At 38.2% G+C, this 130,524-nt stretch overlaps 9 protein-coding genes across 12 annotated transcripts; 7 read left to right on the forward strand and 2 right to left on the reverse strand.

Moving 5' to 3' along the window:
- Positions 1-10,806: 10,806 nt before the first annotated feature.
- Positions 10,807-53,090, forward strand: LOC128261834 (uncharacterized). The gene is made up of 8 exons (XM_052995725.1): positions 10,807-11,594; positions 25,116-25,447; positions 44,291-44,502; positions 46,065-46,200; positions 46,448-46,581; positions 49,144-49,266; positions 49,353-49,539; positions 51,190-53,090. The coding sequence occupies exons 2-8, from the start codon at positions 25,291-25,293 to the stop codon at positions 51,861-51,863; spliced, it is 1,623 nt and encodes a 540-aa protein (XP_052851685.1). The 5' UTR covers positions 10,807-11,594; positions 25,116-25,290; the 3' UTR covers positions 51,864-53,090.
- On the reverse strand, positions 13,333-14,078 carry LOC128261835 (small cysteine and glycine repeat-containing protein 2). The gene is made up of 2 exons (XM_052995726.1): positions 13,924-14,078; positions 13,333-13,865 (listed from the first exon to the last, which is right to left on the reverse strand). Exon 2 carries the CDS (start codon positions 13,819-13,821, stop codon positions 13,438-13,440), a length of 384 nt encoding a protein of 127 aa, XP_052851686.1. The 5' UTR covers positions 13,822-13,865; positions 13,924-14,078; the 3' UTR covers positions 13,333-13,437.
- LOC128261838 (male-specific sperm protein Mst84Db) lies at positions 15,210-15,668 on the forward strand. The gene has a single exon (XM_052995731.1). The coding sequence runs from the start codon at positions 15,382-15,384 to the stop codon at positions 15,535-15,537; it is 156 nt and encodes a 51-aa protein (XP_052851691.1). The 5' UTR covers positions 15,210-15,381; the 3' UTR covers positions 15,538-15,668.
- Positions 15,576-16,365, forward strand: LOC128261836 (uncharacterized). The gene is made up of 2 exons (XM_052995727.1): positions 15,576-15,716; positions 15,983-16,365. Exon 2 carries the CDS (start codon positions 16,005-16,007, stop codon positions 16,242-16,244), a length of 240 nt encoding a protein of 79 aa, XP_052851687.1. The 5' UTR covers positions 15,576-15,716; positions 15,983-16,004; the 3' UTR covers positions 16,245-16,365.
- Positions 16,679-17,219, reverse strand: LOC128261837 (male-specific sperm protein Mst84Dc). 2 transcript variants are annotated; one of them, XM_052995729.1, is made up of 2 exons: positions 17,059-17,219; positions 16,679-17,008 (listed from the first exon to the last, which is right to left on the reverse strand). In XM_052995729.1, the coding sequence occupies exon 2, from the start codon at positions 16,996-16,998 to the stop codon at positions 16,810-16,812; it is 189 nt and encodes a 62-aa protein (XP_052851689.1). In that variant the 5' UTR covers positions 16,999-17,008; positions 17,059-17,219; the 3' UTR covers positions 16,679-16,809. The 2 variants fall into 2 exon arrangements, with proteins under 2 accessions (XP_052851689.1, XP_052851690.1); XM_052995730.1 differs by having other exon boundaries at positions 17,062-17,214.
- Positions 53,091-54,761: 1,671 nt separating the features above from the next.
- LOC128262070 (uncharacterized) lies at positions 54,762-56,880 on the forward strand. The gene is made up of 3 exons (XM_052996103.1): positions 54,762-55,232; positions 55,777-55,959; positions 56,740-56,880. The coding sequence occupies exon 2, from the start codon at positions 55,789-55,791 to the stop codon at positions 55,921-55,923; it is 135 nt and encodes a 44-aa protein (XP_052852063.1). The 5' UTR covers positions 54,762-55,232; positions 55,777-55,788; the 3' UTR covers positions 55,924-55,959; positions 56,740-56,880.
- Positions 56,881-56,981: 101 nt separating this feature from the next.
- Positions 56,982-63,153, forward strand: LOC128262069 (protein bicaudal C). The gene is made up of 9 exons (XM_052996102.1): positions 56,982-57,300; positions 57,358-57,407; positions 57,920-57,989; positions 58,054-58,133; positions 58,189-58,515; positions 59,114-59,239; positions 59,295-59,676; positions 60,417-61,577; positions 62,389-63,153. Exons 1-9 carry the CDS (start codon positions 56,994-56,996, stop codon positions 62,634-62,636), a joined length of 2,751 nt encoding a protein of 916 aa, XP_052852062.1. The 5' UTR covers positions 56,982-56,993; the 3' UTR covers positions 62,637-63,153.
- Positions 63,154-64,292: 1,139 nt separating this feature from the next.
- On the forward strand, positions 64,293-98,490 carry LOC128262513 (uncharacterized). Of its 3 annotated transcripts, none has more exons than XM_052996816.1 (8): positions 64,293-64,988; positions 70,939-71,025; positions 90,729-90,937; positions 92,570-92,705; positions 94,061-94,194; positions 96,083-96,205; positions 96,268-96,463; positions 97,259-98,490. In XM_052996816.1, the coding sequence occupies exons 2-8, from the start codon at positions 70,962-70,964 to the stop codon at positions 97,678-97,680; spliced, it is 1,284 nt and encodes a 427-aa protein (XP_052852776.1). In that variant the 5' UTR covers positions 64,293-64,988; positions 70,939-70,961; the 3' UTR covers positions 97,681-98,490. The 3 variants fall into 3 exon arrangements, with proteins under 3 accessions (XP_052852776.1, XP_052852777.1, XP_052852778.1); XM_052996817.1 differs by having other exon boundaries at positions 97,286-98,490; XM_052996818.1 differs by lacking the exon at positions 64,293-64,988 and having other exon boundaries at positions 70,950-71,025; positions 90,731-90,937.
- A 13,670-nt stretch (positions 98,491-112,160) lies between these two features.
- On the forward strand, positions 112,161-113,200 carry LOC128261525 (uncharacterized). Its single transcript, XM_052995261.1, has one exon. It carries the CDS (start codon positions 112,243-112,245, stop codon positions 113,158-113,160), a length of 918 nt encoding a protein of 305 aa, XP_052851221.1. The 5' UTR covers positions 112,161-112,242; the 3' UTR covers positions 113,161-113,200.
- The last annotated feature ends 17,324 nt before the right edge of the window (positions 113,201-130,524 follow it).

The following is a 130,524-nucleotide window of genomic DNA, read 5'->3' on the forward strand; positions in this document are numbered from 1 at the left end:
AATATGAAACAAATTTAAGGCCGTAAAAAATATATGTCTTCGCTTATCCAACATAATCACAAAAGTGTCATTTTGTACCTTCTCCTGAGCGTATTCAATTGAAATTATTATATAAACGTGTCTAAAATCAAAAGAAAATAAAGAAATTACAAACCATTTGTATATTTTTTAGGCTTACAAACTTTAAGGACTTACAAATTCAAAAACAGTTATTTTTGTTTGTCAATATAGTTATCAAAATGAAACCTCCAAAGACCCCTCTGATAAATTCCTGTGGACGCTGCACTATCTGCGAGGGCGGAGATGCACGAATGTTAATTTAGATGCCCCATCCAAAAACAGCAGCCAAATGCAGATTCAAATGGGCATGCAGCAGCCCCGAGTCCCCGGCGCAGGCGACCATGTCGAGCCACGCCCTGCCGGAGAATCGGGGGCCGAAACTAAAACTGCAAGCCAAACCAACCACAAAAACCTGCCATGCAGGATGCAGATCCCGACAAAGGGCTCGACGCCAGCCAAGGCCCACCCTCCGCCAGGGTCCTCATCAGCGCCAGGATTGCGGCCTGCGCGGCTGTAACTCTTTTCAAATAATAATTAACAATTTATTCCCCAAACAGAACGCACACAGCACAGTCGAGTGTGCGAATGGGGCTGTCAGCGTTAGTCATATCATTAGAGGCAACGTGTTGCTGACTTTTTGAGGCCTGCCAGGCTTAAGGGAAATTATGCCAATGACGCACTGCAAGAAACTAATGCACCGTTTGATGGAAAGTTTAGAAAATTGAGTCCTTGAAACTTTATAAGGTCTGAATGATAAACTTTTGCCTCTACCGCAGTTGGTCGCTTCAAATTAAGATACTGTATGTTTATCGAAGGGATATAGGTTGGTATTATATAATAATGTATGTAACTTTTTTTCAGTTTCTAATATCAATAAATTTACTAAATATAAATATATGTAACAGTTTTGGGAACTCACAAAAAATATACTAATGTTGAACCAGATTATTTCACTCTCTTAAGGCTAGATACTATTATGGTGCCACTATTAAAAAAAACTTTAATAAATTTATAACTATAAAAAAGTAACATGTTTTTGAGGATGCGAAAGAGGGAAAAAAGGGCCATGTTGAGTCAAGAGTATCATGTAATCGAGACCCCGGCATTACTTTTTTGCAGTTCTCGCTGTTGACATTTTGTTCGTAGGCGCTCAGAAGTATGCAACTATATTTGTGTTTTTGCGGTTTCGCTTTGTATTTGTGCACTGCGCACACCAGCACACACCGACACACACCAGCACACTCCGACGCACACATTGACAGGCCGCCATTGAGCGGAGTCAAATGCATGTGGAGAACATTCCACGTCATGTCAAGCGGAAGTGAGTGTCTTTCATTTTTGTTTGCTCCTCAGTGGGGGATCTCAGGCCCCAGAATACTATATCCCCATCCCCCTTCCCCACCGTCTCTTTCCTCCTGCCGCTTACTGTTAATTAAAAATGGGCGCCAAGGATGGGGGCGGGGCTGGCAGTAACAGCAGCGCAAGTTGAACGCGTCGTATGAGTATTTTAATTAGTTTGCATAATTATGTTCGTTCCCTGGTCCTTGTGCTTTCCACACAGGCACACACACACAAACACAAACACAAACATATACACCTACAGGTCCTTAGCGGCCACAACACAAAGTTACGAATTCCTTTTCTTCCATTCATCGCCGCCCCGAAAAACCTTTTCATCTGCCGCGTTTTACGAAGGTTTAACAACTTTCTGTTACAAATTTGCATGCCTACATGTTTGAGTCCAAGGGCATTGCATTGTATAACCCAGCTTTTGGGTGCACTGAGAGAAAAAGTGTTACCACAATTAATGACACTCACATGCGTAATAAGAGTATTTAAATATATGTTGTCTTAAGTTTAGAACTGGAAGAAAACTCTTAAGGAATACTACAAAAACGTCATTATTCAATTATTATAAAGACATTTTTCCTTTCTGAGACGTGTTATTATTTGGCATGATAAGTATTGTTTTATATACATTTTATTTAAATAAAAAGCTACCAGTAATGAACAATTTATACTGCAACGCTATCTGCTCTTTCTCCGGCGAACTTGCAGGAAGCCCTTTATAAGCCTTCTGCTATTTCTGTACGTTTTATTTTTGTTCATGGAAGCAGTATATTAACTTGCACTGAGTGCTTTATGTAGCAAATATTAATTAATGAAAATTGGAGGCGAAAATATAGTAAAAATATGTATTCGTCCTGTAAATAAAACTAAAAGGGTATGCAAATGAGCCCAACGAATTTCTATCAGAAATGAGTGATTAATATCTTTTTATCTGTTTTATCTTTTGCTCATCTTCGCTCTATTAAGACTTCATAAAGTGTCCCCACTGCCAGAAAATTAAACAAAATCCCTGATGCTCTGATTTGCGCTTATAGATAAACAAATTATGCCTGCAACTCTCTTTAAACATATTTATCAAACTGCGTACGATTATAAACATTTTGTGTAATCGTCCCAGTGGCATATTAAATATTTTCAATGGCCCGCACACTTTGTATTAGCAACTATATTGGTTTATTCATGAAAGCATATGCCCTCGGTTTACACTCGACTTGTCAAAGTAGCAGCAACAAAAACAATTAAAATATTAAACAATTGACAGCAAACACATAAAATTATTATAAACAGCAAACAGACAAAACGGGGAAAAAATATTTTATGAAATACCAAACAAATAATTGCAAAAAACCTTTGCTTTAACATTCGCAAACAGATTACGCGATAAAATGAGCATAAATAATGCAAGGGAAAAGAGGGACAGATAATGAGCGTTATAGGAAGGGAAAAAACCGATTTGTAGACTGGGCCATTCTGTGTGTGCGCCACATAATTAATAGAGCGTAACAAATGACAATAAAATGCTTTTGACAAATTATTCAAATGCGGCTAAATATTCGGAAAAAATGCTTCGTAAATCCGAAATGGAAAAGACAATTATAAAATGAGTGGAAACATAATATTTGCTCAAATTATGCGACGGGAAGAGATGGCAGTGACTGCCAGCAAATCGATAAATAATAGAAATATTGCAGAACGAATTTTTATGCCAGACAGCTTTTTGCCTTTGTAGACAACTGCATGTTATATACGTGATTGATTAAACAAGCCGAAGTTCATATACCCTTGCAGCTATTGCAAGAATTAAACATTTTTGAAAACATTAAAATTATGATTTACTTTCGTATATGTTTAAAAACATTGAAGCTATGATGATTTGCAGCTCAATTATTTGATAGTTATTTTATATATTTTTATTATTTCTAAGGGAGCTATATGATATAGACGTCCGATTTTGATAAAATTTAAACCATAATTCTGAAATATTTAACCATTGCTATATGTCGAAGAACTAAACAAAAAATTAAAAAACAGAAAAGTTATAATTTTTTTCATTTATTTTTCCGATTGTTCCTATGAGAGCTATATGATATAGTCGTCCGACTTTGATGAAATTTAATCCGTAAATCGGAAATATTTAACCATTACTAAATGTCGAAGAACTAAACAAAAAAATAAAAAACAGAAAAGTTATAATTTTTTTTCATTTATTTTTCCGATTGTTCCTATGGGAGCTATATGCTATAGTCGTCCGATCCGGCTCGTTCCGATTATATACTACCTGATATTAGAAACAATATCACGTGGTTATTTTTTAACCCATATGAAAATACATATTTCATGTAATTAGTTATCATTTTTGTATTTATTGATTGATTTCAAAGTATTGTGGTTGCAAATTCAATGCTTTGCATTTCATAAAATTTTTTTTATTTATTTTAAAAACATTACAAAGTATTTCAAAGCTTTATTCGGTGACAAACTTTATACATTACATCAATTTATTTTTCAATACCAAAAATTCATTTGATTACAATTTACGCATTTGTTGGTCCTTCATTTCACGTTGATTGAAAACTGACAATTTGACGAAAGCATCAAATACATTGACAACGTAAGAAAATTCATTTTCCCATGGTCATATAGTCAAAAATGAACAACTCACGAGACAAATGAAATATCGACAGGCGAAGACGTGGGAGAAAAATAGAAAAATTTGTATCAGGGGTGATTGTTTTCTCTTATTTTCGCCGCTGTCAATATTAAATTGTATTGTCATTGCATAGCGATAAAGGAGGTGGATATGCGAGCTGAGAATATATATAAGCCAAACTAGTCAGCCTCTTTGATCTTGATGACGTCGACGTCGATGATGATGATGCGGCGCAATTTCTCAATAACAATTTCAACACCATCAATTTATTGTTGTTTGTTCTTTTGTACGATGTGGTTTTTGTTGCTCTGAGCTCGAGTTGCCATTTGTCGGATCCTTAAGGAACACAATAGAAAATTGATACATATGTTGTGACCTCAAATATTTGTCAGTGCTCGCGGAAAATATGTTGATTGACATTAAACGAGAAAATTGAACGACTATATAGAAACGTGCAAGCGAACTGAGAACATTTTATGTTTTTGGGGAAAACTCTAAATTACAGATTAAAATATAACACATAGTAGCGGCTTTGTACATATGTTAGCTCACTAAAACTACCACCTACACTGATCAGTCTTCAACAATTTGTTGTTCAATGAACAGTGCCTTCCTACCAACCGCCAGATGCTTAAGTTTATATAGATATAGTTGTTCAGCACAAAATCCAGATTCCATCACCTCGGCACATCACGCATAAAAGGTTGCAACTTGCTTGCAGTTTGTTGCAAAGGACCGGGCGATGATGATGAAGAGGTCGACGTGCTGCGAGCTGAGTGAATCAAGCGATGAGCAGGGGTAAGAGAGTAGGTTTGTGGAAGAGGTCCTTGGGGTGATGTAGGAAAAGTTGCCAGTTTCGAGTTTCACTTTCGTGCCCAAGTGATTTGCGTGAAAGTGGGCGTGTGTGTGCTACCTTGCGTTGCACATAACAGTTAAGTAATGTCTTAAAACTTCAGCAATGAACAAGGTAAAAGTAGGAGCCCCCCTCTCGCCACAAACCCTCTGACCAGGCGCAACTCACACACAACAAATGTGCAAATTATGCAGCCTCCGGTAAAGTGCTTCAATGAGTGGGCGTGGCCTAAGCTACTTTCACCGCAAACTTTATTAGTTGGTCTCACCTTTCTGGCTTTCCATTATACGTTTTACGCTTTCCGAATAAAGTTTACCCCCCGTCCTGTTGGGTAAAAGTTAATCAATTTTCTATCTTGCCATCCGCACAACCTAAATATTTAATATTTGTCACAAATTCGAAGGAAATTTTCTAAAGCAAGTATACTTTTTTGTGCCTTTCAAGAAATTGTAATTAGCAAACTAAGTATTTAATTATCAGATACTTTAAACTTGTCCTTTAGAGAAAATATTTCAACATAAAATGAATCTTTTATGTTGGCTTTCAACAAAGAAAATGTTTAAAAAGTGTGTGGGCAAAGTTAACAATTTTTTGGTACGTAAACAATAATGAAAAGAAGTCGGAAAGTAATTTTTCACTTCTAGAGTAAGCAGTGATTTTACTTTAAATCTAGTTCAAACCTCTTTTGAATATTTGAATATATTAAAATATTAATAAAATACAAATCAGGAAAAGAAAGAAATTTATTTAAATGTATATTTTTAAAATAAGTACAAGACAAACGCGATCAAAAGATAACGCCATCTTATTGTTTTACCAACTATTAAAGATGAACGGAAATTCTTCAAGTTCAGGAGATTCCTCTAGTTGTCCACTTTTAGGTGTGCGGGCTCACGCTAAGAAACCCAAGAAAATCTCCGAATGGAAAAGAAAGGAAACAACTTTTGCTATAAAGCGTGTCCTGTGGCAAATTCCTTGGCGCCCTACATACACATACATCCCGGGCATAATTGCAGTATTCTCTTTTCTTCAGCTGCCGATTTTTTGCTCCTTTTACGCGTTCCGCTTTCAACGAATTAAATGGCATGAAATTAAAAGTTACTACGAGAAATTTTTGTGCTGCATTTGCAGGAAAACGTGAGAAATTATAAGTACAAAAGCGTGGAAATAAAAAAGGAGGAAGCGCGAAAACATGCCAACCGAAAAAATGAGCTGAAGGTATATAGAGACCGGGTAAGACCAAAGAAAAGAATGATAAAATATGAAAGTAAGTCTGGCCATGGAAATGGAAAATGTGGAATGGAAAATGGGAAATGGGAAACAGTTGAAAGACAACAGGCAAATCTACTTAAATATCCCAACGAATAGTAAGCCTTTCTTTGCTGTTTCATTCTTTGTGAATTATTCGTATTGCCCTTCGTAGGGGTTTCCCCTCTGTCGGGATTCCCTTTGTGCCTCGGTTAAGTCCGTTTTGTGTTTTGCTCTTCCTTCCCTCGAATGAAACATTATGCAAGTTATTTTCGCAACCTTGTAGAAAAATATGAAATCAGCGAAATATATTTATGACTTATTTTGTTCGGAGGACAAAGGACCCGCCCACGAGAAAAACACAGAAACCACGAAAAGGCCAAAGCAAAAGTAAATTAATGTTGCTGTTGTATAGCTAGGTTAAATAAAAAGTGAAACAGAGAAAAAGAAAAATAATTCTAAAAATGTTATTTAAATTTAGTTGGGATAATGTTTCTGATAAATAATATATATAAAACATTTTTGTAAATGTAGTCTTCCCTACTAAAATGTCGTACAAAAAAAAAGTATGATAAATTCTGCCGATTATCTTTCGACATCAAATTAAAAATCAATAGAAAACGTTGTCCTCTCAAAAATTTGTTGGCGTTATAAATGCTATCTGCTCTTGTTTATTTACGACCCTTTTTAGCACAGCTTTTGTTACCCTTTCAAGCGGGAAAAGTTGGTAAGCCTATAATTTTAAAATGTGTTTTTAAAACCAAAATTACTTTTAAGTTGCAACTTTTTAAGTTGTAGTATTATTCATAAATTGAATTATTATATTAATGTTGTTGAAAAACGTGAATTTTAAAGCGGTTAGTCATGTTACCGTGTTCTGCAAAGGGAATCCAGTGATTTCATTCCCTTTTTCGATTGTTTACTCACTTTTCTGCATGTGTGGGGAGCCTGAAAACAAGTTTTTTCAATCATTTACTGATAGACATTTGTTTTTGCTCCCCATGTTGTGGTGGTTTTTTGCTGCTTCAGAGGCTGCTATATAGTTTAAAGTGTTGTAAATTTTTGCGTTACAACAATGTTTGCACTTGGTTTGAAATTCGCAACCATTTTTTATGAAGCTTTGCGCCATTTTTTTTGCCTCTCCTAGATGGAATGATTTAGGTATTTTTTGTAGGTCTATTTATTATTTTATAGCTGGATTGTGACATGGATTTAGAGGGCGATATTTCGTTTAGCCCGTTAAACAAATATTTGACGAGTTGGACGACGGCTGAACCGTACAAAAGTAATTGCTCTCATTGGCACATGGAATATTTACGAACCGAACTGTCAAAGTTAAAGTTCAGCTCTCCCCGTTTAATTTCATTGGGGCCTGCTAAGCAAAAGGGGACTCCGTGGATCGGCCTAATTGAATTTTCACTAATCGATTAGATTAGGAAGCAGCAGCAAGAGTTGCTCCGCTGTCGCCTGTAATGCAATGCAGAAACAATAACAAAATTATACTGGCCAACAGCAGGAGCCGCTGACAAGGCGAAGAACATCCTTAGAGACTCCCAGAATGACCTCAAAAGTGCATGGCAAGTATAGCCAAGTTGTGAAAACAGCCGAAGCTGTGTCCCCATGAAGCGGCTTATTTCCCTGGCTTAGTTCCCTCAGCCAGGCACTCAATTTGTTTGCTCTATTTTTCCATTACAAGAATTTAATTAGCCGCGAAAGAGACGCTCCTTACCAAAACGAATTTAAATCATGCATAAATTAGCAAATTTTCCACTTTGCCGTACACATCCGCATTTGCTTAGCGCCACTTCAGGCGCCATAACTAATTATATGTTGACATGACATTTATTTGACTTGCATAAATTAGTCAATTAGTTGCTGAACGTTAATTAAGTTTTTGGAACACCGCTAATCAAGGTGTTAAGTTTGGGTTGGGTTTTAATCGAGTTTATTGACATCAGAAGGCATTCCTATGAAGTAGTGATAATTTAGGCACAAATTTTCAATTAAAATAAATATTCAAAAGAAAAATTGCACACTTGAATAAAAGAAGATATTCTTTTAAATTTTTGCTCATATAATTTTATCAGGAATCGAATTCACCTTCTGCAGAGCTAAGTCTCCCACTTGACCATTTGGCAGTGAAACATCCTTGGCCCGAAAGCTGTCGGCAGCTGGAGGAATCCTTGAAGCGTAAGATAACATAGAAGGAGGTCCTAGGGAGAACTTGATGGCTGCAGATAGTGTGCTCGCCGTACATTTTATCGCTTCCACTCAACGAAAAGGTGAATGACGTTGGACGCACCAAATTTTCGACACATTGTGGCTTCCATCTCCATGTGAGTATGTATGCGTCGAGTTGCACATGGCGTATACGCAATAAAAGAGCGACACTAAAAAAATTGTCATCATTAGATTAGAGTGCAGCAAGCACAGCGGAAGAGGGAGAGAAAGAGATGAATGAAAGAAAGAGAGGGAGTGTGCAATTTAAGAAAAAACCTATTGCTTTGAGTGGAAGAATGATGTGTACCCATATCAAATCCCTAACATTTTGTACAGAGGGCCGAAGTTTAACACCCAGCAAAACCTCTTAAAAGTTTTCTGATAACCAATAAAGTCCAAGTCCGTTCAATGACTGTTTGTAAAACTTTTTAACACTAATTACTGTTAATTATAGAATTATTATAAAAGACTTTAAAACAGGAATTTTTCTACTTAATAAAATCTTACATAATTCATTTAAATTCCGTTGTCTATTCCTAAGCTCTTTCTTCAAGTGCATGAAATGCATGCACACATCGAGGCGGAGAGACAAAAATTAAACTACGGGGCGTTGCCTTGTTAGGATGTGCGTTAAATTGTAAAACACGAGGGGTGATATGGTGGGAAGTTTTCCGGGAGTTGGGTGTCCTGAAAGGGACTGCGCCCAGCTGGCCAGTGTTATCCTGCCTGTCATGCTGTGGCCAGCTCTCGTTTATTTTGCGTATTAGACGCTGCTATTCTGTGCTTATTGTCGCCATCGCCATCGCCATAGCCATAGCCATGCCATAGTCATAGCCATTGCCCCTCCCTCTGTCTGGCAGCCATGCCGTGTCCTGTTATTTTGCGCTTGTTTGGTTTCTTCGGTGTGCCATTGTCAGCTCATTTGTAATTTTTGGCACAACGATTTCAAATTAAGCAACCGGAAATGAGCTGACATTTTGTATTCTGTTTCGTTTCGTTTCGTTCGTTTCTGTTCGTTTTGCTCGCATCAGAGTAGTGCGCAGCTTAACGGCACTTTTGCGGTTATTCGTCAGGATTGCATCCATTGGGATAGGGGCAATCATCATCGTCGTGGCCATCATCGTTATCCCTTTCGGACACCCTCCACCCCCGCCCCCAACTTCTGCCTTTCAACTTGTCTTGTCTATTATGACAATATTAATATTTACATTTTACAGTTATTGTCTAGCCAGAGCATCCTTTTCCATCCAGTATATCCAGCACTATTTATATATATCTATATATATATTTATATGTATATATATTCATGTTCACATGTATCCTTTCCCTGCTCTGTTTTGTTTGCTGCCACTGCTACTTGTCATGTTTGCTGCCTCGTATGCATTTGGTATTTTCTTGTTTATTGCTTTATGTTGCTACCGCTGCTGGTGTATTTTGCCCCGCACTCCAGTGTTCTCCATGGAAACTGTATCTTGTCAATATGGTTTCCATTTTGCATGTTGTGCATTAGTTCCGTTTGCTGTTGACCACTTTGGTCACTGTCTCCTAAGGTTCACGCTTAATATTTTTCCCTTTCTGGATTTTATTTTAAGCTATTTTTATGTGTGACCAAACATGACTTTAAACATAATCTTGGCTCCCATTTCATTGATTTTATTATGAACTATGCAAACTGATTTATAAAACGAACTTTATTAAATAAATTGAATTTAAATATTTTATAGATTGAAAAAATTTATTGCCCTTTACATTAAACTTTAGTTATCTCAATAATTTGGTTAGCAAACACCAAAAAAAAACACTAAACTAATGAGTATGAAAAACACCCGAATACTTTCAAGAAACTTTATTTATTAAAACCTCACTACTTAACTTAAAATTAAAGTTGTCGGCTTAGTAATTAAGCCACAGTGTATAACTTCTGTATTGTTTTGTATATAATGCTTTAGTTTATTTTTTATAAAACTCCTTTGGGTTTTTTTGATTGATATAGCTACAAAGCCAAGAGATTTCTAATTAAAGTTGCCTTATTTGCTCGAAATAACATTGCTCAAATGTATCCTTACACAATCCCTTTATGTGTTCTGTTAAAAATAATTTCCCTTCGTAAACCTGTTAAATGAAAACAGTGCCATTTTCGAACTTGAAAGCTTTTCCATACCCTCCAAATTTAAATAAACGCTCTCCCGCTCTTGACTACTTTTCTTCTTTGCTCTCTGGAATTTCCCTGGCCAAAAGAAGGACTTCGGCTCGGGTTTCGTCAAGTGCCGAGTGCGCCAGCTCTTTATCCTTTCTCTCTTGCCGGCAGGACACGATTACAGCCGAATTCTTTCGATTCCAGCTTCTATTTAACAGCATCGGCATCGGGTCCTTCAGCAGCAGCTGCTGTTGTTGGGATTCCGATTCCTATGCCGTCGAGGGCCGACAGCTTCCTGCCGCTGATGCTTCAGTTACGTTGATAATGTCAAATCGTTTGGTTCGCTGTGCTGTTGCCACCGCCACCGCCCACGAGTACAACCACAACAACACTGCCAAAGACGAGGGCCGACGAGCCAATAAATTTAAATAATATCCCATCACAACAAAAAAGTAAACAACAAGCTTAACGACAAACAGAATAAAACAAAAATTGCGTTAAAAGTGCCAAAACTCGGTGGACAAACAAATGCCGGCTTAAAAAGTGTCAGAATTTGTGAAAATTAATATTTCACCAGAGATTTGAGTGCTGCCAAAACAAATAACAAAAAAAACCAATAACTCTGAAAACAGGACAAACTTTTTGTTTCGCAAAACTTTTATTTCGTACACACGTTTTTTGGACCAACGCGAATTGCTCGCGAAAATTATGAAAAATATGTGAGAAATGTGCAAAATCCACAAAATACTCGAGAAAGGGCAAAGAGCGTAACTGAGAGCCCCTGGCATAGGTCAAGCCCTATCCCCCAGTGCGAGATATATCCTGGTCGGTCCCGAAATCCCCTGACGTTGCTCTTTCAGCAAAACCCGCCCATTTTTCGCGGCCCACCGCCCATCTAGTGCCATGTGTGTGTGCGAAGGAAAAAGCAGCAGCAGCAGCCCATTGGAGTGTGTGGAAGAAGCCGTGTAACGTGCTAAAATAAGTTAATTTATTGCCGGCAGAACAACAATCACAACACACAAAGACAACAACTGCCGGCAGTCATAACATTTGCCTTGCTCCCCATTTACCCAAAGGTGAGTTACTTCAGTTGAGAGTTGCGACAGGGTGATGATGATATCTGTGATTTTACTTCGGGTTTTTAGTGGGGCTCTTGCAAAATAATTTACGGTCTCAGCGGCATTTCCCTACAGGGATATATGCCAAGATAGACGGGTTTTCTATTCTACAGTTAAATGTTTTAGTTGTTTCTTACGACATCATGCCTAAAATAAAACATGTGCACACTAAAAAGGATACACCCTTTGGGAATATATTTTAAAACTTAAACAAAACTGATTAGATCAGGTATCTTGTGAGCTGTTTATTTTAGTTTTTTTTTTTTAATGTATTATGTTTTACGGTATTAAAACATTTGTTTTTAAGACCACACTTAGCAAACAATATAACAAAAATTTATCTATTAATTTCCAATCCGAGGCTAAGTAAATAAATTATTGGATTTTCCTTTTAAAAAATTTTTAAAATAGGTTGTGAGGTGGATTTTTAAATAATTTAAATGCAATGAAACTAAACTACAAAATAAGTGTTTCGTTTTTTAGTTGTACAACTTCAACATGAAAGACATCAAATGTATTCTAGTAATCAAATATTCTAGTAATAATATAATGCAACAATATAATATATAAAGCAATTGAAAAATCAATTTTATATCCGCAATTTGGCAATTTCCTTTCATAAAAAGAAACGGATGTGCTTCTATTAAAAATGTCAGCAAGACATTCAGCCAATAAAAATAGGTTATGTATAAAATCGTAAGTCAAGTTGTGGATTATTATGCGGTTGATGTTAACCGACAAAATAAATCACTTCAAGAGATTTATTCTTGGCTACTGCCAATACAAGTAACGCCAGTCAATTAATTTGTTTGGAAAGGCACCATATAATTACCTGATTAAGCAGACATTTGGTTTTTAATATTTTATTTATAATATTCCAAAAAAAAAAGTGAATTGATATTTTTTTAAACTAAGGTCTATTAGAAGTGCCACTATTATTAAAGTTCGTAAATCTACATGTATAATTATCAATTATAAAACTTTTTCATAATTATTTGATTCCAGTTAAACTTTTTAAACGCTTTTGATTCAAAATAATGTTCAACGCTTTATTTTTGTCAGTTGAAATTATTTAATAAATCCTTATTTATTTTATTTTAACATTTAAAACCATTTCCATTTGTGTTTCAGCCAATACTTAATTAGCAGTTTGCGAGCCAAATAAATTTGAGGTTTAATTAAAAGACTAAATTATGGTCAGCAGCGCACCAATTTGTTTCAAAGTACGGCAGGTTTTAAACCAAAATATTTGGTTGACTCTTACCCGTAGAGCGTTGTCAAAAAGTTCGTACAATTGACCTGTCTTCGCTAAAAAATACAACCGAATAGTTGAACAAAAACTGTCAGATCCATGACCTACATAAGTACGTCGTGTAACCAAATAGATTGGAAGGTTTTCGCACGCATATTTTGTTTTTCCCAAACATTTTTTGTCCAGCACCGCCCCCGCGTTCGCTTCGTATGCAAAACCAAAACAAGCAGCTTTCAGATTTTACCCATTTTTCCATTGTTTTGCCAGCCTCTGCCAATGGAAACTTTTCCCTGTCCATTTTTTGTTTTTTTGATTTTCTTGCGGGCTAGCTAACAAAAGTTCGAATGTTAAATGATTTCCATGGCGCAAACTGTGTGGCAACCCTAAAACTGGACCTCGGTCATTTGTTAGCCTGTCAGAATGGCAAAAAAAAATGACAGAAAATAAAACTGGAAGAAATAACTCTGGCTGACACGTGAATTTATTGCATTCAAAACTATGAAAAGTTCCATCAAAAGTGCAACAACAGGGTAGATACTACAGGGTATACTAGTAAAGGGGGCCGAAACAACCCCACTCCCAGCAATTGCGGCAGTTGTTGGGCACAAAATAGAAGGGCGGGGCACATCCGCTGCCGCTGCCGCAGCATCCGCAGTTGCAGGTGCAGCTGCACTTCATGCAGGGCAGAACGGGACCCACGGGGCCGCAGCTCAGGCGGTACGAGACGACGGCACAGGGTCCAGAGCCACAGCATCCGCCGCAGGATCCGCTGCAGGATCCTCCGCAGAACCCACCAGATCGGCAGCAACCGCCGCCGCAGCAGGAACCACCTGATCCGCAGCAGCCACCAACGCCGCGGGGCCTACAGCCAGATCCACAACCGCCACCGCAGGGTCCACAGCGCGGTGGACATCGCGGAGCCGCACAACTCATCCCAGAAGAGGTCCCAGAAGTCCTTGACAACCTGTTGCTAAATTCTTGCCGCAAAAAAGAGTGCTAAATACTCCGGGGCAATGACGGTAGTCGACCACTCACAGCTCCAGGCGCCTATTTAGCACCTTTTTGTCCGCCAATCGTCGCAAAAACCACTTGGAAAATTTGGCAATTGTTGTGGAATAAAAACGTTTGCAGCTTCGTTAAGTATTTCTCGAAAAAATGACAAGTGGGGCAGAGATACAGGTTGGAACACTCCCGAGTATAAGAGCAATAATTTATCAACAAAATAAAAGATCATAGACTGATGAAATTACAGTAATAATTAATTACCAATATTAGGGATTTTAGGCTGATAGTTCTCAAAAATTATAATCAAAGTTTTGATTACCTTAAACATGAAATGATAAACATTTTACAACTATATGGCCAGTTTTCTCGTCCTTATAATAGGCTAAAAGTAGATTGTAAGCTCAGAATATATATACAATTTTGCAGTTTAAAATATACTTTTAGTTGACAGTTAAAAGAAAACGGCCAAAGGATATCCTACGGTTTAATCATGACAAATTTGTAGTTTTTGAGAAATTTAAATGATTTTTTATATTATAGCTTTATATTATAGCTTTTTTTTCTCCAGCTAAACGATTACACTTGACTTTAAATAGTTTTGGACTTTGGTCTCATTTAAGTCCTACATATGTCCGCTCAGAAAACACAACTGGAACCACCAAACCTCTGCCGTATTTCCTCTGAGTACTATTTGCACAGTCGACCATGCGTGGGCTTGTCTATTAGATCCTCTCGCCCAGCCACGCCCCCTTTTACCAGAGGGTCTGGTCTGGCGGATACTAATGTAATTGATTGTGTCCGCCTGGTTGAATTGGAGCTGGAGTGGAGTGTCCTGGATGGGAGCGGGAAAAAGTTTCACAACGGTTCGTTATCCGGCGGATATATATTTGCATTGCCAACTGTGCAGTTGTAAATGGCTAGCAGAAGTAATGGAATTATGAAATTGAATAAGTACTAGGCGCACTTTGAACTGGGGAAAAGAATAAAAATAGTGACCAGTTGTAAATATATGCAAGATTAAAAAATATCGATTAAAATCGATAGAAATCTCATAACAAAATATTTATCTAAAATTTTCATTAATTCTGGCACATCCGCAAGAGATCTTTAAAATTCTTCGAAATTAAAATAAATTGGTAACTCATGACTTTCACAGAGTAATTATGCCAATTGAATAGAGTACACTGCTCATTACGTCCTTTACAGTTCGGTTCCTCCACTCGTGTTCCATGGTGCCGCCCACTTTCAGATTCCGGTTTAGCCAGTCTTCCATTTTAGGCCAGATTTTCAAAGCAAAGGCAGCCCGAGGGCGGCGTCGATGAGATTGTCAACAGCTGTCAGAGCGGAAAATCGCCTTTGGTCCCTGGTCGGCCAGTCAACTTCAGTTCGTTTTCCACTTCGGCACCAAGCACTCGATTTTGTGTCTGCTCCAGGCAAAAACTAAACCCCTCCAAAGAGAAAAATATAGTAGAGTTTTGGAAAGCCAAGATGTGTGGTGGCTGGGCCTGTGCTTCCTACAACATCGCCTGCTGCAATCCGCGGCTGTCGACACTGCGATTCACGGGTCGCTGTTTCGCACCCACGCCATGTGGTCCATGTAACGACTGCTCCGCCTGCGGAGGCTGTTGCGGCGGTTGCTGCTGATGATGGTCGAGGTTGGGATCAGTATCAGTCCTGGAGTGGCCACAAAGTCGAGAGGCAGCCCAAATTTCTAGTTCCAAGTAGGCTTCGAGAGCTGCCCACTGTCAACCATGAAATAAAAACATTTCAGTCCATGTCCTATAGTTGTCGGAACAACATCTTACACCTAGTTTTCCAGCGGGGTGAGTTTTTAATTTATTTTTGAATATTTGGTAGACTACATGTTAAAAGTTAAAAAATTAGAAATAATATTTAATATAAGATTATAGCAACAGTTTAATTGTGTATTTTAATTAAAGTGATTTAGTGGAAATAACTTAAATATAATTATCTTTAAAAATATATTAAATGTAACTGCTTTGTTAAACTGCTTATTCAGATGCAACAGTACCAAGTTGTATTTTAAATTATTTTTATCATTTTTTAACACAATCGCTTTCCCATTCAGTTGCTGCTTCCATATCGTAATCATGTGCGGTGGCTGGGCTTGTGCCTCTTACGATCTGGCCTGCAACAATCCACCTCTATCCACCCTGCGTTTTACTGGCCGAGACTTTATACCCACACCGTGCGGTCCTTGCGATAAGTGTTATGTCCTTGATACTAGCCGCAAGAAGAACACCAACAACTGCTATGTGCCGCACATCCTATCCCCGCTGGATGCCCAGCTCTGCACATTGGACAGCAGTCAGAAGAAGGAAAAAACATAAAACATTGGGTTAGACATGCAGTTTCAAAATCTTAGTGATGGGACTAACTAAATTATAAATGCTGCTTTTGCAATGGAAAACTATCTAAACATTAAAAAGTAATATCAGCTATTTATTGAAAGTCAGTGAATATCTTTTTGGTGGTAGTGCGCAATTTAAGAGATGAACTTGGTCAAATAAAAAAAATAATGCGTTCAAACGTTTCATAAATTTTTTTTTTTAAATTTTTTTAACCATTTCTAGATGTCTGACAACGTATTTACCTTTGGGAAAATGAATAGCCGAATTTGGTCAAATTAAAAAATGTTTTATTGGTAGCAAGTGTTTTTTCTTAAATTTTTTTTGTTGTCTTTGGAAAAATTGGTGTTTATCGAATCAAATTTTTAATTTTTAATAATAATTTGCGTTATGTCAAATAATATCCACTGTACAAATACACTTTTAATCCAGTATTATTAATTTTATTGTTTTACTTGTCTTCATTTTTTAACCAAAAGCACAAAAAAATTCCACATCCTTTCCTGTTCGGTCAATTTTCTGGACTCTGTTCGATTCCAAGGGATGCTCAGTAGAAGGGCCCGAAGCAGCCCCATTCGCCGGCGCCACAACACCTGTTGGGCGGACATGTCCAGGGACCACAGGGCGGATTGGGGCCGCAGCAGCAGTTGTTGTAGTTCATGGCTGGCAGGGCGGGTCCAACGGGTCCGTATGCCAGGGCATAAGACACCGATCCACAGGCTCCTTGGCAGCACATCTTATGGGATCTATAAGGACGAAAAATTAGCAAAAGCACATGGAAATTGACACAACTTACAGCAAGTTTCAGACAAGAGATCAACTTATGAAAAGATTTTGAATTTTTTTGAATACGGAATTTCTTGGAGCTTTTGGTTTTTGTACAGGTGAAACCGTACGAGCTGTGTACAAGACAAGTGACTGGACTGGAATGAGCTGACTTCAGAATATGGGATCCGAACTCAAGGAAATTTTTTTCGGGGCCCACTAGATGTGTGAAGAAATTTAAAACCAGCCAGAGGGCCAGAAAGAAAATCAAAGTGGGCTTGAGAAACTGCCTTAAAAATCGATCAAAGTCAAGTTGTTGATGCTGCTCTCCTCCCGGCGTAGCTCACAAATTTCACACATCAATGACTTAACGTCGGAGCGACAAATAAAAAAATTGAATTTCTCTAACGACAAAACAGAACAGCGCAACAGATTCGCCCCTCTGGCAAAAATAAGAAATCATGGAAAAATGTCTAAAAAAAAAAAAAAACGAGAACTCTGGGGAGAATAACACCAGCAAAATGTCGGAGTTGGGGAACAAGATGGAAAAAGGATTTTTCGCAGGACTTGCTGTAAACTGGGGCAGACATGAAAGTCTATTAGACTCAACGAAGCAACCTTAACGTCATTTTCCAGCTTCCTTCGGTTTTCGGGGGGCTAATGTTGGGGAATGTGTGTGTGTGTTGTGTGTGTGCGGGCCAGGATATAGGATACAGGACCTCGTGTGCGTCTGCGGGCGTTGTGATTCACAAAAGCTGACAAGCTCATCGATCCCTGAACATTAGCTAAACATAAATTACACAGATGACTGCACAACAATTGAGGCGTTTATTATAATGTGTGTTCACACTTGAGGCTTTCAAAAGATGCACTCACAGCAAAACAGAGAGACCTTGGCGAGGGTGTATCGGAAAACGATGGAAGATTTAACTTTTCCTATGAAAATTCTGTTGGCTTAAACGAAGTATTAAATCTATTACTAAATGGCTGGAGTATTCGGTCATAAAAAGCCATTGTTTAAGTTGTTAAATTATTTTATGCACACTGCACCACAACTGGCTTCTACGAGATAAATATCTTAATTAAATTATTAATAATTAAGATTTTAAGTCAAATTTTTATAACTTTAAGAATGGTTTCACATTGGTGTATAGGATTTAAATTGAACTTGTGTTTCTTTTTATATTTTCTCTTCTTTTGAAAGGTTTTATCTCAGTTTGTAACTTTACTTACCTTTTTTTGTTGTTCAAAAGAAACTTCTTCCAAAAGTCTTTACTATTTATATCGACAATGAATCTTCTCCTATTTGGCCTCCTATTTGGGCACATAATTTATTCATTCAACTTCTTTAAAAAGCAATTTACATCGATTTACCTAACAACCCGCTGTTAGAGGAAAGGAAAAACCACAGACCCCCCAGACAGTTAAAAACTATTGCGAAACTCATTTCTTTGCCATACAGCCGCAAAAAAGGAAACACAGCTTCGAGACTGCAATTGAGGGTTCTCCACCTTCCTTCGGACAGAAAAACAACACCCCACTTAAGATAATCTCATTGGTAGCATGCCAAAAAGCTATCCAAAAGCACACAAACACACAGAGTATAAAAATGTCACCACACAAAAAAAGGAAGCACCAAGGAAAAAGAAAAAACAGCAGGGTAAACCGGAGAGGCTTCAGCTAAAAAAGGTATTTCCTTTTAAATCAAATACAAAAATTTCTGCCGGGATTCCATTGCCACTGCCCCTTGGCCGTTGCCCTCCTCCTCCTTTCTTTTTTCCAAGTGGACACGATGGGCACTTCATTTCACTCCAAAAACATATTGAGCCGGGCCACTTGAGTGTGCGCCAAGAGATAAGCGCAATTATATGGCTTCCACAGCCGGACCCGGACATAAATGGTGAACCGCAGAGACATCGGGACATTGGGACATTGGACATCGGAGAGCGTAAACTGTATAAATTAGGTAAAAAGAGAACTTAAGGTTACTTATGTGACACGGCCTTCATTGAGACAAATGTGGGGTCTTTAAGTGCATCGCCTTTTTTCGTTTCGAGCGTTTTAAATTTATTTGCCACGGATACAGGGACAGTTGTGCCGAGAAAAAGGTATACAAAATATGCTGGGAAATTCTTCTGAACATCTCACATTTTGTCCTTGGTCAAGTGCTCGTTATGGGCAATTTCTGCTCATCTGCTTTCTGGGTGCTTTTGTTTTACTTTCTTGTTTTTTGCTGACCGCATGCTGAGTGCGTCTTTTCTATTTTGTGGGCCTCCTCCATCTGAAGTGCCTTTGTGGCCGATCTCAAAAGAGGCAACTTGTCAAGCATCGGTTTTCGGCGAAACGCTCACAAGTGACCATTGAAAAGTTTACACTACGAAGTTGTCAATATGTAAGAAATATCCTTGAGTGCTGCTTATTACAAGTTGCAAGAAGTTTTGTTTTTTGTGTTTTTGGAAATTCATGCTGGTTTGCGGGCTCGAAAGTAATTTTGTTGGATATTTGAGAACGTAGAGTGGACTTTGCTTAATCATAAATTTTGTATACCAGGTCGATATACAAATAAAGTTTACAAGCAAAATCTTAACAATGTCTATTAAATTTTAAACAAGATACAAGCGATATTTTCCTAGCTTATCAAAGCCAAAAATCACGTCAAATCGGATGCCTTTTCTAAAAATAAATCCAGATTTTTTGATTGTGTTGAAAACTTTGTGTTATGCGTGTTAGATAACTCTTTTTTTGTTCAACCTTATATTATGACATTTTAAAATACTCTTTATTAAGGATTTTACACTTTTAAGTAATTTAAAAACATAAGTAATTTCTGAGGCCCACACTTTACTTTAAATATTTGAACGAGAACAACTTCAACTTTAAAGCAAGCAGATAAAAATAATTGTTTTAAATTAGTTAATTTTAGATTACCATTGATTAGAAAATTTTCAAAAATAAAAATTGAGCTTAAGGCAGAAAAACTAGTAATGGTTCGGATATAATCTAATGGTTTATAAAGGGCATTGCAAAGCTTAAGTAGTCCCTTAAGCTCCCGAATTTTTGTTCAGCTCTTCGCTTTCTATTTGAAGTACAAAATATTTTTCGTTTATTTACCCAACTCAGCCCGCTTCTCCTCGTTTCGTCCTTTTGGCACCGTTGTCGTCTGTAGAACGCTCCTGCCCTGCCTCCACTCCTTCGAGCTACTGCCTTTTGGTAAGTTCTACTTGGTCTGGGCTGGCAGTATTTTTTGTGCTATTTCCGTTCTAAGCGCTTTGCCATGCGGCGTCAAACGTCGGGCGCCAATCCTCATGTGCGTGGGTGCGTATGAGTGATTCTTTTTCTTTTCGCTCCATCCCCCGTCTGCTTCATTCGGTTTTTCTTCGCTTTTCGTTTGGTAAATGCTGCGAAACATAAAACATCAAATGTAAATTGAAAGTCGTTCGTGTGTGAAACTGAATGTGTCATCAGTTGAAGCGTTTATCATTTTTTTTTACTGCCTTTCGTATTCGTTTTTAGCTTTATCGACCCCCCAGCGGAAGCGGTGAGGTGCAAGATGAGGGTTTTCTTTAAGAAGTTTAGATTTTATTTGCCGGCGTGTCAAGTTGCCTTTAAACGTTTTCTCCGGCGGTATGGGGTTTGGTCTGGCTAAGTTGTTTGCCTGTTAAAGAATGTGCGGAAAATCCCAGGGGAGTGCGCACTGTCTTGTAAAATCTCTTATTTCCGTCCCCAAAACAAGGCACAAGTAGCGGCGGAGGCATCAAATTTCCCATATGTAAGATGTAATATGAATATGAATTTGAAAATTTGAAAAGAAACAAAATTTGTAAGTTAAACCGAGAAAAAAAGGAAAAGTTTATAGAATGTACTTTTACAATCGAGTTGTAAAAGTTAACTACCGATACAAATTGTTTTTCGCGTTATGTATAGCTTCTAAGAAAATGCAGAGCTTTTAATTTGTGCAAGCAAGCTTTATTAATAATGTTTGACAATTATATACAAATATTTAATAAATTCCGATCCATGAAGCGTTTAAATTTGTCAGCAGAATTAATCGTTTGATTTCCAAATTATATGCATCAAGTATCAAGAGCGAAAACTAATTTGGCAAAATGCAGACTTAGAGAAAACCATCAAAACAATCGAGAGCTATTTATTATGCTTTTGCTTCTCTTCTTATTTGCAAATTATTTGAAAATTAATTGAATGCTAAGAAACCAACGAATGGTTTTATTTGCAAGTCGAACTTCGCTTTTTTGCCCTTTATTTTTCGTATTTGCCATGCAAATGTCAAGCTCAAATAAAACAATAGATGCTAAAATGCTGGTGCAACTACGACAGCTGCCAACTAGAGTTGTGGTTGCCTTTAGTCAAGTTGTCGCATTTTCCCATTTTGTTGTTCCTGCCTGGTGGCACTAACTTCATGTCAATCCTTTTGTGGCTTTGCCGGTCGTTTAATTTGAATTTAAAATGTTATCCCGCCAAATGCAATAGACACAGCTCCCTCAGACCCGGCACTCATTTTCCACTTATTTACAATTACTACATTTTATTATATACCCCTGCCAGTCAGTCAGCCATCCAGCCAGCCAGTCATCCAGCACTTAACCATTTTATTTATACCCCTGTTTATATTTGTCACACTTTTGTCTTTGTTCCGACCACCCTCAACCCCATTTTTGGGTGGTTTTTAACTGCATTTTTGTGTGTCTGTCAAATCCGACCACCCTCTCTCACCCGATCCCCGAAAAAACGAAATCCCCCAGCCAGACCTTGCAGATTTCGATTGTATTTTTGTTTATTTTGTTGCAATTTTTAATTACTTTAATGAAAGTTTTAATTGCGAAATAGCAAAAACGCAGCGAGCGACACAGGAGCACACAAAAGGGCGTAAGTTGGGGCCAGGGGGTAGTCGTAATGAGTTTTTGCGGTCTAAGAAAGGATGCCAGCTGCACGACAGCGATGACGTGAGCACACCCAACCAGGTAAATTTCTATGCCAGGTGAATTTGGGGGAAAGGGTTGCAGGTGGCTGTAGAACAATGAATGGTGCGCTTGATTAACCTATTGATATCAAGAACAAAGCTGTTGCGAAAATGATCTGAGATGATTTTATAATACTCCATTTCAAAAATCAAAAATTATCCATTTATGAACGTACAGCTTGATTGTTTAGATGCGCTGCATGCATAAATAGCCTTTACTCAACTCTTCATAACTTTTTCTTAAAAAATATTGCTTAACTTTGTGGGCATTTTCAACAAACATCAATTAATTTTCGAATTCAGTTATTTATTAAGTTTAAGATATTGGTTACAAATAAAACCGGTTAAAAATTAGTCATTAACCAAGTTAAGTGATCAGCAGTCAACATTATCATCACACAACGCACATGTTGCCACAACAGTAATCTGATGGAAACACTTTGATCTGCTCGTAATTGCAGTTGGTGGTTTCATCCACATCCACATCCAAACACTCAAACACAGAGAGGGATACATTTGCATATATACCTACACATGCATGCTCATGCTCCACTTGACCCACAAAACTAGGCCAGCAAATAGGCACAAAAATGTTTGTCATACTGGGTCTCGTTTGCAACTTCACTTCCGAACCCGAACCGAAGTTGAAATAAATTGTGTAAACAATTCGAATACCACAAGGTATCAACTCAAATGAAATATGTGAGCCGTAACCAAGGAGATGTAAGAATGAAAAAAGAGAGGCAAAATGGAAATAGAATGGAAATCAGCAGGGCCAATGAACTGCATGAGATGCAAAAAGTGAAAAGATAGAATAGAATGAAATAGAATAGACTTTTTACTTACAATACATTACACATTGCATAATGGAAGCGGTGATTTACAAAGAAAATACAAAACATTTGAAGTGTATTCGTTTTACATGTTTGAAAGCTTTGAGAGCAGAGATTACGCACTTGGATAAATATGGAAAGGTTTAATTTAAAAGCAAAATAAGACATATATATTGCCTTCAATATTTAGCGAATATATATATGCCTAAAATTGTGCTGTCTTAAATGTTTCAGCTGAACTCTACCGATTTAAAGCTTAATTATTTTAAACATAAGATTCATATTCATAGCTTTCCCTAATAGTTTTTAATTTCCAACCAATTTTTCTTTTAAAACAACTTTTTCATTAAGCCATTTTCACGTTTTGGCTTTTTAGTTTTTCCTCAGTTTCACGGTAGCATCGTTAAAAGCATTTGCTGTCGGTTGGGGCCCATAAAATGCATTAATGCTTTGCATCCTGTGCCCAAACTGCAAAGTCCAAGCTTAAAAACAAACATACACAATTATGTACGTATGCTTTTATGTGTTTTCAGTAGGAAGGAAAGAAAAAGATACGCAAAATTGCATTTTTGGCAACAAGCTTTTAATTGCATTTTGTATGTGCTCATTACCTTAAATGCAGTGTGAGGCCAATCTTCCTTCACCGTGTTTCCTCCCTTAAGTTCTTTTCTGACTGAGTTGGCATTGAAAGCATTTTGAATTCCAATCGGGCCTTATGTGCAAAATAACAGTTTAAAAGAAGGAAGAACAAAAATAAGGGAAAAACGGAAGAACCTCTCAGTAAAATCTTTACTCGAATTCCCAAAAACTAAAACATGTTTTTATATTCAATTTTTTATTATTAACTTTTAACATAATTTTTTTTTGTTAAATTCGAAATAGAATTTTTAATTTTAAATTGTTCAAAAACCATGCCGGGATATTACATGATAAATCGCCCAAAATACCCACCACAAGAGTATTTAATTTATTGAAGAGATTTTGGCAAACGTTTGTGAGTGTGTTTGTGTCACTTTTGTTTCAAAAGAGTGTAAAAGTGGCAAGAGCGAAAAGAAAATGGCCAAAAGCGAAGCCGCTGTCGAAAAAACAGCAAAGAGAAAAGAAGTTTTTACGACATAAACAAGCAAGTAAAATGGGGCACATGTGGGTGTATGTAAATGCCAATGGGTATGTGAGTGTGTGAATTTTATTTAAATGAAAAATAATTAAACTGAGGATTGAAGTTTCGCTTTGGCTCTTTTTTTGGGCAAAGTGGAAAGACAATTAGGAAATGCTCGTTTAAACAGAGGATGGGAGCATCAGGATTGGATGAAAGGAATGGGGAAAACGGCAAATAGACTAAAGTTCTGGAAGAACCAAATAAAAGTTTTTGGCAAGCCAACAATTAAGATATCCTAGAAGGCATTTGGAATAAGACATCAGCTTAGAGTACTTCATAAATAAAAACCTTTGAAAGAATTATCCTTAATTTTTCAGAATAAATTCTGTTAGGCTAAAATTTTGGTAGTAGATTTCACTAGTGGAAATGTTTGGTGGAAAAAGAAATACAAATCAAAAGGTAAATTAAGTTTTTTAAGTCTCCTTCAAAGACATGGGACATTCAGATCTGTTCTTTAATAGAACAAATAGACGAATTTTCCGTTTGACCATTTTTGTGCGCCTTCCTGTACGGGTTTCCTTATATTTTTTCTCAGGATTAAGTTTTTGCCCCGGCTCTTAATGCTATTATTTTTTCATTTGCTCAGTGCAACACATCCACGGATTAGTGTTCAAATGAAATCGATTTCAGGGTGTGTGTTTGTTCTGCATCTGTGTTTGAGGCGATTTTTAATTAAAGTACTGCAGTTAATTGCATTAATCACTGTATTTGCCAAGAGCGTTGGGGCATGCACATGGTGCTGAATGCCATGAAATAAAACTGGTCTGGGCCACAACACTTAATAAACTATTTAACTGATTTTTGTTGAATTATTTAATGTGCAATCAAGTTTAGCGAAGTTTGTGTTTTGAAATTCGAAATTTAGTGATTTAATATTAATGTGAATTTAAATCCTTAATCGGTTGATTTTTAAATATTATATTTATATCGGTAATACCGCAAAAACAATAAATAATATACAGACATTAAAAATAAATAAATAAGGAAAAAAGGGTTAATAACTCCATGTAATTGCTAGTTCAAATGTGTACTTTTGAACACACTAATTTATAATTTTAATCTTCGAATTGTCGATAAATCCATTCTAATCTTAAGCTTAAATTTTCTTACAATTACAGCTGAGTAACTGCCTCTGGGTAACCCATCTGCAGAAATAGGCCAAATTGAATTGACATTTATTGGCCAATATATATTTATAAGGCCCGAACGGAAACCAACGAAGATCCTGGAAAAGAAAAACAGGAGGACACAGCAGCCCTAGAAACAGAAAAATAGTAAAAATATCTATCTTCAATGCCGACGACGACGACTATTCCTGGGGCGGCCACCCATCATATGCAAATGGCCAGCAATTGGAGGGCGGGCAAGGAGTATGGTTCCCATGGACAACGAAGTGGGCGTGGCTGCATGTGCTGGACATCTCTGATGCTGCTCCTCATCCTGGTGCCTGGTAAGTGAATTATAAACTGAGCGAGTCCAAATCACAGATAAGTCGAGTGACACAAAGTCGAAGGACGACAAAAACTTAGATGAGATATTTCAAAAAGTTCGGCAAATCCTCCCAATATAAATGACACTGATGGCTGTCGGGGCGACAGACGAAAGTCCTAGATGAGTCCCCGACTTTGGTGATAATTAATTTTTAAGCCGCGCAAAATGAAGCGAGGACAAGTGGCCGCAGTGGGTGGTGGGTGGTGGGTGGTGGTAGGTCGGTCGGCAGTGGGTGGGAGAAGCGCGCTAAATGGAGCGGCAAGGACAGCGGAAGACGAAATCAATCGTTTGTAAAATAAACAAATCTTATTTTTCCGCAAACATTATTTCTCATCAGCCGAAGCGGAGGCGAAAGCACATTCAGCAAACGGCAATAAAAACAACGAAGCAGCGATGACAACAACATTTTTCATAAATACGCGCATTCATCTGCATGAAACGATGGCCAGAAGAGCCCAGGAAGCACTTAAATATTTCGTGGGGTGTTTGAAAAATAGGGTATTAAACCATGTGATAAATTAAACAAATTCTGAACGCTATTCGATTTATCATAAGCATTGAACTTGTATTTAATATATTTGAAAGAAACTATTATTTAATAACTGAAAAAATTTTTTTTTTGAAAATGTAATTAGCCACGCTTTTCTCTTTATACATTTTTGATTAAATAATAATCGGCTTCCAAATTAAAAAAAAAAAAGAAAGGATACCAAGCGACCAATTCCTTGATCCACCCCATTTTAAGTACCCAACGGATTCAACTCATTGAGTTTTTCTTTTTCTCGCAAATACCACCATTCAACCGCCACAAGAGCGAAATGATGATGTGGCAAAAGAAACTACGATACTAAATATCCAACCAATGCTTCTGACTGCCATTTTTGCTGGTTATATTCATTTTTTTCTTGTCTGGCCAAAAGGCGCGAGCGGGACAATGTGTAAACAAGCAAAACAAAAAGGCAACTTAAGGCCAGAAATAACGGCAAGGGATATATAAATATAGATAGATTTATATAGAAGGGACGAAAGCAATTGCTGTCTAGGGACGGAGAATATTTCATAATTTTTTGCGTGATGAAGTCGAATTTGTTGGGATTAAATGAGATTTTCTTGCAATTATAGAGTGCGTGGTGGGGCACAAGTTTTATTTATTTTCTGATTCGTTCTTTCGTTTCTGCAATTTTTGAGTACCCATCGAAATTACATTTTCTGTTGGTTAGCAGCTTAGCCGAAAAACATTCCCTGGCCGTTATTGATTTGAAACTTTTTGTCGGTTGCGGCTAAGTTGCCTTTTCAATTTCGCCACAGATCGATCGATACTTTCTAATTTATGCTAAACGCACACAAAAAGGGGCTGCCGAAGGGAAAGTGCTCACCCTGACCATCCTATTGAGGGGCAAACAATAAACAATGCACTGCATCGTATGTGGGGATTAAGTGGAAAACTCAACGACGGGGCTCCCCGAGCCCCAAAAAAGGGAAAACTATTCCATTCAACTTTTGGGCTAGCGCATGCGAAAAACATGCAACATGTTGAGGGCCACGGCCCCACCTCGCATTTTCCTTTTGAACAAAGGCCAAAATTGGCTATATCCCTCAATATAGGTCTGCCTGGAAAAAGTTTGTTCTCTGCGGGCAGCTTCACTCACAATGGAAGGCAGCAGCAAATGCAGAAGCACCAGCGACTGGGCTGCAGATAGGTTTTCAATTTTCCAGAATGCACAAAAGTCAGTTAGCATTCTTCAACGGCATCATTATTATCGTCATCATCATGATCATATACCACATATCACACATACGCCCTGGTGTGCCTGCCCTTTATCAGCCTCACGCTGCCAGAGCTTCTGAGCAGCGTTTTGGCTCCCCTCACATGGACACTTGGAAAAATAATAGCCTAAACGAAAAACAATGTTTATCAATGAACATTTTAATTATAATCACAGAGGTGGAGGGTTTGATTAATTTTGCATTATCACCCTGTACAACCAATTCCTTTTTTTTAGCTTTAAGATTTTTAAACAGATCTATGAAACCAATCACTACAAAAACAACTTGCGGCTTAAAATCATTTATAGAGATGACTAAAAGTGTTCATTGAAAAGTTATAAGTAATCTCTCTGGCACCCCAATAAAGTTTGGTTTAGACTTTTGTTTGAAGTGTTTCCACCTTAAAGTCACTGCCAAATTCAAGGAAGTACTTATAAATTATAAGAAACTTTCTTTGAGTGCAGAGCACATGCATATAAGCCCGCACAGAAACTCCCTCATCCACTCCACTTTGCATATCACATGAACTTGCACTTTGGGCTTTTTTTTGTTTTTGCTCTTTCGGCAAGACAGCAGGTGGATGCACGAATTAAGGCTCCGAAAAGAGGATGAGGACCAAAGGTTGAGGGGTTCTGGTGCTGAGTCGTCTTTGTCTAGCAGACATTTGCCGTTTACTGCTCTGACATCCCAACTTGGCTGCAATGCAGGCAGGCGACTGACGTGCCTTTTGTCGGCAGCCAACAATTGCGTGAAGAGTGCGGTTGATGTCAGCCAGTTTGTCAGCCCGTTGAGCACCAGAAGGTAAAAATATTTTCGTAATCTGATGGCTGATGCATTTAACTTAGATATAAGTAGAGAGTTCCAATAGGGACTACCCTGTACTACATTTCAATAGAATAGTAATATGAACAAACAAAAGGGTTAAAAAAAAGCAAATATACATTTGAAAAAGCTTATTGGCTTTTATTACTAAAAATCGCTTGTTTCAGTAATGAAATGCGGATTAAATTGTAAAACATTTTATTTAATTTATTAGCAGCTCAAATAAGCCTTCTTCAACCTATCCAAAAGTAAGCGATGTAAATCATTTCGATTTAATTGTCCATTACATTCGTGCAAATTAAATCGGCAGCTCTCACATCAAATTGAAATCCGACCAAATGTTATATCGCAATTGAAAATTAATATGCCAGCTCTGTTTTGTAATCCCATAATGTATTTCAACTTGAAAGTGGCCTACGCACGTTATACTTGGCTGAGCTGCACTTAAAAGTGTTTTGTAAAAAAATAGCATTTAATTTGCTCAATGCTAGTGAAAAAATTGCCTTAAAATGCAATTTAATACGTACTATTTGTACGAAGTGGAAGGTGTGACATAAAAGATTATGAAATATCATCAGCACGATGTGAAAAACTGGCTTTAAATCTCATATATACACAGATACAGAAATGCAACAAATTTGTTGACAAAAACCCGGCGAACAACAACAATGAAGTCCGAACAAGATGGTCAATGTACCCGTATTTTATTTGTTTTTTTGGGTATGAAATATGAGTCAAGTTTTCAATGCATGCCGGATGCATTCATTATGCCGTTGACGAGAGACTCTCTGAGTGGGAGGAAGCGAGACGGGTTTACCGAGAGAGTGAGATGGCTATAGGTGGGGCCGAGCGAGACAGAAGAACACACATGTATGCTATTATAGAGTTTCCTTTTTCTTTTTTTTTCACATTTATGACAAATGCATTGCACTCACAAAGCTCACACAAACACGGGTACGGTCGCCATCTTTATGATCTCATGCATATGTATGCGTTTAAAATTGACACGATACTGTCGAGCAAAAGAAAAGGACATATATGAAGAGGAAGCTTAATTTTAAACCAAAATGGTGGTCGGTTTGGTCAACATACACTGACAAAATAAAATGCTAAAAAAAAAAATACAAAATAAGAAACTGTTATACATAATTACAATACTAAATATATCTCACGAATCAAAATGATGTTCAGACAACGAAGAAATCTCTCTGTTTACCTTAGAAAGTTATTTTAAATTACTTAAAACTGTGTTCAGTTTTTCCGATTGAGTTCCACAGTTTTTTGGACTTTTGCATTTTTTTCGAAACCGTAAATATGCTTTCCCTACGCATCATCACCTTCGATAGCCAAAATCTAAATTAAATTTCCAGCTAAACAAATAGCAACCCGTTCGTTCAGATTTGGTAATAAAAAATACATTGCATACACTCAGGCTTCCAAAAATGAGAGTGATTGGGAAAAGCAAATCGGAAAATAGGAGAGAAAATCGCTTAAAAAAGGTGTTGAGATGCCAAGTCACGAGAGACGGCACTTGGCAAAAAGACGTTTGCTAATTTTCTAAGACATCGATTCGGGGGGCAAGCGATGAAAATACGTGTGACAATGTCTGTCCCCCCTTTTTTTTACCGCCCAGCCACGCAGCGTTTTTTGCGCTGATTTTGGCACGCACACATTTTGCATACTGATCAGCAATCAGTGGCAACAATTCTTCGAACTTTCGGGGGCTTGAGGCCAACTAGAAAGTGTCGAGCGCAAATTAAAATTCCACTTTGGCATTTGGGGAATTCAATTATTTTTCGGTGCCCGAGGGCAGGGGAAAATCATCCAGGCACTCCCACTTTCACTTCCACTTCCACTCCCACTCCAAACAAGCAAGTTGACAGTTTGTCTTGTTGTTCGGCTCCTTTTGACCACCAATAACTGGGGAGACTGGCAATAGACGGCAAATAAATACCGAAGCATCGCTTACACATGCCCAGATTTATTGCCAGCCAACATGCCCTCACTCTGATGCCAATTGTCAGGCAATGCAATCAGCGTGTTTATTGATTTGGAAAATTAAATATTTTTCCTTGATTTCCCAGAGCGGCGAATGCAAAAGAGGAAAAGTCGCGGCCCTATATTGCCATAAATAACGCAATCCGATTTGCTTCTGTGCTTTGCTTATTTTATGAAATTTCCGGATGCCCTTAGAAAGCATTTTAATTAGTTTAAATTCTCCGACAAACTACCAGAGATTGGAGCTTTCGTCGGGGTAGACGAGGTATTCTCTGAGTTTTGGAGTTGAATGTGTATGTGTGGCATTCACCACAATGTTGTCGCTTCCGTATGGCATTCCGCTAAAAGCAAAAACATGTCGGCACTCGGCGGAGTAGAGGCGAAAAAAAATTGTCGGAATTTCGCTTGCTTAACGGAAATGTATAAATTGCATTTTGCGCCATCGCCAAAGAGTCTTAATGCGTAAAATGGCGGCAGGAGTTGAGTGTGCCGCTCTGGCTGAAACTAAAGCAGGTGCATCTGGAAGAATGTTGTGCTAAATTTTAACACACGCACTCGTACTCGAAAATAAATGTTACACCTGCAGGATGGATATACGAATGGGCGACAAAAGTGTTGCTTACGGTTTCAGCAGAGAAAGTGGGAGGATACTCGTATAAAAAAATTGGTTTTTATTTTTTTTTTTTGTAACATATTTAGTTTTATTAACATATGGAGTATCTACAAAAAATTTAAATTGTCTTTTAAAATTTAAGTAAGTGCTAAACTAAAGATAAAATAGAATGATTTCACAAACCTAAAAGTGTACTTAACTCCCTATTAGCTATTTAAATCATTGAAAATTAACGAGAAACAAGGTGCTGAAAAGTGTGTGGAAACAAAGTTTTTGGTAAAATACAACTTTTCCAACCAGAAAGCAGAATTTCTAGTCGCACGCCTCGTTGGTTTAAATTCATTATGAACATAACTTCGCTACTCTATGAGCTTTCCATTTTAATATCAGGTGTCAGGTGGTTAACTCCGCACATATACGCCACCAGTCAGCCGCCACATAAAGGGCAAGCATTTTAGAAATAAAAGAGGGAAAAAAGATGGAAAGTGTTAAGAGCGTTTTAGCTCTTCGTCTCGCCTGGCTCACAATTCACAGACATTTTTCACCACCATTCTTTGGCATCTTTTTCGGCGAGGAAAAAGCACTTTACACTAATGCACCTGAAAATTTAAAGCACGTCATAACATAAACATTTATCATTGCGACAGGAACCGAAAGTTGAATTTTGCACTTAACTTGCTGATATATTTTAGTGTTTCTATTGCAAAAGAGATTGCATCATGTTTTGTAGTAACGAAAATTGGTTAGTTCCACTTTTGCCATTTACTAATACATTTCCAAATGCACAAAATTCACTGCTATGCAGAAATAAGTCTCAACAATGTAAAATATCTGTCCAAATAAATCATTCATTTGTCTAATGCAGAGAAAAGATTCTCACGAAATGCTTTCAATTTTAAGCTAATTGATTTTCTTAGCAAATAATAAACACTTCCTCCACTTCCACCATCTACTTAATTGTGTCTTCTCATACCAGCTCAAACCAAAAATAAACAAAGCAAAATAAGACTCTTCAGAAAGCCTCATAAATTCCATTAAGAATATTCCTTAACGCCTGTGAGAAAAAAAATAGTCTAAGTGGCCCTTAAAATGTTTTTGTCTGGGGATTCACGACTGGCAAATGTGTGTGTGTGTATGCAAATTTTTAATTTATTTCAATTTCACTTTTAATTTAGGCACTAATCTAGGCAATTTGTACTCTTACACACCATTAAGCAGGACATGAAACGAGAAATTAGCTGAGATCAGGGAACCAAGGCGATAATTAAAATACACTTTCCCGAGAGTCTTAAAAATCTGAAATGAGTTTTAAAATTTAACTTTGTAATTCTTTATTTAAAGATAAAAAATTATAATAACAATAATTTTTAATTTTACACCAAATTTCAGAGTATGTAAGCATAAAAGGGTAATGCTTTTAAGACATTAAGTATAAATACTTGTGTCTGAAATAAGACAACAAAGTTTTAATTCAGCTGAGACCTTAGGCCGGTAAAACCTTTATTTGTTCAAGATAACCAGAGATGATAAAAACAGCCAACGCCTTGGTCCATCGCCTTGCTGAGATGCCATCGCCCCCTCAACAATAAAGTGCCCTCGGAATATTTATTTGCTTTCATTTATTTTCAATAATTTCGAAATTTCCATTACATTAGTTTCGGTTGTTGTTTTTTCCCTGCTTCCCTTATGATGTTCTTTATGCCCTTGCACGAAAACAAACAAATTTTTTGGGGCGATTTCGAAGGCCACCCCATCGACAAATTCTTGCTTTGATTACTAAACTAAATTTCACCCCCTGGAAAAGTTGCTACAAATATAAAACAAATGCCATCGGTCTGTGTTCCATATACCACCACCCTCTGGGGCCGAAAACTTTTCTCATTTCTACTTTCGATATAGCAGCCACGGCTGTTGGATTCTCTTCGAGACATTTTTCCTTGGGGTTTGTGGATACTTTTCGATACTTTTCGCTGCTAGCCCACCACAAATCCAAGTGACATTTGGCACTTGCCCTTCGTCCTGTCTCTGGCGAACAAATTTACACATCTTTTGAGTTGTTTTCGGGTTTCTTACTTGCGATTTTTTTTATTTTATTTATTTTATTTTTGCTCCGCGACTGCCCCACTTTGAGTTGCTTTTGTCGGATAGCTTCCGTTTCCTGCTCATTTGTTCACATTTGGCATGTCAGATGAGAACATTTTTTTAATAAAACTGTCAACAGTTGATGTAGATTAAGAAATTATGGCAGTTCGAAGAAAGTTTTCCTTGGCTCGGTTCGGTTTTGTGTTTGGGTTGGGTGGAAAATCAATCAGCGACAAAGTTCCTGGGGCAACGAACTAATAATGTGACTGACTGCACAGGGAAAAATGATTGAGGAAAACATTAAACATTGTTTACTTCGTTGAATCAAACACATTGCAAGATGCCAAATTCCGATTGGCTTTAATGAGTTGCGTTTTTTCAATATCAATTGCACAGACCCAATCGCACTTTGGTATGATAGATCCACCTATTTTAACTTCGCTGTGATTTTCTCTTTCGATTATTAAATAGCGGAAATTCGAAGGCTGGTGGGCAAATGTGTTCGCAAAAACCTTATGTACCATAATCCAGTACCATCAGGACTGCTGAAGGAATGAGATACTTTGTTGCTCTTTCCTAAAAGCACTGCATAGCATACATTTGCACAAAGTATTCGACCTTCTGTTTCGCTTTTCCTCTAGGGCGTCCGTTTGGTATCGAATATGGCCGATCCATAGGCCACTTATTGCATATTGATGGGAATCCGATTTGGATTTCCCACCAGCTCAAAGGAGACCATCTTCATTGCCTTTATTCAGCTGCCAAGACTCAGGATATGCCCGCGCCAGTTTCAGTTGCTATACCAGAATTGGTTGCCAGTCGACACTGGCCTTCCTCTGTGCCGATTTTGCTGGCGATTGGATCAGAATCATGCATAACTGCACTTTAAAATCACTATGAATGGGCCATTGGCCTTTCAAACTTCGCTTAGCCATCGTTATTGCCCTTTTTTGGTTTGCAAAAGGGAAGTTTTTAAGGTGGTTTCTTGAGAGAAGAGGTTACATTTTGTGGGGTGCCTCGAGCAACGTTCACTTTTAATTAAGCTTCTTCGTGAAGGAATTCATTGGGGCCTCAATTTGGGATGTCTAACTGGAAAGAACACAATCATTTTTATATTAGTTTCACTACAATTATAAACTTTTCTGAAGCTCGTTATCGATAAAATAAGCCAATTAAAGACATTTTTACGTATTGAAGTTTAATATTTTTTCATTCCGCTTAGGATTGTTGCCATTACTAATGAACTAAAAGAGATATAACCAACCATCCTAATGCGAAAATAAGAACTCGGTTTGAGAGTCCTTCAGTCGTAGATAACCCCTAGACGAATCAGTTAAAGCTCAGCGTTTTGGCCCTTATCAAAAGCAAATTACAAATCCCCGGCAAGAAAAAAGCGGTTGAGAGGAAGGGGGGGAAAACCCCAAGGGATAAGCTCGACCAACAATGGGATGATTGAAGGGGCCAAAGTCTTTTATCAAGTGAATGTGCCATAATAAATGCGAACAAGACAAATGTGTGGAGACCAAAACGCCAGGGTCTATTCTAGTTCCTTGCGTTGACTTTAAGTTCAAGACAAGACACTGCAAATCTCAGTCACTCGAACATAATCGGGGCCCAGCGAATAAAACAAGCCCGGCTAACCAACTAATAGGAGAAAGGACGGACTTAGTGCCGTTGTTGCTCGACTATTGATAAGCATCGAATTCATTAATTTATATGTTCGATGAGTATCAAGCGAGGAATCGCACAAGCAGAAAGGAGTTCGCCTCCTTCGTCAGGAAGGCTTTGTAATGTGAAACTAAGTGATTTGAGCCGGACATGTGTGCGATTGTATCCCTTCCCCCGTGCGTGTTTGTATCTCAGAACGTGTCTGTATATCTTCATTACAAATCCTAGCTGGCTTTCGCCTTGTGGATTTCAAATGAAATGTTCTGCCTGTCCTCTAAAGCTATGAGCTTGAGCCCCACCTAGAATGGCACAGTGGGTCAGAAACTGCTTAATTCATTAGCCACATTCAAAATAAATGTATCAAAGAAGTTTCTTAATTAATACACTAGAATTAGTAATTTTACTTGAGGCTAAACTGGTTTCTTTACGTCTTGAATCTTTAATATTAGATTCAACTGTCTCTTTATTTTGAAAAGCCGTAAACCAACTAGTAATCGGTTGTTATTAATTTAATTTTACATTTCTCATCAAACCGCCACTTCCTTACCATAATATTTTTATCTGTATGTGAAATATGCTAGTTAGCTTTTTGATTAGTTGATTGAATTACAATCACAATTGTACCCCATGGTGCCATCTTTGAACTGTGTTCATGACCAGAGCTGCCGTTGCCAGTTGCCTTTCCTTTGGGGCGACTTGTAGCTTGACTTAAGTAGTAATTTCAATCAATTTGGCCGAGGCACGAGGCACACGAAGACACACACTTGGGTACGCAACAAAGAAAAAAGGAAAGCTCATGTCCTGGGATGGAGAACAATAAAATCTAAACTTAAATATGTCACAGCAATTAATACAAAAGCAGACCGAAAGCCAAACCCAAGCCAAATACAGACATCAGTCCGAAATGCCAGCTACAAACATTGGTCTTTAACCGGGACTTGTGTCAAACGAAAATAAACTCCCACACCGAAGGCCAATTTCAACTTACATGTGGTTTTGGGGTGCAACGGGTCGTATGCGTAATATGAAAAGGTGGATTGGACTTCTTGGCTAGTTTGCATTTGACAGCTCATTTGCGGAATGTTTCTTTCAAATTTACGATTTGGGGCCTTTTGATCAATGCGAAAATTGTCAACTCAGACCCGGGGTCGGATGATATATGGCCAATCGATGATCCAAGTCAAACAAAACCAAAAACATTTACACAATTAGAAAATAACCCTGGCTGGCCAATAAATCAACAATATTTACATATATCAAAATGACAGAGAGCAAGCCAAACAAACCGGGCTTGTTATAAATCAATTCGCTACAATCAATTAAAATGCTAAAAACAAGGACATTCAAGTTTTTGTGGCTGCTGCTGTAAATTTTTGAACATCCCTTGAAGGAGGCAAGTTTGACATGACCTAGAAATGTTTTTTCTGTAACACAATAGGCAAGTACAGTTCTCATAAGCCGCAAATCAAATTAATTTTTAATATTTTTGAATACTAAAACTAACCAAAAGTTTTATATTTTTTTTAGAAATTAATATAGTTTTTGTTATTATCCACACATCTGCATGTTTCAATTGATTAAACAGATTTTGAGTTATACATTTATTAAAAATATTTAGTTTATTTATTTGGAATATATTTTGCAAAGGGATTTGTTTCTTGTCTGCCAATGTCAAGCAATCAGACCGACCCCCCGACCAATCAATAATCCCAAAAGCTCCTTTTGAGTGGCATAAACAAAATGTTCGGAATGCCCCACCGATGGGTTTTCGTTCCCATTCACTTTCCCTTTTGGCCTGGCATTTCACATAAATTTCCTAAGATTATAGTGCCCACAGATCCGAAGATGCCAGCATGTCAAGTAGCAAAGGCACCGGCAACGGCAACGGCAACGGTAACGATGATGCTAAGGTGCTGGAAAATGGCAGACAGCAAGTGAAACTGCACACGAAACTTGGCATTGGGCGGGCGTGGCTTTCCACCCACCCAGCAACATTGTTTTGTAATTTATTTTGTTTCAGACAGTTCTTCCAAAGCGAAATGCAGGCCCCTGGACCGAAATCAACTTGCTACTTATGCGTCGTCATTGCATAAACAAGGCAGCAGGTTTTCCGGTCTGGTTTCTCTTTTCTGGTTTCCCTGGCATTTTCCCTCGCTGAGAAATTGCAACATTACGTGCCCCAGGAGCCACGTCCACTTCTCATGCAAAGCATGCACAATTCTCCTGAGCTCTGGACTAAAGATAAATTGATATTTCGGGACTCTCTCTGGCATCCCGATATTTACCTTGGTGCCGGTTTTTTTTTGGTTTTTTTTGGGTTTCTTTGGTTAGGCAATACGCAAATGGTAAAACTGTCCATTAACAGAAAAAGAAGTAGGAATAAAATGTACAACAGGGGAAACAATAAGGTGGGCGGAGGGATGCAGCAAAAAGTTGAAATCCTTTATTGTCCATTGTCGGCCATGGAGTTCTCTATCAGAATGCCTTAATTAAGAACGCTCGGAGTCTGGCCAAAGAGTCAGACTTCATTTCGATTTTTAACAGCGCAGCTGTTACCAAAAACCCAACGAATCCCCCACCGAAAAAAAACCCCACTCCGTCCTGTCAGAGTGCAAAAACAAAAAATGGAAACCAACAATTTGCAGTTTACAGTTAACAGCAGATCGAGGGGCGGTGAGGGCGTTGGGAGCGGGTCATGGGACACGTTATTGGAAAAGCAGTGAAAATTGGTTTGTTTGACGGCCCGATGTCTGGCGAAATAACATAGCCTCGCCTCTATACACACACACACACACACACAGAAACGTATATTGTATATATCGCATATAGAAACCGTCATTGTCGAAAACTCTCAGATAGCAAAAGAAATTGCTCCGATTGCGAACAAAAACTTTACGGGCCGGAATAAAATAAAAAAAAAAATGATAAGGTACCCGAAACCAATAGACAGTCAATCAGGACCAACGTATATATTGAGTTTAACGTATATTCTTGTTTCCCTTAAAAATTCCACGTCAGTTAAGGTATTCCATTCATATTGCTTTTATAAATAAAACATGAACACGCAAATTTTTAAAATAAATGAAAAAAAGTCCGCATGCTAACTTTATTTCTTTAAAGTATTATGAAAATATATGGGTATTTTTGAAAAAAAGGTTTATTTTCATATTAAGGATATCAATGAAAAAATTTTGGAATTGTTAACCAAATGTTTTGCAATCTACAAATAAAGGCTTTTCCCTTCCATATTCTAATCTCTATAGAAACCATGTACAACATTTACAAACATTTTGAATCGTTGAAGCATTCATAGAAAACCACTCGAAATTCAAACTCTCAATGCACATATGGAGGAAACCGTTTTTCACAGCAAATATTTACAAGAAATACGAGTTTTAATTTATGCAACAATCGACGAGACGAGTCGGTCTAGATGGAGTGCGCAGGGGGCGCAGGGGCCAAACAAATCGATTCATCAACTGCAGTTGCAGCTGGCCATGCAAGATTGCTGACGAAAAACAAAAAGTGTATTTGTATCTATGCATTTTGCATGCGGGCTTTCAGCAACTGTTGTCGACCAGGTAGTTGACACACCCCACACACACTCCCACTCACCCAATTGTCCCACAGCAAACCATTTATGTTTATATTTGGCACATTGCACACTTCTAAGCTCCACAATTCCCACACGCAGGTGAATGCAAAGGGGAGCGTCAACAATCTAATTTTTAAATGACAACCTATGGTGCTTTTAACTAAAATATGAAATAGTATTCCTCTGTTGATAGCCATAATTACTTCAGTCAAATTTGCGAAAGCCAAGCCAAGAAATTCAAAATCAATATATTTATTTTTTATCCAGGAACAGCTTTATTTTTATTTCCAAGATAATAACTCAAGAAACATTAAAATAAATTCTAAAAGACGCCAAGAATATTAAGTGTGACAACAGGCATATAGAAAATGCACCGTATTGAGGTGTTTAGAAATCAAATGATCCTGATATCAAAGTAAAAGCTGGGAACAAACGTTTCTAAAAGTATCCATAAAATAAGCCGCGATTTTCCTCCTCCAACTCATTGCATATCAATGGAAAAGAGTCTTTTCAGAAAGTTTTTTCGACAGAAGAAGCGCCTTTTGATGGGCGCAGCAGAGCAAGGGGGCGGGGTCAAAACTCAGGGCTTTGTCGATTTCCATGCGCAATGATGCTTTTGGCGACGCTTTGGCGGTCGCCTGCGAGTCCACACATTTCAGACATTCATGCAAAACTCCAATGAATGCCAAACTATGGGTCCTTTCGTCTGAATCCTGAACAGTCTTTGAATATGACGCACCCCCTGCGCCCACCTCAGGAGCGCTAAAAATGACATGACAAATGCAGAACCCAATAGTCTATCGTTTTTTTCTCTGCTCTCCTTTTGTTTGATTGTTTTTCAATGATTTCTCATTTGGCATATTTTTATGAACATATTTCTGACAGCTAAAAGTTGTAAAGTACTGTTCTGTTCTGTTCTTCAACTATTTTCACATTTCGGTTAATTTTGTTATGCTAACAAAATTTTTAAAAATTATTTTTATATGGTTTGCTCTTAAATATATTTTATTTTTTCCGTTATTGCCATAAAATTTTAATTATAAATTAAACACAATCATTTATTTGCTAATTAATGTAACTGCACAGAAAAGTGAACACTCATGAAAACAATGGAATAAAAAGCACGCATTTAGCTATTGTTTAAATTTTCCATAGGCATATGGGCACATCAAAATAAAATATATGTATTCTCAGTTTATTATTCTCAATTCTGATAAGATCTTAACTTAAATATTTAAGTGATGCACAATACATAACGAAAAAACATGACAACGAACAAGTGTCATGCTAAAAATTGCACAGATTTCATTTAACATAATTCTGCCCCAAAAAAAAGAAAAAAAAAAATCGCCAAACCAGAGTGTCGAAAAACCATACAAAACACACATAAAAGTGGGAGTCTGCCGCCATTGTCGCGGCTTCAATTCAATACAATAATAATAAAATTTGTATGCAAAATAGGCGTTGAGTGTTGAATGCATGCAAAGATTGCAGGATGAAACCACGGGTTGTAGTGTGGTTCAGGGTGGTTCAGGGTGGTTCAGGGTGGTGTATCGGGCAGTGGCTCGATTTACATATACAAATATGCAGGAGAGCTGGGCTGCTGTAGTTGTTGTTGTTGTTGTTGTCGCTGGCGGTTGTTGGCTCGTGTTGAAAAATCGTAATCAAAAATTGCGCAATAATTTGCATGTTTATTTAATAGCCCCAGCGCATAGAGCGCACAAATGACCCTCTGCCTCTTCCCTGTAAAAACAGGACAAAGTGTCCTTTGCTTATACACACACACATACAGATATGCATTGCAGTGACAAACATTTTGGTAAATGCCGAAAACTGCGAAACTGTGCATTTGGTTTTCGCTTTTTACTGCTTTTGGTCACCCTCATTTCTAGGCTTTAGCCCCCTTTTTTGCTACCATCGAGTATCTCATAATGTGAGTAATTTTTTTTAACTTCTCTCCTAATGAAATTGTCTGCGGGCTGAGCTTTGTTCGTTTGTTTTTGTCATCGGGGGCCAAAACGCTGGCCGCAAAATTTTATGACACTCTGAAAACAAAACACAACCCAAAACCAAAACAGAAAACAGCCAACCAACAAAAGAGAAAACCCAAATTAGCGGACAATTTTAGAGATAGAGGTTTTTGTTTTCGACCTTTCAAATTGGAGTATCAAATGCTGAACAAGCAACGCTCCATTCGTGTTTGTTCAAATAAACGGAAAGTAATATAAAATAAATGAAATAGAATCAATGAATTTTAACTTATTGGTGTTGCTCTATCTGATTATAAATATTGTTTTAGGTAATAAAATATTTACTCTATAAAAAAAACTGTATTATCCACCTTTTATATTTGCCATGATTAATATCTAAAATTTAATATTGTTTATTTATTTACATGTATTATATTTACAAAAAAGTTAAAGACTTATGCCGAAGAGGCATTTTCACAATTTCTGTCGGACTATATTGCTAAATACTTATATTTACATTATCAAAAGTGTTATTTTCAAATCAATCGCAATATTGTAAATATTAAACAAAAACCCAAGTTCTACTCATAATTGCTTTTTGAAATCTTTACTTTCCATCTTTGAGAAATGTACACTGAAAAAAGATTTAAAAATGTGGCCCAATAGTCATATATGACTTCACACATAAACACAAACACACATTGGCAACACAAACATGGCACAATATTTTGACTGTTTTGTAATTTATTTGACATATTTATGGGGTTCATAAATACAGATACATATAAAAATGCGTTTATTTCTATTTGGCGATTTTTTAGTTTTATGGCAAGCAATGAAACTGCTAACAACAAGAGCAACAAAGTCGGCATCAAAAATGTATTTATACGTGCAAGTTTGGACTACTTCCAAAGCCAGGGACCATGTTGCCCAGCAAAAACAAATAATTTCCCCTTTTTTTCGTAGCAGTTGTTGTAGTTGCAAGTCTCATACACCGCCTGGTCAAAGTTGCAATAGCAAAACATAAAACATTTTTTTTGTAATGATTTCTTTTTCTCCCTCTGGCTTATTTTTCGTTTTGGTTGCTCCTTTCGATGGGTCAGCTGCCTGAACTATTGACAGCTGATGATAAAAAATTGTTTGAAAAATAAACCAAAAGCCTGCAATAACAGGGAGAAGCGTAGAGCGTAGAGTGTAGAGAAAGCTGGGGACTAGAAATGGTTTTGGAGCTGTGCGGAAAATGGCCAGTTAGATTTGGCTTAAAATGAACTAAAACGCATTACTTTTAAATCTTGACTTTGGCAAGTGGAGGGTGCAAAATGATGTAGTGGCTAAAGTTCGATGGAATGAAAATTTCCTAAATATAACTCGATTCTCTTATTTACTTTTTGTTTTCCGGTGTAATACGTATAGAGAAATTCATATTAACAGTTCTCCAAAACTATTAAAGCATATAATCAAATATAGAAAAATGTTAATGATACAAAAATCATTATAAGCAAAATGGTCTTATTGAAATACAAATCGGTGATTTAGGAGCTACAGCAATATACTCAATAGATTTAAATACGAAAACACTTTAATATGTGAAACTTCCGACACCTTATATTTTATTGGCATGGGTCTATTATTTGGAGACCTGTGCCTCGTCGCTTCTGTCCTTTAGCCGATCCATTCCATTTGAGTACCTCCCAACGCATCCATTCGCGAATTAAACATTTTTCGCCTTTACACATTTAATTTATGTATTTACTTTTCTGGTTTATTTGCCTTTCTTTATGCCAGCCAGCAACTTGGTTCTCCCATCGTCCATCGCACACTCTGTGTGCCTACCACCTGCGGCATTTCCACTCGCCGAGGCTCTTATTGAAATTCCAAAGTTGAAATGACTGCAAAGTGGGTAGACGGATGGGCAGGACGTGGGTCGAGGTCCTGGCAGTGCCAATGGCTACAGTGTTGACAGCCATGTCAGTTACAATACCCATCGTCGTCATCGGTCGGTAGTCGGTTGTCGTTTTCCCCGTTGTGCCTTTCTCTTTTTTTCTGGTCGAGTTCTGTGGTCGCGTCTCGGTCTGGAGTCTGCTTTGAGTCTGCTACAAATACGTATATATATATGGAGAATAATACATTTTCGGGGGCTTCGCCAAAGTGTGAGAAGCACTTACAAGGCAACTTAGAGGAGACCTTATTTCGACGGCTTGCCTTTCCCAATTGTTTGGTTTGTCTGTGTTGTCTGGCACTTTGTTTTGCTGCTTAACTTTTGATCAGCTTTTAATATAACTTAATGTGCCCGAATTAAATGCATTTCGTCTGTAAAGTTATATTGCAAAATTTATAGGGTGAAGTTGCGGTCAACGGCTCAACAAAGTGCAAAATCAATAAAAACCCCAGTGTAAGCCAGAACATAAATTTGTAAACATGTTGGCAATAAGCTGTAGTAAGCCACCTAAACTAAAGCTACTTATTGTGTGATCCACCTGGGCTTAGCAATTTATTTTGACAAATTATTGTAGTGCTTTTTTGGTGCTGAAAAAATCAGGTGGATTAAATAGTGAGAGTAAATAGCAGAATATAATGAACATTGTTTAACAAACAAATTAAACCAACAGTACATATAAAGGGAAATTTTAAAACTGGTGTTTATGTTTTTCATAATTTTCGAAACATCAATTGTTTTTGAGAGACACAAAAAAGAAAAATAGGAATTCACCCGCAACTTGATACCACTTGTAACTACCAGATAGTAGAAAAGTAGTCATTAAAAATGGCTTATAGAAGTCATAACAACAATACAGCCACATAAAAGAAATCAAGAAACGACGAAGCTGACGTAGAAGTATCAAAAAAGCCACACAATAGAACACAATAATATGTATGATAAAGCATGTTGTAGAGCAGCATCTCCCACTAGTCTCCACTTTCTCCCCCCAGAAAAGTCAACTTTTGTTGAGTTCTGTGCAGGTTGACGTCCCTCCAGTTAAATGGTGAACCATTAAAAGTGGACATTTGTAAACATAAACTGACAGATAAACACCCAAAGCAGACACAGAACTTTCTCCTTCCCAAGGGAAAGGAGGGGACGGGAGGAAAGGCAAGGAAAGTGAATGATACGAAGAGTTGCCCCTGCAATTTTCATTGGTTTATATTGCATGGCCGCACACATATATCAAGGGAAAGGTATGGACCCACACACATCCAACCAGGAAAAGCAGTTAAAATACTTAACAAACGTAGATTGTAAAAGTTTTTTATAACAAAATAAAATGGCAGAGAAAGTTGTTGTTCTTGCTGTGGTTCTTTGGGGCGGGATCGGGTATCTGCTGGACTGCTGGACTGTTGGGTATCTGGGAATCGGGCGGTGGTCAGTGCCAAACAACAATGTGCACCTGAGGGACAATTGTGCGCCCTGCGATAAATGCAGCCACATCAAGTGCGGGTCGGAGGGCACAACAAAATGCTCGCTCGTTATATGGGTCAATATGGGAAACAAAAGCATTGTGCACCGGTAGAAACAGAAAAACAAACCCGAGGCAATCAAACAAAAAACAACATGCACTGAAAATAGTTTGTAATTAATTTTGTTTTTTAAATTAAAATATTAAAACTATTACAATATTTGCTTAACAAAATGATTATACAAAAGTAAGTTTATTTAGTACTTGTACTAATTATTCTACGAGAGTTGCTTTAAACATGAACACTATTTGAACTAAAAGTTTATTTAAACAAGTCTTACATAGAATTCTTTTCAGTCCTTCTATCATTCACTCACTCACTAAAACCCAGTGACCAAATGATAGGGTCGAGGGCAAAGAAAAAAGAAAGCAAATCGAGAAATCGGTGGTTGGATGGGATTCTACTTTGTTTGCAACATGTTGTGTTGTCATCTGAAGCATCGAATGGTAGCCAGTGGTCGGTTCAGCTGGTCACTCGCTTATCAAAGGCAGGGTTTGCATAGTAGTTAGCATGGAATCGGAATTCTAAGGTGTGGGCTAAAGGTAGGTTTTCCACTCACATATATGGTTTGGCGTCTACCTCTTAATGGGGTTGAAGTTGTTATGGTTGGACAAGGCAAAAATAATGCAGTATATAGCAAGTTGGTACATAGAAGGTAAACAATTATGTAATATATTAAATTGTGGCTACAATGAATAAAACAAAACAATACTAACAAAAGCGTATTTAAATTCAAAAAATTAATTGTATATGCTTGAAATACACTTTATATTTACGAACCCTCCAGTTACATGAATATTTCACTTACCGCCAAACTCATTTTATTTGCAGATTTTATTGTGGCACTCAAGGATGTGTCGGTAATGATACCACAGGCGGTGAAACGTGGCAGCAATGCGCTGTTCACGTGTAATTACGATATGGAAAACGATACTCTATATTCGGTGAAATGGTATAAGGGCAAGCGTGAGTTTTATCGCTATACGCCCAAGGAGAATCCGGCTATGAAGGTCTTCGCCATGACAAGTGGCCTCAATGTCGAGGTAAGTACAAGTACAGGCCCCAGACGCTGCCGTGGATATGGATAATTCGCCACATAACACACTGTCCCCATAACGCGCACATGGTACTGCAGTTGCGTGTAAATTATATCCATAATGGCTGATTGCCAGGACCCCGGCTGGATTCGTTTTCATAACGACAACTTGCCGGCTTATTTGCCCCACTGCCCGATGTAATTATGCCAGTCCATCCGGAGACGTATCCGTTAAGAGTTGTTGGGCGTGGCCAATTAGTCGCGCTTGCGATTGACTTGCGGCTCATTAAAAAACAATATATACAGATTACATAAGGCCTCGGGGAAAAAATGACACCAGTCAACCAGAAACGAAGCTCTTAATACACTTTATACATAATTCATTTCATTATAAGAAATTTTTGTTTAATAAAGTCAAAAAAAGTAATTTAATATATTATTATTTACTTTATTGTTATTTTACATTACTTAAAAGAAAGTACAATTATTTTATTTGGTAGAAAATGTGGCTGAATAGTTTCCAAGTTTTATCTGCATCCTTTAACATATATTTAATATCAAACGCAAATTTAAGAGACACCTAGCAAGAGTATAATGGCCACCTTTAATTATAACGGCGAAATACACAAGGGCCAATTAGGTATCAGCAGCAACAAATTGGGTTAAACATCAAGCCATTGATCCTCTGGAACTACCAATGACCTTTACGCCACCCACCTTTCCACCTTCCCAACTTAATTTTGTACCCTCCACTCCACTGCTTTTATGTGTCATTTATTTATCCTGAAAATTACGCACAATATTAAATGCAATTTATTAAATTTGATTTTTATTAAGTGAATTGTTATATGAGGTTTCCTTGTTTCCTTTTCGAACGATTAAATTTCGCAAGCGTTATAATCAAAAAATACTCATTTATGCTTTAAAAGCTTAAACTTGGGCGAAAGTGTGCAAATTAGGATTAAACTTAAAATTAAGTTTCTTAATTTAAAATTAAAAGGAATCAAGGTTTAGCGAAGAACTTGTTTAGTAATTGTTTGTTACAATTAAACTTACACACGAACAGAAAATTTGTTTTTTAAATTGATTTTTCTGTTTACAAAAAAAAATGTATTATGTTGCCAATGAATGAGTTCTTTAGATGGGTCAAGTTATGGTTCTTACTTTCATGTTATTAGAAACTTAAAGGAAAGGAATAAGGATAACACTTCTGATTCAAAAGACAGCTGCTAAACTTGGCACTGTGTCAAGTAGCTTTGTGTCAAAGAAAATCTTAATCAAATGGAGATGCCCACTTAAGCTTTAAAGTTAACCCTTCACCTTTCTGCCCTCAACTTGCAGTCACTTTCCATCAAGCAATTTTTCACCACCAGCAGCTGTGCTTTTCGTCATTCACAGCCAAGACAACATTTTCATATTTTTCCTACCTCGTTTTTCACTTTCCCTTTGCCGTCGCTGGTTATATTCAATTTCTTTGCACCGCGTCCAGTCAATTTTGAACAAACTAATTTTTATTACGTTCTTCGTTCCCCCGCCGCTGACTTTCTCCCTTCGCTTTCTCCCTTGCAGCGCAACCTTTCGAATCAGAGCCACGTCGTTCTGCAGTCGGTGCCGCTGAATATTTCGGGAAAATTTACATGCGAAATATCCGTGGAGGCGCCCACTTTCCAAACGGCCATGGTGTCCGGCGAAATGGAGGTGGTTGGTGAGTAAAAAGGAAAAGAAAAAGAAAAGTTTTAGAAATCAAAAAAAAAAAGATTTGCGTTAAGAATTGCAATGGGCTAATGGGGAGGGCGAATGGCCGAATGGCAAAGCGGCGGCCGAGGCAAGCAAATTAATTAGAACAAATCTATTTGAGCCTGCCGCCGTCCTGCCTTCGTCCTTTTCAGCTAATTTTACATTTCCATTCCTTTGCTAACGTTTGGGGCCTGTTTTTGGCCCATTTTTTGCAGAACTGCCGGAAGAGCACACTGTGGTTACCGGGATACAGGCACGTTATCGCATCGGCGATTTGGTCGACGGCAATTGCTCAATTAAATACTCGAAACCGGCTGCTAATTTGACATGGACTATTAATGGTATTGTGGTAAGTTTTGGTTTCGCTTGCCACTGTTATCCAAAGCCGGACACGCCCATTTCGCCCCTTTCCGCCCTTCAATTAGCAGGCAATCGAAAACCGGTGAACGTTGGTCTTTGATCGCCTTCTATTGATGGGCCGCCAGTTTTTCAATTAGTCATTGGTTGAGGGAGGGGCTGAAACTTGGTTGAGGCTTCGAATGCACTTTGAGTGGGCCAAAACGGTTGTCTGACGCAAGTTTATTCGAACTTAGGTGCTCTCCTTAATTAAATAGCCGGGCTTTTTATTTAACATAGTTACGAATTTTGATTCAAGTGAAAAATTTAAATATTTAACTTAAAGATATATTAAAAAAAACATATTTCAGTTTATAATTGTTGTCCTTACAGTCCTTTATAAATTGTTTTCATCAGACTTGTTAATAAATTAAATGTAAAATTTAAAGTGTTTAAGCTTAATGTTAAATAATTTTACGTTGGTAGCTTTAAAAATTGATTTTAATGGCAATTTCAAAAGTCTTTTGATTATCCAGACTCCAATATCGTTTTTAATTTATATAGATTTTTAGGCTTTTAGCTGTATTTTGGTTTTAGCACCGATTTTAAAAACCCTCTCGGGATTAGCTTTCAAAATATTTGCTTTTATTTAAATGGTTTCAAATCGAAGTACATTAAATAGTAAACTCTTTAATTGCCCCCTCGCATTTGATCAATCAACTTGTTTCAAAAACGAAAAACCAGGTGAAACGTGGCCATTGGTTTTGCAATTTTTTGCGTTTAGTGTGCGATTTTTCATTTCTCGTCTGTTGCATACTTTTTGGCACCTGTGAGTGCGGCGTTTCCATTTTGCAGGACCATTTTGGCATTTATATTTGCCTAGAGCCCATCCTCTCCAGCCCGCTTTTTCTTCTTCGCCTATATACATTTTTTGATATCCCGTCAGTTTTTATGCCATTCGCTTTCGCCTGTATGGGCTGTGCTGGGCTGGATGTTTTATGGCCGCAACCACAGCAGTCGACTGCCGACTCCAAAGAGGAGGTCACACTGCCTCCTGCCAGTTTGCGCCCAGCTGCTGTCAGGCCTCTCCGCATGATTGCACAGGTGTGATGCGGGGCTGCACGGATCCCTGACATGTCCTGGCATTTTGCGTTCGGTTTTTCAAGAAACGTTTAGGTTGTCAGCTAGTTTTTCTCTGCCGTTTTTATGGCGGCCCAGAACATTACGGCCTTTCTCCCCAGACTTTTGGCTGGTGTTATTGTTGTTATTGCTATTGTTGCCCCAGCAGACCAGACAGAGGGTTACCATTTACCGGGTGGCAGCAGCTGGAGTATAGTAAATGCGTTGTCAATGTCACGGAGGCCCTCCAACTCATATTTCAAATTTGCGGCCTTTGTGTCTGTTTTTGTAGGTGAGAGAGATCAAGTTGTAAGTTGGCAGAGCTTAGTCAGTGTTTAAATCTGAAGTAAATGAAATTGGTTAAATGGCTGCGGAGGTTAGAGACTACTTTGAAGAGGATAGTATTTCAGTAACACTTAATTACTAAAGCTTAGAGAATATAAATACTCAAATTTTGTTTAGGAAAATGAAAAAAGCGCGTTTTGTTGATCGAAAGATTTTTGATCTTATAAATTCATAACGAAAGACCATGTTTCCCATTGCTTAATGATTATTATTTATTTTTTTTAAATTTAGCTGAAATATATATTTCAAATACAAAAAGCTTGGCAATTTTTGTCTGTACTCAAATTTATCAACTTTTTCATCATGAAAAATACAAGCTGACGATTTTCAATTGCCAGTAAAACCTATAAAAAAAAACACCAAATATTCACATTTTTAATCCGAGCTAAGAATGAATAAAACGCAATTTGAAAATGCAAAGTTTCAGATTTAATCGCCATCCAAACAAGCAACTCAGCAAAACATAAAAACATATTTATAAATATGCGAAAATAAAGCAGGCAAAACTAACACAAACAGCACTTGAGTGTTGCCTACTGTGGGTGGCCATGCAGTGGGTGCGGCCACTTGATCTTTTAGCTAACGAGCGCATTTCAACAGGAGCACCACTCGCCCACCACCCATCATCATGTGTGCTGTCAGCATTGGGTGGTCCGGGTGGTTAGGGTGGATGGGGTGGTTTGGGTGGTTTGGGTGGTTTGGGCCAGGGCATCCTATCTGGCAGGCACTTCAAACTAAACTCACCGCAAACAAAGTGGCCTCGTCTTCTCGACACACAGCTCACCCATGTCCTTTGGCTCCTGCCCCCATATCCTTTCCATCCTGGTCGTCATCAACATCAGCATCACCATCAGCATCACCATCATCTGCTCTAGTTAATCACTCAAGCGTAAATCTATTCATCATTCATAAGTTATAAATTTGCCTGGCTTGGTCGCCTTTATTTTTCGGGCCAAAGTGTCAGCTTTGGGGGAATAGTTTTGGCTTTCATATTGCGGCCCCGGCCCAGTCGAATGTCCACTTCATTGAAAGGAGATTGCTGAATATCTGCAAATTGATTTCGCTGCAATTTCGAGATGCCACTTGACATTATTCGTTCCGAATCTTGCAGGTGCCACCGCACCACATCAAGACCTACCAGACGGAGAAGCGGGAGAACAGCACCCTGGAATCGGTAACGAGTGCCATACATTTCATGGTCACCAATCAGCACTTTCTCAAGAGCCAGATGAGGGTAGGGATACACATGCAATCCGCACCCATTGAGATTCTAATAACGTTCTGTTTTCCATTTCCCATTTCCCATTTCCCGTTGTTTAGCTCAAGTGCACGGCCAATATCTTTGACATCTTCAAGGAGGAAATGGAGAGTGTCATCGAGGAGGACCGTCCCAGGATAATGGCCTCGGGCAGATCCTATGACATCAATTATCCCCCCGAGGAGCCACCAAATGGCGAACGGGGCGGCTATGAGGATCACAACGAGTCCTATTTGACCTACTACTCGGGTAAGTACTTTGGTTTGAAAAGGACGAGATTTGATAAAAAGATCTGAAAATAATAATAATGAGAGCAATCAATAATTTTAACACACTGAAAGTTCTCTAGAAATTTCTTTACAAAAGGGTTTTTCCTGAATTGGTTAGTGAGTTCAACTTCTAATAGTTATTATTTACTTTTAAATATTTAGTTTCCTATTGTACTGTATGTACATAAATGCAATTACTCTTCGGCAGCGAAGAGGCTATCCAAACATTTGCTTAGTTTTCCTAAACTTTAAGTCTAAGTTATAGATAGATAAATATCCGATTGAATAGGTCTGCCTGCACATTCGATACGTTTAAGTGATCCTATCTCACTTTGATGGAAGGCAAAGCCGTTGGCAAGCAGCAAAGATGGACTACTGAATGCCACTTAGTTCGGCCCACTGCATCCTGTCGATGTCGGGCACACAATGTAAATTATGTAAATAAAATTGTGCAGCATAAACATTCCTCCAGACTGCTAACAACCAGGAGCAAAAAGCGAAAAGCAAGTAGAAGGAGCATGGAGCATGGAGCAGGCAGGCAGGCAGGCTTATCGAATCAGATGGCGGGCAAATCAAATTGCTATAAACTAAGTTTAGACATGAAAGATTGTCGCGGAATTGCGGCAGACTGTGCAGGACGGAAGCGTGATTGGGAGCCTCTGGCGAAATTGGGGGGAAAACCTTTCTGTATCCTTTTTTTTGTAGCTCTGCTCCTTTTGCGGTTCTCCCTTTGCCACTTACTCGCGACAACATTTACTTAACACCAAGTAACGACAACACCAGGAATAACAAGTGTGTAAACGCATTGAGCTGAAAATTGTATTTAAAATTGAGTTGAGTTCACTGGCTTACCGATGAAACGCGCTCGCGGGACTGCGAACGAAACCCAGCGAAATATCAACGTATGCAACAAAATTTTGGCCACAGCGCCCAAAGCGAGCATAAAACGGAAGTTTGCAACCCACCCTCGTTATTGAGTGCAAGGAATGGGGAGATTGCGTGTTCCGATTCCTTGCATGCATTCCGCTCTGAACTTTATGCAAATGCAATGTTGACACACCCACTCACACATGAAAACCAATCTGGAAGAATATATTGTTTTTTTGATTTTTTTTGTGCGAAAATGTTTTTTTTTTTTATATTGCAAGGTACAAAACCTTATCCAAGTTCGTTAAAATGTTGCTAGATGATTTTCAAACTTAATAATGCTTAAAAATCGTTTAATCATTTATGAGAGAGGGTTTAAGGGATGTACCGATATAGTACGTTGAATTCATACTTTTAGATTTGTTTTAAAACACAAAAAAAAAATAATATCTGCTTAAATGATTTATTAATATTTTTTTTTTTAACAAAACAAATAATTTAGTCACGAACAGTTGTTCAGGATAGAGGACGACTCAAAATCCATCTAAAATACAAAAAAATTGGCAGCCTTTCGACGGGTTTCCCATTCGAAAAATTTGAAAGTGTGTGTTCCATTTATGTCTTTAGTTTTCACAAAGGCATCAAAGTTGAAAAACAGAGTTCTGCCTTAAATGGCAAAGGCTATTTTTTTCGCCTGTCCACCACCAGCACTACTCACTACTCACTACTCACTACTCACCTGTCTGTATATCTCTATTTGCAGCGGATAACACGGCATCGGGCGCCTCGACAGCTGCACACGAAATCTTCTGGCAATTCTGGCCATCGCAGTTGACAAAGCTGCCCATCAACAGGCAGTTGGCGGGGGCGTGGCACTGGATCTGCGGGGGCGGTGGAGCGGCTGCACTGCTTCTTGTGCTAGGGCCGCTGGGCCATCAAATTATCAACTGTCAATACACAAAGCCGGTGGCGATGGGCAAGGTGCAACAGCAGCAGCAACACCAACGGCAACAGCAACATCCAAGCAGCAGGAACGTCGATGTGACAGCTTCAAAAGCGGCAACATCCGCACCGAGCGTCAAATGCTTTTATAATTGTCAAATGGCTATGGCGACGCCAACTCAGAAACGCGGTGATGATGATGATGGTGATGCGAATATTGGCAGCACGAGTGTAACTGCAACAGCAACTGCAACTACTGATGTTGCAAATGTTGCTGCCGCTGCTGGAGAAGAAGGAGTTGCGAGCAGCATTAAGCGGCTGTCAGCGACACTTGTGGGGGGCGTATGGGGTGCAAGGGGCGTGGCCAGTTGGCCGGATCAACGATTATTGATGACTCGGCGGCGGCAAAAGCGGCAAAAGCGACAAAAGTGGCATAAGAAATCGCATTCGATGGCTGTGAATGCGACGATGCAGTCGCGTTGGAGCGCGTGCTGATGCCGAATTGATGATGAAATCCATTTCCGAAAGTAGCTTAAGGTGCTCGCCACCGAGCAGAAAAAACGGCCCTTTCTTTCATTTCACCCCCGAATTGTTGAAGGGCATAATTAATATACATTCGAACTCATATTGATTGCATGAGCGCCAGCTGCATAAATCGATCTGGCCGTAGCTCTTAAGTGTTATATGCATAAGGTCAGGGAATGTGCAGAAGGGCGGAGTATTTAATTATTGAAAGTATAGCCGGCAAGTAGATATGGCATCGATGAATCATAACAGGAAGTAAATTAATGTTAAGAAGGGGAAAAATATATAACAAATGGTGAAACCAAATAAAATAGCGGATACCCTGCAGGTTGCAATCACAAAACTATATTTTTGCGTTATTCATTGTATTGTTACAACTATTGTCCAATATGGAAGTACTCTATTGTTTTCTCACTGAATAAAATTTCAATTTACACATTTTTTTTCACTTGTCTTCATTTTTATATTATTAACTTAGATAACGCATATTATCTAAGCATCACAAACTTACTGACAATAAAGAGGTTTTATCATTTTCTTATTACTTTTTTGCAATATAAATAAGAACAATTGCTTTAAATTCAATTACTTACTATTGCGAAACTCTTACTGTTATTGATAGAAGATCACACAATAAACTGAGTAGTAAAACAGAATCTCTCAATGACGGCAACCTCAATAACCGCTGAAAGAAATACACAAAATGCACAGTTAATTTGTGAACTTGCGTACGGGGTGAAGAACGCATGTGCACAAGACACTGAAACAAAAAATTATTGCCAAATATTTGCCATGTACTGTAAAGCTCTTACGTTGTATGTATATCAAGCATTAAACATATTTACCGAAACGAAAAGAGATATAAGAAAATGTGCACAGTGTACAGCAAGCTGAACTTTAGACTGCACTTGAGCTTAGCTTTCGGGTACCGTAGTGCATTTTAAAGTGTGTGTTTTGAAGGCTTAAGCATTGTAAACAACTCAAGCAAGAGAAATAAATATGATTTGTTTGCTCTCTTTGGAATTGTGTCACGGCATTAAGTCGATGTGTGTAAATATAATGATTAAAACATAAATAATATCCGATATGAAATACTATCCAGTGTACAGAAAGGAACTTTTTACGGTTGTGGAAATTATATGCAAAATTAATTATTGAAGCAATCATTTCTCTGTAGAAAACCACGAATACATACATAGATCAAAAAAACAAGAATAGGAAGCATTTGGTTTGAAATCTTATTTCGGCAATATTAAAACTCGAAAAAACAAATGATTATTTACAAATTTTTGGCCAACAAAAATCCAGCGGTAAATAGTTCCTTTACCTTGAAAATAAATCAATGTAATACAATGGGTTATCTAAACTTAAAATGAAGAAAACAAATATGTAAATTAAACAAATATACATATAAAATGAAATTGTGTTTTCGAAAGGAATATAATTAATGTTAAATGCATAAATAAATACATTTAAAATGTTTCAATAAATGAATAAAAGTGTAAATAACAAATCAAGAAATTTAATTGGTGTAAATGTTGAAAACAGATAATACAAATATATAAACCCATAATATTGAAATGCATGAGCCAAGATTTATGTAATCAAATCGTGTTGTGAAAGTTGTCTTCCCTAATTTATGCTCATTATATAATTAAACAATTAGAAGGATATTATAATTTCAATATTAATTTCAATATGGTTTCAATTATAGATATAAAATTATAAATTGGAGATATTTAAGAATGTAAAAAATTAGTTTTATGTATATAGAAAAAGGAAAAATAATAATAATTTTGATGTTGCGGAATAAATATTACAAATATTAACCAAGGATATGAAAATAGGCTTAAGAGCAGTGAACGTTTCTAGGTGCTAGGGACAAAGATAAGTCTTAGATTTATAATGAGAATCAAAAAACACAAGCAACTGCGTTATGCATAAAATAAAATATATTCATATCCCCAATAAATAACCGAAAATGTGTAAAGCCAAAATCAATGTAATAATAAGCTCTAAGAAAACAAAATAGTGATGTAAAAAGAACGCAGCAAGGAAATAAAGTAACCCCCTATTCAATAAAGAGTAAAAAACCGTATTGCAGTGTTTATTTTAGTAACTTTAGAAAGGGCATTCAAAACATACAGCGTGTTGAAAATACACGGACTTTCGGGAACTCAAAAAACGTAAGTCTAATGACATTTTTGTCTTAAAGGGCATTTATTTTCAAAACCAGCATTTGCTTGAAATTTTTAATAATAAATTAAAATAAATATTTGTTTCAGTAAGAAAACTATTTGAGCTCACTGTAATTATCTACATTTTAAGAAAGCGCCATCTGGGGAGCTTAAAAAGGAATCGAGTTCTCCAGCTGACTAAGAGCTTTATCGCGACGGTTGTTTGTGAACTGGATAATGGAATGTGTTTAGATTTAAATACTCGGTGCAGCTTTCAGATCTAAACATCAATTGAGACAAAAACATGATAACAAGATTGCAACAATTTAACAAAACACATTTAACTAGCCACCTCAGTGCCTTTTTATTGGAGTCAATTAATAAAGGCGTAAATCACGTGTAATCACGATTATATTCCTATATTTTGGGGCTCTCATGAGCATCTCTGGGGCGATTGGAAAATATATTGATAGTTAGCAAGATCAAAATGACTTGAAAGTCAAGCTTTAGCATTAAAAAACTGAAAGGCTTTGATACACATTTCGTTGTCCAACCTGAACTCTTTACAGAAGTAGTTGACTGGTTTTAGAACACAATTCCCGCTGGTCGCCTTAGAACGCAGAGCTTTTAGATCTGAAGGTCAGTAGGAACAGGGAACTAAAAGCCGAGCTTAGTTTGATAGTCAGCGCGCTTCAATGACGACAACTGCACGGCGCGCTCCACCCATTAATGATATTTAAACTCTAAATAACTGAAGATAAAATTTAATTAAAATTAAAATAATACTTATATCGAACGCGCGGTGCACGATTTCCTGACAACAATTTAGTTTCGCTTTTCATTCGATTTTCATTACATTTTCCGTTTGTGTTTTTCACACACGTGTTTTTTTTTTTCTGTTACTCGCACTTCGGTAGTGGTTATTTTTTTTGGGTTACATTGAAAAAAATATATCGACTGCCAGCCGAATCCCCATTCGAATCTAAATTTGACCAATTGACGGAAAATTAATTGAGCCCAAAACTAATTAGCAAGCGAATATATTTTTTACGTGAAACGAGCGTGTTATTTGTCAAAATGATTTTACAATTGATTGTGTTTAAGTAAATTAACCAGAGAAATCTATGTGTTTGTGCTACGATCCGAAAAGTCCCATATTGCGGTAAGTGGCGTGTTTTTTGGCGGGAATAAAGTCGGTTTCCTTTCGTCTCGTATTTCTCTACCATTTTTCTGGCGCCAAAATGAATGAAAACGGTTGGCAACATTTTCGACTTAACATGGGAACAGTCCCATAGCTGTTAAGTGCTTGGAAGGAAGGCTGTTAGATTTCTGTTTGTTTTGCGCTCTCTGATCTGGAATCTCATATTCCGTGAGCGGTTCATTGACCCAGCAACAACAATATTTGTCCGATCTTCTCCTGTCAGCGGCATGCGGAATTCATCCGTTCTACAGTTAGAAATATGGCTGGCTAGTCGAACAGCCGGCAAATCGAACAGCAAAATCGAGAGCCGCGTTCAGTTGCCTTCGAGCCGTACTTAAAAGTGGTAGTCCCCTAGGAGCCAGAGAGACATTACTCGTCAACTTTTTATTCTGACACAAGTGCCGATCAACGATCCACGATCCCCGTTTCCCGAACCCCGATTCCCAATTCCCGAACCGTCGCAATCACACAGCTATATACTGATATATAGAATTACATTGCGCAGATCACACCCTAAATGCCTTTCGTCGAGCGATTTCAACAAATACGTAATTTTGTTATGAACGTCTGCCTCGTCGAGGCCATCCAATTCGTCCAGGACCTCACGCATGCCCTCTGCCTGGACCTCCAGGGACTGTTCAACCTCAAGTAGAGTCCCTTGAGACGCCCCCATCTCGATCTCCCAGCGGTAAGTCACGCCATATTGCTCTTTGGGCCCGCGAAAAGTGAAAGTGCCGGAGAAAATACGGTTCTCTTTCGTCTCCTTTTTTTTGGTGGCGAGAGAAAGGGGAAAGTGCAAACCTCATGGCAGCAGCATTTCGTTTTGAGAGGTTATGTCTAAGGAAGTACAAGGAACATTCGAGTTTATACCAATTTTGCATTGATATTAAACATTTTTAATATTAACATTTGGTTGGCAACAATATTTAAAATAATAAGGATAAAAAAGTGTAAATAAATATGCAAATTATTTGAAACGACTTTTAAATACAAAAAAAAGCAATGAACCCAAAATGCCTTTGTCTTTCAACAACAAGAATACACAAATGTCTGCTAATTAGTGTTACTAAAAATATAAGCAAGTCCATATATAACCACTAATAAAAATAAATTGATTTCTCTAACAAATGAAAATCTTTAATTTGAAATTGTCGTTGTCAAAAAACTATTACTAAGTTGTTCCAATAAAATCACTTTACAAAATAAATTTAGAACTTAACATAAAAATTTATATTCAACAAAAATAAACCAAAACGACCTTCCACTATTTAAATTAATATGTATTCTTTACATAGTAAAAACATTGCATCAGCATTACGACTGCTACAATCATTTGATTTATGGATCATTTAACGGTTAAAACTAAAATGAAAGTTATGTAATAATTTTGGAATGCAATCAATAGTGCCATTATGAAGCTGCATTTACCTAATTTTTCAACTTTGGACATTTCATATATCATCGCCAGCTCATCTCATCATTCACCCAGATACACAACATTCATTAGCCAACGGCACACGCATCTCTCATCGCTGACCAAAAACGAACCGACATCTAGACGGACATTTTGCTTGGTTTTTAAAACTAAACGACCCTGCGGTACCCACACCTGCCGAGTTTTGACATATCCTTTGATCCACTTACCGACCCACTGATCCACTGATCCACTGATCCACTGACCCACTGATCCACTCATCCAAACTCCAAACTTCAACCCGCACGATGCTGTCCTGTGCCTCGTTCAACAAACTGATGTATCCCACGGCCGCAGATGTGGCCAAGTCGCCGATGGTGGGCTTGGAGGTGGACGGTGGGTCCATGGGCTCCCTGTCCAGTCTCCAGGCCCTTCCCTCCACCACCTCGGCGGGCAGTGGGGCACCCAGCGAGACCCAGAGCGAGATCTCCTCCGTGGACAGCGATTGGAGTGACATACGCGCCATCGCCATGAAGTTGGGCGTTCAAAACCCAGACGATCTGCACACCGAACGCTTCAAGGTGGATCGACAGAAGCTGGAGCAGTTGATAAAGGGTATAGCTGGGTCTTTAGATATTTATAGAATTTTGTAATACCTTTTTTTTCTTGTAGCGGACAGCGCCATTGAGGGAATGAATGGAGCCGAGTATTTCTTTCATGACGTAAGTGGAAAAATGATAGTTCCTATAATTTAAAACTAATGTATTCGTGATGAGAAATGTATTCTATAACTTTTACAATTCATATGGTTATAAAAGGTATACCTTAGAAACTACTAAATTATTCTAATGAATTTATGGAAACTCTGTAAAGGATGACCAACAAATTTGTTCGAACATTTTTAAAGTATTGTTCAAGCTGTTGCTTAATTGTTTTTGTACAACGTAATGGTTTATTTAAATGCCCCCAATTTTGCAACTGTGTTTCCAAGACATAGAATGCCCTGCCTTATAAGTTTGAAACAAAAAATATTATGTTTCCGATTCAATAGTACTTAAGATATTTACTCTTTGAGCAAAATTTTTAAGTTTATTGATCCATGTTTTTGTTCGGCAATCTGACTATACCACCATAAATTTCAGTGTAGTTTTAAGTAATAGTTAGGACCGTCCGAAAGCTCTGCTGACTTGATATATAAGAAACGCCATATATCCAATACTCATTGTTTTACTAGATCATGAACACAACGGATACGTATGTGAGCTGGCCTTGCAGACTCAAAATTGGTGCCAAGAGCAAGAAGGGTGAGGCTATACTTGGATTGCATTCAATGGAACATAATGTAAATAATACATATTTTAATTGAAGATCCGCATGTGCGAATTGTGGGCAAGGTGGAGCAAGTGCAGCGGGCCAAGGAGCGCATCCTGAGCAGCCTTGACTCGAGGGTGAGTTTGTGTTGCGTACTGATCTAGATCTGATCTACACTAAATTCATGGGCAGGGCACCCGTGTGATCATGAAAATGGACGTCAGCTACACGGATCACTCGTACATCATCGGGCGGGGTGGCAACAACATTAAGCGCATCATGGACGACACCCACACCCACATCCACTTCCCCGACTCGAACCGCTCCAATCCCACGGAGAAGTCCAACCAGGTGTCGCTGTGCGGCAGTCTGGAGGGCGTGGAGCGGGCCCGGGCCCTCGTCCGGCTCTCCACCCCCCTCCTCATCTCCTTCGAGATGCCCGTGATGGGTCCCAGCAAGCCGCAGCCCGACCACGAGACACCCTACATCAAGATGATCGAGACCAAGTTCAATGTGCAGGTGAGAAAAATCTAGCTTGAGACTTAGCCACCTATTTGTTCATAGGCAAATCTGTTTTCAATGTGACCAAATGGGAAAATAAGGTTAGTAAATATGTCTGGGAGAAGTTTTCTGTCCAAGGTGTCACTGAATTTCCTACAAACTTTCAGCGATTTTCAAAAAGGGTCCGCTAAAATTCATGTAATACATAACATATTTGAATTTTTTTAAAATTAAATAAATAAAAATATATAATCTGGTAAATTTATTCATTAAAGTGTCAAAAAGAAGGATATAGGAAAATAACCTATAGTAAACAAATAGTTTTTAAATAATTAATTATTTTTAAATAAAACAATTTAATAATTATTAGATAATTGTTTCATATTTTTGTAAAAGAATTTGAATCTCAAATCTCATGTTCGAATACATACAAATTTTCACAAGTTCTATAACATTTATTTAAGAAAAGAAAATATTATAGTATAAATAATTTACTAATTAATTTTCAGATTATCGTTATTATTGATGTATCACATAAGTTACGAGCTTGAAGTTCTCTTTAATGGTTCCTAGCATCGTTTTACAATTTTGCTAATTTAACTTCGAAACCTTTCAGGTCATATTCTCCACGCGACCCAAGCTGCATACCTCTTTGGTTCTGGTCAAAGGATCCGAGAAGGAATCGGCCCAAGTCCGAGATGCCACTCAGCTGCTGATCAACTTCGCCTGCGAGAGCATTGCGGTAGGTTAAGAGGGGATAACTCAAGCTTATGATGCCAATTTATCAACAATTTCAGAGCCAAATCCTGGTGAATGTCCAAATGGAGATCTCGCCGCAGCACCACGAGATCGTGAAGGGCAAGAACAACGTGAACCTGCTCAGCATTATGGAGCGCACTCAGACCAAGATCATATTCCCCGATCTGAGCGACATGAACGTGAAGCCGCTGAAGAAGTCGCAGGTCACGATCAGCGGACGCATCGACGACGTCTACTTGGCGCGACAACAATTGCTTGGCAATTTGCCCGTAGCATTGATATTTGACTTTCCGGACAACCAGAACGATGCCTCCGAGATAATGAGCCTCAACACCAAGTACGGCGTCTACATCACCCTGCGCCAGAAACAGCGCCAGAGCACACTGGCCATTGTGGTCAAGGGAGTGGAGAAGTTTATAGGTGAGTTGGGCATTTGTATCCCTTTCAAAATAGATAAACAAATTAAGTTACTATCTCATTTTGTATAGCTTAGCAATGCCAAAAAAAATATGAAATATTTTAAGTTGTTAATAACGCTAGTAAAGTCAATACGACATGTTCTGATTTTCGTATTCTAAAACTTTATTATTTTTTTGGTATAATATTTACTAATTTTGCTATTAAAGCAATTTTCAAAAAGTATACATTTTCTAAAACTGAGAGCAAATATGATAAACTTTTCAATTTAGGGATTAGTAATTACACTCCTGAGAGCAAACAAATACTCTTTAATTTATTCCTGTGGCTCAACCTATTTATCAATTGAATATGGTCTTAATTCTTTTGCCTATAAGCACTAACCATACAACATGTTGTTGTATGGTTAGTGCTATAAGTCACATGCAATTTATTGTATTCATCCTGAGCATGAACATAATCTAATCTAAATGAACATAAATCAATACAAAACGTAAAACAATAAAATCATTTTATACATTTTAAGAAAGTTGTCACAGCTTGTGGAAATCTAAAATCTATAAGAAAATTAAAGATGGAGTTGCTTAAAATAATATGTTGCTTAGTTTAATTTTCAGTCTGACTCCAATCTTTTTAAAACAATCAGATTAAAACAATCAGACTAATATTAGAATACGTAATTTATTTATGTATATTTTTTATATTTGGCCATGTTCTAATTCCGAATTTCACATCTTCATTAGACAAAATCTACGAGGCCCGCCAGGAGATCCTGCGCCTGGCCGCGCCGTCCGTGAAGCCCGAGATCCCCGACTACTACTTCATGCCCAAGGACAAGGAGCTGAACCTGGCCTATCTCACCCAGTTGACGGCCCTGCTGGCGGGTTATGTGGACAGTCCGAAGACTCCGTCTCTCCTGCCGCCCGCCTTGAATGGCCAACTGACGCCCTATGCCAACAACAATCACCTGCTGCTTAACGCCAATGGCCTGGCCACGCCCACGGGGATATGTGCGCCCACGCAGAAGTATATGCAGTTGCACAACAGCTTTCAGCAGAGTCAAGGTCGTTCGCTGGTGGCTGGCAGCCAGGTTAGCAGCAACAGTAACTATCTGCAGGTTCCTGGAGCGGTGGTGGCGCCACTGAAACCGCCGGCTGTCTCACCGCGGAACAGCTGCAGCCAGAACACCAGTGGCTACCAGAGCTTCAGCAGCAGCACCACCTCGCTGGAGCAGTCGTATCCGCCGTACGCCCAGCTGCCGGGGGCCGTGTCCTCCACCTCCTCCACGGCGGGCGGTCCGAATCGGGCGCACTACTCGCCGGACTCCACGTACGGCAGTGAGGGAGGTGGTGGCGGCGGCGGAGGAGGCGGTGGAGCGCGGCTGGGTCGCCGCCTCAGCGATGGTGTCCTTTTGGGCCTGGGAAACTCCAGCGGCGGAGGAGGATCCGCGGGCGGAGGGGCACACCTCCTGCCCGGCAGTGCGGAGAGCTACCGCAGTCTGCACTACGACCTTGGAGGCGGCGGTGGATCGTCCAAGCACACCAACCACCGCGCCCTCGACTTCGACATGAAGCGGGCCCTGGGCTACAAGGCCATGGAGCGATCTCCGGTGGCGGGGGAAATGCGCACACCCACGCCCGCCTGGATGGGCATGGGCCTGAGCAGCACCTCGCCCGCTCCCGCCCCCGTCCCGCTGGAAAACGGGGAGAACAGTGGGGGCGGCGGTGTAGGTGGTGGTGGTGGTGGTGGTGGGTGGCGCCTCCCGCCGGGATTGGGCTCCCCGTACGGACTGAGTGCCACCACCGGACTGCTGGACGCCACCCCAGTCAACCGGCGGCTGCAGCTCGCCCAGCACAAGGACATCCAGACTCTGCTCACCAGTTTGGGTCTGGAGCATTACATCAGTGAGTAGATTCCGCCGGTTGTGTTCGTTTTTGGCAACTGTGTACTTTAGATGTGATTTATAAAGCTTTTTTATCCTTTTTTGACTTTGACTGGAGAGAGTTTTTCATTCCACACACTCATCGAGGGGACTTACCTTAAAAGAGCTTACAAAAACATATCTTTCACCACTTTATGGGTTAACTAAACGACCAATAAGTCCTGAATTTAACTATTCAGCCTATACCGCACTTATAGTTTACAGGTCTTTCTCTTTTCTTCTTTCTTTGGGTTTTGTTTCAAGAACTAGAAGCAAATTCAGAAGTTTTATAATGACCAAGATAATTTCACTTAATTTGATGTTTAAAATGTATTCTTAGTTTGAACTTTCCAAAGGTTTATTATTTATTTATAATTTGGGTATTCTGACGGCTAACAAATGCAGATACATTTTTATTAGCTTAAAAATTAGTTATTACTTTGTAAATAATTTAAAAAAAAATTGTAAGACACATTTAACATTTAGTTGTCAGCTTTTTTTGAAAAAAAAAATTATTTAATGGGTAGAGCCGGGAAAGGTAAAAGACTTATAGTGCAACATAATTTATACTTTTAATTAAGGAGCTCTTCTAGTTTTCAATTACAGTTTTTTGTTGGTTTAGTTTCTTAAACTTTTTGGTGGATTAATACTTTAAAATACTTCAATAATTAGTTTGATTTTTTAAGATCCAAGCCCTATCACCGTTCCTAGAAGGTATTAGATTTTATAATTGTAAACGAATTTTTGGTAGAACCGTGTAAGACTGAAGCTGTATCTCGTGTTTCTCCTTGCAGAAATTTTTGTGCTAAACGAAATCGACCTGGAGGTGTTCACCACGCTGACCGAGGACAACCTGATGGAGCTGGGCATCGCGGCATTTGGAGCTCGCAAGAAGCTGCTGACGGCCATTCACACGCTGCTGGCAAACGAGGCGGCCTGCAGCACAATGCCCAGCAGCAGCTCCTCGCAGAACTCCTCGTCGCCGCGATTCTCCGGCAGTGCGGCCCCCGGCGCTGAGCGCCGACCCTCCAACCAGTGGTGATCCGCCCCTGTCTCTAGGCAGCTTACTATCCATTTTTTTGCATGCCCATTTTTTTTGGTAGTCGTATGATCATGAGAATCGGAACGAAAAAAATCTAGAAAAAAAAATTAGAGAAAGGAGAAAAAGGGGCAACCTATCTGCGGCGATGTCTTTCCCGAAAACACAGCCTTGACCTTGACTTATACTCGCATTTGTACTCAAATTCCAAGTAGCAGAGCTGCGCACGGGAAAGTGCCCAGCAGTTTGCCCTTAGGTCGCAGTAGCCTTCGTTTTAAGACCTTAATTTATTTCCAAATTATTTATATTGAAACAGTCTTAAAAAAAAAATATTGTGAATTATTTATGAAATCTAACTAAACGAAATCACGTATTGTAAGCAATGAATTTATGTATATTAACTGAAAAAGAAACAAAAAACTTAAAAAAGGAAACAACACAATGTATTAAGTGATAAGTAAAACAGTCACGAACAAACATTTGATATGAATAAACTGATGTCTATGAAAAACAAGAAAGGAAGCTAAAATTATTACAAAATTTACTATATATGTTTATGTTTATGTATTGTTAGTTATTACAAAATGTTTGTGTTTTGTTGTGCATTAAACACAATCGAATTCAAACGGATTCCAGCCTGGTTAGCGATCAGCTAAAAATAGAGGCTAATGTCTTTATTGTCTCCAGTAGTCTGCATAATTTGTATTGCATTATATTCAGCTTCGGAGTCGTGCCAAGAAATAACTCCCAAGGCAACAACAAAATCGAATGTGTGTCCTTACACGGAACAGAGTCTAAGGCGCAAAAGGGGCGTGGCTGGGCTAATGAACTGGAAATGTTTTGCTCCAGTTGTCGGTTGTTGCTACCGTGTTGCGGTCATCAGCATAATTGCAAATTTTTACGATTATGACATTTTGGGCGCAAAGTGCTTCTGCCAATGGCAAAAACAAATTTCTGCAGTTATCTGAGTCTCAAACTGACGGTCATTTACATCAGGCTATGTTCCACTTAAGTGACTCGAGTAGGCTTGTGTGGGACTTTTTGGCAAGCGATTTGATTTACAATTAAGCTGAATCTAAATCCGGATTTGGAGTCACTGACCAGTCCAAAAGGCGCCTGTTTCGGGCATTGCCGACCATGCGTCAAAGATGGTCCCATTTCAAGGGAATTCTAACTGAGTTGTCATGGAATTTCGACTGATTAATAGTTAAACGACCATACATCAAAGCGAAAACTATTTCTTTACATAAATCTTAATGCCTTCCATTTAAGATTTTGTTCGGATATACTGCGTATATTAACGTAACTTCATTTATCATGAAAAAAAGAAGAAAATAACTGAACAAGCAGTTTCCAAGCAGTAACACTAAGCAGTGATAGAGGGGAACGAAAAAGGGGAAACAAAGCAGTACAACTGGGGAACTAAGCAGTTTGAAGGGGAAAGAAGCCGTGGTGCATATGCGAGCACATCTCTCTAGCAGAACCCACCACCAACTTTTCTCTCTCTCCCCTCGCTTTTCCATTCGTGATTTTCCGCAAGAAGAAGAACTTCGGATTTTCCGAACCGACTTCGTGGCCTGTTCGCCAATTGGGAAATCTGTGCACAGGACTCGCATAACGCGAATCCTGCGACTTCTGCTGCAGTTTACATTGCGTTGTCCTTGCGTGAGGACGTGCGTAGATCATCATTTAGTTCTCACCGTATTACGAACATCGGAGGTTTTAAGGAGCGGAAATAGAAAAAAAGAAAAAATTGTAAAAAAAACGTTAACTGAACTTAAACCGCAGGATTGAACTCTTTGCTTTGGCGTGCGTGTGTGCGATGCAGTTTTTGTGTTTTTGACACAGCATTTACCAAAACAGAAGGCGGAAAATAGGAAAAGGAATCTAGCAAAGGATCTGCCATAGTCCCAAACTGAGTGTGTGTGGGTGAGGCTGTTGCTTCTTCCCCAGTGCCTGTGTGTGTGTACGCGTGTCAGTGTGTGTTTGTGCAGTCACGTGTTCTAAGGTGATTTTAACGAGTTCCGTGATACGCGAAATGAGATAAGGAACGAGAAAGGAGCAAAAAACGGAGCAGCAAGCGGCTTATGCGGACAGAAAAGGAGCAAATACCAAATTCCCGTTCGCCAGGACACACAGGATACTCGCTGGGTGCGCCTTAAAGGATTGGCAGATAAATCATCCGAAAATTGCATAAAATAAAATTGCTTGCCAAATTGTGCGCAGCCACAGAACTAAAAAAAAAAAACAAACAAAAATTGTATGAAAATACACATGTGAAATATGGCTAGCGAATAATATTGAAAATATTACAAAAACATTCAGGAAAAAATCACTTTAAAAAATAATCTGAAGGTAGGAATGCATTGTACTTTGGTATTACATTAGTTGACTTTATAGGATATATTGAAAAAATCTAAATTACAATATTTATAGGCAAAAATAAGATTTTTCAACTAATTTCCCGTAATAACGAGCAAGAAACATTTCGACCTCATATTCCGGAAAGACAATTTTCTAACTCAAAATTAAGAAGAACAGGGTTTCAAAAAAACTTAAAATATACTTGCTTTGCTGATAAATAACCGATTTCTTGGTTTTACCTTTAAATTAAGTAATTTATTTATGTCCGAATTTGTTCCATATATCCACATTAACTCAAAAGTTTACTATTTTTAGGATAATTTGTTTTTTAAATGACATTTTATAATTTAAAAATAAGCTGTTAAACAATTCCTCTATTCAACAATTCCTCTGTGCTTCTGTAATTACATATCGCAATACTCGACGTTTAATTTTTGATGCACAACTTCCCTGCGCTTGGCAAGCCAATTTCAGATTTCGTAAATTCAGGGGTAACTTTTCACATCGCAGCCAGCGGAAGATAAGCCGGAAGATAGACATGGGGGCGTGGCCCGACTCATCCAAGAGGCAAACAAAACTTGTCAATTGCCAAAGAGCGTGTCTCCGGGACCTCGGGCCCCTCCTTTTCGTAAACATTTCCCATAGTTGCCGGGGAACTAGGCAACAATGTCTTGAGCTGGGCCCTGCTCCTTCGATTTCCCCATTTTCTGTTGATGGAAAATGTCAACTGCCTGGCAGAGTTTTTCTGCCATACTTTCCGGCAACCCACTGACTAGGCAAAAATCGTATTTAGTGGGACAATCAATATCGGATGAGGGGAGGGCAGGCAGGCAGTTGGGCGGCAGTCAAACATTTATTTGATTGACTGATTGATATGTGAAATGATTTATTGCCACCGGAGGAAGAGGAGCAGGAGAAAGAGAAGGAAAAGTGCAGGAAAGTGTCCACAGGCAGCTGAGTCAAAAAAGTTTCTAAACAGAACAGAAAAAAAAAGCCTTTAACCAGTCGAGTAGGAACATTTATTTCCCGCTCTATCTCTGTCTTCCTGCATATCCTGCTGGTTTTTCTGTTGGAATTTTCCAGCGCTGTAAAAATCGCTTGGACCAAACTTTTTCGCACGCTTTATGTGAGAATAAAGTAAATAATGAAAGCTATTTAGCACAGCCAAGGGGCGCATTAAGTCGTCGCCAGCCTTTTCGGATTATCCTGCTACCGGCTTAAAAATAACATCAGTACCAAGCCAAACAGAACCACACTGTCAAAAAACAAAAAATGTATCGCTTAAAGTTATTTTCAGTCCTGCATATAAAACAAGTTTCCAATTTAAAACATTTTTTTTTAATTTGTGGCTATAGTGTATCAGCCAAATAATAAGCAATATAGCAAACTTTTCTGCTTTACAAAAATTTCCAATGAAAACGCCTTAGAAAATCATATTTTGTATTATTTATTTTTGAAAATTTTCTTCGCCATTTTTTTATTAAAAGTGTCAACAAACTTATTGACTTCCTTTGGCAGCCCTACTTAATATATTTTCCTGTGTAATATCAACCGAAGGGGGAAAAGCTGTGCTCAGCATTTAATGAGCTGTGTCCTGATCTGAGCCTCGGATGACCCGCGGCTCCCGTTTGCCAGTTCGCTGTTCAGCTCGAGAAATTGCAGCCATTTTTTACTGCCACCTGCAACGGTGTCGCATTCTTCTCTTGGCCAGGCATTTCTCTTATAGTCCTGGACTTTTATTTTCTTTGTTTTTGTTGTTCGGTTTGGATGCGACTGCTGTGGTTTATGAAAACGAACGCTACAAGAAGACAAAGCGGAAATTTGGGGAAAAATGCAAAACAAAAGTATAAAAAGGCGTGGGTGTTAATTAGTTTTTGTGCTTCTTGAGTGGCTTGCACTTAGGTGTGGGTATTAATATTCGCTTATTTGTGTGCACAGATTTAAAGTATTTTTTTTTTTGCCCAGCTAATCACTGCCAGTTATCATAATGATATTTGCTCTCATATGAGAGCTTGACTTACAAGCTGCTGGTAGAGCTATCGATTGATTCAATTAGTATGAGAATAACTGAGTTAGTCTTAATTTTTGGCAGGCATTTAATATTTATTGCATAATCGAATTATGCTTATGATGTCATGCTAAACAAGCAATTAACTTATTATTTATAAGCTTTCTGGGCTTTCTGGGCTATGAGTTTAATTTTGCGTGTGGTAGAACTGATTTGTCTATTTAGCAAATAACTTTTACACATTACGGCAACTTGATGAGTAAAATATATATATATACCTTACGGTATATGAATATGCCTTGCGGTTTTAATATTTAGTTAATGAAACCACTGACCCACTATATCGATTGATTTGAAGATTTTATGTAGGCGAATTTTCTGAAATAGAACTTCAATGCGAATTGAGATGTCCCACCAATTTTCAAGACCAAACGGCAATATAGCGGAAAAGTTTACCAAAACTCCCACTTCTATTTCTTAGCTCTTGTGAAAATAAAATTTTCCACCGTTGGGATGCACAACTTTTTATTTGCCAGCATCACAAATCTTTTACCGACTCAAACTTCGCCTCAAGTGTTGCGAAAACATGGCGGTACAAAAGACCTGTGGGCGATTGAAAAATATTTCATATGCAAATCCATTGTTGTTATTGGCATGGCCAGTGGTTCTTTGAATTTAAGGATCTGGAGTGGCGCCCTTTACTGTGCCAGTGTGTGTAATTCAGGGATTCGTTGCCTACTTCGGAGCGCTAAAGGCGCATCTCAAGTGCAACATTCGCCGAGCCAAGGAAAAGTACATATCTGTACCTAGCATATTTGTTGTTCGTTTGCGGCTGCGAAAATGTTGTGGCATGTGGAAATTTATTTCATAATCTCTGCAACAAAAATCCCATAGAGCATCAAAAAAAAAAATAAAAATGGGGAAAACTTTTGCATATGAGCGAGCGAACCGGGCTGGGGAACTACGGGTAGCTAAGCATGTAATTTATATCCTTGAATGGCCCCTCTTTGCCTCCCCTCAAAACCCACTTCACTTTCGGGCTTCTCCTAGGTTTTTTGGTATCTGCATCTATGCAGTTATTGCCGATGCCCAAGGGCGTGGGCTGGAACTTATAAAGGGGTTATTTGGAAGGACTTTTCTAATGGACTTACCAAAGTTTCCTCAGGAAAATATATCAAAAGGGCCTAATGTATCGTACATAAATTATAAAACAAATATGAATAAATTTATAAATAAATATAATATATTATAAATACATATATAAATAAATACATAAATATGTGAGAGAGACCAAATAGAAGCGGTTCTTTGTATATCTTGTATGATTATATAAGTAACATGTATAGTACATAAATTATACAAAATATTCCCTAATTAAATGCCCTTTGCTGACAGTTGACATTTTATTTGTAAATCTTAATTTTTTTTATAATACATTTTTTATGCATTTCAAAATTTTCATAAAACGAAATGCATCTATATTAATTTGCAAATTAATGCTCTTTTCTGGTTTTAATTACAAAATTCCCGTCTTTCCCTCTTAAATGCCGACTCCGCCCCTGCTCATATTGCAAAATATCCCTTTTTCTGTGGCGGAAGTTTTTGCGAGTTTTCTGGTATTGGGCTGAGCGGTCATAAATTTGTTTCTGCTCCTGTTGTGGTGTCTGGCTTTTCTGCTGCTGCATTGCTATTGCTCCACTTCGGTGCAATTTTATTTGACCACATAAATTGTTTACCAATTTTCACAAGTTCTGTGCAACTCCATTGCCATCGCTGTGCATGTGCGTCCTTTGCCTTTGAAGGATAAAAGCGGCTTAATCGGTCTCTTCCTCTCAGCAAACCTATTTTGATTTAGTTCTCAGTGCCCAGCAATCTATCTTAGTGGGTTAAAAATGTATATCCTTGCCTTTGTATTGCCGGTTCGTTGTTGATGTTGTTGTTTTGTAATCGAGCAATCTGTGAAATGCTACAGAATCAACAGCAGCAGATGTCACAGAAATTGGGTAGGATGACTGGATATTTATTGCAATAATAGTTTTGCAAATTGCCCAGGATGAACGGAGCTGGACAATCTTTGGATGGGATGACCCTTCAATAATTTATGAACTTCATTTATGATATTAACAATTCAAAATTGTAACTGCAACTTATAGAGTTATTGGAGAATGTCTGGGAAATAATAATTGATTTTTGAGCAATGCATTGTTTAAGTCATAAAGCGTTTGTCAAGTAAAACGAACTTCACAAAAAAATTTGAAATATCTGTATTGGAAATGTTGGCAGAGAAAAATGTAAATACCTGAAACAATTGTGAGGCAATTTATTGGAAAATTTTCAGATCTCAAATAAAATAATGTCTTACTCTTACCAAAATAAAGCTAACTTACGTTTTTAAGCATTACTTTAAGCTTAACTTTATTTTTTTAATTAAGTCAAAGAACGCAAAACCCTGTTTACAAGTCCGGAAAATTCGCCAAGCTCATTCGAACTCCAGTTTGCACTGGTTTCCAGCTGTTTGCAAAAGAGGGATTTAAGAATCGGTTTCTTTCACTTCGTTACTTAGCTCTGGTCCAGATGCAATTAACAAAAGGAACATGGGTTTAAGGGCAACCGATTTTTATAATATCCTTTTTTCGGTTTTCTTGTCTGCAAAAAAATGGGGAGTAGAAGTAGAATGTCTGGGAGTGCAGTTTGCGGCTTATCGCATTGGGAACAGACTTGGCCCTTTTGTTTGTCGCACTCCGTCGTTTAAGTTTGTCAATGCATAAATTAAAAAGTTGAAAGTTTTTACCCGATTCTCCGCCTTTGTGGGTTAGTTTTGTGCTGACCTTAATGAAGCCAAAGCAATTAAGCCAAGGGTCTGCAAAGTTAATGGAGTGTACACTGAATGGCCATTTGGTGGAGTCTTTGTGCCATGCGAGCTGCACTGGGAATCCGCATACGAGATGTTCTTGGCCTGGCTTTTTTGGCCCGATGCTGTAATACAATTTGCTGCCATAAAAGATTACAACTTGTTAAAGCTCCTCCATCGAGTCCTTCGGCTGCCCTTTCAAGTCGACCAGGGGATTATTATAATCCGATTTTCAACTTTAAATGTGCTCCGAAAAAGAAGGGCAAGAATTTATGGAAAAATGTTATGCTCACACAGTCAAGGAAGGAGCATTTGATGTGCAGTTAGGCAACAATGTGTTTTTCGGCCACATCCCCATCCACATCCCTATCCCCATCCCCATCTCGTTAATGGCAAACTTTTCACTCAGACTTTGGCTATGTGTGTGGGCGAGGAAAATCGCTGCAGTTTTCTTTACAGTTATTACTTTATACAGTTTCCCCTTGTTCTTTGCCGGCTGATTACAAAATTGCTTTCAATACTTTGGGCCAAAGTAGTGACTATAAGAAACTCACTTTGCAACACCTGCCTCAAGGAAACCAGTCGGCCCATTTGGGTGCATTGGCCAACGAGAGTTACGTGTTGCAGCCAAAGTTTAACGCATTAAGAACCGATGTTGTTGTCTGCCACAGTTTCGGCATTTTGTGGCTTTGCTGTGTAGGTGTTCTTAAGAATATTTCTGGGGCTTTGCTTAAGTTAGACCTAAACTCTTTATAATGTTTATATTTTGAACAAAAAAGCACGGTGCATAGTTTTCATATTGCTTTAACTTTATCCAACTAAATATATATTTGTAATATATAAATGTAATATATATTTAGTATAAATAAAATTAAATTTAAGAAAATACAAAATTTTCTTGGCAAAGCTTTTTGCTTTATTTTCACATCTTACGCTTTAGTGAAAAATAAAGCATATGCTTAAACATTATTCAACAAAATGCAAATAAAAGTCTAATAAAATATATCTATTTATATAAACAAAACAAATTTTTCTGATTTTTCGGCGTTTATTAAATTAAACCCTTCTCTTCTTTATTTCAGTACCGAAACCATAAAATTGCAACATGCGGTTTCTACAAACTGTCTATCAAACGGCTTTAACCACCATACTCCTGGCAATCACATTGGGTAAGTAAATTAAATTCCACAAAGAGTAAAATTATAAATTCCATCAATAAATGGAAAATAGCTCGTTAATATTAAACAGTGACATGGTAATTATTAAATTAAAAATTATGTCAAACATTACGGAGCTCTGAATTCAATCACGAAGAAAATTAACCAGAGCTAAACAAAATATAAAATTAATAAATTTAATTGATAGAAAACATTGAAATGCAATTATAATTGAGGGAATCTAAAAAACAATATATGTGTACATTCAATTTTGTTGTTTTTATGGGTTTTCGCCCTAAGTGTTAATTAGTTTAATTTAATTTGATGTGATAAAATGCAGCTGAACAAAAATTTAACACACTTAATAAATAAAAATTATTACAACAAATTTCGTTAAATCATATTTTATATCATTATTGACAGGTTAGCCACGAAATAGATAAAAAAATGGGAAAATTAAGCCTCTTAAACCAAACTAATACTCAATTAAACAAGCAACGGAAATAAAATTTACCACACATTTTATTTGTATGTGTAAAAAAATTAACAGGATTATTAAATTCAAATTTAAAGCCACTCTAGAAGTGCTCATAAATTAAATACATAAATTATGTTAGTAATTTGAGACTTGGTTTACCAACACATAGTTTAAATATTTCATTTAAAGAGTGACCACTCGAATCTCAATTCTTTAAGCTAATAACTCATGCTGTCGGCGTCTTTAGGCATACGAACAAACACACCATATAGGATTGTATCTGGCCGCGCTTTACACACACTTCAAATTTTTATTGCCTCGTCTTTGCGGCTTTCGCCGCCGTTGGAGGACTCATTTTATTTACCATCGCACATAAATTTCAAAAACCGCACGCACAGCCAAACGAACGTACACATAAATATTTCAGCATCTGCCGGGAGGTGGCTTCCAAACTGATTTATTCAATAAATCACACAAGTTGCTGCCACCGCCGCCACTCACCTGGTCTTAACCCTTGGACGTGCGCCGCAGATTCAAGTTTTATCTGCATCTTCGGCCCAGTCAATCGGTTCCAGAGCAGGAGCAGACTGCCAGGACACATGTCAATAGAGACGGGAATATATCACACAAATGCATTTGCCTGTGCCTTTGCTTTTACCTATTGCCCCCGAGTCGTAGACGCTCTCTATGGGTAAAGCGGGATCTGACAGTTGATTTCTCTCCTATATATTCTATACATTTATAGCCCACTCCATCAACAGAAACTTAAATGACGGCGAATACATCAAACGACATTTAAGCCCTTCGCGTGACTGAAATTTTCGACTCTTTGTCACTCGGAGCGATATGGATTTGGGCCTGTTATCCTTTTCCACAGCTCCGTTCGCCCCAGCTCCTTTTTGGCTCACGACATCTGTAGGTGTATGCCATGATGAGGACGAGGACGAGGACGATGCCTCTTGATAAATGCCTCCAACGTGTCTGGCATTTGTTTCGTGTGCCTACCTTTTTCGGGCTTTATTTAGAGTGCGTCCCACTACTTTTGTGTAGGCTGTGGATGCTGTGACAAGTGACTGTCGTGCCGAGCTTTTTCTATTTTCCTAAAGGACTACACACAAAATAACACCAGCTTAAAGTTGTACAAATATAAGATTACAAAAACGTAATGCACACAAAAGTGGAAAGTGGTTAGCAAATCTGAATATTTATTTTCCATTATATGTCTTAAATTAACTTTACCCCTTAATAAAACTTTTATTGACTTGAATCATAAAGCACATATTATAGTATAAAAACATAGGGCTTTTTTATATACTAAGGATTTTTAAGCTGTATAAAAAGCAAAAGATGACTTACATTTGTAAATAGGGAAGCATGTTGATATTATGCTTGCAAATTTGTAATTTAGTATCTAAAGAATATGCTCTTTTTAATAATAAGAATAGTTTGCTATTCGATAGAGGTTATTGACCAGCATTTTGTTAACTTGAAAATTGGCTCGAATACCGTCTTGGAATCTGCCATAAATAAAGCCCCATTGAACCGAGATTCAGTGCGATATGCACACAAGCCGTACATTGAAAGTTCAGTCCGCCCACTTGTTTTTCGGCGTAATCGTAATCCTTGGATGGGGCGGGTAGCACATTAGCGATGCAAAAAGGACGAAGGACAAAATGTTGCCCACACCTGGGCGTCTGCGTTTCGGCATACGTTCAATGTCGCACAAAAACGTTTATTAACCTGCCATTATCGAGCCGGGCCCAAGTGCACTCGGCGTAGACGACGATATTGTACTCCTGGGACCTTTCCAGGACACCCAGAGCACTCACAATTCACGGAGCTCGATTAAAATCTCCAACACGCACAACAATGAAGGGAAACAGCAAAATGTTTTTGTTACCCCATTTGGCGGGTTGAGGATTGGGTTCTCTGAGCACCTGGCTTAGTACACAAGTGGCTAATTAGTCTGGGGCTACGTAAATCGGTCGTGCACTTGATTTACTTTTAATAACCTCATGGCGAGAGTGCTTGCAAATTTGTGACAATATTATTTCCATTCCAGATTGTTTCAAAACTTGTGTTAATGTCTTAATGTATGGGGAAATTGTCATTTATTTGGCCTTTTCTGGCCTTGAGGTTTGTCGGTGGGAAAATTAGTGGCAATCGAGCACAATAGGCTGTAATTTGTATCAGCCGCAAATGTGATTTAAATTGCAAGGGGCGGGAAGGTCAGCTAAATGGAAAGGTGTGGCTTTCCAAAAGCTTATTGATTTTGTACGATTAAGCTCAATCAGCGGTTGAGTGTCTTGACAATTTGTCAAGGGAAAAATATGTTGACCAAATAAGTTTGTGATTGAATTAAATAAAGATTTAAATTTTCATTAATTTTAATTGCCCTTTGTCTTCCTTTTGATTTATATTCCAGTTGTTCCTGCTGTGACAAGCAATTTCACAAGATCATAAACTAGTTTCTAATTCAATAAATCACTCTTAGCAATTATCAACTTCCTTTGGTAGTTTTATTTTCCTCAAAGGAAAGAGACAACTAACCCGACAGCACCAACAAACAGGTCACAAATTGTCGCCTCGAGAGACAGCTACAGCTCCATCCAACCCGTCTTTAATTAAAGCTCAATCGAGGCCACCTCTTTGGTTGGAAAATCAATCAAATTCCTGTATATATTATCGAACCAATTACAGTGCAATCCGTGGCGTAGAATTCCTGATCCGATGTCATCTCGCCAGCCAACCACTCCTCCACTCGAGACGGGCCACCGCACAGTTTCCCCTTCAAGGATGCTTGACTTGGCTTCGCCTTTCGCTTGGCATACTTAAAACTAACAGGCGAAATCAATGGACGTGGGGGACTGGGACTGCAAAAATATGAATAAGCTGAGCCCCGTCAGAGTGTTGGATATTTCGAATTTGAGTCGTTTGCTCGTTTGCTAAAAAAGCATAGCCAAATGCAAACGCCAAACCAAACCATACCAGACCAATAAACACTGAGAAAATTAAATATTCGGTTAAATGAATTGGTATTAATTTACGGTCCTTAATTAAAACCAAGAATTCTAAAACTAAAAAATCGTAAAGCACAAATTGTAAAAAGGATCCAATTTCCAATACCAATTTCAAAATAGATATGCTACCGACAGATGGCGCCAGCATAATAATAACATTATTCGCACGGAAAGCCATTAAGTCAAAAGCGTCATCTGTTGTGATATATTGCTATATATATATATATAATTAGTCTGAAACTGCTGAAATAGTTGTTTGTTTGAACAATTTTCAGCAGCTGGCCTTTACCATATTTCAAGTGGACAATTTTAACCTTTGGGAAGAACCTGAATACGTTTTAATTCAAAAATGTTGTCTTCGAGTTTAGTATGTCTCTTTTCGCTCAGTGCTCCGATGGAACCCCCAAACAACTATTATTGATGCAGGGACCTGTGTGCGGGGGAGGTTAGACGGGTGGGTAGGTGGCCGGATCGTTACATAAAATGCATGAAAATCTCGATTCGGCTAAGAGCAAAAAAAAAAGCGAGCCAAAACCGTGCGGAGGATGAGCAGAAGGGAAACAAATTGAAGCTTTAGCCACGACTGACAAACTGCAGCTGTAACGGCCAAATGTTTTTGGCCATTTTATTTTTCATTTTCGCTTCGTTTTCGTTGTCAAGCGGATGGGACGAAGCTTAACAATTTTTATGGCGACATCCCATCGAGAGAGGGGCTGCAAAATATGGCTGCAGCCATGGGTTAAGCGGCTTAATTGCTCTGGTAAGGTCAATTCGGGGATGCAAAGCCCTCGAAAAGGAAAACTATTTCCATGGCATGTGCAGGCGGGCAAGGCGGATCGGGTTGAGCCACGAAGAAATTTACATAATAACAGGAAACAATTTCGCCTGTGTGCGAGTGCGTGCCCTATGCGACCATTAGGGGTCCCATCTGACCCCGGTCATTGGCATCGGCTTGGGGCCCAAAACTATGCACCGGAAAACGATGTGTTAGTTTGACAAAATGCACCATGAATGCAAATCGCAAAGGGGAAAACAGTAAAAAATTATAAATGGATAATTTGGGTGGAGTTTAGGCAATCCAATTTTTGGGTTACATATTTATTTTTTATTCCGTTTTTAATTTCTTATCCTAATACTCTTAAAACATTGTTACCCAAATTTAGATCAATCAAATTTATTAAAAAGAAAATATACATAAATTTGTTATATCAGTACTACTTATTCTTTATTAGAAAATACACAATTTCAAATAACTTTTAATTATGTTCTTTGGAAAGTTAAAACAAATATTTTTAAAAATTAACTAGGAACTCCTATGTTTTCTTTTAAACAACAAATATTGTCTATGTAATAATTTTTTATTTAAAATCTATTAAGTGAATAAGTAAAACTGAAAGTACTTTAAAGCAAAAACCAGGAAAGAAAATGGGATAAAAGCCCTTGAATTTGTCAAGGGAACATTAGTCCCCCGCAACAGCTTATAAAGAACAATATATATCATGCTTAAGTCCCCTCTGGCGCGTTATTGTTTTTAGACACACTAATTATCTGGCTCGCCGTCGGGTAAGCGACAGATTTGCATGCTCGAGAATTTTAATATACGCATATATGCGAGCATATATGCCATGCATGCCAGCCATTACCCCAAGTTGTTGTTGCTGTTGCCCGATTCTGTTCCTTGCCCCGCTTGCGAATAGTTAATAATCATTATTAATATCTACGTGGGTAAATGCCTGGCGCATAACACTAAAGCGTTGCACATACACGACAAACGGGGCGGAGATACAACAATTTTCACCTCCATTATGCAGCAAACCGCTAAGCCACCCCTACCACGTGCCACGCCCCCTGAGCCATGCTTAAAAGCATTATAAAGCGGACCAGTGAAATTACTAGATACATATATTGCGACAGTTTTTTAAGTAACTAATTACTTAATCAGTTTTTGCTTTTGGCTAACCTTTGATTCCGAAAATGAGGAGCGCCCACTTTAATGTAAAAGAATGTGCGAAAATGTTTACATGTTTAAAAATAGGTATAGTAATTTAATGAGTTCTGCATTACTCATTAGTAGTTTTTAGTGTTTTTATCATTATTTTAAATCCACATTTGAAAAGGAAATGCTGAATGCTGGTTTTCTCGTTGATTACGTTTTGTGGAATGCAAATAAATTTTGTCATTGTGAAATTTTATAAATGAATGATTGAAGCCACGCTTTTGTAAATTGTGATTTGATACAGATTCACTTTAAGGAGATTTACTTTGATTTTCAATAAATATTAAATTTTTTACATATTATTTCAAGGAGTTTTCTTCCAAACAAAAGCCTTTTTCACCTGCCATGGAAGGTAAATTCCTTTGGAAGCTGCCATTTTGGACTGCCACTTCGAAATGCATTGCAATTCATAACACAGCGAGAGAAAAGGGAAAGGAGCTCAATACGGGGGAGAAAGGGAGGTGGTGCTGCATTTTTAATGGCCATGTCGCCTTCACATGTGCAACTGCTGGCTTTTGCAGTCTGGCAATCAACAAACAAGCAGAAAACGTAACCATCGCCCCAACCTTTTAACTTTTAACTTTTACCTTCGCCAACGACGCAGCAATATAAACATAATGAATATGTTGCCATTAAGCAATTTACGAGACACTGCAACAGCGCTCAAGTGGCAAATTAATAAACTTGACAGTTTTCCCTAATACCATTTGCAAACACCTGGTAATTGCTGCGACAACAACGAAAGTAATCAAAGTATTGATTAAAAATTCCCTACCATCTCCATGTCGTTATGTCGAACTGTGTCGGCTGTGTTCCTCACAAAAGTTTCCTGCTAAAAATTATTGCACATTTCGTTGTGGCGAATGCTTTCACTATTGTGTTGTGACCTCAAACAATGAACGTGCAACCGAGTTTCCAATAAACACGTACGTATCGAATGGCACTAGCGGGTCATAGGGAAACTTTCTAGAGGTCTGGCATTCGCCAATTGCGATTGACATTTGCGGGAAGTCGGGGGGATGGCACGATTTATCGGAAAGTGTGGCAAGTAAGCTCCAAGAATTACTGTCAATTTAATTAATACCGCTCCAAAGTGTGATTGGCAATGGGGTATTATTGCATTCGCCTGTTCAAAGGACAAACTAAAGAGTTGATTGGAAATCGTTAGGTTAATTAAACGAAAAACTGAATAAGTAAACAGCGACACACTTAACAATTTAAGAGATTTAAGATTTGCTAAATAAAATTTCGTTAAATAATTTAGCATACAGACCTTAATTGTTTCTGAAACTTTAAGTAGAACTAAGAGGGCCCAGAGTAATTTAGTTCCTGCAACCACATGTCATTGCCGTACGCACACTTTTCAGGCCACAAAACTCCACCCAAGAAACCGCAACGCACCCCAATCCACATGAAGCCGCAAATCAATGAATAAAACTTCACACAAAACTCAATTTTCAACAAGTTTTCCGCATTCTAAACACATTTTTCTTTGGCCCCGCCCTAGCAAACAATTCCAAACGACACAATGTGGCCTACACCAAAAACCTCGAAAGCCGAGACTGAAACTCGAAATTAAGGCCAAGACGTCATGATAAAAACTTTGGTCCCTTTCTGGTGTTTGCCTGCCTCTGGTTTCTTATTTTTTGGCTCTGACAGAGGAGATGACTGCCTTGCCATGCCTTGCCTTTCCTTGCCTTTCACACGCCAACTTGAACTTGACGCATGTTTGTTGGCAAACAATCCGACATCTCACGCCTTCGACTCAAACGGGCTGTGTTTTGACTCATTAAAATGCGCGGCACCGGGTCGGTGCCATCAACGAAAGTTAAGGCCAGGGGGCCAGAGGGGAAAGGATGAGGCTGCCAGCGGCAAAGACATCCTGCGGGTGGACAGAAGAACCTGACCTGACCTGCCGTTCGGCATCTTTGAACGGCAGCCAAACAAATCTTATTTAATTTGGATTTGGCGCCTTCGCACGCCAACCAGTCAGCAATGTTCCATTTCGTGTGGCAGAGATGACTGCGTGAGGGCACATTGTAAACTGGGTCAATTAGTATTTTAAAGTATACAAAGAAATTTATATACCGATGTGTGAGCCGAAAAAAAGGGTAAAGAGAAAACTTTTAAATACACAACTCTTTTAAATGAATTCTAATGTATTAAGTCAATTTGAAAAATATTTATTTGGATTGATACAAAAATCAGTAGGTTTTTATAATTGTAATAATGTTCAATAAAGAATTCAATTTTAAAAGATAGACAAAACTCCATAAGACGTTACCGACTTTAAATTATATTTTAAAACCATTGTTACTTAAGTGCATTCCCTTTATTTGGAATCTGTTTTACAGAACATTAATTTCCATTTTAATGTGCACTTATAGAAACTGATTTAAACTAAAGGAGTTCTGTTTATAAAAAAACGATTGCTTAACTGTTATTGAAAACCATTCCTGCAATAAATTTTAAATTTCATAACTCAGTTTGTAATTTAATCTAGCATCTTGTTAGCAAAGAAGGCAGTTTTTTCCTAATCAGCACATTTCTAAATATATCAAACAATCTGAGCACGTTTCACAATCATTAATCACTTCGCATCTCAAAGTAGTTTTGGCCACCGCCAATTGGCAATGCCAACCACATCACGCTGCCATCGCTGACGGGAGTCCTTTTCGCTTTTCGTCCTCGGAAGGACGCAGCTGTTGCTCCAGGAATCTCAAGTGCATTTGAATGGCTTGCTAACTTGCCGCCTCACCGATTCGTTGGGCTGCTGTTTGCCAAAGTGTTAAATGTCATGAAGGGAATGCACAGCTGGGCCTTTGAATTTATGGAATTTTCACAGCGCATTTACATTTACTACATGCCATATTTATTATTTATGCTGAAAAGGGGGAAAACAGCCAATAGACGGGCTGACAAGACGCATTTTCCACTGATGTCTATGTCTGAGTCCAAAGTACGCTCCCTTGCCATCCGGTTTGCGCGGCATTTCCGCTTTATATTAGCAGCAAAAGTTTCTTTGTTGCTTGTAAAATATTTTATAGCTGTTGCACACACTATTTCTATATAGTTTTTAAATTTGTGTATTATAAAAACGGCCAACGGGTAAACGGGGTGAAGTTCCGGTTGCGCTTTTGCAAAGTGTAAATTGAATTAACGCCAAAAATTATGCAGCTCTAGTTGGGCATTTTATTATTCTCGGCACTCTGTAAAATGAGTGCTTTCTGAACATGCATGTCTGGCATACTAATTAAAGTTAAATTGATTTTCCGAAGCTCGGCAGGAACCCGGCTTAAAGTCTGACAATAATTTGCTGGAAGTTCATTAAAGAAGGGATGGTTTAAAGCTTCATTAACAAATTGAATTTATAGAAAATAGTCGGACGCACAAAAATGTTTTAATATGAATGGTATAAAAAATGCAGCTTTTTAAATTTAACCAAATGCTAATTCTATCTAACTCTGCTTCGCAAGAATTCTAACTATTTCATTTTAATTTTGCTAAATTTCTTAGACCCCTTGGTTCCCGAATTCCTGCGCCTTCCTAGACATAAAATATCCGGCAAAGTATGCCGAAGCAGACAGCCAGATATACAAGTCCCCGAATAACATTTCAACAACATTAATAAATTAGTTCAAGTAATTGAAACTTTGCGGTCGTTCGAGAAGAGAATGGAAAAGTTTTTTTTTTTTTTGTTTGCTAACAAAAGGACAAATGGAATTATTGTGAAAATAAGTAGGAATCGCTTTGTGACAAATCGTCGAAAGGCCCCCAAAGACGAACCTCAATTGTTGTTGACAATGCTTTGGGGAATTGATAAAAGATTATTTAATTTTACAGCCCGTTAGTCAGTGAAGCGCGTCCAGGGACCGAAAATAATTTTTCCCGAATGGAAATTTCCCACAAAAAATTTGGTCTTGAGGAGTTCTTCAGGTATCGAGTGACAAGTGACCAATTAGACTAATTCGCGCAGTCAATAAAGCCAAGTCAATTAAGCGACAGCACGACCTGCCCTCTTGTCCTTATCAATTTCCTGGAAAAACAATTAATCATTTATACGCTCATTATACTTTAAACCTGGCTAATTTCAACTTAATTTGACCCGGCCAAACGGAATACTCCAGCGAATTTTCGGGCGGGGAAATAGTCGGGCAATGGATGCGAAAGGATTTCCCCCCTTTTCCTTTCATCTCTTGGTCCATGTTTGTGGGTTTAATTGAGCTGGCTTCAATTGTGCTTGAAATTTGCACGATTAGCGGAACGTTTCGACAGGCCAGCGTACTGGAATTGAATCCGTTGCAAAGCGGAATGCCAGTTGAATGTTTTCTGGGCCACGGAATTTGCCAGGGGCGCTGTGCAATGAATCATAAGCGTTTATCGCGTAAGTTTTAATTAATTGTATATCTTACAAATTCACTTCTATATAACAAAAAATATATATAACAAAGACTTCTGTACACAAAACATCCAGAAAAATTAGCAAGTTCGGTTCTTCTCCCGCAATTACCACAATTAACATTTATGCGGGTGGCCTCAAATGGAAGAGGCGACTGGTTTGTGCTCAAAACCCGTTAGGTAATTAAGAAGAAAATTGCTAAAATTAACAAAACAGAAAAGAAAATACTAAATCGAGAGCTCCAGTGAGTTCTCCCTGGCCTGCAGGATATTTTTTTTGTTTTTGTGGGCGGCGGCAGGGTCTTAGACTGCTTAGGGAAAATTAATTAAAAATAAACATGGCACACGCTTGTACTTAAGGAATGCCAGCCAAAATAGACCGCAGGCGGCAGAGGAAAAAAGAAAAAAAGCGGAGCGGAGCGGAGAGAGCCAAAAAGACGAGGAGGAAAAACCCATATCCAGACAAATAAGAAAAATGAAAGCCGGGCTAGCCAAATTCCAAACAAAAGCTCACGAAACATTTTGCGGCCACAAATCCGAGACGATAAGAAAATAAGTAACAAAGAACAATGCAGGACAGGACGAGAGAAAGGAGGAGAGTGCTGGCCAAAAGGACCTAAGCAGGACAGAGAAAGCGCCAAGAGTATTTAGTAATTACGTCAAGGAAGCCACAGAAAGGGCGATTGGGAGGGAGATTCCCTAGCTAGGTGAAAATTGCATTAAAAATGTTCCAGTAGGGGGCACTACTTCTACTACACTGCGAGTAAATGGGGCTTATAACTATACTTTGTTCTTACAAAATTTATAGAGTAAAACAAAGCACTTAAAAAACTTTTCTGGATTTCTGTTTGCAACTTTAACATTCAATTAAATTTATTTAATTTCTTTCAAGCAATGTTATCTAGTTTTAAAATTTGTTTTAAATATTTTGGTTTAAATAAATGGGTAGGCCTTTGTTAAAAAAAGTTTTAAAGGCATTTAAGTTATGCACCAAAATTAGTTATTAAATCAACATTTCTAAGATGATAAAATGTTTCTATTTAGAAATTTGTTGTTGTGGTTGAAATGAGCCTAAAAAATTATTTTGTGAAAAACATAATTATTTTAAAATCTATTTTTTATGTGTAATAACTTGAGCATGCAAGCTTTCCAAATACGACTCGATTTTTTCACATGTTACAGTGGGAGGTGGGTGGTTAATTGGGCAAGGTGAATCGGGTGGATATACTGGAACTCCATGGGTCAGACATATGAAAACTTTAGCACTCAGGAAACAGGAAACTATTGTTCTGCGGTGTCTGCCTCTTGGCCTCCTGGTAATTGTCCGGCCCCCAAACAACACCGACCGCCCATCCAATCCGCCCACCCACTAGGTAACCCACATTTATTGTTGTTGCGGTAGGCTAGGCAATGTCAAACTGCCTGATGTTTGATGCATGCATATATCTATGTAGCTTAGTGTATATATATCCAGCTGCTTATTGTGTTCCTGGCAGGTAATTTGCTTTTAATTTGCTGGTAACTTTGACCCCCTTTTATGGGGCACTGGGAAAATGCATTTGAATTCAGTTTTCCGGGTCAAGGCAATAAAACTTACTTATTATGCTAGAAAGTACTAATACATAACAATTTTGAACTGAACTAATCCATTTTTAATACCATATTTGTTAATATAAAAACATAAGCTTGAGAAATGTTATTGTTTGCATTAAAAAAAGTATGAACTGGCCACTGTATTTTTGTTCACCGTTCATATTTGTTCTTAATGTTATTTTCTAAAAATGCAAGTAAAGGAATTTATCAAAAAAATGCACAAAAATGTTCCTTAAAATCCACAGTTAACTAAAAATGCTAGGATCTACAAGTTAATTTAACCTTGCTAGCACAAACAAATATACATGTTAAATTGATTTTAATCCACACAATATTTTACACAAGGAAGAATAAATAACTGAAAAACTTGTATGTAGAAGGCCAAATCCAAAGCCAAAAAGTAGGGGAAAAATCATTGCTGCGTTCTGCATCAAACGAGAAATATAATAAAATATTAAAACAATTCAAGAGGAAAAAACATACCAAAGGCCAAATGTTTGAGGGATATTCACAAGCCAAAAAAATGTATATATCCCAATAAGATAAGCATATTTCTAAGAGAATATTGCATGCACATTCGCAAATAACATGGCTCGGTTGAATGCGTGTAAGTGGGTGAGTCTAAGAGCAACAATATGAGCCGATTATCAGTTTAGTGGCTGAGCTTTATTATTTTAATAAAATGGATTTAAGAGAAAATAAATAAGAAACATTTATGTGTTTATTCTCTGTAAATTTACTTAATTTCAATAAATTAATTTTTGGTTATTCAGAATATAATGTTAATTTTGATAAATAAAGTTTCCACATAAATACTTGGCCATTAATTACTCTCTTGCAAAGAAAATGGCAAGTATTTGAAGCCAACTTTGACTAGCGAACTCGTTTCCATTCATGGGAAATCTGCGCTCCACTTTTAATGGAAAACTTTTATTGAACATTTTGTTTCCCCGCCAGGCTGAACAAATCAAAGCGAATTAATGCTGTCAGCTCAGAGCCAGAAATTCGTCTTTCAATAAATTGCCAGCTGCCAGTCCCCCCTGAAAATCGAAGAAAACTCCATTTAGTATTTTACCATTCCGGCTATTTGTGTCATTGAACTGCAGCAGGCAAGTGGAAATTAACGCAAGTCGCTTTAATTTGCAATTTCAATTCGTTTGGACTTATCGCCGCCCCCTTCGAATGCCATGCCTGCTGATTTCTAGACAATAAAGCAACTTCGGAGTGCATGTCGAGCAATAATATATTAAAAGGGAAAGACCCCTCGTCGTCTCGCAGAAACTCAAATCAAATAGATTCACCCTCGGCCACAAATCTTCCACCCATCAAGTCGCGTGTCCGGACCAAATTTTGGCTGGCAATCAAAACGCATTGCCAATCAATTGATTTACACAAAGCCTCTTCCCCTCCACCCCCCTGCCAAACATGTCTGATTTGGCAAATAGCTGTCATTGGGTTATCATAATGTCACTCACATCGATTGGGCAAACATGCCAGACAAGTCAATTGCAGGAAGAGACTTTGTCCTTACAACTTTCTTTGTATGCAGTTTCAAAGAATTTAAGTCCTCATTAAATTAAATAAGTTCGCATTTTAAATATTATTAATCAATAAACAGAAATATTGCAGAGCTTTAAAAATTTAAAAGAAAATCAATCAAAATCAAATTATATATATTTTTCTGTATTTGTGGTGCATTAAGTAAAAGCTTGTTTGAACAGCAGATGACCTTAGATATACCTTATTGGTCGATTTAACAACAGACGTGGTATTTAGATTAATCTATTACTTAGCTATCAAGTTTACAAGTTGCATAAGAATTTGAGCAAAGTGACAAATTGTATGGCTTAAGTTTAAGAGCCAGGCCAAACAAATTGACCGCATCTATCTTGGCTGCTGTCACCTCTGTTCACCTAATTAAACTAATGCAATCCTCGGCCGAAAATCAACAGCCACAGTGTTAAGCCAAGCCAGAGTGTACGAGTATGTTGGATCTGCTGGTCCGGACCGGATCGGACTTGCTTTTGGCCAGGACAAATAGGATAACAAACATGACAAAACAACAAAAGCCACTGAGGCGGCTGGCGAAGAAGTTCCGCAAAAGACTAAGTTAAATTTATAGGCATTGAGGGCAGGAATTCCAACTTCCGGACAAAATACACACTTACACACACACGCTCGGGGAATTCCCCAGATTCTGAGGAGTGGCAACTTCATTTCACAGTAGCAGGAACTTTAGAGAAGTTCGCTTCACCTAAACCGACGACAACGACAAGATAAAATATAAATGGTTTCGGTTTACTAGCGAGTGGGCGGACATACATATACATATAAAATATATTTGTATCGAGCGAGTACTGTGGGGAAGCGGAAGTGCCACTGATAGCCGTCACATGCTGGAGATTTACTTATTAATGCCAGTCCCGAGTCCTGGGCCGACATCCTGCTCCTTTGTTTTGTTTCGAAGTCGCTCCATTGGCCCCTATACCTTACTTTTTCGACTGCTCCTCTGTTGACTTTCGACACCCTTTTGTGTGTTTGGGACGTAATTTGTGCCCCCGAGGAGGTCGCAGGACAAAGGACATGGCAGACAGCAGGGCGCAGGCTGTTGCTTCGTGCTTTTAGTGACTTTGACAGTTTTATACGATTTATGTCATGGTAAATTAAAAATTACGCGTGCTTCCAGTCGCTCCATCTTACAAGTAAACTCTGTGCTGGCAGGGGAGGGTTAATCCCGAGGGTGGGTTAAGTCCATTGAGTGGGTGAGATTAGAAAATAGAGATATATAAAATGACATAGGGGTTGCTTGTTAATGTCTCCATTTCGTTGAGATCGGATATGTGAAATAGTTTTTATGGCCAGAGATTTATGATTATTTTGATAAATGGTTAGCATTTGCATAATGGTTGCTTGACATAAAAAAAGTTATGCATAAAACGCAGCGATTGACAAAGATTTGTTTAGAAACAAAATTTTGTATTTGTTTATTGGTAAGTAAAGTAAAATCAAGAGCCTTGTCATAGATCTCAAGCTGCTAAAACAAATCTTGAGCTTCAAATATTCAACTCAGCAATTCGTAAATCTCCTTTGCACATTTTTGCCCATTTCCAAACCCTACCGTTTTTTATTTCCCGTGAAATAGGAGCTCACAAAAAAATGTATAAAATTTCGCCAGCGAATCTGGAACGTTAATCTCTTCGTTAAACTCAAGTTATTTACAGGTCAACAAGTCAGCAGCTCTTTTCGCGATAGAAAAGGCAAAAAGGGAACCTTGAACCCACCCAGTCCTCGGTTGGAGGACTCCCCTCGGCCTAAACGACCATTTAACAGACACTTGTGTGGCCCATTTTGTCCGCCTTGCCACGACAAATTGTGTAAAAAATAAAATAGGTTGCTGCTGGTGCTGGTGGACAAAAAATTCAGAGAAAGCCGGGGAAATTTAACAAATCCTTAAATAATTTGAACGTCTGGGCGAAACACAGTGTGTGTGTGTGTTTGTGTGTGTGTGTTTGGGGGGCGTGGCAACAAGGTAACAGTATAAATTTTTACCTGTGCTCCGTGCGAGGAAAAACACGCTGGCACTGCAATTTTCACCTCTCGCATCGGAAAATGAATGCAAAAGCGAGCAAAAATCGGGAAAAAAAAAATAGAAAACCTAGTATTACACACCCTCCTCACACACACACACAAGTGAGATCGAAAAAGGATAATAAAAAGCTCATTGCAACAAATTCCTGCACAATCTCCAGTGTTAGATTAGAATCGGTAGATGGAGGTTTTTTGGGGAGTAGGTTTGAAAAGGAGACCAGACACCACATGATACGCTTGGTCTTGGTCCCCTCGTTTTTCAACTCATTCCGGAGGCCAGCATTTCAGCTTTTCCCACTTTCTTTTATTATTTAGACCAGCTTTGAGTGTGCCTCACTTTCAGCTGTTTGATCCTTGCACTTTTTCATAGCCTTTTACCTCGCATCCTCCGTTCCCTTTCAACCAACTATCTATTTTCCTTTCATTCCCTTTTCCCGTACTTGAACATTTCCCACGTTGCTTTACACTCGGGCACTTGCTCGTGGGATTTTATGAGCTTAGTTGGCGATTTAGCGATGCTTGTCTTATTTAGTTTTTAAATAAATGGCCAAGGATGTTATGTTGATTCTGGGTGTGCACTGTTAAAAAGAAGTGCCTAAAAACTTGTTGGATATTGTCTATCCGATTTTGCCTCTATTGTTTATTTATAAAGATTTAAAATGCACAATTAAGGAACTTTTGTTATTTAGAGAAATTACACATAAAAGAAATCTTATTAAGTGATTAGACATTTTAACGAATATAGCTAAATTAATGAAACAGCTCCCTTTGCATCCACATTCTCTGTGCCATTTCACGAATCTGTTCGCAATTACAGAGCGGAAAACATTAAATTGTAATGTGGCATCCCCCAAAAGCCAACCGAAAAGTGGAAAATGTGCCATTAAAAGCCAAACACCAAGGAGCAAACTCTTTAAGCGTAAACAAAAATAAAGGGGGCGGCCAGACTGTCACGGGTTTTTGTGCTTAAATTTCATAATCAACACAAAGGACAGACACAGACGCAGACAGAGTCCTGGATGTTGACGTTGAATGGATCCAGCGATACGGCTTGGTCAGAATTGGTGGCGTGGCTCTGCGAATGCAAGGACCTCCCTTCAGCTCATGTGTTGGCAGAGTGGGTCTGTGTTTGTGCAGGACAAACAAACAAGAGCAGGAGCATTCATTTTCGCTAAACCAGAAGAAGTGACATAAAAATGCATTAAGCTGAAATTGTCAACAATTTTTCAAGCCACCCCCAAAGGACGATGGAGCGAAGGAGCGAAGGATGCGATCCCCGACGCGATGGCGTCAAGTCCGCCTCAATAAACCTCCCTCGGTTTCGAAACGGGAGGCTGATAACCCCAGATGGCAGTCAAATCTGACTGAATAATGACTGCACAATGTCGAGACACTAATAGTGGTCGATGGGATCCGGGTTTGGTGGGAGTAAAAGCCTGATATTGTATTGGGTTACAGCGAAATGGGATTTTACATTTTTAGCGTCAGCACAAATTATGATGAATTTGGCGCAGCAGACATCCTCTATGATATTCTGGGGGTTGAGGTTGGAGGGTAAGTTTCTTGCTAATAGAAATTAAAATGCCAGCTGGCAGTAGTGGCCCATCTGTTGCATCAGTGTACGTGTAACTCAAAGGCCAAGCTCCATAAACTTGTACTTTGCAAAGTTTCCACTTGGCCAAGAAACTCATAGTTGCTTGCCAGTTTCTTCGTGTACACTGTGTGGTCAGTCAGGCAAATGCTGCTCTTGGCCAGAGAGTTCATGTGGAATGGAAATTATGTGCCAGTTCAGGTCATAGTACTGGCCAAACTTTCAGTTTGCTCCTTTCTAGTTTTACTCTTTTCAATTAGCTGGTTCTGTAAGTTTCCGAAATATGCTTTGTCAGAAAGTGTCATAATTTCAGCAATTATAAGTTACGAAAAGCTATGCTTAGAGCTTAATTAAATTTATTTTAAACATGGGTTTGTTCACCTGTCCAAAGGTGTCACCAAGGTTAAGAACATGTTTTTGGTCTACACCAAAGCTCAAATAATGTAAAACATTTTAAAATGGGTGACAAATATTTGAAATTAATGAAGTATTTGTCTTCACTTCTAATCTAAAACAATTTAAATGAAAGGAAAACAGAATATGATATATAGAGTCAATACATTTAATAAAATGTCAAAAATTTTCATTTAAACAAATAGATTAAGAAACTTGACCAACTAGTATTTAGTATGAAGAATAACACTAATTACTACGAAATTAGAAGAGCAAAATGTTATTATTAAATGGAAAACTAGACATCTAAATTAAGATATCTTGTTTTAAATCTGGACTTGCCCCCGAATCGATAGTTTGTCCCGTGAAATCTAATACCAATCGAAAGATGAGTCTACAAATCCGTAAAACCCCCTGACCCACTTCCCAATTCGATTATACACTGTCGCCTAATCCAACCAAGGTCCTCGGGCTGGACAAAAGTAACCAAGCCGCAGAGCAATCTGTTAACTGAACCGACACTTGGAGCACACATCCCATCTGGCGATGGCCGGGTGTAAATCAGAGCGCTGCTGGACATTTGCTTGACACTCCGGAGTACTGGAGTCTGGTCGGCACTTCTTAATATATGCCATGCATGTTGCATAAACAAGATTTAAACAAAAGGCAGCGTCAGAGGCAAATATTTGCCGCCGCGTGTCGCCAACAATGAGGTTGGATGCTCTCCAAGGATTTGCAGCGTGGGGTTTTGGCCAGGATGGTTGGCCATTGCCAGGGATGGCCTGCAGAATCTGCCTTTTCACTGCCTTACTGCGATGTCGAGTGCGGTCTCGTTTTTACTTTGTGTGCCACTCACGTTGTGCTCGTTATTCATATTTATTGCACACGTTGTGGGGACGTAGTTCCGCCTCCTCCGGAGTAGTCCTTCGGGACTTCCCCCCCTTCTTGTACCCCCTTGCACCCGCTGGTAGCCCGACAAATGGCCGGGTTGCATGTGCATTGTCCTTGCGAAACGGAGGATCGGGGATAGGAGGTCTCATAGGCGTGCTCCTCGTGTCTGGCTGTAAAAACTTTGCAATTACAGTTATTTGATGGGATTTACAAAGCACCTCCCACACGGTCGTGCTCGGCTGGCTTGTTTGGACATTCATTTGCCGCCGGATTGTTGCAACCTTGTCTATTTAGTGTGGCATGAAATGGAGGCCACAGACGGCAGAAGGCGCTAAATGACAGTGGAGCAACCAGAAAGTCTAACCTAATGAAAGGGAATTGAGTTGCAGTCGGGGGAAATCGCTTCATAATGGCTTCTTTGCTTGTCTACCTAGGTAGAGTGGGGTCTCAAGGGCAGTGCCATTGGAAAATAGCAGAGTTTTCCGAAATGAAGTGGCGCTTGGGCTATGACAGGTTGGATATGGCTACAAGTTGTGGCATCCGTGAAGGAAATCGTTATTCAAACAAGTCCTACATGCATAAAATCAAACAGTCCTACAAATACATAATTGGTTTTAAAATTCATCCAAAATATAAAACCCCTGAGGCCTGCCATGAACAATCCAGAATTTCGACCCTGCTCAAATTATAAATGTGTGACAAACGTTTGATGGCCTCTCTCAGCCGCGTTACATTTTTTACGACAAGAGGATAAATTCATTTTTAATTTCATCTCACATAATCAGGCTACAATTTATTCATATTTTATTGGGGAAAAACAATAAATGCAAACAGGTGGAATGGAGCGGGTTGAGCACTCATGGGCCGTTTTTGTCCTTCGCTCGCTATAAACTGATTTATAATGCCAAGCCAGGACCTAAAAACGCCATGGCAATAAAACGGGAAATCAGCCATACGTACAAATGTCAAAAATATCCCAAAATATGTATATTTATAAATATGTGTGGATGAGACTCTGTGTGAGCATATTGGTATGTGAATGTTCAGTCAGTTAGAGATTTGTGGCATAAAACCATGCCGAAAGCCATGTCAATACGTGATCAGACTAGATATTAAAAATGCCCAATATTTTGTATATGAAATGGTCGATATTAAATTACTCTTTCAAAGAAATAAAATGATAAAATAAAATTAATTTGTGTTCTGATACTTACATATTTTAATAATATATAAGATATATTGCTCTAACATTCGTAAGTTACAATTATTAAATTAAAATCTATTACGTGAGAAAGTAAAAACAACTAGTCATTTACCTGCTTATTTGCAAAATTAAACTCAAATACAAATTCTAATACCCAGTTCAAAATTCAGCTTAGCGACTCACCCGAAAGGGTATAAGCCCATCTAAAATATCGTGGGAATTGTCGAGTCAATAAAATCCGCTTGGGATTTATTTAATAAAAACTCCCAATAATAAAACACAAAATGCGGGTAATAAATTATGCACAACGCCGTAAACCAAAACGAAGACACAAAACAACGGCTGCAAAAAAATTAAATTGATAATAAAATAAAAGCAAACAGTGAATTAAAAATGCGAAAAGCGATGATTTTTTTATCGCCGTCAGTTGATTTCTATTAGGCACGGCCCACGGGACTTGTTTGTTCAGTCCCTTTTCGCTGAAAGCATGGCAGCTTTAAATAATTAAGTATAATTGTTGGAAGATTGTTTTTCTGAATTGGCGTGTTATTGTTTCATTTCAGAGCTGACCGAGGCCCTGAAAGATGTCCGGGTACGAATTCCACACGCAGTGCGACGCAGCGAAAAGGCCATTCTGAAATGCTTCTACGACATCGAGGATGACAGCCTGTACTCGGTGAAATGGTATAAGGGCAGGCGCGAGTTCTACCGGTACACTCCCAAAGAGACGCCACCCATGAAGGTCTTTCACTTTCCAGGTGTCAAAGTGAGGGTAAGTGAAAAACTATTATATTAAAATCATCATGAATTAAAAAAAAGCATTATATATAATAAGCATATTTTTATTAAATAATAATTAACTCTCCTTGGTTGTTCTCATTATATATACTTTTTAAGAGAACATTTTAAATAGGTATAGTTTTTCAAAAAAATTGTTATAGGCATTTAATGCCAATTCGTTTATAAAATAATGTGAAATTACCTGTCATTTCTCTGAAATTTTTCATTATACCATTATACATTTATACATTTGTTATTTATTAATTATTATTTATAGCTATTATGAATCTGATTGATTTAATTGAATCCCTTTTTTGCCAGTTCTAGATCACACTTTTATATTTGGTTATCAACACACACCAGCCTTTCCAATATATTTGAAGTGGGAAACTATATTATTGCCATAGATTTTTATTTTAGTTTTCCCATGCCATTTGAAAAGCCAATAAAAGAGAGGACGAACAAGGCAAAAAATCGAAGCCAAATAAATTAAACTAAACTAAACTAAACTAAACGGGTTGCGGCTTTAACAATGTAAAACATTTGCATTTCCAGGGCATTCAAATCGAACGAAACGCTACAGTTAACAAGGAGGGGCAGACACATGTGAAATTTCAATGCGCAATCAAATCAAAACACGGTTTTTAACTTCCGCTTCATGGCAGTTAGAAGCCGGAAAAACAGAAGCCCACATGCAGGCACACGTGTGCTGAACTTTTGGATTCCCTTTCGGGTCTTGAGCTTTCTTTTTTTGTAGTTCCAAAACGCGTTCGAGGCAGCCTGCAATATTTTTCAATAAATATTGGCATTTTTAAATTGGTTTAAAAATTATTCAGGCGTATAAAGAAACACGTTGGCATTTTATTTATTTGCTTACTGCTTTTGTGTGTATCCGTATTTTTCATTCAAATTTCTGTTTCCAACTCATGTGACAAAAAAATACCAGAAAAAAAAATTCCTTTCATTTGAAGAGATGCTTTATATTGAAAATGGTGAAAATAGCTGGGGAATAGAATTGTTTGCCTCCAATAGAGAAAAAAAACAAGGAAATAGCGGAAATATACAATATACAATATACGAAAGGGTTACAAAAATGTTGACAACGGTTTTAAATGCTTGCGAACGAATATATTTTTTGATGTGTGGAAAGTTCAAAGGCAATATTTACTATTTCCAAAATTTTAAAAAGATTCGCAACTATTAAAGAACTATTTGTTGCAAAACAAGTGCTTTTACTTAGATTAGTACAAATATTTGAGCCTAGAAATCATAGGAGATAGTTGCCGCTCTTGCGTAGCAATTCATAGTTAATAAACGGCATACAAAATCATTATTTATTTAGGGAAGGCTGAAGAAAATATATATATATATATATGTATATATCCAGAGACCAAAAAGAACTTAATTATTAAAAGCCCCCATTAAATATGTGTCAAAAGAATATCTATGGAAACCGGAAGTAATCCAACGAGATACGTTTGTTGAAAGTTTTCATCGGGCCAACAAGAGCGATATGTATAAATAAATATGGGTATATGTATGTTCTGGACAGTAAGAAAAAAAATGCCCAATTTTATTTCATTCTCCACTCACAGCACCTGTGTTTTTGTTAACTTTTTTGCAGCGCGTGTCCTCGAACGAGAGCCAAGTGGTGCTCGACGCGGTAACAATGGCTACATCCGGTAAATACAGTTGCGAAGTATCGGCGGATGCGCCCTCATTTCATACATTAATAGCGGCAGCAGAATTGGAAGTTATTGGTAAGTGAAAAATGCAGTCCCATAAATATAAGTAACGAAACATTTCCGATTACATCTGGGAAGGCGAACTGAATCTGGTCGATTTAATTAAACAGTTCTGTAGAAACTTTAAGTTTTTGAGTGGAGATATTTAAGCAATTTGAATCTTCCAAAAATTTGAATGCCCAACTAAATTAATTTTCAGTTCGAGTATTTCACTTGTCGAAAAGAGCCCGAAAAGTTAAGTTTCGCCCGAGGCGGAGTCAAAGACAGAGACAAACTTGCCAACTTGACCAACTGTCGTATTCAATTGGCCGGATCAAAGTCCTTCCAACCCGGCTCGAAATACTTGTGTGAGGATTGTGGATTGTGGACATAAAACTTAAAAATAAACTCCAAGTTCGAATGTTTTGGCAGTTAAGCAGACAAAATACAAACAAATTTGAGGGTAAACGAGATAAAGATGGAGACATTTAAGCCGGCAAACAAAGTGAAGGCCTTGGGAGCAAACATTTAGCCAATGCCAATGAAGACGGTCAATAAACTGCCGAACTGACTGTGTGGGTTGTGTGGACGGATAGGTTGGGTAGGTAGGATATTTTGACGTAGGTGAGCTCAAATTGGCTTGACAAACTTTTGAAAGTGTCTATTTCATGTTTATGTGTTTCATGTAGGCGGATGTGTGTCTTTCGATTTCCAATCTGAATTTCAAGGATAATAGACAGCAGGAGAAATTAGCTTTTTGCAGAAGGTATGCCTGAGAGTGCTGCACTAAAAAATATGTAACAATGTTTTCAAAATTTATTTTTTGATAAGAAAAATAGATAAATCAATTTGCTGATCAAAACAAAAATAAATATTACTTAATTCAAAATAAATAATAATAATAAATAAGATCAAAATAAGCCCAAATCATTTTATTGTTTATGTGGCTCCACCTAATTAATCAGATTTAAGGATAATTGATTTGACTAAATAATTATCTTTAAAATAGACTGAATATTGAGATTTTTTTTGTTAAGTGTCCGACTTCAAATTTTGTAGATGGGCTTTGGGTCCGTCGCTCGAAATTAAAATTCCAGCCTTGTAGACCTGGAGAACTCGTAATTATTTCAATTATGAAATGTACCTCGACAAACACAAAACTCTCACACAGTCGTCGGGAATTGATTGCCACACACACACACAAATACGCAGAGACGCACACCCACTTGGCAATCGCAATTGACAGGACGACAGGTTGGGTCAGAAATTCAGGCCGGATTCTGGTTTTTCGTATGCCGCAGAGTATCAAAAATATAGTGACAATCGATCCGATTTACCAGTGAACTGATGCCATCTCTTTTCCCCTATTTTTCATCTGTTTTTTCCTACAGAAACACCGCACAATGCGCCATTCATATCGGGAATACGTCCTCGATATCGGGTCGGCGACATATTGCGAGGTAATTGCACATCGCGACACTCGCGGCCGGCGGCCAATCTCACATGGACAGTGAATAATGAAGAGGTGAGTGTGCCTACGCCCCCCTCCCCCCATTTTTAACCAAAACCCCATTCCCCTTCACCAATGAATGCGCCCGAAATTTGCAAACACAATTTTCTTGTTTTCAAGCGTTGGCATCTGCCGGGAATTTATGCGTCTGCTTTTTGGCGAGGGGGCTTGGAGGGGTTAAGGTCCCCCTGTAATTACCAGAAAAACACACGCGTTTGCAGAGATCAACGCAATGGTGACACGCCCCCTTGCATAACCCTACATTATTCCGCCCCTGCAGGGAGCGTCAAATTTTAGGTGTAATTTTTTTTTAAACTAACCATACATATCCATATCCACATCCACATCCCAGCAATTGGGCAAAACGGAAATGGGCCTGGAAAATGGGCAAAATTAAGAGGCAGCTGGAAACACTCTCGAGTCGGGGACAATTTGCATATTACATTTCTCAATTATTTTTGACACTTGTCGGGGACAACGCCTTCCCAATTACAAACGAGTTTAAAAGGGCCAAATCCGAGGATAAAATTCCTAGTCAACAGATGCGGTTGATAAAATAAAATAATTTGTGAGTTGTTATATTAAAACAATGCTACCGAAATGAATTGGAAAAACAAATTAGATCGTCGAAATTAATGTATTAACTTGCTACTCTTAGCAGATTTTATTTGTTCATAAACTATGGATTATGGACGTTGGTCCGTGCTAATTGAAATGATATAAACGGAATTTCGTTTTGAAATGTATAATTATAATTAAATTGGCAGGCCTGGGAAGTTCAATAGTTTTGGCGCATGATAACAGTAATGTTACAATGTTTACCAGAAAATGCATATTTTCCATAAAGCTTATCATTTTGCAACTCATCAAGAGTTCTAGAAATGCAAATTGACTTTTAAAGCTCTTAATAAAATTTGGATTTTCCGACCGAAACAAAACGAAGCGAAGCATTTGGAAAATAGAGCAACAAAAACTAAATAATTAGCTTACATATCCTGAACAATCAGAAAAGAGAGAGAGAGGGATGGGGATGGCGTAGAGCGAGACACCGACAGTTTGAGCATCACTCACAGGATAACAATGCTTATTGATGCTGCATAATAAGAGCCACAGCGGAAACGGGAAAATGGGTAACAGGCGGTGGGAAAACAAGGCTAACACCCGTGCACACATACATATTTGAAGCACACACACACATACATACACGCACACACACGTTAAGCCGCACACCTACGCAGACCACAATGGGGCGATGGTTGAATGGAAAAGCGAATAACGAACGCCGCTGAACTAGTTGTCGAATCGAGTTGAGTTGGCCACGCTCGGTTGATTGGATGTGCGAAGCCCTCACTATTTCCCACTCATCCTCCTCGCTGGCCACAAAATGCGCTTAAACAATAAGCCGGCAAAGACATACCGCCAAAACCAGGCAACAAACCAGCTAAATAAACGTGAGCTCACTAAAGATTGACACACAAAAAAGAGTTAGTTGAGACGATTTTAAATTTGGAATTGGGGCATGGGGCAAACTAATTGGCAGTCATGCAGTCAATCAAAGTCACAGTTTCAAGAGGCAAAACACGTCAAAGATAATGGGTCTTAAATGCCAAGCCCAGACAACTACAAGCAACAGCTTTCTCCTTTTCCTCATTCATTTATGAAGATAGGCTTTCCATGGCCCTTTTGAAATAAATGTAAAAATTATGGCCAAACGCTAAATATCTACAGAAATTGCACTTAAGCTTTAAAATCAAAATAATTTATAATGTACCCTGTCCTTATTCCTATTTAACCAAATTTGGATAGATGCCAACCACCTTAAGGAAAACATGAAAATAATCAAACGACCATATTCTTTATATCTATTTTGACCTGTTAATGATTATTAATTTCATTCACCCAGGTTAATCCGTCTCTTGTGCGTCACCATAAAGTTCTGCGAGATGCCCGCAACGAAATGGAAACCGCAATTGTGGGTATTCATTTTGTGGTCACCGAACAGCACTTTGAAAATGGAAAACTAAAGGTAACTTGGTTAATCTATACATATATGTATTTAGGGAAGGACTTACATTTTTTATCCACTAGCTCCGCTGCAGTGCCCAGTTGCACGATGTCTATTGGAAAACCACCGAGAAAATCGTCCTCGAAACGGATCTTTTTCCCAAACACGGCAACGGGGCTAATGGCAATCATGTTAATCCGGACGATTTCTACGATCAATATGCGCTGCACGAGGACAATTTCCACAACAAGAAAAATAGCTATTTAACGCAGCTACAGGGTGAGTTAAGCAGCCAATTATTATCTTTAAACACAAAACTCACAATACACAAGCACTAGAAGGAAGTTAAAGATAGTATTACAGTCGAAGTTGGGTAACTCAACCCATCTATAAAGCATACAGTTTGTTCTAAAAAAATAGTTTTATCTTTATTCAATACATACTCATAGTTTATTGATTTAGTCATGTCACAAACTATTACTTTCCTTAAAAAAAGGCCGAAAAAAAAATTTTAATCAGATGAAATTGGTTAAAACAAGTAATGTAATTTTGATTTATTTCGACTTGAGTTAAAAAATATGGTAGCTACAATGATTTTCAGCTCAATTTATCGATCGTTCCTATGGCATCTATATAACATCGCTTTCAGATTTAAATAAAATTGAAAACGTAATTGTAAATTAACAAGTTATTACTATGCTAACAAGAATTAAAAAAACAAAAAAAATTATAAATAGAGAATTTAATTTAATTTTTTTGTTTATTTTTATTAATATTTTGATTGTTTCTATGGGAGAATTATGATATAGTCGTCCGATTTTGATGAAATTGAAGCATTTACTCTGATACTTTGTTGCAAACTACTCCCTTTGCAAGGGTATAATACCGTTGATCATACATGTGAAAAAACCGGTTTGTCTTTTAGAAAGATGGGGAAGAAAGCGAACTACCAGAAAAAATCGAGTACATGGTTTGAGTTACACAAGTTCGCCTGTAGCTAGATGGAGTAACTACCAGAATACATCGAATACATGGCCTGCATTTCTGTCTGCATTTCTTTCTATTTCTCGCTAGACTTTTTCTTTCATTTTGTACCCTCAGGCGAAGAAGACGACGGCACCGAGGGCGGCGGATTGGAGGACGGAGGAGCCGCCTGGCGCGGTGCCGGCTCATCGAGCTGCCGTCCGAGTCCGAGTCAATCCTGGGCGGTCGCTGGATCGCTGGTGGCGGTGGTGCTCAGCTGGACGCTGGCCAGGCAATTAGTGTCGCCGTTGCAGGCGATGATGGCGATGACAAAGGCCGGCGGTGCAGCGTGCAACACGAGCGGAAGGTGCACAATCCGACGGACAAGGGCCGTTGGAATGCGGGTCAGCGCAACAAAGGGGCATCGCAAGTCCCGCCTGTGGGTCTCGAACTGCAGCTGGAAAGGATGCGAATGCGGATGCGAATGCGAATGCGGCAGGACCAACAGCAGATGCATCAGGCAATTAACATGATTCAATTGTGACGCAACTCCAGTGCCAGTGCCACACTTCAGGGAGGAAAAGGGATGCGGGGGTAGCCAGTAGTGTGGAGTCCAGCTATAGTTAGAGTATGTGCGGGAGAGTTCAGCCCAAGGCCAAGACCCAGAAGCAACTGCAGGATGTATCTAAAAATATTTACACTAACACACCAGACACTCGTTTCAGCTAGCTCAAAGTAACTCCAAATGCATTTAAGGAAAGAATACAAAGCATACAAAGGCAATGTATCGACATAAGCGAAATACAAGCAAACCGCTAGTTCATCATAAATGCAGCGATAAATAATTGTTTCAATTTTCCTAAAACGGAGTTGGTCAAGGGGTTTGTAATTTAGAAAACTTTTCCAAATTTCATGCAATCATTTAGAAATTGTGAACCCATTTTAAAATCTCTCCGCCAACTCCTAAGTTCATTTTACAAAGCAAATGAAAAATGTTGTGCTAAGCTTATAATTTTAGGTTCTCTATACATTTATATTTATATATCAAGGTCAAGATTATTTATAAATCGTATAAAAGATATTTATATATATGTATATGTTCTATGTAAAACGAAAAGTATATATACGCCTAAATGTATTTGTCCTCAAAGAAAACCCCCTTAAAAACAAATGTAAGGCAAAAGTAAGCAATTAGATCCTAAGTCTAAATACAGCCTATATATGTCAAAGTATATATGTATTGTACTTGTATATATTATATAAATGAAACGAAAACCAAAAAGATCGAGATATGTATGATATAAGAATTTACGGTAGATAATCAAAATAAAAAACCAAAGCGAGGAAAATAAACAGGCTGTTTTATTTAATGATATGAGGATTAATAAAGCGGACTACCTTTTAAATAGCTATTCTCCGTTCAGGTTATTTTCCAAATCACCACTTAATTGTTACCTCAACAAGAGTTTCCCCTGAAACTCTATCATCTTTCTTCTTCCGCACAATAACATAACAAATTGGATCACATTTGTCAGTTTCTCAAGGCAAAAAAAGTCCACTAGCCCCTTGCTTTAATGATCCCTGGCTCTCCACTTATAACAAATGGCCGACAATAAATGTGTGCTGAAATTGGGGATCCGAAAAGGACATCTCGCACTGGGCCATTAACCTGTGTTTGTTGTCCTTGTTGCTGCCAAACAATTAGCATAACTAAAACGCTCAATTAAGCGCCTAAAATGCTCCTGCACAAGGACCCCGATTCCTCTACTATATCTCTCTCCTTCGGACTAATGCAATTTTCACCTGGCTCCTGCTCTCATTTTATTACACATTTCTTCGCTTTTTTTGCTCGCCCTGCTTTTGGATTGTGAATTTTCCTTGGTTTTTCTACCCATTGTCTGTCGCCGCGTAATGTTTATTTTTAATTATATTTTTTCGCCCATTGCTGTTTTTGCCTGGGTCGCCCTGGGTTTTTCGGGGTTTATTTTTGTGCATGTGCTCTTTGGTTTTTGCCGGCACTTGGTGGGTGTAATAAACGTTAATGGCGGTTGACCACAAAGAGAAATGGTCGCACTTCGTTCTGGGCCGCATTTTATCGGTCTGAGACAATTCTCTGTCTTAGAGGCATTAAAGTTAATTGTCCTCGGTTTAATTGGGGATTTGTTATCAGCTGTTTAGTGGCTTAATTATTTCCAATTCCCTATCACGAAATCAGCTTAAGTTAAATCATATTTCGGCGTAGTACAAAAATCGTTTACCATTTGGAGCGTAACTTCTGGCCAAAGTTCTCAACAAAAAGCGGCTAAAAGCATTTAACAGGCAACGACAAGCCGAAAAAGAAGTGCACGAAGACGAAAGCCAGAGAACTTTCCATTCTATCTTGTATAGTAATTTTTTTTTTCGTTGGTGGCTGCAGCTAAAAAAGTTTTCGCTGGTCCCACACACAAAAAAAAAGAACTTAATAAAGTTGCCGCCTTAGAGGGAAAGTAAAGCGGCTTCTAAAAATGTTGCAAGCGCAACTCAGCTTTGGCTTTTCACTTAGCCAACAACACGAACAACAGGCAGATACATTTAAGAAGATGTAGCTACATATTCATAATGCTGATTTTCTTCCCTTTCATCCCAGTCTGCCCTTCGCCGACCGACTCGTTGTCCCGGAGATTGAAAATTTATTCAAAAGTCTGCCGAGTCTTGTCAAGTCTGGCACGAGGGCGGGCCCAGTCCTGCAAGTGGCTCCGCCCCCAGGATAATAACTTTAACTTGAAAAGTAGCCGGGCAAGCGGCTTTCTGTTGTTAGTTTCTCGCATTACCAAGCCCCCTCATGGAACTCAAATTTACATTCGGTGATACGTCTAAGTAGAAGAAAGTAAAAGCCGTCTGTTGTTATAATTGTGAAGAGACTCGCAAGATGTTTGCCCTGAATATTATGTGTGATTGGGAGCACTTAAGAAGTCATCAACGACGACAAAGCTGAAAAGGGTGTTGCATTCTAGATAAGCATTTCGGTGAATGGGCACTTAGCTTGAGTTTTCTTACTCTACTGCCAACAATATTAAGAGAAAACTATATAAATAAAAACATAAATAAAAAATATATATCTAGACTGTCTTATAAAGACCATTCTAGCTCTTCCTCAATTAAAAAGATATATACAATTAAAACAAGTTAATTGGGAATGCCAATTAAAAGTGTCTTCAAATCCATTGTGATTTCTGCAGCACCCACGTTTGCTTAAGTTTAGAGTGATATTAAATAAATATTTAAAAATGTAGTAAAATAATTAAGGGTATTAAGAAAGACAGAATAACTTTCAGCGTTTCTCAAAAACTATGTGCCCCCTGAAATAAACTTCTACCGGTTACCACACCTCTTTTAAATAACCCTTCAGCAGCTGCAAGTGCAAATAAAGTCACGCATGTCGTCATGACCCCCTCGTTTCAAAGAGGGAACTCCGCACCGGTGATAAACCATGACTTGGGACTTCGACCACACTCCAGTAACCACAGGGCACACAAACAAACAAACTCACGCACAAACACATTTAAAGTCATAAATTTTTATTTATATGATGATGACTTAAGTTCTACGTGCGTTACCTCAGCACCCGAAACATCCTGCCCCACACGCGGTTACAACATCCTTTGGCTGGGCTTTAGTTAAGTGCATGATTATGCTTTTAGTGGCACGTTGAGGTTTTGTCAGTCAGTTTGTGATGCTGGCTTTTCCTCCTCTCCCCCAAAACGCAACGCAACCCTCATGCCAACTTAACTCAGACTGAGATTCCCAAACCGAGCTTCAAATTCTTTTTGTTGCAATGTGGTCTTCGACTTCAGCACACGTGTGTTAATGGAAAATTCTCTTTGGATTTACCATTTACCACATTTTCTCTTTCAAGCTGCCGGCTATGGTTATTCTTTGGTGGTTTTCTAGTTTTTAGATGTTTGATTTCTGTTTCGGATACTTTTTAAATTGAAAGCTCTTAAGCTGCCCTTTCATGCAAGTTGTTAATAACGCAATTAGTTGTTTGGGAAGGTCTAAAGCTTTTTAAGCTTCTTATTGGCCAGGGATTATATTTGTTCAAGAAATATTTCAAGAAATTTTCAAGAAATCACGTTAGCTATTTAACACTTTTTCTACATACAAAATGCTAACTTAACTAACTAACTTCTCATACAAATTTTTGCTTTGTTTAAAAATATATTACATAAAAAATGGACACAAAAAAATATGATCGAGAAATATTGCTAAATCGTAAAAAATACAAAGTCATCGCCGGATAGCACATTTTATTACGTGCTTTGCGGCAGACTTACCCCATAAACTCGCGCAGCAGCCAAAAAGTATCCAATCAACATTGATGGGCATATGTTAAAACCAAAAGAAAGAATTCATAAAACAGCACCAAAAAACCAAACTACTATGGAATTCCACTCATCGACATGAGACACTTCAGCAATAAAATATCATGTACAGCGCAATGAATTATTATGACAGAGCAAACAAACTAACGAATTGTCATATAAATTTTAATAGGGGGGACTACATAAAATGTGCAAACATAATTATTGGCCGGAATGCAAGTCAAACAAGTATTTTATGGCCGAGAAGCCAGCACGAGTGTGTAAATTATTGTGTCGAGCCAGTGGAATTAAAACATTTCTGGAACAAGTGCCAGACAAACCAGACACTGTCTGCCGGCTCAGGCACTTTGCCATGAGTCAGCTGGGAGTTGTGCCAAAAAAAGCACTGAAGTAAAAAAGAAACATCACCATAAATTCAAGTCAAACAAAGCGTTACGCATCTTATTGCCCAAAGCTTCGAGTTGGGCTAAAAGCAAGTTTGTCGCCTTGCCAACTGCCAGGCTGAATTCTAATGCTGCCATCGCCGAAAATGTTGCATTTTATAAAGCGTAAACACTCACAATGCGTCTGCCAAAATTACTCATTCCAGGATGTTCTGGAAATCTCTAAATCTCTAGCTGTTAAAATAAATAAAACGTTTTTGTATTTTGTATTTAGAAAACTAATTTTGAAAGTGCAGTTTTTGTTTGGCCTTTTTAATAAAATCAATTTGGAGCTGGGATATATTTTTTATATTTGTTTTAATGTTTATTAGCCGCACTTAAATCAACAAAAATAAAAATTATTTCTCTTGTTCAAGTACATTTAGTAAACACGTTACGAATTTCCAATGATTTCTATATTTGAAAACATTTTCAAGTAAATAGTTCAGCTCACATAAGTAAAGCAAATTAAATTTTAATTTAAATATCATATTGTAATAGTGAACCAAAAAAATAAAACCGCTGAAACCGAGAACCAGGACTGCCATTTCTGTTGGCTTTTTGCACCACCACCGCCGACCGTCACCACAATTATGGGAGAGGCAAACATTTGCTCTGTCGCCGGAGAGAATCCTGCGGAACAACAACCAAATCAGGGACAAAAAAATCACAACTTCCGTGCGTTGGCATGCGTTGTCTAACTGAGGTCCTACGAGGAGGTTGGGTGTGGCGTCTATGGTGAAATGATGCGACAAAGTAAGTAGCAAATGAGGTTGCCGCTGCCATTTCTCCTGCTTTCGGCTGGCTGTGTTTACTGCAACATAAATCAAAATCAAAGCCAGGACAGAAAAACAACACGCCGGAGGCGAGCCAAGGATTCGCATACATATTTCGCCATTTTCGGTTTCAAATTCGCCCGAGGTCGACTTTGGAGTGGAGAGCAGGAAATGCAGCCATATGTAGCCTAACATAGTTAGATACGTTGATATAAACAAATATTTCCCAGTTTTCCTTCGTTTATTTTTTTTTCTGCGGGCAGATACAGCGCGAGACAACTCGACTAGTTGATGTTGCGTGTAAAGTGAAAGATAAGTGAAATGTGCCCTCGTTTTCAGTAGTCAGTTTTGGGGGTCGCAGAAGGGCTTAAATTTAAGACGGAAGTCCTTTAAAAGCGATTGAAAAATGTATAAAATTATAGTTGCCGTATTAAAATTAAATTTTTTAAGTACCAATTGTGAATCATAATATACAAATTTTATGACATTCCTTTTTAAATAACGTCGTAAGAAATTACATAATTTATTTATCCAAGCTATGAGCACCCAATTAAATATTAAAAATATATTTATCAGGATTGTTTCCTCACATCCAAAGGCAAAATGTACAAATTTGTGAGTCCTGTTTATGAAATGTAATTTTCAACGGATAATCCGCTTCAGTGTAGTTTTTTAACAAATTCCAACTGCCAAGCCCGTGAGAACATTTTCCAATTAGTTTGGAAACTAATTGTAGCTCAAACAAAAACATGGAAGCTTTATAAAATTCACAAATCCATTCAACACACACGCCGCGGGCCACCCAGGCGTCCGTTTCGAAACACTGAAATTTAATAATGAACAAAACAAAAATATGCAGTGGAATAATACAAATAAAAGCGGCAAAAAAATCCGCTCACGTATTAGTCGATAAGCACGCACATATCCTTATTTACCCCTCTCATTACGCCACTGATTGTTAATGAAGTGCTCACTCGAAATCATTTCCGACCTATGAGCGCAAATTGAACGAAATGAAACGAAAGGGAAACAAATTCAGTATGTGCCACACAGCTCTGAAATAATAATAAAAAAAAAAACCAAAAATACAAGGACAATTTTCGCATCTCTCCACTGAATGTATAAGTAAATAAAATTACATTACATTACGAAAACAGGAGAGTGTAAAAAGCAAATGCATGCATTTAAAATTTCGCACCTGTTTGGGCGGTGAATAAATATTTTATTAGGCATACCGTTACGCCGAAATGAGTTTCAGTCGTCACAGGCACGTATGTACTTTATTTGCACGCAAAAACGCGCCTGTGGGAGCCGAAATGAAACCGAATCCGGCGATGATTTCAAATCTAACAGCCGCCTTCTGTTTGCCGTTGAAAATATGCAACGACATTGACTGCGTCCCGCGAAATGCGAAGTCCTCTAATGAATGGACACAGACCCCCTCAAACGCAAAGAGTAGGAAATACCCCCTTTCGGTGGATTCCAATACGAGAAACTTTCACAAAGCCTGGGGTATATTGACTATTATCATCGATTTTAATTTGCTTCTATGAAAAAAAGGCGTTATCAACTACTCTTTGTCTTTCTAGCATAGATATATAACCATCGTTCATAAAAATAAAGCTTTTACCTATTAAAACTTTTTTAACTTTAATATTATCAAATAAATTCAATGATTATATAAAATAATTTAAACACTATATTGCATATTGTATAGGTTTAATACTTTTGATTTTTATATATTAAAGAGTATATAAAAGTCGAGCCGGCTTAACTAAGAGTTCAATCTGTTTTTTTGAGCTTTCAGTTTGTTTTCAATTCCATTTCCCATGCATCTGAAAATAGGCAGACCAAAAGCAACACTTTTTCCCCTCTTCGATCCCTTTTGCAGCGTTTCTCAGTTTGTCGCTTTGCCATTTGTCTATTATTAGGTAGTGTGCAAGACACAGATTGCGTTTTTTGTGACTGGTTTTTTGTGCCGGCGATTCAATTTCAATGACTGTTTGCTAGTGCTTGCAGTGGTCTCGAGAGTGTCTAATATTGCCAATGCCCTAACCCGATTCAACGGAAAGCATCGTAGAAATTTAAGGAGAAACAAACTAATTTTGTTGGTCACTTTTTTCAAACTGAGCGTCATATCTGACGAATTTATATACGATAAGTTCCGCACTTTTTTTAACTACGGGAATTTAAGATATAAGGTGGGAATAAAATTGTCTGTTTACCAATAACATTTCTTTGCTATTAATCCTTTTGAAAATATTTATATATTTATATAATTAAAAAAAATCATAAGCCCACAGAAATTTAGATAAAAATTCCATTACAAGAAGAGTTTAAGATAAATTAATCAATCAAAGAGCAATAGCATTCCAATTTTGTTGTTTTTTTTAGAGTTAGTCTCAATTTTTAGTTCATGAATCCCTAAATTTGTGTAATATTGATTCTAAGGTGTAGGACCTTTTCAGCGTTGTCGTAGTGGTTGGCCACTTTGTTTTTTTCCGGGCAAAACAAGTTGATACTTAATAGTTTTTAATTGAAAGCAAGTGCCCTTTGATGAAACAGGAACAGAATGCAAATCGAATGACAGGTGTCCAAGGGGCAATATCAGACTATCGAAAAGAAAAAACAGAAGCAGAAGGTGCAACGCACTGTGAAAAATCGGTATGGGGGCTGTGGGAATAACCGAAAACATTAATTAATATGCAAGTGGTCTGCTGGGCACCCAGTCTACTCCAAGCTACATCCATTCGCCCGCCCGAGTTGTTATTTAATTTCCCGCAGACAACAATGAGTACGAGGGAAAAACTCCCGTGGATTGCCCGAGGGGATCTTATCAGTGTCAACGCTGTGCCAATAAAAACTATACTGGCATGCAAATGTTTCCACAATCAAACAAATAGCAGCGGGAGGTGGAGCTGTAGCAAACACAATACAAACAAGGATGTGCAAACAAAGGCTGGGACGAGGATCCGGATCCCCAAGGACGAGGCGCCATGTGAAGCTTGCAGAAATAATGGCAAAAGGAAAATCTTCGGAGGATGGAGGATGGAGGCTGGAGGATTGAGGATGGTGCGGCGTGGTAAGTGCTGGAGCAGATGGCGCACGTTTTCCTTTTCCCCGACGCAACAGGACATCACTGGAGTGGCTCGGGCTGCTGCCGCCGGTTTCCTTAGCCGCTTTCGGCTTTGATTTGCCAAAGAAGAAGTGGCGCAACACCAGCGCCACTACAATAACAAGAAAATTTGCAAAGCTTACTGCAATTCTCGTTGGTTCCTCTTCTTTGCTCAAACAACAACCACTCCAATTCCCCAGGTCCCGGTTTTTGCAGTTCTTTTTATATCACTTTTTACTTTTCAGCGGTAGCCGAAGATGAAAAAAACACGCGAACAAGTTGCCAACTTTCATACGCCATGTGGGACGCACTTTTTCTGTGGCCCTACAAAGAAAGAAAGAGAAAAAACATGAAACGACCAGCAAAGTTGTTTTTAAACAGATAGAATTTTGGAATCCCTCTGCTGACCTTTATTGTTATCCTCCGTCAGCTAGTTAACTTTTATTTCAGTAAGCAAGACTTTCAATTTTGTATTGTAACTTATTCTTATATTTTATTTGGTTATGTTTTATAAACTAGGTACATAAGCGTATTTAAAATATTTACTAGCCAAGTTAAAACAAAACAATTCAAGTGACATTTAAACATTATTAAATTTACCTACGCCAGATTATTTAATTTGCAAGCACAGCCTTGCATTAATATTTATTAATATCATAAATATAGAAACATATGTAATAATATTAATATTCTGTTTCAGAATTTGTCCTTACACATTCTAATTTAACTTTCAGTACTGAAAAATTATAAAATAAAAGTAAAATAAATAAAAAATTAAATAAATTAATTAACTAAATTATGTTGTGATGTAAAATAAAAAAAAGTAATTATTTATGAAAAGTTTTAAAATATGATGTGTTATATGTATATGATACTTTTTAAAAAAATATCCATTTATGAAATTAACTTAGCTTTTTCTTTAAGTGACTTTTTCTTATAGATAAGCATCATCATTTGGTTGGCTCCTCAAATCCAGATATGTTGCATCACTTTAAAAAGGCCAGACGTGTTGTTATTTCCGCTGCTCAACCCACGTTTGACAGCATCTGTTTTCAACCATCCGCCATGTTAGCTCTCCACAATTTATCATCCTAATCGAAGTACACAACAGCAATACAACTTTTTAATTGACCCCTTTGCTCTACCTCCGTTTGATGTAAAACGCATTTGTGCCAGCTTGAAGCCCGCAGGAGCCACACGAATAGAAACTCTACCCGGGAAAGTCTTCTTACATCCATTTCCCCCGGCAACAGAAAACCAACCATTTACGCATTTTATGCAAGCTTACGCATTTCGCAATGCCTGATGGATTGCGGGCGTGCAGGGGGAATTTAGTCGTAATACGAGGCGGAGAAGCTCGGCTTGATAAACTGTAAGCCACAAATTTGCATGAAGCCGTCGCCTTCGACTACAAATTGCCATTAAATGCAGCAACAAGGGGCGTTCGGTGGCTGCTGGGCGTGGCCGTTAACGAATCCCCCAGCAGAACTTCCCACCTCACCTGGCGGTCCCAACAATAACTGACACCAGTTGCTCGACTCCTTCCACTTTCCACTTTGTTGCAACAATTTGCGCACCCGAGGCTCCGGCTGAGGATGTGGCACGATGGGCGGCGGAAAGATGATTTTGCACCCGAAAATATATTTTTAGTCCTCAAAAATAATAATATTAAATAAAAATATCTCCCATATATTGAAACAAATACCGAATCAATCAATTTACTAGTGATTATCTCAAAAGATGTTTATGATTATAAAGAGATGATTTAATTGAGAGTACAAAAGTTAAAAGAATAATTAAATTTTTTCTTTACAAGATGTTCTTTTTATTAAAATTGTTTTGTTATTAAAACCTATTTGCTAAATAGTTTTTTACCGTGTGGTCTGCTGCTTCATTGCATTTAATTCATTTTTATTGCAAAAGCTTACAGACAGATAGAGGGAAGGATGTAGGTGTGCAGCGAGCGCAGCCAGGGCGAAGGAGTAGTAAAGGCCACTTGGGTGTGCTCTTTAAATTATATTGGGCACAATTTTATGCAGTTGGAGATGCTAAGCAAGGCGATCCAAAGGATGCGGCCGCCTGCTCCTCGTCCTTCAGGATCCGCATCCCTCTGGCGCTGCATGCCATACAAAAGTTTTTACAAAGTAGCTGCGGCAGCTGCTGCAAGTTTGAACAGCATCCATGATGGCAAAGGCGCCGTGGAGGGAATGGTCCGGGACAGACAGGCATTTTGATGAAGCTGCCTTATATATTGGGTGCGGGCTTTCGCTGGGTGGCCCTGCTCCTTGCAGCAGCATAATTTAAATAGCATGTAAATTAGACGGAAGTCTAAAATGAGTGCATAATGTCTGCTAAAAGTGTTCTAAGTGATTGTAATTTAGGTAAAAGTTACAGCAAAAGCGCGCTTAGGGTCTGTCGTGGCTGATAAACTCCGAGCTGGGCAAATTTCGCGGCATTTAAATGGCCAGATTAGCATTTCCACTAAAGGAAAATTGAATTTAAAAACCAACATTTAATTTAATTAAAAAATTAAGTCATGAAATGTTTGACAGACACTTTTTGACTAAATTGTGAAATATTGTTTCACATTTTTATTAGTTACTTACCTATGAATTGATAATAAACGTGATTTTACTGTCCTTTTCAAAGCAATTCCTCAGTTCAAGTCAAATGTCCTGTTTTTCTGTACAAACTTATTATCGCAAATTTATTATTTAAGCCCAGTTAATATCAAACCCACATATATTTTTGTTAATGTGCTTTTATAATACTTTACAGTTTTATTCATATAGCTTAACAGTACTCGAAACGAATTTACATTTTTAATTTTTGTTTGCCAGCTGGCACTTCCTTTTCAAAATCAAATATTTTTTGTGAAAAAAAGTATAGAAAGGAAAGCACTTTGCTGTTCTGTTCATGTTCTTGCGTTTCCTTTAACAACTTTTTTTCCAACACTTTTTCCGCAACTTTTTTCCCAAAACACAATTGAACCGAACAACCAAAACGAAATTCGGGGATTGGGAAAGCAAAACCGAAACAGCATGACCCAGCTAAGACTTGGCTCAAAGTCTACGAGGATTTTCTGGGGTATTAACACCTCTTACTTCTGCATTTTCTTTGGCCGCTTTCCATTTGGCCTATTTTGGCCCATGAGAAAAGGTCGAAAAAAGCGGCCCCAGTTTTCGATTTGAAGTTATATTTTCTTCGGCCTTCCGCAATTTGTGAGCTTTAAGTTTTATCTTCTATCTTTGGCGAGGTTAGAGTTTAATTTCTGAAAGGTTTCGTATTCTCAATACTTATATTACAGAATTTCCTATGCCACTAAATTATAGAAAACATTACATTTTAAGCTTTTAGATATCAATGTTAAATTTGTATTGATTTAAATATGGGATATATAATATTTATGGCATTTTGATATACCATTTAAATTATTATGATATATAATGAGCATTTGGATTACTTGGAGCTGTAACAAAGAATTGTGAAACTGTCTCTTCACAGTAACATGTGTATTTTTTCCTTAAATAAGTTTTCCCAGACTCATTTTCAGTGTTGGCGAATTAATTAGCTAGGACTAACCATTTTCAGCCGCTCATCAGAAACGCTCCAACAAATGTATAAACTAGTCTTACCTTTGGCATGACAGCCACTCGGCAAACTGCAGTGCAAACAGACTTTCGGATCAACTTTGTTAACTTCAGCATTAAAATACTTAACCCCATTCCATTCCAGGCCGCATCAACGAAAACAAACGCACTCGAGGCGCACCGTAATCTATCAATAATATTATTACTTGAAGCGAGGTAGTTAGTTTGGTTGCTCTAGCCGCACACTCAGAAGTTTTAACCGAACCCAACTCGGCTCCCCTTGGATGGGCACTCACAGCGGGGCCCGGTAATTCCCTAGGTAAATTTATAATTACTGGAAGCGACTTGAACTAGTTACGCCGCCAGTTGGAGTCCCCTTTGGCCGAGATGGCCACGGGGACCCGGGGAGTTTCTGCTCCGGCTGCGAAAGTTGTATCAAGTTGTTGTCTGGCGGGTGACCAAGGCGCCAGGCAATCTAATTTCCATTTACTACTTGCTGGGCGCCCCAAATGCCCTTACTTTGTTGGCTTTTTCATTAGGTTTTCATTCGGAAGCAGACGCACCTGGAAGCTGGCTAAAAAGTTCGTTCTAGGCGAAATTAAGTGTCATTTTTATTCGATTTTGTTTTCACTAGTTTTTCGGGGAACGGCAGAGTGCACTCGGTAGTTAAGCAGAGTTTTGAGGGAGTTTTTTTTATTTTCCCCAAGTCATTTGCTTTTTATTGATTTTAATGGAAATGCAATTAAAAATTTAGCAGAGTTCCAGCCATAAGTGCATTAACATTAACTGAAAAATGATTTATGCCGTGTTTGACATTTTAATTATGCTCGCCGACGCAGCAACAAACAAACAATAATGCAGATATCTTTATGTGCCGGCGTTTGAGTGACTTTCATTAAGTCGTTTTTTATGCGTTAAAATATCCGGCCATTTGTTTTAATTTTTGTTGTTTGGTGTTCAATTTTTAATGTGCAATTAATTGCATTAAATTATGTGCAAAATTATGCACTTAATATGCAATATTTTCCGCCCATAGACAAAATGGACCCAGCAGATATGCCCGAAAATACGCGAAAAGTGTGTTGTTTTATACAGTTTGTCGATTGGATAATATATGTCCATCATCGGTAGGCATTGGTCACTCTTATTTTAGGCATTAAAATATATTTTACTTTTAGTAATTTAAGTTTATATGTAATATTCTTTTCAGCCAATTCCTTTTATGCTTTAAAATAATTAATTGTAGGTAGACAATTCAATCAGACTGACCTTCAACTACAACCTTTTGGATTGCTGAATATTTACTTGCTGTTTTTTGCCCCGCAACCAATCACTTTAATTAAGCTTCATCTTTCGGGCCCTTGATCACATTTCCCTGGCCAGCACATCAAAAACCAATTAATTTTTATTCGTTATGTGGGTTCTTGTTGTTTTTGTGAGGCGGACAACGATTTGCCAATAGCATCCTGGACAGGACATACGCATACAGAAGCAATTAGTCAGAAAATTTAACACAGTTCATTGGGCAAATTTGAACACGGCTGGAGCTAATGACATAATTTTGCCATTGACTGGATTAGATAATGCCCAGGACACTCTCACACACCAGTTCCCCACGCCCTTGGCCAGTTAATTGTTGTAGGTCCTGCCCAAGACACATTATAATCTGTTATAAGCCCGAAGCCAGAGATTAATGATCAGTATTGCCTAATGAAGTTATTCGGCACAGGACGGGAAACTCGATTCCCTTGGCTCGATGAAGACAATGACAGTGTGATGAAGTGCAGAGTCCTTGGGAATTCAAAGCTCATTTTTTATTTATGGTGCGTTTAAATTGTTGCTCCTTGCATATTCACCTTTTTTATTTTATTTCGTGACGGAAATGAACAGAAATATAAAATACAATAAAATAAAAAGAAAAAGAAAGACGCCGGCGAGAGCGCGAAAACATTGTCACAGCATGAAGTCGAATGGTTTTTACATGCAAAAATATTTCATTTCCTACAGCAGCGAAATGTTTAATAATAAAAAGAAAGCAAAAGCAGGCGAAATGAGCGACAAAGTAAAATTCATAGTGAAGTGAGGGAGTCAGCGCAAATAAAAGGCTGCAATAAAAATCTGTTTAACATGGAGTGCGGCAAACGCACAAAAGTCTGACAAAGCGAAGGGAGATCCTCGGAAATCATCTTGTTCTGTCTCTGCTTGCCTTTTGCCCATACACTTTACAACTTATGAGTGCTAATAAAATTCACTCGGCACACATATATACCCCCCCCCCCCCCCCCCCCCCCAACTCGCTCACAAAAAAAGGCAAACTGAATTGTGCGAGTCCTTCAAGGTGTGCGCTTTGATAAAGATTTCCCCTCAGAGTCCAAGTCCTTTTTGGATGGAGGCTAAGTGGGACAGGGATCCCAATGGACAGAATAAAAGGCAAGGATTTCATTTAAAATTGTACAATTTATTGAATCAGCTCTGCGGAGGCAAAGAATGGTTGCCTGGTGCAATTTCTGGGATAATTTCGCAGAGAATGAAAAATCTACCGAGTGACGAATGAAAACCTTGATAAATTTTCCGATGCATAAGCTTATTGGCCATTATTAGGTATGCTTTTGCAAGAAGCGGTATGGTTGGTTACCATTTAGAAAAGGCAGCGTGCATGGGATTTTAGTAGGGGCTTACGAGTTTTTATATTGTCACAGTGCATTTTTAATTTCTTTAAAGCCCTTATAAACTGTTGGGCATCAAAATATCCAAAGAATCTAATGCTAAGCTAATCGAGTTCACCTAGAGAAATCTGAAATTCCTAGAGAAATCAAAAATAATCGAGAATCATGACCGAGAAGTGGAGTGCTCTGCTGCTATTGCTGCAGCTGCTGGGCAATTTGGAGTCGAGTCAGGCGATTTGGTTTCCCTGGTACTTCCAGCGCTACGGACTAGTCCCGCACTCGTTTCGCCATGGTGGGGGTCACAAAAACCAGACCCACCATTCGGGGTCAACCTGTCCACCTGGCTACGAACCCAAGTCGTCGGCCTCCAAGTTGACGGGAGAAATGGTTGGCTGTGAGCATGCTGGTGGATCGATTGGCGGAGGATCAGGATCAGGATCGGAACGCCTGTGCGATGATAATCCAGTGCTGATGCAGCTGGCCCGTCTCTATGTGGTGAGTCCCGAACGGATTGTCCTTCTGCTGGCGCAGCCCTCTCTCACCGCCTCCTGTGACGAGATCGCCGATGTGCTGGGCAACATACAGCGCTCCATGCGCAACTGCGTCCTGGAGCCGGATAATATCTACGGCAGATTAGCGGACGGTCTGAGCTACTTCCGAACGGAGGTCTGTGACGGAGGCGATGGAAGCAACCGGAAGCGGTGCACTGGACTCCAGGAGTCTCACAACTGTCTGCGGGAACTCCGCACCGATATGATAGAGTGTGAGGCTCCGGCGGATTGGTACGAACGGCGGAACGCCACCAAGGTGTGTCACATCTTCAACGATGTCCTGGACTGCTATTACACCAGGGCTGCCTTGCTCTGTGGCCTTGAGTCTGCCAAGCAACTGAGATCCTTCGCCGGCGACAGCATGGGCAGGGCCATGATCCACAAGTGCGAGGTCAACAAAAGGCTGCCCCGGGTGGACAATGCCATGCCCATCCACGAAGCCACCGGAGCTGGCACTACGTCCCCACAATTTACTTATTTCATTTTGGTCAATATTGTCATTGGTTTTGCATGCTTTCAATATATATTTTAGATATAATAACTGTTGGGTGTTATTCCGAGCAGAAAAGTCAAAAACGCAGAAAACAAAGCTCGATTTTTAAATTTAAATTTATTTAAATTACTAATTTTTTAGAACTTTCTGATGCAATACTTCTGGCATCGCATTATATCTTACAACCCACAAAAGACTGTGAAAGAAGTAAATAATTTACTTTAGTTTTTAAAGCTTTTGTATTAATAAATCATATAGAGAGTTCTTGAGATTGTTCAAGATTAAGTTTTGTATTATCTTATTGATCTTAAAAAAAAAAACACATTTAAAACGTACTATTTAATTTGTTCCTCTTAGTTTTTAATATCAGGTTAGAAAACACTTTTTAGCAATCGCAATATATTTATTAAATGCGATTTCAAAGCCATAACAAAAATATTCTTAAATACCATTTATACCTGCTTGGCTGCCTGAACGATGTTTTGTTGACTAAATTGTAGACTCAATAGAAGGAAACTAAATACACTCGAATAGCCATCATTTATCTTCCGATGGGCCCGAAATGCCAACTTAAGTGTTTAGCTATTTTCAACTAAGTTTCAATAAACACCCGAGGGACTTAAGCTGTCGACAAAGTAAGCCAATTTACAAACACCAGTGCACACGCCGGCACACCCGCATAGTTTGGAGGTGTGCGAGGGTATCTTTGTGTGTATCTGTGTGAGAGGTGACCGCAAACATCCAAACACAGCTCACGGGAAACCGATGTCGACATTCGCCTCTTGCTTAGAGCGAAACTCATCAATTATGTTGACGCGGCTGGAAAATAGCTGAGTGGCTCGGGCGTTGGCTGGTTTTTGGGGGCGGTTCAATGGCTGTGGGTGGTTCAGCGAGGTGGCCTTTGTTAATGACACCTTTTCCAATCGCTTGAGCCTACCATTTCGAGCGAGAGCCGAAAGCCTTGGGAATGGCTTTTACATTTGCATCACACGCGTGCAGCCTGTCCGCAGAAAATCTGGAACGCAAAATGCACAACGGACTTCCATTAAAAAGCCCATGAGGCTCCAAACTTCATATTGACTGAAGAAAAAGGTAGCATTTTAAATTTAAGCAAGAGTGGGGAAATTTAACTACAACTTCGACTAAATAAATTAATTTGATTAGTCGCATGCTTATTAATTTCTCGTTATAAAATTTATTGTTTTGAAAAACTTGAAAAAGTGTGTAAAAAATTATAAGTAAATGTTCTTGCTATAACTTCAAAAATTATTTTATTAAGCCCAACAACGTTAAGATTACGTTTTTATATTACTTTAAAGTTCACTTTAAACTATTATTTTTAAATAATACCGAAAAGGCAAATAATCGCATTTTATCGTTGCTTAATTTACGTCTATTATCAATTAAACCAACAAATTGTCACCAATACAACGAAGGTGCCAGAAAGTTATGGCTGCTAATACTAAAATTTAATGCCACAATTAAGCTCTAAAAAAGAAAATAACACCCTTACAATCTCGATAAAAGGACGCTCTTCATGTGGCAAAAAGGGGCGTGGCATCCACCCAGCACCAACCAGAATCTAGTGTGGGCGCCACGCTTCGTGTCGCCAGGTCTGACGTTGTCTACTCCATTAAAATGAAGTTGTACCCTTTCTCCTCTTTTTGTGATATTGCTTGGCGCCGACGAGACTGCGAAAACAAAAAGCAGATTGTTCCCAAACAAAACACGGGTCCACATTTCAATGGGGTTTTTACCTGTAAATACGGCCAACCGACCGAAGAGGCAACACAAGAGTCCATCTGCCCGACAATCAACACGCAGCCATTCTGCAAAGGGATAAAGTATTTTTTCACTAGGAGTCTTACTCGGTAGGTTTTTATACCCTGGTAAAGGTTATGTCTAAGTAATTGGTCTGCCATTTATATTTTAATAAGGTCGCAGTAAATATTGCCACATTGAAAAATATCTTTCTAAAGAGTTTTAAACTTTAAAAATAATATTTAAAATTTATTTAAAATTTAAATATTGAACTCGACGAAATAAAGGTTGTACAAAAAAGTGGCTGTAAAAACTAAGTAACTCTTGTCAAATCAGAGCAGTTTTGATTTAATCTATTAGATTTAAAATAAATATTTTTAGTTCACAAATAAATTTACGTTTGTGAAATCATTCCATGTCACATATGTCTAAACATATTTCTAGCTTTCTTCACTACTAAAAGTGTATGTCAACGTCGGTGCGCAGAAACTAGCTAGTCTTCAGTTTTATACCATCTTGTTTTTCTTTGGCTAAATAAAAATAAGTGCTGTGGAACAGAGACAGCTTTACCGGCTGCCAACAATTGACAATAAACATGGGAGCTGAAGGGTATGGCAAGGCGGACAGGACTCTAAAAGGTTGGTCATTCCCTCAGATGAATGTCCTTTGCCCATATGTGACTCAGTTGATGATTCCAGCCACCGCCTTCAATATTTTCCTCCTGCGAACTGAATAGTGATTGAGGTGTGCGTTAGCTGCAAAACTGTTTTCAGATTCGCTTTGTTTTATTGAAAATAATATTGCATTATCATAAGATAAAATTAAATCAAATCTTTGGCCATTATATCGTTAAATGAATGGGAACAATTATGCGAAAAGCGCACGGATGTCTTCTGTTTGTTAAATGATTAATATCCCAAAATGTACTCAATTATAAAAGTATTTAAAATGAATTTAAAGCTTAAAATTAAATTATTGAAATTCATTTGTCTTACAGTACAGTATGGTATATAGTATATTTTATTTATCAGCATCACCGGTGCCTCAAAATGTATCAAGCATTGGGAGATATTAAATAAACGTAACTTTTCATTTTTCATCGCCAATACAAATACCCCCCGGGCCAAAATATTTTGATGACACAACTGTTATGCTGTACTTCATCAATGTTTCAGCAAATATTTTGCTGATATAATTCATTTCAATTCCATGCCAATAGAGCTCAATCACGCCCTCAGCCCCACCTACCTTATAATTTCATCAGCATCAATTCAGCCACATAAGACCCGGGGCCCAGCGATACGGCCAACCAGACCGCATTTGTTTGTGCCATTCCGACCATTCAAATGCCCCGGCACGTATTGAAACCCACAACGGAAAAAAGGCAGACAAAACAAATTCCAAAAAAAGGAGCACGGAAGTGAGCATATTTAATAAGTTGACAAAACATATTTCACACGCACAAATGCGCCAGCTTTCGGATGGCTTCCATTTTGTATGCCCTCGACTTACGGCCAACTGCCTACATATGTCAAGCATCATTATTAACAGATTTTCGGGTGCGACACGCACGATGCCCAAAATTTCACTGAGCTCTCCATTTATTTATCCCCGGGCTAACTGGTCGAAAGAAAGGTGTGGGGTTTGGCTCCGCACAGCGTGTGAAAATGTTATTGACATCTATTTCAATATTTATAAGAACACACTGAAAATATTGCCATATGCGGCAAATTCAGATTGAAGGATTTCGGTTTCATTAAATATGCTGGAGTTCAAAGAAAAGGCAAAAACGCAATAGAAACTGAAAACAATCTAGACACAAATTCTTAAGTTTACCGTAACGACTCCATCGAAATCATTGTATTGTCAACTTAAGGAATGTTGAACAAAGGTATCTATGTATTTTGACATAATGGTTTAAATATAGGAAATTATGGAATTTAAATGTAAATTTCATTAATTATAAATGACAAAAATTTATTACTTAGGACTTAAACTTATTTTTTCTATATAAAAAATTAGTTCAGGTTAGTTGCTCATGAAGAATATAGTTATTCTTTTTGCCTCTTTTGAGGGTACTACTCGAAATTGATTGTGTAAAGATTTTAGCTTGTTGATTATTTAAAAGCAGTTAAAATATACTACCTTCACCTTATGTTAATTTAATGCACACATTTTGATGGATCATCCTTATTGCAACCTTAGAAATCCCACCAGAGCAGCAAGCATCTGCCATGAAATATGCATCATTTAACAATTAGGAGAGACGGCGAGTGCTCGAGAAAACTTGTTCTGCAACTGATAGGGGAATTGGCGGTGGAGCCAGTGCGCTTCCACCATTAGCTTCTGGGGTGGACTCCTCGACTGACTGGCCGCAACATAAATGCCATGGCATTGGTCCTGACACTAATACGCAAAGCTTGGCTGGGCAACTAATAAGCGTGTGCCGAGGTGTGTCCAACTTTCAACTGGCCAAAAGGACAACGCCACCCCAACGGATGTCAGGACCAAATTGTAGCTGTGGCTCCCGAGGTAATCCCAAAAGTAAGCAATACGACGGTCTGGAAATGCAACAAGCAAATTAAACCCATATCAAGCTGGAAGCATTGAACTGTAATAAGCCGGGCTAGACATCGTTGCTCCGAATGGCCAATGCCCAAACTAGGCACCTCAAGACGTGCCCTGCTCGAAAAGCGTCCAAAATATTTAAGCACAGTGGATAAAATGGCTAGGTTATGTTGTTGAAAGTGTGGCATAAACATTCTTATTTAAAGCTTTTAAGTTTGTAAGCATTCCATTACAAACGTTGAAACTTACTTTGTATATAGGTCCATACTTTACTTTTGATCATAATAAAATGGTATATGTTTCTTAGTTCTACGCCTTTAGTAATTAATATTAAGTATTAAGAAATAATAAAAGACACAAAAATGTATAGTGCAAACGTTTCGCAATTGCCACAGTGCATCCTGGCCAGACCTCTTATTTGGAATTTAAATCAGCGCACTGCCAAAGACAAGACTCAGACATGCTAAAATGTGAAAAAGCAGAGGAATGAATCAAACAGAATGGAAAATGGTCGAACAGCAGCCATATCGTTGGCATATTTATGCGCCATGACCGAAGGATTGTGGCTGACTTCAAGGCTGCCATCGAGTTCAATGCATTGATTATATTGCCATTACGCATACGCCGCGTTGTCCGTCGCATAACAAGGCAAACACACAGATTCAATATTAAATTAATACCTGCTCCACTGGGTCAGGCTGAGCTCAGTAATTTATTGATTGACCCCGACAATCGAATCTCAAGCCAATTGCGGCGGCATTGGAAGGACGAACTCAGCAGACAACCTTCAAAATGCTCAGGACAAATTATTCACATTACCCCGGCACTTGGTAAATTTATAATCAAAATGAAATTCACAAGCACAACCAAAACCACAGAGTTCAAGTAAGTCAATAAAAGTCAGAACAAAACTTGTGGCATTTTGTGCTTGATATTGGGCATTCAAATTTTCTCAAGCATGAATTATGTGCGACCAGCGAATCAAATTTGGCACAAATTCACGCACTGTTTTGCATGCCATTGAAAGTCTTCGAAATGAATGCAAATAAGCGTAAAGATTCGCTTAGGGACTTTGACCCTAAGTGCTTGGCATTGTCCATTGATAAGTTAATTGAACTTTTGTTTAGTTCCAGGAACAACAACCCAAGGAAGAAGTCGTTGAAATAGTTGAATAATGTTTTATTTCAGCTTCAAAATAATGTTAACCAAGATTTTTGTGCTTAAGAGAGCATTGAAAAAGTTAGGTGACTGGGACATTCTGAAAGCCAATTTCTTGTTTGTAAAAAACTGCGGAAATGGTGCTATTTACGGTTAGGAGAACCATTGTATAAAGGTTTGCTTAATTTGTTACGCCTACACAGTTTGTGAAACGTTATGTTTCGGTGAATCTGAAAAAATACAAGATATAGGTATAAAAATCATAAAGGCTTTTGTTTGTTCAAAAAAGAATATTTAAGTGGCATTATACAGATTCAAATATAATCAATTATGAAAATGCGTTGAATGCCTTTTACCAGCGCTCATTAAAAAACAGACGCCCCACAAGACGTCAAAAGACGACAAGACAACTTGAGTCTACTTGTTGAGTCGAGTCTGCTAAACACCTTTAACCAAGGCTTAAACCTCGCAAGAAGCGCTGTCGTCCTTGATGACTTTCCACACTTTCCTCTAATGACATGCAATTCAAGGGATTTTAAATAGTGGCAGGCAAAAGTATGCCAACAGCATGCGGCATGTCAATGTCATTATGCAAGAAATGGCAGAGTGACGTCGCGACGGCACTGCGGCGGCGGGTATTTGTAGCTGCATTTTCACACCGCTTGCATTTTTCATTTACCACAAATACACAGAAGAACAGACGAACACCAAATGAAAATTTCACAGGAATACGCACATCCACATTCGGTGTGTATAACAATAAATGCATTTTTAACGCAAAATATATATGTTTAATGTGTGTACATCCATTTGCCTGGCTGCATTTGTATAAGAACTGGTCGAGGTAGAGTGGGTTTGTAAAACATTTTCATGCTCCAATTTACAATCAAGCCACGCACCAAAAATTCATTGCCACCTGAAGCATGTGCGAGAATAAAGCCGAGAGCGAGCAACGCATGTCGATTCAATCCTTTGATTTAAGGACACCTTTGTGGCTTCTCGAAAATCCTTGGGATGGCTAAGTCGTCCTTGTATCGTTAAAAAAAAAAGCTTGATTCTAGCAAATGAAGAAAATAAATAAATCGAGACCAGATCAAATTCTATCAGGGTTTGTTAAAGCAACAATTGTTTTATGTCAATTAACTTAACTGAAAATTAATGATATTTAAAATATGGATTTTAACCGATGAAAATGTTATAATATTTTGTTTTAAATTTGGTTAATGTTTTACATATTCAGAGCTTTAATCTTAATTATTACTTTTATAAATTAAAACCACAGTAGTTCACTAAGATAAGGACAGAGATTTTCTTTCGCTGCGATTTTCATTTCAATGGTTGAAGTTAATTACATGCTGAGAAGAAAAAATAAACTTTCAGAGAATCATCATTATCCCTAAAAATATTTATTTTAAATAAATTTGCAGAGTATTGAATATTGTAAGTAATTTGTCGTAATCCATATTATATAAACCTTAAATGTTTTTGCAATCCACGAAACATCATTGTAAATGCCTCAAAGCTATTAGTTTCAAGCTTTTCAAAAAGAATAAAAGTACTTTCTGTTTCATTAATATCCGGCTGCGGGCAAATTAATTAAAAATGAACGCAATGCAATAAGCAATACATAAACCTTCGCATACACGCACTGGCACACAAATCGAAAATACCAAAAACTCAAAATAATTATAGTGCGAAGAAAGAGGAAAAATAATTACATGGTACGCAGCAGACAATGCAAGGTGAAAAATGCATTTTCCAGTTTCCAGCGGAAAAAGGGGAAAAAGACTCGCATTACATGCTTCTTAGGTATCGTAAGACCCATACGTGCCACGCGCCGAGGCTAAGGATATTTATACAAACTTGTTGTGCGCGAGCAGGATGCTGGAAGCAAAATGGTAGCGAGAAAATGCATTTAACAAAAACTCGAGTAAAATTGTAATGTAAAGAAAAGGAAATTATACAACTTGTTGTTGCTGGCTCCTGAAACTGAGCAAGTCAAGAAGCTCCCCTGTTCCGTTGTCCTTGCTTCTTCCCCTTTTCTATACATACTATACTCGCACACCCACATATTTTTTTACGGGCGAAAGTGAAGTCTTGGCACCTTTATTTAAGACACGGCCTCAAGGAGCTTCAGTCGCAGCATGCAGGAGATTTAATACCGTGAGTTTTTCGGGAGGGTGGCTGGCAGCTGAAGCGACATATGTTATGTCTCCTACGCTCCACGTGCTTCCCGCAGTCTGCCAGCATAAAGTCATTAAGTGGGGGAAGTGAAAATAAATTTACGCTTGGTAAATAAATCTTGTTGATTCTCTCCACTTGCTCGCTCCGTTTTCTTTCGCCGAACTACTCGAAAATACTTTAATTAAATTTGTTTAAAATTCGCAGCTTTGGAAAGCAGGTAAAACGAGGAAATAGCACGAATGTGTAACAAAAGAAAACTTGCAGAGTTTCGTTATTAATTTGAATTTTTCGTCGGTTTTAGTAGCGCGTTTATTCCTTGTTAATAAATTCATAAAGGGAAAGTAATAGTTGGTCACTCTTGCACGAATCTAATAATTAATTTAAGTTATTAATTTAAGATATCAAAAATTTTTATAATAACTGTTTTTTTTTACCAAATTTTAATTTTAAAATTTTCCTGAGCAGAGGATATTATAATTTCAGTTCCCAAAAGATAAAGGTTGACTTAGGAGCTTTGTTTTTTTTTTTGACTCTAATGGTTGAATGACTGGGATTTCCTTAGACACTTGCCATTTCCTTGGCACTACTAATGGAAATAAAATCTCATATTTCAAGGTGCATCGTAGATGTCGTGATAATTTTTGGACGCAAGGAATACCATGGAATCAATGAATCTACTCCATCTGTTCTATGTTCATACGGCTGACCGCCCGATAAAATCTTAATACTAATATTAATGTTGAAAAAAAATATAAAATAAAAAAAAATGAAATAAATATAACTGCATTTAAAATCTGCTAATTTTCCAATTGTCGAAGATCCTTTATGCATGTTTCATGGTTACATGCACTTTATTTTCCCATTTTCCAGGAAATCTTACTTCACGCCCTTAAGGCGGAGTGAGTTTTGGGTTTAATGTGCCACAACGTGATCCGAACTTCTTTGCCAGCTTCCACATAAGCTCACTTAACCCTTTTCAGCCATTTCAGCAAATGCGTAAACATTTCACGTAATCGCTCAACACCTAATCAGCATTCGGCTTCAACCCTTTCGCCGCTGCTCTTGGCATTGTGATGCAACAAAGTTTCCATGCAACAGCCATTCCCCTCTTACCAAAACGTCGAAAAAGCCACAAAAGTTGATGCAGCGTGGGGCGGCAGGGGAAACGAGCTGAGCCACGTTTATCGCATATTCTTGTTGCTCCAGATACTGTGGGTTGATGCTACTGGCAACCATATGAGCATAAAGGATCTACGCTGTAAATTTTCATTTTTATGAAGTTACACAAAGTACAGAAATGTGGTTACATTTTGGATTAAACTAAGGTAAGTATGCAAAATACTATAGTATGTGCTCCTCTGTATTCACATATTTTTTAGCCAAGACCGGAAAAAAACAGAAGCCAGAAGATTTACGGTAGTCGACGTTTTAAACGCTCTAAAAAAATCGTTTATACAAGTTATTTTTTAATATGTTCTCCGAATAATTTTTATATGTGGATCCATTATTTTTCTCACCTTACAAGAGACTATTCAGAAAAATCCCATCTTTAGACAAGTCTTTGAACAAACTTATATGCTAGAACTAATAAGCCAATAGCAAGAGTACAAAGCCATAGTCAGTGCCCCTGACCATAAAATACTCGGCACGCATTTCGTAAAAAATTTCATTCTTATAGCTGCTCAGTACACAAAACATTATAGACATCGGCTAAAAGTCCCAAGATATACTTTAGTATTTGTTCAATCAACTTCAAATTTAGTAAGTGAAACAAATTTAATTTTGTTGTAAGGCTAAGGCAAGAGGAGGCATTTCTAAAACACTAAAATTCACTTCTACTCGACAAGTAGCAGGTATAAAAATCAATAGCATTGCAGTCAAACTTTGAACAATGTTTGTTATATTGCAATTTTGTTTTGTTATCACTGACTATGGGTATTCTCAAATTTACAAATTGAGTACTTTTGAATGACAAAGACAAATAGCTTTCAACAAGGGTTTTGTTGCTTCAAAATGCATTCAAAATTGACATTTGATAAATAAAGATTAAATTAATGAGAAATGCAAAATGACCGTACAGGTAAGCCTGCCAAGAATATGAAAACCTATTTAGTCAAGACAGTTTCAATGGCTAAAATGAATGAATATATTTACAAAATTACAAGGCAATTTAAGCTTATAAAAGCCACTTCTAGTTCGCTTGTGTGTTCCGAATAATTTTGTTATATCATTCCTCAGTGGTCTCATCTGCTTCTGCAGGGACAATCTTTAACAACTTTCGCTTCGTTCTTTTGACTTTTTCTTTCTTAGGGCGGGGTGGATGTCGTATGCTTGATTTATTTTACATGTCACGACATAAGCGCACTTCCAAGTGCCAATCGAAGGTCCCTGCTGCATAGACTACGAACTCGGAGGGGGATGTCTGCAAATGTGACACGTTTGTGTGTTTTCGTGCGTGTAATAAATTTTTTATATGCATTGCGGACGAGCAGAAATAATGCTAAATTCTTAATCGACACCTGTCAATGGGGGTTTCCTCTCCTCCTGCGATCCAAAGCGATGCGATGGGATTGATGTGTGGGCGACCTGTCAGCGCCGGAGGACTTCCGTTTCGTTTTTAATATGCCTCCCATGTGCTTAAGCATAATGTTTTGCATATTTGCGGAGGTCTGGTCTGGGGTTGGTCTGATTAATATCTGAAAGTATTGACAGCTGAGATTTTCTCTTCAGTTTCGAGTGGGGCTTAGATTGGAGTTAATAAAACATCGTGTGACATGTTTTAGAATGGGAATGTGCGTGAAATTTTAAAGAGAGAGTGCATGTTTTTTGATATCCATGTCCTTTCATTACGTTTCGTTATTGTGCCAGGCTTAGCACTAAAATTGCTGTCCGTATAATTTTTTTATTAAACGTTCTGCATTGTGTGCAACTTTCAAACAAACCCCAAGGAAGCATAACTCATACGCCGTGCATCCCGCAACAACCACAATCTGGGTGGCTTTAGGTTCATCTCGGAGAACAGAGGCTGACCCCAACTCTCCACCTCGGCCAAAGTGCTAGGTAAGCTCCAATGGCTCCGGCTCAACAAACATGGTCTAATGACAGAGATTTATGCCGTAATTGCATTTAGTGGGTCGACGGGAATAAAGAAACAATGTTGAGTCAAATTAAAAAAGAATATTAAATGCCCTTGCGGAAAATATTATATTATTAGGATAAAATTAATTTTGTATGTACTCTTACTAACCCATGGAAAAAAATACATAATTTGTTGACCTATCGAATTAGCAAACAAATGAAAATAATTAAAGTAAAATATTTGTTTCGGTTCTTCATACTTGCTAAAAAAAAACTAAAATTAATTAATACATTTGTTTGAGTTAAAGTAACATTTTTTGATATACTTGATTTATATGTAGTCTTCAAAATTTTGTGCAAGACAAGGCTTTAATTTATCAATTAAATTACAAAGGGTATATAGCATAATCCCAATTATTTATATAATGGAGCAATTTAAAAGGCCTTTGCAAATCCAAGATTCTATGCCCCATTGTCTTCTACAATTCGCCGGCACTTAGCACTACCTTTTGGATGAGGGTATTTGCTTTGAAAGAAATGCGGCATAAATAAGCACTGAAACCAATTATAAGTTTTGTTTTGCCGCTCGCAACTGCGCATTGCTATTGCTCCTTGCTTAGTGCACGGTGACATCCAGCAAATGGCCGGGCAGTGAAAAGTTTAATGAAATTGAAAATAAATGAGAAAACATTTTACACGTTGCCCCATTTGAGTATTTTAATTGCAAAATGGCAAAGTTAAGCGTTCGCGTAATCTGCGGGGCCGAGAAGTATAAAGCGGGTGGCTGAAGAGATCGCAGGAAAATTCAGGAAAAATGCAACTTTGGCCTGGCCAACACATCGTCATCGGTGTCAACCAAAAAGCGGGCCAAAACAAATGGACAAATTAGCATAGAACGACCCCTCCTCACACACACGTGCGCACTTCACTTGGACTTCATTGCACTCGTGGAGCGAGGAGTGGAGCACATACTTGTGAATTTTATGGGTCAAGTGTTTATTACGCCCACGGGCGTGGCACATGATGAGTACTCAGTACTCGGTACTGGGGACGTAGCTCAAAGGCGCTGCTAAATTGTAGCACATTGTTTCGGAGGGCCTGGCTCTTGAGCAACGTTTGTTTACTTATGTAATTGTGACGTTTCCACTTCCTTTCGAGCCACTCAGCCCACTTGAGTGGGCGCGAAACTTTTGTCCGAACTGTAGGCAACTTTAATTGAAACTTAATTGCGCGAAATACGACTCTTTTAATTGGATGTCCGCATTGTTGCTGCCCAAGACGACAGTCCAATCGGCCATCTGTCATTGGGGACAGGAAAACTATTTATTGAATATTGCAGAACCGTTGGCAAACGGACTAATTAAGTGCAGACAAATGTGTATGTTCCTAGGCCTTGCAGTTAATTGAAGCAAATAGCTGTTTGACCAATAAGCCAAGGGACCTGTCACACGAGCTAGATGGCAAGAAAAATAATTTTGAAATTGACTGCCAAGCATCCATGGTCAGAACTTTTGCTGTAATTGGAAATTTTGTCAGTCTAGTCACAGTATGGCCACCTTCCAAAACATGCATGGGCATAATGTCCATTAATAGCTAAATGTAAATGTCGGGTAATTTCAGTTTTATTAGAGACAAGAATAATTTTTATAAATAATGACTTTGACAATAAATACCAAACAGAACAAAAAGTCATGCAAGCTTTTTGGTAAAGTTTGTATATCGGTTTCTATATAGTAAGCTTTAAATTTAAGAGAATCATAGCGCCGTTAATGTTAATATAAATTCTTTTAATCCGCATTTACTGCGCTGACACACCGCTTGTAAGGTCGTTTCCATCAAATCCCATTTAATCTTTTATTTCATTGCATATTAACACATTTATACACAGAGCTATGTTCTTTTAATGCCAGTGGAACTACGGCGACATAATTTAAGCTACAAACACAATTTACCAATTAATTAACAGAGTGATTAACGTTTTGAGCCCGAGGCTTGACGCCACAGAAGCGTGCAAATCAAATTTTAACGCCCTTTTGGCCTTTTTATAGGAGCAAATTGAAATTAAACTGTGCGTAAGGGAGTGACATAGAGGTGCGGAGGTAGCCACTTTTGAGCTCATATAGCCATGAAATGACAGGACCCTCTGCATCCTGTTGGATTTCGTTCCAGTAGATAATTAGGAAATTGTGTTGATATCAAAAACAAGATGAGCGAGGTTTGTGTTTGAGTTCCCAAATTTCGACATTTTCCCTCTTGATTGAAAGCTAATTTGTAAATGTGGATGGATGGATATGTGAATACAGAGCAGGCTGCTAATAGGGCAGTACTTCAGTACATTGGCAAATTGTATCATACAAATTAGATGTTAGTAAAATTTAAACTCATCTAGCTTAAATATTGGTTACTTTATTTATCTTTACAAGCTCTTACAAAATTTCCTAACACTTTTACCGATATGAGTTGCTTAAAATGTTAGGGCCTGTTTACAAAATATATTCTTACAATCCTATATATTATAACAACACGAGCTTTCCCAACCCAATCAGACCCATATATTCATTAAAGCCTCATAAAAGTCGATACAGAAATCACCTCCTCCACGAGTGGTTTATGTTTGACATTAGCCCAAAAACTTTTGCCCCCTCACAAGTAAAACAGATATTGGCGAAAAACAGATGCGGAGAGCTAGGCCAAATGGTCTAATTAACTGGGAAATACCAGGCCAAACAGGAAACAGTCCTCACACTCCCTCCGGGCCATTCTGACCTAACAATCTCGTCGTAATCCTGCACATATTTGGAGAAGAGCGAGGGCGGGGCGTGTCTCATTCGGAAAACTAATGACAATAATTTGGCAAACTCTCATCACCAGTTTGGAAGCTTCTGCTGCTGGTGTACAATAAAATAAATATACTCGGGTCTATTTCACCACTTACATGTCATTGAAGTAACTTTTGAGACTGTCATTGTCTTAATGGGGATTATGGGTGAAACTTTGCCAACGCCAAAAGTCGGAAGTAGGCATTCATATGTCGATGGATACGTGAGGTATTATTCTCCGAAATCAACTCTTTCCGGTTTCACGGTTTAAATGACATGGGAAATGGAAATTTGTGCATTATTTGTCACGTTCCCAGTAGGCAAATAAATAGTTTGCATTGCCTGCACAGCCCCGCGTATACGTGATGTTATTTCGTTTGACAACGCCAACATCGCCATCATCATCATTATTGGCCATCAGCGGTAGTGGCTGCGCTGCCATTGAGCTTTATTGTTTCACAAATCGAATTCATTTGTATTATGCGCGCTTCGATAGTTTTTGTCTTTGGTGCTTCATTTGTGGAAACATTTCATTTCAATTTCTGAATCACCCGAAAAACTTTTGGGGGTAAAAAGTGCATTAATTGGAAAATTTCGTATATACGTTTATTTAATGGCTTAAATTTTATTTAACAGTAAAACTGACACTCTACCTGAAAAACACAAAAGGGTGTTTTAGTAAAAGTATTGACATATAAACAATAAGACCACTGAAATATTAACAATAATAGTTTAAACAACATAGCTTAAATTGCTTATAATTATATTAAAGAACTTTCATTTATTCACACTTTATCCAGTGCAAATGAGCTTGTTTAGCAATTTAAATTTTAATTTGGAATTCGAATACATATTTTCTATTCTTTGTTGCTCCATTATTAAGTTATTGAGTTTTATTAAAGTCATGTATAATGGTTTAAACCAAAGCAAATTCAGTATGGACAACTTCTTTATTCCCCATTAAAACAAAATCTGTTATTGATTGATTAACCCAGAAAACCGGCCTATTACATGCCCAGTTTAGCTGCGCAAAAAAGTAGAAGACAAAAAATGTAAATATGCTACCCAAATGTTAATATCCCATAACGTGGCCATTATGTCAAAGAAGAGTTCATATTACGCTTAAAAAAACGAAAGCAAAAAACACAACAACCAATAGGAGGGGACGAAATTTGGCAACCTTTTAGACAATATTTGAGCAGCCGTAATTGTCTGACCGTCCATTGTCCATTGCGTGGTTTCCTTTGTCCATACGTCTCCCAAACTGAACATTGCCATTGTGTCCTGACTTTTCTCCCACACTGCGGCCATGTTTTTTGGCCAGCTTGAATGGAATATTGAATTACGTCTAATGGGCACCTTTCATGCAATGCCACATTTAAAAACGCCCTTGACTAATAACCAAACGGAGAAAAATTGCCATGTATAAATAAAAGTAATGAAATATTTTAAATATGTGGCTGGCTTAAATATTTGTCTGCCCTCGTATTCTACAAGTTATTAAAAAAAAACCTTCGGCTATCTTTATTCGAAGATGTGAGATAGACATCTCGGCAAAATCCTCTCAAATTGAATTCACTCGTCTCAAGAGTTTGCTTTTGGCTCATCAAATGAGATACGATCGTTGGATACTCTGTATAAATATAATTTAATTGATTAATTTATGTGTAATATACTAGTTTCTAAAGGATGAAATTTAATTTGTCTGATGTAAATTTGTATTAAAACTAATGAGTATAATAATATGGTTCAATGCCATACATTATCTTGTATGAGGCTTTTATTTAAGAAAGTTAGTCCCCCTTTTCTTAGGGTCTTAAAAAATTTGTTGTTTTATCTGGGGTAAAGAGACAAGTGAAAGCCACATAGAAATGTCCACTAACGCTTAAAAGAATTCATGGAAGGACAAAATTTATGCTTAAAGGATGCAGTGGGATCCTTTGTGCGAAGCTCTTTGAGTGGATCGCATGCCTTTTGTGTGATGGCATAATAAATAACTCGTCCGCCCTCAGTAAATAGTGCCAACAATGGAGACCTCTAGTCCATTTCAATCTGAAGCGCAAACCTTAAGTAAAACCCAATGTCCGAAGCGTCCACACAAGCGGAAGTTCAATATGTTTGCATAGGCCAAAGGACCGGGATCCTGGACAAAGGTGGACGAAGTATGGGACTGCCTTTTGTCAACGCTGCCCCAAAGACAACTGCCTTGAAATCGCTTTTTTATATGCCATTGAATCGAGGCTCTCTCGTGGTTTGTTTGCCTATTTGACCTCTTTTTTCCTCCATTTCTTGGGGGGGGGCGAACTATTCCAGTTCAATACGGACTGGTGGCCTTTTCAATCCACAGAGGCGGTGAAAAAATCAACCACCTAATGGCAATCAATTAGCAAAGATTGAGCGTTTGCCTGGTCCTTCTCTACCATTTTGAAGTGTTTACCCTCAAACAGCGTTTATGGTACATCCGTTTTGCCTTTTTCCCGCCTTAAATAACCCGGACGTAAAGGGGCACTAGGTGCCAATGCTAAATAACAAACTTGTTTCGCTTGATTCTACTCTGGGGCTCCTTCCTTAATATTTCTTTTTCAAATCTCACCCCAAGGCAAAACACAAAGTTTCAATGACAATGCCAGCGAGGGCAGGAAGGAAAAGGCTACGCACACGGAAGTTGCCTTTCATTGAGGTTTTCGGCTTTTCTCCTCTTTATTTACTTTTACATTTTTTTGCGTTCTTGTTGAAAAGTAAATGAAGCCGTGTTTGTTGAGGGTCTTAGGTCATAATAAAGATAAATGATAAGAAAGTGATAAGACTTTTTTTAAATAACCGACCAAAAATGGCTCAAAAGGTTGCTGTGAGAAGTGAATTGAAGCTTATAAAATATACAGTGGGTCAAGGCAGCAAAAAATTTATTTTAAATAGATTTTCTTAAGAAATGTATATTCATCTAATGTACACTTATTTGAATCCCAGAAATATAAATCGTAGGAAGATTACAAGGGATTTAAAGTTCTTAAGGCTCTCTTTGCGGAAATTAATATTTAAAAATTAAATATTCAATAATAAATATTATCATTATTATAAATTTTCTTTGAATTTATATATCAAACTCAAATATTTGAAAATTAAGAAGTGAAAACCTTTATTGTGTATTATATAAAAGCTATAAAGAAAATCATTTTAAATTTATTTTTATTTTTAACAAAAATTATCTATTTAATCAACTTTTATACAGTTTTTTACTACTTCAAAATTATTGTGATTTTTGTTCAGCACCTCGGTTCCGTTTTCTCTTCCTTATATTTCAACGCGCATAAGATGAAACACATCGCGCAAATATTTGGTAAACAAGCACTAATCCTTTGGGAGTCTTTGGAACGTTTTTCAAACGGCTTGCCAGCAATAAACTGGGCTCAAATTTTCCCTGAGCCGCGGAAAGCGGCTTAAAGCATGAACAAATTCGATTATATTATAAAAGAGCAATCATAAAAGCCCGAGGAAAGAGAAGCCAAAATGTCTGTTGTAAACAACAATTGGAAATAAACGATGAGAACATAAAAAATGTCTTAATAAAGCGAATGCTTTAAATTTAACTGCCCTGGGCAATTAAGTCGAGGAAGTTCAATCGGACTAAGCCAATATCCGGGTCATGAAACACTGCCCCTTGCAGGGGGCGCAGCCATACCAAATATTTGCCAAATAAATATCAAAGACTTCGCCCGCCCTCCCACAGACTTGTATAAATCAATTGATTGTCGGCGCCGTTGCGATTTAACTTTCTTGAGCCAATGCGTTAAGTCTGCCTCCACGGGGGGTGAATGATGGCAGGGGAAATGGCAGT

This window comes from Drosophila gunungcola, unplaced genomic scaffold (genome assembly GCF_025200985.1).
Source record: "Drosophila gunungcola strain Sukarami unplaced genomic scaffold, Dgunungcola_SK_2 000001F, whole genome shotgun sequence".
In the NCBI taxonomy this organism is placed as follows: domain Eukaryota; kingdom Metazoa; phylum Arthropoda; class Insecta; order Diptera; family Drosophilidae; genus Drosophila; species Drosophila gunungcola.

Bases quoted from the DNA above. Each gene is read 5' to 3' on its own strand.
- LOC128261835 (XM_052995726.1), bottom strand. From the start codon at position 13,821: ATGAGTTGTGCGGCTCCGCGATGTCCACCGCGCTGTGGACCCTGCGGT.
- LOC128261838 (XM_052995731.1), top strand. From the start codon at position 15,382: ATGTGTGGTGGCTGGGCCTGTGCTTCCTACAACATCGCCTGCTGCAAT.
- LOC128261836 (XM_052995727.1), top strand. From the start codon at position 16,005: ATGTGCGGTGGCTGGGCTTGTGCCTCTTACGATCTGGCCTGCAACAAT.
- LOC128261837 (XM_052995729.1), bottom strand. From the start codon at position 16,998: ATGTGCTGCCAAGGAGCCTGTGGATCGGTGTCTTATGCCCTGGCATAC.
- LOC128261834 (XM_052995725.1), top strand. From the start codon at position 25,291: ATGCCGACGACGACGACTATTCCTGGGGCGGCCACCCATCATATGCAA. The intron at 44,503-46,064 runs GTAAGTACAAGT...TCTCCCTTGCAG, and splicing joins CAAGTGGCCTCAATGTCGAG to CGCAACCTTTCGAATCAGAG. The intron at 49,267-49,352 runs GTAGGGATACAC...CCCGTTGTTTAG, and splicing joins TTCTCAAGAGCCAGATGAGG to CTCAAGTGCACGGCCAATAT.
- LOC128262070 (XM_052996103.1), top strand. From the start codon at position 55,789: ATGCCTTTCGTCGAGCGATTTCAACAAATACGTAATTTTGTTATGAAC.
- LOC128262069 (XM_052996102.1), top strand. From the start codon at position 56,994: ATGCTGTCCTGTGCCTCGTTCAACAAACTGATGTATCCCACGGCCGCA. The intron at 58,516-59,113 runs GTGAGAAAAATC...GAAACCTTTCAG, and splicing joins AGACCAAGTTCAATGTGCAG to GTCATATTCTCCACGCGACC. The intron at 61,578-62,388 runs GTGAGTAGATTC...TTCTCCTTGCAG, and splicing joins GGGTCTGGAGCATTACATCA to AAATTTTTGTGCTAAACGAA.
- LOC128262513 (XM_052996816.1), top strand. From the start codon at position 70,962: ATGCGGTTTCTACAAACTGTCTATCAAACGGCTTTAACCACCATACTC. The intron at 71,026-90,728 runs GTAAGTAAATTA...GTTTCATTTCAG, and splicing joins ACTCCTGGCAATCACATTGG to AGCTGACCGAGGCCCTGAAA. The intron at 96,464-97,258 runs GTGAGTTAAGCA...ATTTCTCGCTAG, and splicing joins CTATTTAACGCAGCTACAGG to ACTTTTTCTTTCATTTTGTA.
- LOC128261525 (XM_052995261.1), top strand. From the start codon at position 112,243: ATGACCGAGAAGTGGAGTGCTCTGCTGCTATTGCTGCAGCTGCTGGGC.